The 121,896-nt window shown below is 51.5% G+C and overlaps 7 protein-coding genes, 1 non-coding gene and 1 pseudogene across 20 annotated transcripts; 4 read left to right on the plus strand and 5 right to left on the minus strand.

Moving 5' to 3' along the window:
* Positions 1–13,819: 13,819 nt before the first annotated feature.
* Positions 13,820–121,573, minus strand: LRFN1 (leucine rich repeat and fibronectin type III domain containing 1). Of its 4 annotated transcripts, none has more exons than XM_070771016.1 (5): positions 121,422–121,573; positions 121,184–121,285; positions 119,539–119,635; positions 19,281–20,451; positions 13,820–15,577 (listed from the first exon to the last, which is right to left on the minus strand). In XM_070771016.1, exons 1-5 carry the CDS (start codon positions 121,467–121,469, stop codon positions 14,671–14,673), a joined length of 2,325 nt encoding a protein of 774 aa, XP_070627117.1. In that variant the 5' UTR covers positions 121,470–121,573; the 3' UTR covers positions 13,820–14,670. The 4 variants fall into 4 exon arrangements, with proteins under 4 accessions (XP_070627117.1, XP_070627118.1, XP_070627119.1 ...); XM_070771017.1 differs by lacking the exons at positions 119,539–119,635; positions 121,184–121,285; positions 121,422–121,573 and adding exons at positions 21,137–21,191; positions 23,312–23,344; positions 25,793–25,903 and having other exon boundaries at positions 19,281–20,723; XM_070771018.1 differs by lacking the exons at positions 119,539–119,635; positions 121,184–121,285; positions 121,422–121,573 and adding exons at positions 21,137–21,191; positions 23,312–23,344; positions 23,772–24,740 and having other exon boundaries at positions 19,281–20,723.
* Positions 29,909–30,578, minus strand: LOC109571997 (large ribosomal subunit protein uL16-like; annotated as a pseudogene).
* On the minus strand, positions 34,798–39,794 carry GMFG (glia maturation factor gamma). 3 transcript variants are annotated; one of them, XM_070771006.1, is made up of 7 exons: positions 39,657–39,794; positions 39,190–39,286; positions 39,044–39,093; positions 38,560–38,609; positions 35,862–35,944; positions 35,186–35,259; positions 34,798–34,960 (listed from the first exon to the last, which is right to left on the minus strand). In XM_070771006.1, exons 1-7 carry the CDS (start codon positions 39,777–39,779, stop codon positions 34,889–34,891), a joined length of 549 nt encoding a protein of 182 aa, XP_070627107.1. In that variant the 5' UTR covers positions 39,780–39,794; the 3' UTR covers positions 34,798–34,888. The 3 variants fall into 3 exon arrangements, with proteins under 3 accessions (XP_070627107.1, XP_019835188.1, XP_070627108.1); XM_019979629.2 differs by having other exon boundaries at positions 39,646–39,743; XM_070771007.1 differs by lacking the exon at positions 39,657–39,794 and having other exon boundaries at positions 39,194–39,292.
* Positions 46,590–82,698, plus strand: SAMD4B (sterile alpha motif domain containing 4B). 2 transcript variants are annotated; one of them, XM_019979630.2, is made up of 14 exons: positions 46,640–46,734; positions 57,238–57,298; positions 59,893–60,294; positions 69,232–69,702; positions 74,123–74,362; positions 74,911–75,020; positions 75,177–75,263; positions 76,015–76,357; positions 77,080–77,165; positions 77,661–77,779; positions 78,405–78,603; positions 78,797–78,920; positions 80,248–80,331; positions 80,542–82,698. In XM_019979630.2, the coding sequence occupies exons 3-14, from the start codon at positions 60,099–60,101 to the stop codon at positions 80,568–80,570; spliced, it is 2,088 nt and encodes a 695-aa protein (XP_019835189.2). In that variant the 5' UTR covers positions 46,640–46,734; positions 57,238–57,298; positions 59,893–60,098; the 3' UTR covers positions 80,571–82,698. The 2 variants fall into 2 exon arrangements, with proteins under 2 accessions (XP_070627109.1, XP_019835189.2); XM_070771008.1 differs by lacking the exon at positions 57,238–57,298 and having other exon boundaries at positions 46,590–46,734.
* Positions 82,906–88,002, minus strand: PAF1 (PAF1 homolog, Paf1/RNA polymerase II complex component). The gene is made up of 14 exons (XM_070771009.1): positions 87,779–88,002; positions 87,238–87,267; positions 87,047–87,139; positions 86,614–86,735; positions 86,454–86,520; positions 86,268–86,369; positions 86,080–86,185; positions 85,916–85,984; positions 85,728–85,831; positions 85,523–85,639; positions 85,297–85,425; positions 83,738–83,843; positions 83,539–83,629; positions 82,906–83,457 (listed from the first exon to the last, which is right to left on the minus strand). The coding sequence occupies exons 1-14, from the start codon at positions 87,823–87,825 to the stop codon at positions 83,042–83,044; spliced, it is 1,599 nt and encodes a 532-aa protein (XP_070627110.1). The 5' UTR covers positions 87,826–88,002; the 3' UTR covers positions 82,906–83,041.
* Positions 88,327–91,912, plus strand: MED29 (mediator complex subunit 29). Of its 3 annotated transcripts, none has more exons than XM_019979406.2 (4): positions 88,327–88,606; positions 89,136–89,194; positions 89,753–89,837; positions 91,610–91,912. In XM_019979406.2, the coding sequence occupies exons 1-4, from the start codon at positions 88,391–88,393 to the stop codon at positions 91,850–91,852; spliced, it is 603 nt and encodes a 200-aa protein (XP_019834965.2). In that variant the 5' UTR covers positions 88,327–88,390; the 3' UTR covers positions 91,853–91,912. The 3 variants fall into 3 exon arrangements, with proteins under 3 accessions (XP_019834965.2, XP_070627114.1, XP_070627113.1); XM_070771013.1 differs by having other exon boundaries at positions 91,680–91,912; XM_070771012.1 differs by lacking the exon at positions 89,753–89,837.
* Positions 98,245–100,894, plus strand: ZFP36 (ZFP36 ring finger protein). Its single transcript, XM_070771011.1, has 2 exons — positions 98,245–98,400; positions 99,255–100,894. The coding sequence occupies exons 1-2, from the start codon at positions 98,377–98,379 to the stop codon at positions 100,206–100,208; spliced, it is 978 nt and encodes a 325-aa protein (XP_070627112.1). The 5' UTR covers positions 98,245–98,376; the 3' UTR covers positions 100,209–100,894.
* Positions 103,743–103,835, minus strand: TRNAI-UAU (transfer RNA isoleucine (anticodon UAU)). The gene is given in 2 exon segments: positions 103,743–103,778; positions 103,798–103,835. It is a non-coding gene; the product is annotated as a tRNA-Ile (tRNA).
* Positions 103,971–115,024, plus strand: PLEKHG2 (pleckstrin homology and RhoGEF domain containing G2). Of its 5 annotated transcripts, none has more exons than XM_019979970.2 (19): positions 103,971–105,038; positions 105,700–105,823; positions 106,598–106,869; positions 106,948–107,048; positions 108,093–108,159; positions 108,282–108,328; positions 108,566–108,716; positions 109,033–109,170; positions 109,350–109,550; positions 110,239–110,331; positions 110,435–110,521; positions 111,113–111,146; positions 111,238–111,339; positions 111,436–111,483; positions 111,562–111,600; positions 111,758–111,774; positions 111,942–112,118; positions 112,224–113,157; positions 113,241–115,024. In XM_019979970.2, exons 2-19 carry the CDS (start codon positions 105,721–105,723, stop codon positions 114,794–114,796), a joined length of 4,167 nt encoding a protein of 1,388 aa, XP_019835529.2. In that variant the 5' UTR covers positions 103,971–105,038; positions 105,700–105,720; the 3' UTR covers positions 114,797–115,024. The 5 variants fall into 5 exon arrangements, with proteins under 5 accessions (XP_019835529.2, XP_019835528.2, XP_019835530.2 ...); XM_019979969.2 differs by having other exon boundaries at positions 103,971–105,032; XM_019979971.2 differs by having other exon boundaries at positions 103,971–105,032; positions 106,601–106,869.
* Positions 121,574–121,896: the final 323 nt, after the last annotated feature.

Consider the following 121,896-nt stretch of genomic DNA (forward strand, 5'->3'; position numbering starts at 1 on the left):
CAACTCTCTGCGACCCCATGGACTGTAGTCCACCAGGATCCTCTGTCCATGGAATTTTCCAGGCAAGAATACTAGAGTGGGTTGCCATTTCCTTTTCCAGGGGATCTTCCTGGCCCAGGGATCAAACCTGTGTCTCCTGCATTGTCAGGCAGGCTCTTTACCACTGAGACCAGGGAAGCCAAGTATAGGGCTTGCATGTCTGCAAGGTACAACCCAACAAAGGTCAACTCAGATTGAAGGAAGAAAGACAGACCCACTTCCCGGTGGGGAAAGGGTCAAAAATCTTGAAGACATGTTTCAAAACTACTACAATCTGCTTTCTGGCCATCAAATATTTACATTCCTTCCACATGCAAAATTCACTCATCTCTTTCCTCAACCTCAAAAGTCTCATCTATTTTGCATCAAGCTCATAGTCAAAGACTAGGACCTCATCATCTAAGTCAGAGCCAGGTGCTGGAGTCCACCCTCTTACAGGGATACAGGGTCTCTCAAGCATCTCTGAAGAGAATGAAGCAGGTGCAACTGTTTGGGAGAACAAGATGAGTATTTAGAACTGCACTGCCCATTATGGTAGCCACCAGGCACGTGTAGGAATTAGATTTAAATTAAAGAAAAATGAAAGAAACTGAAATTTCAGTTCCTCTGTTGCACTAGCCAAATTGTAAGCACTCAACAGCCACATGTGGCCAGTAACTACCATATTGGACAATGCAAATACAGGACACTTCCATCATTGCAGAAAACTCTATTGAATGGTGCTAAATAGACAATATAAGCACAGATGTGCCCTGTAGTGACTCAGAAATTCTGCTCCTGAATAGGGATCGGGATTTAGTTTGGGGTCTCCCAAGGGCATGCCCTGAACCAAGGGTACAGGTAAATCTATCTGGGAGGTATCCCCAGGAAATTCAAGGGAGTGGGAAAATTGGGATTCAAGAGGAAAAAGCTATGAGTTCCCTAGTGGCCTAGTAGTTGATATTTGCTATTACTGCTGGGTTCAATCCATGGTCAAGGGGTGAAGGTCCCACAAGCTGTGTGGTGCAGCGAAAATATTTTTTTAATTTTTAAGAAAAGAAAGAAGAAAAAAAGGCAATAAATGGTACAGAGTGAGGCACTTTGGGTGACCCCTTAAATTTTGCATCCTGGCTATCTTGCTTCCTCACACTAGTCCCAACCCCAAAGGGTGACCACCGTGAACACCTAGAGGTCATTCCTACGAGGGACCCTCTAAGGAGCTTAGGAATCATGTAGAGCACACCTCAGAACTGACTCACCAAAGAAAAGGAAACAGAAATACTTCATCCGAGGCTCCTGATCCTCATTGGTTTAAGACTGACCCTGGGGAATTAATCTTAGCACTTCCTGTCCTGCATGCAGACAGGAGAAAGACCTCAGATGGAGAAGCAGAAAGATACAGGGCACATGAGGTGGGAGGTTGTCAATGCATGTGGCAACCCACTGGATGTACAAGTGAGGGAGAAAATGAGCTGAAGGGATACAGTGGGGACACCAGGTCAGGGCTACCGTTGTTCCTGTTCATTCTCTAAGTCATGTCCGACTCTTTGCAACCCCATGGACTGCAGCACACTAGGATTCCCTGTCCTTTACCATCTCCTGGAGCTTGTGCAAACTCATGTCTGTTGAGTCAGTGATGCCATCCAACCATCTCATCCTCTGTCATCCCCTTCTCCTCCTGCCCTCAATCTTTCCCAGCATCAGGGTCTTTTCCAATGAGTCAGCTCTTTGCATCGGGTGGCCAAAGTATTGGAGCTTCAGCATCAGCCCTTCCAATGAATATTCAGGGTTGATTTCCTTTAGGATTGACTGATTGGATCTCCTTGCAGTCCAAGGGACTCTCAAGAGTCTTCTCCAACACCACAGTTCAGAAGCATCAATTCTTCGGCACTCAGCTTTCTTTATAGTCCAACTCTCACATCCATACCTGACTACTGGAAAAACCATAGCTTTGACTAGACTGTCCTTTCTCAGCAAAGTGATGTCTCTGCTTTTAATATGCTGTCTAGATTTGTCATAGCTTTCCTTCCAAGGAGCAAGCATCTTTTCATTTCATGGCTGCAGTCACCATCCGCAGTGATTTTGGAGCCCAAGAAAATAAAATCTACCACTGTTTCCATTGTTTCCCCATCTATTTGCCATGAAGTGATGGGACTGGATGCCATGATCTTAGTTTTTTGAATGTTGAGTTTTAAGCCAGCTTTTTCACTCTCTTCTTTCCCCCTCATCAAGAGGCTCTTTAGTTCCTTTTCACTTTCTGCCATTAGAATAATATCATCTACATATTTGAGGTTGTTGATATTTCTTCTGGCAATCTTGATTCCAGTTTGTGATTCATCCAGCCAAGCATGTACTCAGTACATCCTAGAAAATCTCCAATAGAGAGGATGTGTGTGAGCCTCATGGTGCTGGATAGCTGAAGGCAACCTAAGCGTCCATCACTGGGGGGATAAATAAGCGACAGACTGCTTCGGGCACACCATGGAACACAATGCAGCAGTTAGAAGCAGAGAGCTTGAAGTACAACCCTATATGGAGAGATCTCAGAAACATACTGTTAAGCTAACAAACATAAAAAATAAAAGAGAGGGAAGAAACAGAAGATTTATAGCTCAATCCCATTTATGTAAATTGGAAACATATACACACACAAAATCACAAAGTATAAACTACATCCTTGCAGCTATATATCAAGGGCATTAAAATGGGTGTATGTGAAGAGGGGGGAGGGTAGGGATTGGGCATGAGGCTGGGGGTAAAACCTAAGAGGGTCTTTCATGGACCAATGGCAATTCTATATTAGGATCTGAAGAGTATGGTTAATATCTTTCTGCACCTAAAGGCCAAGAAAAAAAAAATAAGGGAATGAAAAATATGAAGTTCCTGTACATCAGAGCAATTCCCTCCTCGCTGCACAATGTTTATTACCGCAGGGGATGATGACAGCAAAGCAACCAGACTCTGCCTGCGTCCTGAAAGCCCTCCTCACTGCCTGCTTTCCAGGTAGCCCCAGCAAGTGCTCTTACCCCACAAACAAGGAGCCCCCTACCCTTTCATGCTACCCAGAGGGAGAGAAAGGAAAGTTAGGTGTAATGAGCCCCAGAGGTTTCCATCTTATACTTTGGCTGTACACAGAGTAGGGAGTAAGTGCATGGAACTCCATTCAAACCCCTCTGCCGTTAAACACCTGTGGAACCTAAGGTTAAATCATCTTACCCTCCTGTGCCCTCGTTTCCTCACTGGTAAAATGGGAGTGATCATACAAATAACTACCCATGGGAATGTTCAGAGCATAAAATGAATGGGTTTGTGGAAAACACTTAAACCAATGGAGGAAGCTTCCTCTCTGCCACTCCAGCAGCTTCACCCACACGCACCCCACCCCAGCCCCTGCCCTGTTGTGCCATCTTCCCACTTATCCTGCCTCAGCCTCCATCAGGGGCTTCCCAACATCCCAGGGATTCATAGGAACATCTCCGGAGCTCTCCTGGGATTTCAGATTCTCTTTCCTTCTGGGCATAGGACTGAGCTCACCTTGCCCCACCCACACCCATCAACTCACCTGGTTCAGCCAGCTGGCCCTACCCACTCATGCCTTTCAAGTCAAAGCCATTTGCCTTTTCGCTTCACAAACCTCAGCCAGGATGGCTCATTTAGCTTGGCTAAAAAGCTGAGCTATGCAGCTGGGGAAGCAGTGGAAATTTGGCCATGGCTGCAACATGGACGCTGGTTCTGGTGGTCATGGGGCTGGGCTTGGCCAGAGCACGTGCTGTCCCCACCACAACCAGAAAAGGCTGTAACACTGGCATGTTCAAATCTCTGCTGCCAGGTGAGCTGGAGGCCTTCAAGAAAGAAAAGGATCGGAATTCCTTAGTGATCCAGTGGCTTCCCAGGTGATGCTAGTGGAGACATGAGACGCAGTTTCGATCCCTGGGTCAGGAAGATCACCTGGAAAAGGGAATAGCAACCCACTGCAGTATTCTTGCCTGGGAAATCCCATGTACAAAGGAGCCTGGTGGGCTACAGTCCATGGGGTCGCAAAGAGTCAGACATGACTGAGCAACTAACACAACACAACCAGTGGTTAGGACTTTGTGTTCTTACTACCAAGGGCCCAGATTTGATCCTTGGTTGGGGAGCTAAGATCCCACAAGGCATGTGGCACAACCCAACACAGATTGTGGCACAAGCAAACACACACACACACACACACACACACACACACACAACCATTAAGTCCCTATTATCGTGGGCTAACCTCTACCCTTTCTGCAATAGCCAAGCTGCTGCCCTGCTACTGATGGCTTAACTTCTCTCCTCCTGCTACAGGCTGCGTCTAGCTTTTTGTCTACAACTAATCTCTAATCTCTTCAGTTCAGTTCAGTCACTCAGTCATGTCCAACTCTTTGTGACCCCATGGACTGTAGCACACCAGGCCTCCCTGTCCATCACCAACTCTTGGAGTTTACTCAAACTCATGTCCATTGAGTCAGAGATGCCATCCAACCATCTTATCCTCTGTCTCTAGCTATTCCAAAGAACACCAAGGAGAGATAAGAAAGCCTTCCTCAGTGATCAATGCAAAGAAATAGAGGAAAACAGTAGAATAGGAAAGACTAGAGATCTCTTCAAGAAAATTAGAGATACCAAGGGAACATTTCATGCAAAGATGGGCACAATAAAGGACAGAAATGGTATGGACTTAACAGAAGCAGAAGATATTAAGAAGAGGTGGCAAGAATACACAGGAAAACTGTACAAAAAAGATCTTCATGACCCAGATAACCACGATAGTGTGATCACTCACCTAGAGCGAGACATCCTGGAATGTGAAGTCAAGTGGGCCTTAGAAAGCATCACTACGAACAAAGCTAGTGGAGGTGATGGAATTCCAGCTGAGCTATTTCAAATCCTAAAAGATGATGCTGTGAAAGTGCTGCACTCAATATGCCAGCAAATTTGGAAAACTCAGCAGTGGCCACAGGACTGGAAAAGGTCAGTTTTCATTCCAATCCCAAAGAAAGGCAATGCCAAAGAATATTCAAACTACCACACAATTGCACTCATCTCACACACTAGCGAAATAATGCTCAAAATTCTGCGTGCCAGGCTTCAACAGTACGTGAACCATGAACTTCCAGATGTTCAAGCTGGATTTAGAAAAGGCAAAGGAACCAGAAATCAAATTGCCAACATCTACTGGATCATCGACAAAGCAAGAGAGTTCCAGAAAAACATCTACTTCTGCTTTATTGACTATACCAAAGCCTTTGACTGTGTAGATCACAACAAACTGTGGAAAATTCTTCAAGAGATGGGAATACCAGACCACCTGACCTGCCTCCTGAGAAATATGTATGTAGGTCAAGAAGCAACAGGTAGAACCAGAAATGGAACAACAGACTGGTTCCAAATTGGGAAAGGAATAAGTCAAGATGATATATTGTCACCCTGCTTATTTAACTTCTATGCAGAGTACATCATGTGAAATGCTGGACTGGATGAAGCACAAGCTGGAATCAAGATTGCTGGGAGAAATATCAATAACCTTAGATATGCAGATGACACCACCCTTATGGCAGAAAGTGAAGAGAACTAAAGAGCCTCTTGATGAAAGTGAAAGAGGAGAGTGAGAAAGTTGGCTTAAAACTCAACATTCAGAAAACTAAGATCATGGCATCCAGTCCCATCATTTCATGGCAAATAGATGGGGAAACAGTAGAAACAGTGACAGACTTTATTTTGGGGGCTCCAAAATCACTGCAGCCATGAAATTAAAAGATGCTTACTCCTTGGAAGAAAAGCTAAGAGCAACCTAGGCAGCATATTAAAAAGCAGAGACATTACTTTGCCAACGAAGGTCTATCTAGTCAAAGCTATGGTTTTTCCAGTAGTCATGTATGGATGTGAGAGTTGGACTATAAAGAAAGCTGAGCTCTGAAGAATTGATGCTTTTGAACTGTGGTGTTGGAGAAGACTCTTGAGAGTCCCTTGGACTGGAAGGAGAACCAACCAGTCCATACTAAAGGAAATCAGTCCTGAATACTCATTGGAAGGACTGATGCTGAAGGTGAAAGTCCAATACTTTGGCCACCTGATGGGAAGAACTGACTCACTGGTAAAGACCTTGATGCTGGGAAAGATGGAAGATGGGAGGAGAAGGGGATAACAGAGGATGAGATGGTTGGATGGCATCACCAGTTCAATGGTCATGAGTTTGAGCAAGCTCCAGGAGTTGGTGATGGACAGGGAAGCCTGGCATGCTGCAGTCCATGGGGTCGCAAAGAGTCAGACACGACTGAGCAACTAAACCAAACTGATTGAATCTCTTGACTCAGGCTTTCCTGGTGGTAAAGAACCCGCCTGCCAGTGCAGGAGACTTAAGAGACTCAGGTTCGATCCCTGGGTCAGGAAGATCCTCTGAAGAAGAGCATAGCAACCCACTTTAGTATTCTTGCCTGTAGAATCCCATGGACAGAGAAGCCTGGTGGGCTACAGTCCATGGGGTCACAGAGAGTCGGAAACGGCTGAAGCAACTTGGCATGGCACAACCCCTTTCCTCTCGCCTATGGGTTAAACTCAAGCCCTCCTGCTAGACCTTCATCCTTGCTGTTAGGCTCCAACCCTCCCGCTGTGATCCGACCTTGTCCTTGCTCTGTAGGAAGACTCACTCTTGCAGAAGGACTGGGACTGCATCTCCCACCTGTTCCCCAGGACCCGGGATCTGAAGCACCTCCAGGTGAATTGGGAGAGTCAGGCCCACCTGCCCTCACCTGGCCCCACCCTACCTTCTAGCTCTAGCTCTTCAGGTGGCCTCTCACCTCCTTTATCTCATCTGTACTTCCTCCCCTCCTCTGGTCTTTCCTCATCTGTCCTGCGCCCCTGTCCCTCTTCAAATGCTCCCCTGACCCTGTCCCTGTTCCTCCTAGGGGTCCACTTTCCTGTCTCCCTCACCTGTCCCTCTCACCTGCCCTCTTACCTATTTCCTTCTCATTTCTCCTTTCCTCTCCCAGCTCTGTGCCCAACCTGTGCCCCTTGCCCTGCACCCCCATCACCATCGACTCTCAACACTGACTCCCTCTTCCCCTCACCACTGACTCCCACCTCGGTCCCTCTCCATCCCCGCCTCTTCAGACCTCTGTGACCCCTCCCGTGGGTCACTTTTCATTTGTCCCTATTTCAGTTTTTCACCTGTCTCTTCCCCTGTCTCTTCCCCTGTCGTTCTGCCTCACCTGTATCCCCTTCAATAGTCTCCTTCCATGTGTCCCCTCTACTCGCTCCCGTGTAAGCTGTCCCATCACCTGTCCCCATCGTGTGTCTCATATCACCTGCCCTCCTCCCCTGGATTCCCTGTCTCCACTTCACTGAGCGTTCTTGCCTACCCTTCCTCACCATTCCACCTCAGCTGTTTTCTCTCACCTCTCAGGTGTGGGAGTGCCCCATACCTTAGGGGCAAGGCTGGTCCTGACCCTGAAGGGTCCTGGGGGCTGTGATTACCTCATCCCTGGACCACACCCTGGGGCAGCCCCTTCTGATGACACTCCAACCACTGCAAGCTCCAGGCCTGTGTGAGTGCTCGGGGCACCTGGCCTGGGTCTGTGGGTTCTGGGAAGATGGGACCTCATCCTTCTGTCCCAAGTCCTGTCTCACACACCACCCTTTTCTGTGCTCGGGTCTGGGCTCAGCCCACAGCAGGCTGCAGGCCCCAGGGCCTCTTCCAGCACTGGCTGCCACAGCTCCAGGAGGCCCCAGAGAAGAGTGACCCTGGAAAAGGATGAACGTGTGGGCCCTGGGTAAGGTGGAGGCTGATGCCTGGGTAATGGGAAACTGGGCATCAGCAGGAAACTTCTCATCTCTCCCACAGGAGTCTCAAGACAGCCTCAAGGCCTGCCCCATTCAACCTCTTCCACCTTCTCACTTGGGATGTGAATTGTGTCACCAGAAGAGACACGTGCATCTGAGAACCAGGACCTACTCTCAGCCCATCTGAGACCCCAGACCTTCTTTATGCATTAACCCCAGTCTTGCCTGAAGATATTTCTTCTCATCCCCTTTTTAAAAAATATGTATTTATTTGGCTGCACTGGTCTTAGCTTCAGCACATAGGATCTTCCATCTTCACTGCAGCATGCAGGGCCTTTAGTTATAGCATCCACACTCTCAGTTATGGCATTTGAACTCCTAGTTGTGGCATGTGGGATCTAGTTCCCTGACCAGGGATCGAACCTGGGCCCCCTGCATTGGGAGTGCAGAGGCTTAGCCACTAGAACACCAGGGAAGTCCCTCACCCCTTATTTATAGAGCTGCAGAAATAAACTGTAAGGAGTTGGAGCCTTCTGCAATAAGTGAATCCTTGAGTGTGTGTGTGTGTGTGTTACTGTGTGTGTGTTACTGTGGGTGTGTGACTGAGTATGGATGTCTGTGTGGTGCAAGCAGAATTCATTACAGGGTGCATATACTTGTGTGTGCCTGCCTTCTGTGACTGTGTGTATATGCGTCCAAGCGAGTATCTGCCCAAACCGGAGTCTGAAGATGCATAACAGCGTATTCATGCCCACATGTGTGTAAGTGCATGTGTATTTGTGCACATGTTTATAAGTCTTTCCCTGTCTGTGTGAAATGTGTATCTCTGTTTTGCATGTGTACCTAGGACAAATAGAAATCTATATCAGGATTCTTTATCCTATAATAGGTGTCAGAAACCCAACTCAAAAGGGTAGAACAGAAATGAATGTATTATCACACATAATAAAAACTGAGTTGGCAGGGCAGTTCTAGGACTCATTCATTCATTCACTTAATAATGTCACTGGGAAACCAGATTCTTTCTACCTCTGTTGACCGACTCTTACTCTGGCTACCTCATGATCTCAAAATGGCAGCCATGGCTCCAGCTTTCATACAAACAATATCCTCCAAGTTATAACAAACACCCTAAACATAATAGAGTGAAATAACAAATATCTTATTATGCTCACAGATCCTGTGGACTATGAAATCAGAGAAGGTCCAGTGTGGACCACCTGCCTCTGCAGTGGAAGGGCCATGAAATAAACTAATTTATGTAAATAATTGAAAACAATTGGCAGAGGTTAAGCCCCATACCTGCATTTATTGCTGTTATTTTTTTAATTTTAGGATTTTTTCTTCCCCAGCAGAAAGAAATTTCTTCCATTTGTTCCTTTCCTTCCTGCTTAGTTCATTCATATGAGGATGAAAGACTTGAAGCTGTGGTGGCCATTTTGTGACCATAAGGCAGCAAGCCTAGATTGTGAAACTGTTCTTCTAAGGAAGTTGGAACAAAGGAGTAGGAAAATGGGTCATGAGATAAGAAAACGTCTTGAGTCATGTTAATTAGGTTTTGTTTCTTGCAGCCTAATGTATCCTCAAAAGTCCATCTCTGTATGCCCAGCCAAAACCCAGAAAAAGTGACCAATTATTATTTGACAATAAAAATTTGAATGATGTAAGACAAGTCTGAGTTCAGACATGAGTGGTATAATTGAAATAAGATTGCAAACCTCTGCTTGGAGATGCCAAGGCTTAAAAAAGAATTTTTGAACTGGATATATTTTGGTTTTGCCTGCCCAGAATCCCTGTCTCCTGGTAAAGCTTCTCAATTTTCCTTTGGGGCATGAGCCCCCTTCCTCACTCCCTCATTGGTTGGACACATGACTCAGGTTTGCCCAATCACAGCACTCCATCTCCAGAGTACAATGACAAGTCTCCCCTTGTAACTCCCTTATGACAGCCTTTGCATAAGCTGTTCCATCTGCTTGGGACATGTCCCCCCTACTCTCCCATCACCATTATGTCTTCATCTAATTTCTACTCATTCCCTATGTCTCAGTAATATCACTTCCTCCTCCAAAAATTCTTCTGAGTAGTACCCTGGGGTTTCTATTGCTTTTATATACCCAACAAGTTTCACCATCCTACTTTTCTGGTGACTATTTTGTTTCAATCCATGAAATTGCCAGTATTCTGCCATTTCTAACCTACAGGACTGGCAGTTTCATATGGTTCAACCTAATATTTTTAGCTCTCCCCTCTTTTCCCAGACCCACACATCTGAACATGTGACTGCGATCTGGCCAATCAAATTCCATTCCCAATTGCATTCCCTTGGATGGCCCAATCAATGCAAGGTTGGCATGTGACCCTAGTCAAACCAACCAGAGCCCTTCCCTGGGATTCACTTTTATTTAGGACTGGAGGAGATTCTGCCATTTTACCTCTGGGCTATGGTGCTAGAAGGATTGAGTCTGTGTCTGTAAATAACCATTTTCCCCACTACATGCAGTGGAAGGGGACACATCTGAGCTGAGACAAGTAGAGAAGAGAAATGAATGGGAAGAGTGTCCTGATGGAGTTGAGTCTCAGTTCCAGTCTCTAAGGTCAAAGTCCTTATAGTTTTGCCCTTAATTGCCTTCTTCCTAGCTCTGCTGCTGCTGCTGCTGCTGCTAAGTCCCTTCAGTCGTGTCCAATTCTGTGCGACCCCATAGACGGCAGCCCACCAGGCTCCCCCGTCCCTGGGATTCTTCAGGCAAGAACACTGGAGTGGGTTGCCATTTCCTTCTCCAATGCATGAACATGAAAAGTGAAAGGGAAATCGCTCAGTCGTATCCGACCCTTAGCGACCCCATGGACTGCAGCCTACCAGGCTTCTCCATCTATGGGATTTTCCAGGCAAGAGTACTGGAGTGGGTGCCATTGCTTTCTCCACCCTCCTAGCTCTACGAGCCAACAAATGCACACTTTTTTTACACCTAATCAAGTTAAGCTGACTTCCTTTCACTTGTAGCCAAGACTCTGGCTAATACACTTCCCTGAACCTCTGGGCAGGGTCAGGCAACTCTTCTGTGCTCTGATAGGCTCTATGTTTCTCACATCACAGCCCTATTGCCATCTGTCTGTCTGAGCTTCAGGAGGGCAAGGACTGGAGCTGCCTGGGTCACTTTTGGATCTTCAGTGTTCAGCACAAGGCCAGGCACAGAGGAGATGCTCCAACACTCCCCTTGAATGATATCATGCACTATCTCACCTAATGTACCTATTCCTTGGGTTTAAAGCTCTTAGTTTGGGCAGGGGGGTGGGGGGGGGGTGTCACTGCCATTGATAAATACTTCTCTGTTAAATGAAAGGCCTGATATTACAGAGGAAGGTGGGGGGCTATCATTCAAAGGGCTGACCTAGGGACCATGTGGACCCCAAATATGTCAAAGGGTGCATGCCAAGTTCTGAGGTGGCAATTCCCAATTTTGCTGTGAAGACAGGCACACCTCAGTCAAAGCTGAGTTCTTCATAGAGGTCAAGCCAGATACTGCCCCAGCTGAAACCCACAGCTGAGAATAAAATCTTGATTCTTGACCACAGCCCACAAGGCTCAGCAGAAGCTGCTCCCTGCTTGCCTCTTCCACTTGCTCTCCTCTCACTCTCCCCCTTACTCCAGTCCAGACACACTGCCTCCAGCACACTAAGCACACTCCTGCCTCAGGGCCTTTGCACATGCTATTCTCTTTGCCAGGAATGCTCTTCCCTGGCTCTTTCCACAGTGGATTTTTCTCAGCTCCCATATCACCTTCCTTGACCTTCCAGTCTAAAGTAAGTCTCTCACCCAGATGTGAAGAATGGACATGCGGACACGGGGGCTTGATTGTGGGGAGGGTGAATTGGGAGACTGGGATTGACACATAAGCACAACCATGTATAAAAGAGATAGCTAGTGGGCTCTTGCCATATAGTGCAGGGAGCTCAGCTTAGTGCTCTGTGGTGACCTAGATGGGTGGGATGGGGTGGTGGGAGGTCCAAGAGGAAGAGGATGTATGTGTACCTGTAGTTCATTCCCTTTGAAATGAGACTAACAGCAGAGACTAACACAATATTGTAAAGCAACTATAATAAAATAAACCTCTCAGTCATTCCATCCCATCACCCTGGTTTTTTTATTTTTCTGCTGCACCTGCAGCCTACAGGTTAATATCTTTGACAAGGGATCAAACCCTGGCCCCCTGCATTGGGAGTGGGGAAGTCTTAACCACTGGTCCATCAGGGAAGTCCCCCATCAAAATAAGAATGTTTTCATTCTCCATGTGACACTTATTCACTACCAGACACTCATAATTTACTCACTTGATTACTGTCTCCTGCCTCTAGAATATAAGCTGCATGGGGCAGGGGTCTCTTGTTTCATCTGTTTTGTTCACTGCAGTATCCCCTGCACAGAGCCAGGCACATAGCACATGCTCAGTAAAGCTTTATCAGGTGGAGCAAAGACAGTACAGTCAGACAGTTAGGTGTGCAGGATAAGAAGGCAGTAAATTCTCCAATCATGGCTCTGCCGTTTACAGACTGCATCATCTTGGGCAAGCTGCTTACCTGTCTGAACTTGTTTCCTTGTCTAGAAAAGGGGGTGCAAAGGCCTCTCACCTTCTGAGATGGCCCACACTCTGTGGCGTGTGTTTCCCTCTAAATAAATCAACTTACCTAGTCTAAAATAAATAAGAGAGTGCACACACTGCACACATCTGTTTTGGAGTATAGATGTGATCACGCTTCCTCTCTGAGTAAGTCCATTTTGTGCTCTGTGCCAGGGGCTGAGCTGCATGCTCTATTCATGCTTCAGGGAGGGTTTGTGAGCACCACGGCTGGTGTGTGGGAAGCCCCCGGTACCCAGGAGTCGTGATGACTGAGATAGATAAGTGCAGCTGGGCCACCGGGTGATGCCGGCCTGTGATTCTCTGGTGCCTCTGTCCTTGCTGCCTCCCACCCTGTCTGCCCAGATCCATCCCCCTCCCTCCTGCTCCGTTTCTATTTCTGTCTTTCTCTCCTCCTCCCCAGGCCTCAGGAGGCTCCTGGCTGGCATGAAGCCTTCTTCCTTCTTCCCCAGGATCAGAAAAGTTTTCACTGCAGGACCCATCCACCACCCCCCTAAAAAAACTTCCCTCCTTCCCCAGCCACAGCCCCCACCCTTGTCTGAGAAACTGCGCCCCCACCCCAAGCCAGCCTCTGTGCCCTCAAGTAGACCCTTCTCTACCTCCTAAGATCCCTCAGGTTCCAAACAGTGTGACCCGTGAGCCCCTTCCCATGTCCCCTCTCCCACCAGGCTGGCTTTTGATACCCAGGCTCAACTAATTAAGGTCCTTGGGTGACCATTCCCCAGCCTCCAGACACAGACATCAGAGGTTACATTTTGTAGTAGAGTGGAACAGATACTGAGGTCAAACTGCCAACTGTCCTATTTCTTCACCAGGGGAGTATTGGGCAAGTGACTTCACTTCTCCCTGGTGTAGATTCCTATCTGTAAAATGGGGCCAAGTGTATCGACCTCCAACAGCTGTCGGACCTCAGAGAGATGAGCTGTGCTTAGCACAATGCCTATGTGGCAAATGAACACTCCCTAGTTGCTGGGCACTAAAGACTCAGAAGGCTGCCTGCCGTTTTAAATCCCAATTTTGTTACCTTCTGGTTATGCGACCTGGAGCAAGTCGCTTTACTTCTGGACCCCAGTTTTCTCATCTATAAAATGGGGTCATGGTACTGATGTCCTAGAGTTGTGACGATTAAACGATTTAAGTGCTTGGCAATAGTAAGCACTCATTAAACCTTAGCTATTGTTTTTGTTTTTATATATTATTCCCCACCTCGAAGTCTCTCAAAGGGTAGGAAACTGCAGATCTCCCTGGTCGCAGTCAGCCGGCCTACCTTTAGTCTCACTTAATAGTCCTAGAGCTGTAATCTAGGCCACGCCCCCCCAACCTCCCAAGACACAGAAACACACACGGAGGTCAGCAGAGCGGCCTCAGACACAGAAAAAAAGTTTAATTCTCCTGCGGCGGAGGGTCCCGGCTCCGGTAGCGAGGGGGATTTGGTTTTGGATTTTGTTCCTGTGGGGATTCACTTGGGAGTAACAGGAAGGAGTCGGGGAGAGTCTGGTCCTTCCGGTGGGACCTGCCCGGGAGAATTGTGTACTGGGGGAGATATCTGGTGAGACAAGGAGGCTGGACGCCATACGGGAGGGCAGAGGGAGAACAGACGACGGGGCAGAGAAAAGAGAGACGAACAGGGAAGGACGTAAGACAGAGATGACAGAGGGCGGGACAGAGACAAACGAGGGGAACAGAGAAAAGGGGACCCCAAGCCAGCCCCGACGATGGGACCAGGGAATTGAATGGGGTTGCGGGGTGGGGGGGGCTTTGGAGGCCGCCGCGGGACAGAATAGGATCTAGTCCAGCCAGATACATGAAATGGGCCCCTCGCCCCTGCCCCGGGTCCCGGGCGGGGGGAGGGGGCTCGTGTCTCAGTGCTGCAGTGTCGGGGGGGCCCTGCCCCTCCCCGCGCTTCGCTGTGTAAGGCACCGGCTCCAGCGAGGTCCGCGAGCGCGCGGGGGGAGGGGCAGGAGGGGGGCTTGGAGTCCACGGGGGAGGGGAGCCCGGCGGCCCGCCCTCAAACCCCCCTGAGCGCGGGGGCGTGGCCTCGAGCCACAGCCCAGGCAGCCCGCCCCCGTCCCCTCCAGGGAGAAGGGTGCTTCTCCCCTCCAGTCCGACGACGTGTTGGCTCGGCGCTTTCACCCCCGAATCCTGCCCTAAACGTCAGGGCGGCTGGGCGTTTGTCCGCGGCACCCAGGCGTCTCGGCGCCCGCCCGCCCGCCGCTCACACGGTACTTTCCAGCATCCACTCGGTGCTGGTAAAGGCCAGGCGCGCCCTGGCGGAGCCCAGCCCCAGGTCTCCGTCCTCCCCGGCCGCGCCCCCTCCGGCCCCGTCCAGGTGCGGCGTGGACCGGTGGCGCTTTGTCCGCCGGGCGCGGCGCGGGTAACTGTGGCTCTGGAAGAGCGCCCCGTAGTCCCCGTCGAACGAATAACGCTGCTGAGGCCTCGGCCGGGCCGGGGCTCCCCCAGGAACCAGAGCTAAAGTAGGGGGCGGTGAAGCCGACGGTCCCAGAGCCCCGGAACGGCTCCTCCGAGGGCCCACCGCGGCCCGGGACTCCTCCCCGGAGGTTTCCTCGGATGGCAGTAGGCACAGCGAGGTGGCCGAGCCGCCCAGGGAACGTCCAAGGACCGCCTCCGTTTCCGCGGAAGCCACGTCGGCCGCCGCAGCCTTCGTCTCGACAGCCGCCGCCGCAGCCGCGGGAGCCGCCACCTCTCGCAGCGCCTCGTAGCGGTCGGGCGCCGGCGGGGGTGGGGCCTGCGTTGCGCCTGCGCCGTTGGTTTGCGAGCACACGTGGCTGACCCGCGGAGGCGACCTGGAGGTGCCCTTGACTCGGCGGCCATCCCCATCGCCGTAGACCTTGTAGCGGATCATGAGCAGAACGATGAAAACGAGGACGGAGGCGACAATGACACCCCCGATGGCGATGATCATGGTGCCGCCCAAGAAATGGGCCCTCAGCGGGCGGCAGGGTGCGGGATCCCCAGCGGTGGTAAACTGCACACAGCCCACCACTCGGGTGGCCGGCAGCGCCGTGGCCCCATCGTCGTAGACGGCCAGCACGCACAGGTCGTAGGCGCGGCCTGCTGCCAGATCATTCACCAGGAAGGTCTGGCTGGTGGATGGGATCATCCTGCAGGAGGGGGCGGGATCAGCGCGGGGTTAGCTCCACTCTGAACCAGGCTGCTTCACTTGCATGTCCCCACCACCCGTGCAGACCTATCCATGCCTCCCTACCAGTGTCTCACCCTCTCTGGGACAACAGCAGCCACTCAAGCAACAAATTCCCACCCTCTCAGGACCTTGGGTATAGGCCACGCCCCTTATCTGCATGCCCCACCGTCAGACCCACTCCCCACCCGTGTTTCACGGCAAATTTCAGCCATTCGTCTCCCCTCATCTATACATCCTGGCCCCCAGGGAGGAATGCTACAGCTTTTATGCCCTGCTCTCAAGGGGCTTGCTCCCTAGCAGTGTCTCATTCCTACTGGGACAAATGCCACTCAAGCGCTCACATATTCCCACCCTTTAAGGGGATGGATGCTACAGGCCATGCCCCGTTACCTGCAAACCTCACTCTCGCTGGGGTGGACTAGCAGGTTACCTCATACTCCCAGGCTTACTCCTACTGGGACAATGGATGCTCTTCTAGTTCCTCTCTTCCACATGTTCCTACCCCTCGAAGGAAACCATGATACAGACCACACCCCCTCATCTGCATATCCTACCCTTGAGTATACCTACACCTCTCCTAGCAACATCTATCTTATCCCCTCCACTACATATTCCCGCCCACCAAGGGGCCAGGGCTAAAGGCCACTTCCCTTCTGATTGACAAGTGCCTTCCAAGCCACACCCCACAATGGCTCAGGGGAGATGGTTCACCTACCCGGCCTAGGACCATGTCCACTCTTTGCATGTCATGCACTGTACCCAGATATCAGAGGCAACCACTTTATGTGCACACCCTGCCCTATACTACCTGAAGTCACTACACCATGCCCCCAGGTAAGTTTCATCCATAATTGGGGTAAATGTAGCCAAGAAAACATGCCCCTTTCTTGCCATGGACCCCTGCTCTCAAACAAGTGGCAGTGTAGAGAAATGGTTAAGCTGACAAAGTCTGAGAGCCACGATCCCAAGAGTTTGAGTTTCTCTTCTGCTGCTTGCTAGCTCTGTGACCTCAGGCAAGTTTCTTAACCTCTCTGTGTCTCATTTCCCCCACTGAGGTTATTAAGAATTCCTACCCCATAGAGATGGTGTGAAGTGTGATGAGTTAACATCCCCAAAGCCTGGCACTTAATAATTTCATTAACAATTGGCATCCCACACGATGCTGGCTTTGCTGTGGCTCACACTCTCCTACCAGTTGCTTTCCTCCCCATCTATAAGAATCATTCCCCCTGGGTCTTGCCACTCTTCTGTTGGGCACATCCCTTCCATGTTCAATGTTGGCTAAGCTGGGACTGCCACACCCACACAGATTTGCATGCACTCAATCTCACAGGCTCTCCTCTCCCACAAAGCTCTTAGTGGGTCATCAGAGACATGAACCGCCTCTTCATCTGCGTGGGGGCCATGCTGCGGGAGCACCACCTCCTCTAAAGGCCATGCCCCCACCTCCTCAGGCCTCTTACCTCTCAGAAGCATCACCTTCCCTCCAGCCACACCACCTTCTGGTCCTGAAACCCACCTCAGTTCCTCCACCTCCAGAAGTTTCCGCCATCACCAAGAGCCATCCTCCCCCCAAAAGACTACACGTCAGGGGCCCACCACCTCTCCGACTCTCTCCTTGCCTGCCGTTTCCCAGACCACTGCCCCACCACCAACTCCATCCAACCTTGGGCCCCTGGCTGTAAGTCTTCCTCTTCCTCTCATCTTCCCTCTCAAAGAGTCTTGGGCTCCTTTTGCTCCTTCCCCTAAAATAACCAGTTGCTAGGGACTCCCCCCTTTTCAAGGACAGAGGCTGGCTCCTTAAGAAAGCTTGAGGCCATGTGTCTCTAATTGGCTGTAAGGCTCAAGCAAGCTGCAGAGCAGGCTTCTGGTTGGTTGTCACCTCCTCCCATGGCAGCAGTGAGGGAGTTAACCCCTGCAGTGCTGTAGCACTGGTGCTTGCAATGAGGGACAGAGGACTGGGACTATGTAGCCCTGAGGGGAAGGGAAGAGTCCTAGGGTCTGTTGCCCCATTGGAGACAGAGGGCCATCAACATCTGCAGAAATGCTGGGTCTGGGGGCCCATGAACCTCCCTCTATCCCACCATGTAGTGACCATGGGTTAGAGAGAGGAGGAAAAAAGAGAGATGGAGAATCACAGAAACCAGGAGCTGTTTACACAAATCTATTATCCCTCTCCCCTAATCTCTGCCTGGCAAACAGCAGTCACCTGATAAACAAGTGTTCGATGTAAAAAGGGCAGAATTGGGAGTTAGAACAGTAAGAGCTGGAATCTTGGTTCTATCTCTTTCTGTGTGACCTTGAACAAGTGACTTCTCCCCCTGAGCCTCAGTTTTCCTGTCTATAAAATGGGAGGGGGAATCATAGCTGTCTCACAGTGAAGTTGGGAAGGTCAAATGGAGTAGTATCCTTTGGCAGTACCTTATAAAAGTTTTTGTTTGGTCCATTTGTTTGCCCTAACGTTTTTAAGACTGGGCCAGTGTCTTATCCATCTCAGTAGGCCCAGGGCCCAGCATGGAACTGGCACACAGTAGGCATTTATTCAGTGTTTGGTGACCAAATTCAAAACGAAAAGAAAATGAGCATGACAAAGACAAGAGAAAGGGAAGGCATCACCTCATTCAACCAATGACAGAAAAGTGCCTACTGTGTGCCAGGACCATGGCCAAGAGAACACTGGGTGAGGTGAAGATGGAAGCCAAGAGGCAGGCTTCTTGGTGTGGGTCTAAGCACCCACAGGATCAGGAGCTGCCCACAGGTGGGGAAATGGTTCCACCCCCTCTGGAGCATCCAAGGTATGTCATACAAAGGATGAAACATTCAGCAAGCACTCTGCAATGTGCCTAAGGGAGGCAGAGCCAGGACAAAGCAGAGATGTGCATAGAGCCCACAGCCACCGAGCAAACGCCCACTGTGTGCCAGGCCGATTGCTGTGAGCCACACTACCGAGATGGAGAGACAAGGCAAAGCCAAGACTGAAATTCATCATATACTCTCTGCCTCCTTCCTCTGGGCTGTGAGCTCCCTAGGGCAGGGCTTGGCTCTTGGTCTCCTTGTATCTCTCCTGCCCAGCTGAGGGTCTGGCACATAGTAGGGGCTTAGTTCCTCATGAGAGCAGGAGGGAGACAAGGTACAGACAGACAGAAGTGAGAGCAAGAGAAAATCAGAGATGATGGGGGAAAAGTACCTCTTTAACGTTGGTCTACACCACAGGGATCTGTCCACGCCAGGGCAACTTACAGACTTTTCTGTTTCTATATTGTACCCAATGTATTGATACAGTAGCCTTGTATGTGATTTCTAAATATAAATGCAACTGTAACTATATATGTGTGAGTATATTTCCTGCTCTAAGAATGTCTAACTGACAAGGTAGATGATCAAACACCTTTGGTGAGCAGTGATGTAGACCCTGGGCCCCATGAGAGCAGGGACCATGCTGGGTGCATTCATGGTGATAAATGGCTCATGTGGGTGCTCCAGGAGGATTTGCAAGATGTGTGAAAAACAAAGAAAACAAAGAGAAAGAGAAGGAAATAGGGCAAATGGGAGCCAGAGACCACTCTACAAGCCCATCTAGAACCCCAGCTGAGCAAGAAGGCCTAGGGAGGCGGAGGGAGGGCCCCTGAGGCAGGAGGAGGTCCAGGGACTCTAACACCCACCTGTAGACAAGGGAGTCATCTGCGGAGCTGTTGTACTGCACCTGGTACATGCGGATGCCAGGCACGGGCCTCTGGGCCGGCCAGCGGATGAGCACAGAGCTGGAAGTGAGCTCTGCCGCCACAAGCCGGCGCTCAGCCACCGACTCATTGGCTCCAGGTCGGCCAGGCGTGGCGATGTCCGAGGAGCCAGGCTCCGTGAGAGGTGGCGGGGCAGCAGGTGGGGGCGCCATCAAAGGCAGAGGCACCACGCACACCTCCACGGGTGCGGTGGCTTCCCCGGCGGCGTTAGAGGCGATGCAAGTGAAGGTGCCGCTGTCCCGCAAGGTGGTGATGGTTACATCCAGGGTCCCATCCCCCCGGACCCGGGTCCGGCTCGAGTTCCCCAGCAGGCGCCCGTCGGGTGCCACCCAGTGCACCACGGGCTCAGGGTCCCCCACGGCGCGGCACCGCAGGCTGACCGCCTGGCCCTCCACCACCAGGGCCCGGCCGCCCGCCTGCCGCGTGATCAGCGGAGGCTCACACAGAAACTCCTCCTCGGGGATAGACCAGAAGTAGCGGTCGGTGAGGTGCTCCGGCGTGGCACACGTCTCCAGGTCGTCCTCCCTGGTCAGCCGCCGCAGCCACAGCAGCTCACAGTTGCAGTGCAGGGGGTTGCCGCCGAAGCTGACCGTGAGCGGCGTGGGCGGCTTGGGTCCCGGACCTTGGGACCTCAGGAAGAGCCCATCAGGGGGCAGTTTATGCAGGCGGTTGGAGGTCATGTCCAGGCGAACCAGTTTGTGAAGCTGCACAAAGGTCCCTTCGGCGATGTGATCGATGAGGTTGTGGTCCAGCGTGAGAGTGTTCAGGTTCACCATCTGGCCCACGGCCTCCCAGGGCAGGGCCTCCAGGTTGTTGTAGGACAGATCCAGGTCCTCCACGGTGGACAGGAAGGCGTCGAAAGCAGCCGACTCCACCCGACGGATCTGGTTGTTGCCCAGGATCAGGTGGCGGAGGTTGCCCAAACCCCGGAGCTGGTCGCCTCGGACCTCCGCCAGCCGGTTGCTATCGAGGTGCAGGGCGCGGAGGGCACGCAGGTCCGCAAAGGCGCCGGCCGCCACCTGGCCAATGGTGTTCCGGGAGAGGGTGAGGTGTACCAGGCTGGTCATGTTGGCGAAGTCTCGGCGGCGGATGGCCGCGATAAAGTTGTCGGTGAGCCGCAGCTCCACCACGCGCCGGTCGATAGCCGGCGGCACGAAGAGCAAGCCGGTCTTGGCGCACAGCATGGTCAGCGTGGGCGCCACGTTCTGGCAGATGCAGCGGCCAGGACAGGGCTGGCCCCGTGATGCCCCTGCCCAGAGGAGCAGCAGAAAGGGCAGGGCAGTAGGCGGCAGCGAGAGGAGCGCTGAGGAGAAGGGGCCCGGAGCCATGGTGCAGGGGGGAGGCAGGAGGAGCGGGAGGTGAGATCTGCAAGGAAGGAGAAGGGTCAGCCAGGCGTAGGGCTTGACCACCTGCCTGGCCACCCTGGGATGTCCCGCTCGGAGCCTGACCCACATCCGTCCCTTCCTGACAATGGGGTCCTCTTGGACAGTAACAGGACTGACCATCAACTGGCATGCACTCATGAACAGATCACATCACTTCCATGGTGCTTGGTAAATTACCACTGCCCCACCTCTGAGTGTCTAACCCCCACTTCTGCCCCTCTTCCAGGAGCTCCCAGACCTCTCATGACCTCTCAACCAGAGGGATGACATCTGGCCTGGCCTGCACCTTCTAGTACCCACTAAATATTTTGAAAAATCACTGCTGACTAGGGTTTAAAGTCATGAATTTCAAAGCCATACTCCCTGGGTTCAAATCCCAGCTCTGACACTTACTAGCTGTGTGATCTCGGACAAGTGTCTGAACCTCTCTGAATCTCGGTTTCTTCATCTGTAAAATGGAGACAAAAACAGGCCTTACCTCTGTGAGGATGAACTGGATTAATGAGCATGGTATACTCAGAACAGTGGCTGGCACATAAAATGTGTTCAATACATGTTAGTGTATAACTATGATTATCATCATCATTGAGTGTCTTGTAGGTGCCATGCATATAAATGTGGGCTATTATTAAGAGCAAGGGCTTTGAAATCAAATAGACTCGGGTTCAAGTCCTGGCTCCCCCGACTTACTAACTCTGTGACCCCAAACCAATGATTTTCCCGAACTAGGCCATAATTTCCTGATTTGTAAAGTGGTCTGATAATTGTACTATCGCCATTGGATTGTTGCAAGAGTTCATAGAGCTCATTCATAGGGGTCACGGAGCATAGGGCCAGGCACACAGTACATATTCAATAAGTATTAAGGGTAACACCCCCCCCCACACCTTTGGCAGTGGGGATGGGGGATTGTACTGAAGGTGGGAGGGGCTGAGAAAACAGCAGTCTCCCTGCTCAGTCTTGGGAAGTCCTTCTCTGAGCCCAGTTTCCTTCTGGCCTCTGCTGAGGGCCCAAGCAGGGGGCAGACTTTCATGCTCACATTAATAGGCACAACACAAGGTCCTATACATGCCTACACACACACACACACACACACACACACACATACAGTCAGGCTGTGCCTCTGCTCCAGGCAAAACCTTCCGGCTGGGATTCCCCCTGCGGCAGCTGCAGCCCACGACATGCCAGCTCCCATCACAACACGGGGTGGGTGGGGGGTGAAGAGGAAAGGATGGGAAGGGGGTGTCCCTGACACTGTTTTCACCCCACCCCATGCCCCAGTCCCTGCTGGCCCACCTCCCAGGAATCTGCAGTTTGGGGGCTGTGGCCTCATGTGGCCCTGATCCTTCAGCCCACGGGCAAAGGGGGACTGTGGACACAGAGACAGATTCGGAGAGCAACAGAGAAAGAGAGAGACAAAGAGACAACAAGAGAAAGAATCTGAAAGACAGGTGAAGAGACAGGGAGCAAGTCGGAGGCAAAGAGAGAAAAATTGAGTGGAGGAGACCCACACAGAAAAGAGAGACTGAGACACTGAGATGGAGAGAGGGAGAGACAAGAAGAGGAAACAAGAGTGTTACACAGACGAAGACCAGAAGAAAGAGACTGAAGAAGACAGTGACGGGGCTGCAAAAAGAAAAAGAGGCAAAGTCAGAGCATCGCTTCATCTCTGAGCGACGCCCCCCTCCCCCCGCCCCACTAATTGTTGTGCACTCCCTCTGGACACGGCTCTACCTCCAACAGAAAATCCTGGCCTGGGAGGTGGTGCTCCTGAAGTAGGAGACGCAGCTCTGCACCTGCATGGCTGTAAGCTCTCTGGGGCTCAGAACCACTATCTATGAAACCAGAAGGCCCACAGCCAGGGTGGGACTCAAGTTGAAACAATGTAATACTAATAATGAAAACAGCTAACATTTATAGAGAGGCAGCATGGCATTGAGGGACAGAATCTGGCCCACAACTGCCCAGGTTCACACCCAAATTCCTGCCATGTGACTTCCTTTCTTTGGGCCTCAGTGTGTTCATCTGTCAAATGGGGATGATAGCATAAGATTATTGTGAGGATTAAATGAGATAATCTGCCGCAACATGCTTAGAGTAGTTGCTGATGGAGTAAACACTATATAAATGTTAGCTGCTGTTAGCGTTAAGTGATCATTTGCTCTGGCTCTCTCTCAGCCACCAGTAGGTCTGATTATCAGGAGATGTCCCCACATACGTGCACATACACACACAAAATGGTAAACCATACCCACGCCACCATCCAAATGCAGGGTCATTTCATGTCAGGAAACTCTTGCCTCCTTTTCTGACCACTTTACTCAGCCTAAAAGGGGCTACCTCCAGGCCTGAGAGCCCACCTACCACACCATCGTTCTATGAAGCTCTTACCCAAACAAGACATTCCTGATCTTGTCACCAACCCCAGTCTGCAGGGCACCTGGCCCTCAGGACACTACCATACTTGCCACTAAAATTCATACAAGGCATCACTCCAAGCCTCTGGCTCTCTCAGAGTAAACCCAATCACTTCACATCTCTATCCCCAGCCGGAGGGACCCCACTCACCTCTCTTCAGGCAGTCAGGGCCTGGGCCAGTACCTGCAAAGGAACAAAAGCACACGGTTAGTATTCTTCTGGCTCCTCTCCCGAGACCCTCCTCAGAGACCACCTCAGCCCAGGAAGCCCCTGCCGTGATCACTCTCTCAGCCCTCCTGCTGTAGGTTCTACAGGGGCTCAGGTGGACCCAGGAAGTCACCTCTGGAAATCAAGGAGTCTGAGCCCCAGACTGTTCACCCTCCAAATCCCAAGAGTCTAGGACTTTAGTCCTTTGTCCTCTGGGGGCTCAAGAGACTGAGATCCCCACACTCCCCCTCCCTTAGACCCAACAGTCCAGGTCTCAGTTTCCTCCTTTCCCAAGATCCAGGAGTCTGGTCCCTCAGCTCTCTTGTCTCCTTCAAACCCAGGATGCTAGGCTCCCAGCCTCCTCCTTCCAGAATCCACATCCCAGTCCCCCAACTTCAAAGACCTGGACAGTAGCAGGAGCTGGGGGAGGATCAGAAGTTCCCATCTTCGCCATCAGACCATGGTCACCCCAGCACATGTGGACATGCCAAAACCCACATGGGCCCACAACCCATGACTCTGTATCTGAATTCCCATGGACAGAGTAGCATGATCTATGTGCCCCCGCCCTCTGGAGGCTCTTGGTCCAGGATGTGGACACGCTTGTGTCCATGGATCCCAGCATACCACAGGTCTTGCCACACGGGCCCCCATCTCACTGGGCTCATAAGTGGGGTCAACCTATGTCAAGGACACAGGCACATGTACACATATCATCCTGCATGTACGTATTTGAACATACACAACCCCACTCTTCAGATACCAACACAAATGCGCAAATGGACTCAGAGTACAGACACAGATCCTCGAGGTGGACGCACCTGCACACAACCACACGTACAACATTGCCTTTTCCCTTGCACACTCACACACAGAGGCACACACACAACTGTGAAACCCATGTGTCCCCTGGTGCATGCATCTATAACAAAGCTACCCTTGCACACTCACCAACACACATGTAACAGATGCTCACTCACACAAAGATACACAGGTGCACACTCTTAAATACCCAACACACTCATGCAACTTCATGTACCCCCAGTATGCACGGTCACAAAGCTGGTACATTCCCACGCCAACAGATGCACAAATGCACACACTAGCCTGTACACACCTCACACACATGCACAGAACCATAACGGGAACAGACACTGACAAGGCTGATACACACTCAAACAAGCACATAGGTACAAAAAGATCCACCTTTGCACAGACACTCAGAGATGTTCACTCATAACAGGCACATGCTCACATAACTGCCCTATGAGGGATTTACACACTTAACAAATACACACAAAATATTGAACCCCACTGGCAGAGTCAACAGATAGGCAGAGAATCGCACTCACACACAGTCTGGACACACATCCCTCCCACCCCTGAGGCACCCCCGCCCCACCTACTTCCTAGGCCAGGGAAATCCTAACACCCCTCCCTCCCAGCGCACCCCCTTCCCCAGCCAGGTCAGAGTTCAGAGGGTTGGGGGCCTGAGCTGAAGAGCACCTGGTCAGAGGCAATCCTCCCAGCAAAGGTCCCCCAGCCTGGCCATCTGGATGTGGGCACCTCCGGCCTCATCTGCAGAGATCTGGCCGGCAGGGGACTGGGGTGGGATGGGTGGGAGAGGGCCGGGTCTGCGTCCCTCCCTCGGGCCCATCTGTCCACCCCTCGGCCTCTCATCCCTCCATCTGTCCACCTACCGGCTGCCCATCCCCCCCACCCAGCCACCAGGAAGGGGAAGACATGGCCGTCTCCCCCAAGGACCGCCGAGGACCACCCCCCCACAGTTGACATGGACCGAGGGAGCGGCAAACTCCCCTCCCCCAAACCCACACAGAAGCCCCACAAGGCGCTGAGCCCCAGGCCCCCCCCTCCTCCCGCCGGGAACCTGACATGGACGCACAGATACACACCCTTGGAGACATACAACCCGCAGACACACACACATACACACACACAAATGGACACCCGAGCGGGCACACCCGGCTACACAGACCCTGGGATGGACATCCAATCCGGACACAAACACCCAACGCAGCTAACCGCGCGAACACACTCACGCGGGGCGGGGGGAGGGGGGAGAACCCACACCTGGGCACACAACCCACGCACACACACCTGCACACAGCCCCTCCGTTGGGCGCGCGACAGCCCCCCAGACACACAGCCGAAGGGGCAGCCACCCGGGGGGACACACACGCACGGCCGGACACAGCACCTCGGCTCGACACCCGGCACACACCCGGATGGCCACACAAGCAGGGCGCCGCACACGCCGGCGCCGGGCACACACAGGGCCGCGCGAGCGCACGCCGGGCCCGCCGCAGCGCCGCGGACACACACTCACACGCTCGCACGCTCACACCCGCGCTCACACCGGCGCCCCCGCCCGCCGCCTCCCCGGCCGCTGCGGGCCGCGCTCACCCAGCCCGGGGGGGCCCCGGGCCCGGCCCCGCCGCCGCCGCCTCGCGCCGCGCCATGGTGGGGGGAGGGCCGGGGGAGGGGGCGCGGTGCCGCGGGGCCGCCTCCCTCCCGCCTCCCGCCCTCCCTCCCGAGCCGCCGCGAGCTCCGCCCTCCGCGCCGCCCGCCGCCCGAGCCCCGCCGCCGCCGCCGCCGCAAGGGGGGAGGGGGCGCAGACCCGAGGGGCCGGGCGCGGCGGCCGCAAGCCCCCGCCCCCCGCCCCGGGGTCCGCCGCAGACCCCTCTCCACTGCGGAGCCGCCGGCCCGCCCCCAACCCCTCCCCAGCCCCACCTCCAGCCCTGCCGGCTTCCCCAGAGACCACCAGACCACGCCCCGACTGGCATGGGGACACTTGCAGCCCCAGTGAAGACCTCGGATCTTGTCCCGATACCCAGGGGGACTCCAGATCACGTCTTACCGCATTTGAGAACCAAGACCATGTTTCTCAGCCACCCAGGACCACAAACCACGTCCTGCTCTCCTTGGCGACCTCAGACTGGGCCCCACACCCATCAGGGACCCTAGACCAGACCTCCCAATCTAGCGGGGCCCAGGACCGTATCTCAGCATCCAAGAGGGTCCACAGCACCCCTACCAGGGACCCTAAAAAGGTGGACCCCCAGACCACACCTCATCCCTCAGGGACCCCAGATCACCCCAACATCCACAGTGGATCCAGACCATATGTCAACATCTGGGGAGACCCCAGATCATGCCTCATTCCCTTGGGGGAGCCAAACCATGTTCTATAGCCACTCAGGACCACAGACCATATCCCACTCCTTCCTGAGGACCCTCTATGCCCCTCTACCCTCTTGACCTCAAACAATTCTCTGCCCCCTAGTAGAGCCTCTAGACCATGTCTAACTTCTAGGGGTGCCAAATATAACTCTTTTCCTCATGGGAGACTCTAGACTTTTCCAATTACCCCCATTAGATCCCAGAACGTCCTCCCCTCCAAGGCAGTCCTTGATTTCCAGAATGCCCAATTTGCCCCAAATTCTTGATCATCTTCCCCACCCATGCTGCCCTCCTGAGGACCCTGCCTCACCCCTGTTCTTATTCTCTCTCTTGAACCCTCCAGGCCCTTCCTCCACCCTGTGACTTCCGAGGAACTGAGAATTCCTGTTCCTTTCTTGTTCAGATCCCTTTGCCCAACTCCTATGGAACAGCTAACCCCCCAGAAGGGGACTACAGGGGATGAGATGGTTGGATGGCATCACCGACTCAATGGACATGAGTTTCAGCAAGCTCCGGGAGTTGGTGATGGACAGGGAAGCCTGGCAAGCTGCAGTCCGTGGGGTTGCAGAGAGTCGGACATGACTGAGCGACTGAACTGAGCCCCTCTCCCACTGGGTATCTCAGACCACTCTCCATCTCTTTTTGAGATATTCTGGCCTCTAAACCCAGCAAGCTCTCCCCTCAAAATCAGTCTTATTTCATGAGACTTCCCTGGTGGTCCAGTGGCTAAAACTCTAGGCTTCCAATGTAGGGGGCCAAGTTCGACCCCGGGTCAGGGAACTAGATCCCACATGCTGTAACATATGCGTGTAAGGATCCCACACGCCACAACTAAGACCCAGTGCACCCGAATAAAAATAAAGGGGAAAATCTTAACTTAAAAAAAAAAAATCTGTCTTATTGCAATCCCTTAGGTCCCTGGTGGCCCAAATCCCTCCCATTTTGGATCCCATTTGGATTCCAAGGTCTTCCCCTAAACCCCTTCTCTAAATTCTTCCTACTCATATCATCACATGGAGCCTGCCCCACACCCCCCAGATCCAGCGCATCTCTGCAGAGCTTCCCTCTGGGGAACCTCACTTTAGTGAACCACTCACAACCCTTAGATCGCCCTGAGGACACTCAAAGCCCCACTCCCCACTCCCGAGTCTCTAGATTTCACCCTCCCCACCACCATCACTGGCTTCCCTTGTGGCTCAGTGGTAAAGAATCCACCTGCCAGTGCAGGAGACTTGAGTTCCATCCCTGATCCAGGAAGATCCCCTGGAAAAGGAAATGGCAATCCACTCCAGTATTGTTGCCTGGAAAATCCCATGAACAGGGGAGCCTGGCGGGCTACAGTCCATACAGTCCATAGCATCGCAAGAAGTCAGACTTAGTGACTAAACAACACCACCACCACCATCACCACCACCACCCAGCCACCATTCCCACCTCTCACCCTGATACTGGGTGCTCGCTGCCAGGACATGGAGGACTAGGGCTGGAAGGACAGATGTGGGAGAACAATAACAATAATAGCAAAATTGGACACATGTCCAACCCTACTGTGTACCAGGATTGGATCTAGGGGCTTCACATATATAACTCCACTCACTTCTGGTTTTTGTTAAGTTGCACACTTTATTTTTTAAATAATTAATTTTTGGTTGCATTGGCTCTCCTTTGTTGTGCATGGACTTTCTTTAGATGCAGCGAGCAGTAGCTACTCTCTAGGTGTGGTGCACAGGCTTCTCAATGATGTGGCTTCTCTTGTTGCAAAGCACAGACTCAAAACACGCTGAGGGCTTCCATAGTTGTGGTGCACAGTCTTAGTCACCCTGAGCCATGTGGGATCTTCCCCGACCAGGGATCAAACCCATGTCCGTCGCCCCACCCCTCACATTAGCAGGCAGACTCCCAACTCCATTCACTCTTCACAGAAGCCAAATGAGGAGGTCAAATGACTATGCCCATTTTACAAATGAGGAAAATTGAGCTACAGAGAGGTTAGGTCACTTGCCTAAGATCACACAGATAGAAAGTGGCAGAACAAGGTGGAGGCAAAGAGGAAAGAGGATAGGGCAGGTCTGGGATGGATGGGTGTGGAAAAGGGGGGTGGGGTGAGAAGATAATAAAAACAGAGACAGGGACGTACCTGGTGGTCCAGTGGTTAAGAATCTGCCTTGCAATGCAGGGCACACTGGTTCAATCCCTGGTCTGGGAAGATCCCACATGCCACAGTGCAACTAAGCCCAAGCACCACAACTACTGAACCAGCACTCTAGAGCCGAGAGCCACGAACCGAAACTACTGAACCCCTAGAGCCTGTGCTCCACAACGAGAAGCCACCACAATGACAAGCCCACTCTCAGGAACTGAAGAAAGCCCTTGCACAGCAACCAAGACCCAGCACAGCCGAAAAAGAAGATGCCACATGCCTTGAAGCAACTAAACCCCTGCGCCACAACTAGAAAACCCATGTGCTGCACAAAAGATCCCGCATGGTGCAACTAAGAACTGTTGTTGTTCAGTTGCTAAGTTGTGTCTGACTCTTTGCGACCCATGAACTGCAGCACGCCAGGCTTCCCTGTCCTTCATTATCTCCCTGAGTTTGCTCAAACTCATGTTCATTGAGTCAGTGATGCCATCCAATCATCTCATTCTCTGTCGCCCCCTTCTTGTCCTGCCCTCAATTTTCCCCAGCATCAGGGTCTTTTCCAATGAGTCAGCTCTTCGCATCAGGTGGCCAAAGTATTGGAGCTTTAGCTTCAGAATCAGTACTTCCAATGAATATTCAGGGTTGATTTCCTTTAGGATGGACTTGTTTGAGGAGTTGCTGTCCAAGGAACTCTCAAGAGTCTTCTCCAGCACCACCGTTCAAAAGTAGCAATTCTTTGGCACTCAGCCTTCATGGTCCAACTCCCACATCCGTATGTGACTACTGGAAAAACTGTAACTTTAACAATACAGACCTTTGTCGGCAAAATAATGTCTCTGCTTTTTAATAGGCTGTCTAGGTTTGCCATAGCTTTTCTTCCAAGGAGCAAATGAATATGATAATAATAATAGAGACAGAGATAGAGAAATAAAAAGCCTGAGCCCAGGCAGAGATAGCCTCACTCACAGAGCGTGTCTGGCCCTGTGATCTCTGGCTCCTGCCCACCTTTTGACCTCATCCTTGACCACTGTTGTCTTCCAGCCTCAGTAATGAATTTTCTCTTCCTCCAACACATCATGTCATTCTAACCCCTGGGCCTTTGCACTCTTTTCCCCTTCCATGGCTGATTTCTTCTTTTCATTCTTTTTTTTTTTTTTTTTACAGGAAATAGCATTTATTGGTGAGCATGATTAAGGAGGGGACAGTGCTGATCCTCACAAGTGTGGGGCCCGCCATTTGTCCAGGGGACTGCGATTTGTATCTGACCCTACAGCCGTCCGGGATGAGTTGCTTTTCTGCCGCCATGTTTTCAAATTCATCCACGTTGAACTTGGTAAATCCCCACTTCTTGGAGATGTGGATCTTCTGGCGGCCAGGGAACTTGAACTTGGCCCGGCGGAGGGCTTCAATCACATGCTCCTTGTTCTGCAGCTTGGTGCGGATGGACATTATGACCTGGCCAATGTGGACCCTGGCCACTGTGCCCTGGGGCTTTCCAAAGGCACCGTGCATACCTGTCTGGAGTCTATCAGCTCCAGCGCAAGACAACATCTTGTTGATGCGGATGACATGGAAGGGGTGGAGCCGTACTCGGATGTGAAAACCATTTTTGCCACTGCTTTTCACCATGTATTTGTTGGCACAAATACAGGCAGCCTCCAGGGCTTCAGAGGAGAGCTGTTCATACTCATCTGACACTATGTGGCCACAGAGTGGGAGCTCATCCACTTTGGCTTTCTTATGCCCCAAGTTGAAGATGCGGATCTTAGCATCAGGGACACCTCAGCAGAAACGGGACTTTGGGTACCGCTTGTTCTTACAATACCGGTAACACTGGGCTGGGTGGTGGCACATGGCAACACCAGGATCTTCAGTGGCATGCCGAAGGGAAAGAGAGCTTCATTCAATTCTTAATTTAAATGTAATCTCTTAAGAGAGCCCTTCCTTTACCATGACCAATTTATATCCTCACTGCCACCAGTTGTCCTGATGTCTTCAGATTACTTTGAAATACTTTCAAAGTAAAAATGGATTAATGAATGGGGGACTTCCCTAGTGGCTAAGACTCTGTGCTCCCAGTGCAGGGAGCCTGGGTTCAATCCCTGGTCAGGGAACTAGATCCCACATCCCGCTGCTAAGACCACGTGCAGCCAAAAAAATAAATAATTTTTAAATGAATTAATGGATGGATAGATGGATGGCTATGTGATAAAGCAAGTACAGTCAAAATGTTAATCTAGAATCTAGTTGGTAGGTATATGGGTGTTCACTATAAAACTATTTTAGCTTTGCTATATGTTTGAAACTTTTCACAATAAATGTTGGCAGGAAGAAACTGGAGGACTCTTCTAGAGACTAAAGAAGCAACAACAACAAAAAACCCAAACAGGTCCCACCCTGTTTGGGATTTCTATCATCCCATCAAACTCATTTTTTTTTTCCTTTATAGCCTTTATCACTCTTGGTAACATTCTTGCTTGCTTGTTTGTTTACCTCTTTATTCATTTGTTGCTTATTGTCTCTTAACTGAAATGTAAGCCACCTGACATGTGGCATGCACACCAGTTTTCTCCAGTCCCCCACATTTCCCCAACAGTCTTGGCACTAGTTGTTTAGTAGCTAAGTCTGCAGCCCACCAGGCTCCTGTGTCCATGGGATTCCTCAGGCAAGAACACTGGAGTGGGTTGCCATTTCCTTCTCCAGGGGATCTTCCTGACCCAGGGATTGAAGCCATGTCTCCCACATTGGCAGGCGGATTCTTGACCATGGAACCACCTGGGAAGCCCGATACGTGCTTAGTAAAAAATGTGTTCTTGAACTCCTCTTAGGAGAAGGCCTGGGAGATAGAGCTGCTGCAGACTCACTGTAGAGCCTACACTCAGGAATAAACATGATCTTCCAGCCTGGGGCCACTAGAAGAGGAAGGATATATACCCCAGAGGCAGGGGAATGCCCCATGAGATCACGGAATGTGAATTGGCCTGAAAAAGAAGGCGACAGATGAAAGCATATAGTGTGATTATTTCCCTCTGACCTTAATTTCTGATCCAGATCTCCTAATAGAGATCCAATCTAATGCTTCCACAATTTAGGCCCCACCTGGAAGCATAGGCTCCACCCCCTGTCTCTAAAGCCCCATCCCACAGCAAAATCCCTGCCCTATCTGACCTAAATAAGTAACACCCCTCAAGCCTAGGTCCCACTCTCACAGCCTGAGCCCCACCCCTTTACTTTAGACACCATCTTAAAATTTGTAATATTCATGTTTCTTCAGTCTGGGTCCTGCCACCACCCAAGCCCCATCCCTCTATCCTAGCCCCACACCTCCAGCTTAGACTCCACTCCAAAAGAGTCAAGATTTCAGCCTAGGCAAGGGCCCTTCAGGCCTAATTTGAGTACCTCATTCTCCACTCTGACCTAAAGTCCAGTCTTCACCTATTCAACATAAAACCTGCTCACTTTCAAGGTTATCAGGGAGAAGCACCCCAGGGAAAACCTAGGGAGCCTGGATCTGTGGGAACCTAGAAGGGAGGTTTACTTTTTTGGGCTCCAAAATCACTGCAGATGGTGACTGCAGCCATGAAATTAAAAGATGCTTGCTCCTTGGAAGAAAAGCTATGACCAACCTAGACAGCATATTAAAAAGCAGAGACATTACTTTGCCAACAAAGGTCCATCTAGTCAAAGCTATGGTTTTTCCAGTAGTCATGTATGCATGTGAGAGTTGGACTATAAAGAAAGCTGAGCACAGAAGAATTGATGCTTTTGAACTGTGGTGTTGGAGAAGACTCTTGAGAGTCCCTTGACTGCAAGGAGATCAAACCAGTCCATACTAAAGGAAATCAGTCCTGAATATTCACTGGAAGGACTGATGCTGAAGCTGAAACTCCAAAACTTTGGCCACCTGATGGGAAGAATTGACTCATTTGAAAAGACCCTGATGCTGGGAAAGATTGAAAACGGGAGGAGAAGGGGACAAGAGAGGATGAGATGGTTGGATGGCATCACCGACTCGATGGACATGAGTTTGAGCAAGCTCTGGGAGTTGGTGATGGACGGGGAAGCCTGGCGTGCTGCCGTCTGTGGGGTCGCAAAGAGTGGAACAGGGCTGAGCTACTGAACTGAACTGAATTGAGAAGGGAGGTTGGTGGAAAGAGAGGAAGAGGTTCCCAGTTTGTACCACCCCTCAAAGGTGTGGCCCCAAATGAAAAGCCACAGCCGCATTGTGCCCACTTTTCATTGTATAGTGGTATTCTGTTCTGACCTCTCTGATTGGTCCCTCCACAAGCCCTGTAGTCAAACCTCCTGTGCATTGGACTGCCCTTCAAAGTCACCCTCTCTGATTGATGCCTGCTTTCCAAACTCCCTGCTCCCGATTGGGCAAATTTTTGTACATGCCTGTCTCTGATTAGAGCATTTGTGAATGAACCTGGAGGCAGACAGATGTTCGACTATGGTGCGAGCAAGTAGTAGCAAGAAAAAGAAAAGATAGAGGAGGAAGAGGGGGTTCCCTGAATCTCTTTTCTATGAGAGGGAGTGGCCATGGACCACAGGATAGCCTTGGGTTAAAGTTCTAACCATACAGACCGCTAGTTGTGTGACTTTGGGCAACTTTTTGGTTTCTGTGCCTCACTTTCTTCATTTGTAAATCGGGGGTAATAATGATACCTTCTTCAAAAATAATTGTAAGAATTAAATTAGTTGTAAAATGCATATAGAAATACTAAGCACATAGGAAGCCCTCAGAGTATTAGCTCTTATTGCCCATTTCATTGTGTAAGTTCATGACCTTGGACAAGTCCTTTTGCCTCTTTGACCTTTGCAGACCAGGAGTTGCTTGACCTCTTAATTGAATGACCCCTCCTATTCCCTCACCTCTAGCCTTCAGGGACTGAGGCTGTGAACAGAGGGAGGAGGAGAGACAACCCGAGCAGAGAAATGGGGTGGGGGGACCAGCGTAGGTGAAAGAGAAGGGTTGAGCACCCAAGCCCACCCCCAGAAAATCGAGGGCCATCAGGATCTCTCTATGGCCCAGTGTAGAGTAATTCTAACCTGAATCCCTCAGGCAAGGGGCGTGTCCTGACTGGGGACAAGGGGGCAAGGGATGGGACAGTGTGGGGCAATTGAAGGCATGGTGTGTTCAGGCTGGGAAGCAGGAGGAAGGGTTGGAGCTGGGCTTGTGGGCCCTCACCCAGGAACGACAGGACTGGGGGAGGGGCAGCCGGGGCCCAAGGTCACTCTGTCATTGTTACCATGGCAACAGCCACCTCTCAACTGGGAACCTGGAAAGGGGTGGGGAGAGGGAGTTCCCAGATCCCTGAATCTAGGGGTAGAGAGAGGAACACTCAGAGACCTGGAGGAAAAGCAGAGCGAGACAGTGATTCAACTCTTTGAAGACCTACCCATCTCAGAATCCGCAAAGCCTAGTACACTGTGGGTGCTCAATAAATGTCCCTCAGAAACAGAAAGCCTGAGAGCATCAAGTGACCAAAGATGACGAAAGAAAGACGAATCGCCACAGGGGGAGGGCAGTGTCCCTGTCCTGCCTCCTCAACTTTTCGTGCTCCTCAGGAGTCCTCTGAGAGTTCTGATTCCTCTAAATCTTTCCCAGACCTGGCCCATAGGCCCACCCAACCCCACAAATCACTCACCCCCCAGAAACTCCCCAGCCCCTGAAGCTATTACATTTGACATTTATAACAACTTCAACAACTTTTCTGGCTTCGAAATCTTCCTGCCTGGGGGATCACTGAGAAAATTAGCATAGGTGCAGACTACTGCCTTCAAGGGTGGGAAGGTGGGAGGTGGGGAGACAGGCCCTCGCCTCCTTTACTCTCAGGGACAAGGCCCCTCCACAGATTCAGATATTCCCCCAATTCCTCTAGGAGGCCCAGGCCTCCCTCATTTCTCCTTAGGAAACCCTACAGGCCCCTCCCTTTCTTTCAGAGGAACAGGTATGGAATCCTCCTTGTCCTCCCAGAACTCAGCAGGCGTCCACTGGCTCTGCCTGCCCTCTACTGGTCCAAAACTGGTACTGCAGGACTGCCACCTGGTGCCCACAATGAGGAACAGAAAACTAAGCCAGAGCTGAGGGTCTCTGAGTTGTTGCATTTTAATTTCTTTAAGGTCTGGGACGTTCAGGCCCTAGGGGGTTTGAGTTCAGGTTCTCGGCCCAGAGGTCAACGAAAGAAAGACAACTTCTCTTTGAGCCAGGCCTCAGTGAGGTCATCAGTGGTGCGGATTTCAAACACCTGCGCAGAGAGAGGGTTCAGTTTTATAATCCACTCAGGAACTGAAACAGTGAGGGCTCCTGCCCATCCCTCCCTCAGACCCAGAAACCCAGCTCCCTCCTCCCTCAGACCAGGAGTCCTGACCCCCCGTGGGGGACCTCCAGGGGTGGAGTCCCCCACCCTCCATCAGCCCTCGGATCCCAGACTCTCCTCCCTCACACTCAGGAGCTTCGGGCGGCCCCAGACCTTTGTGAGCTCTGCCGTCTGCACCAGCCTGTTTTTGCTCCCTGCGTACATCATCTGTTGTTCAGGCTTGCAGCCTGTGTGAAAAACAGAAGAGGAAAGCGTAACTGGGGGATGCCAAGGTGTTCTCGAAGGCCCTGGTAGTGTCCTACCCTGGAAAAGGAAATGGTATCTCCCACTCCAGTATTCTTGCCTGGGAAATCCCATGGACAGAGGAGCCTGATGGGCTACAGTCCATGGGCCCGCAAAGAGTCAGACACCACTTGGTGACTGAACAATAACAGTGTCCTACAGGCCCTGGAGTTTTCTAAGAATCCCAGGAATTGTTCTAAGGAGGTCCCTGGAGGCTACAGTCAGAGTCTTCAGAGTTGTTTGGGGCTGGAAGTTATTCTAGGGTCCCTGGAGATGGTTTAGGGGTCAGACAGGGGTTGCCAGTAAAAGGAAGAGATGAATGTGCTTACACACCTCAAAACTAATGAAGATGGGGGTTTGGGGCCCTCACCTCCACCCCATTGCTTTCTCAGCATTCACCCATCACACATCCCACACTCACACAGGCATCTATACACACGCACACAGTCACACACACAAAATCACCAATCACATGCACGTACACACACTTACACTCAAACACACACGTGTACACATCCCCACACAGAATCTAAGACCCCCTTCTCACCCACAGGGCTGGAGAAGATGAAACACAAGGGGTAGGACACTCGGCCATCGGCGTGCACATACTTGTAGCTGTAAACCACGAACCTACAATAGTGAAAGGGAATTCAAACTCAGCCCTTGGCCTGGAGCTCAGGCCTGATGCTCATCCCCTGAGACCACAGCCTAGCAATCTTGCCTGAGTTTGAGGACCTAGGGTTAACAACTGAGACCGAGGGTACTGGCTTCAAACACAATAAATGATTTAAAAAATATTAATGGGGGAAAAATAATAATAATAATAGGGGAATTCCTTGGTGGTCCAGTGGTTGGAAATCAGCCTGCCAATGCAGGGGTCATGGATTCGATCACTGATCTGGAAAGACCAGGGCCGCATGCCACAGAGCAGCCAAGCCTTCGTGCGATGGCTATTGAGCCCATGCTGCAACCTGCTGAGGTGCATATGCCTAGAGTCTGTGCTCTGCAACAAGAGAAGCTACCATAATGAGAAGCCTGTGTACTGCAGCTAGAGAGCAGCCCTCACTCACTGCAGCTAGTGAAAGGCTGTGCATAGCAACGAAGAACCAGTGCAGCCATAAATAAGTTTTTAATTAAAAAAATAATACTAGTAAATGCTAAATAGAATTACCATCTGCTCCAGCAATTCCACTACTGGGTATTTATCAAAGAAAATGAAAACAATAATTCAAAAAGATATATGCACCCCCATATTTATTGCAGCATTATCTATAATAGCCAAGAAATGGAAAAAAACCTAAATGTCCATTGACAAATGAATGGATAAAGAAGATGTGGTACACACACACACACACACACATATGCACACAATGAAGTACTATTCAGCCATTAAAAAAGAATGAAATCTTGCCATTGCAACATGGATGGCTCTTGGAGGGCATTACGCTAAGTGAAATAAATCAGACAGAGAAAGACAAATGCCTTATGATCTCACTTATATGTGGAATTGAAAAAATAAAGAAACAAACTATCAAGTTCATAAAGAGAGAGAACAGATGAGTGGTTGACAAAGGTGGGAGTGGGTGAAATGGGTGAGGGGAGTCAAAAGGTACAAGCTTCCAGTTATTTATTTTAAATACGTCCTAGGGATGTGATATACGTTAATAACGCTGTGTCGTATATTTGAAAGTTGCTAAAGGAGTAGATATGAAAAGTCCTCATCGTAAGAAAAAAAATGTTCTAGAAACTATGTGTGGTGACAGATGCTAACCAGATTATCATGGTGAACATTCTGTCATACGGTATATACAAGTGTCAAATCATTATGCTTTACACCTGAAATTAATATATTATACGTCAAATAGAACTCAATAAAGAAAAAAATGCTTAAGAAAAAATGGTTTTGGAACTTCCCTGGAGGTGCAATAGTTAAGACTACAGAGGCAGGGGTTCGATCCCCAGTTAGGGAGCTTAGCTCCCACATGCTGAGTGACGTGGCCAAAAAAAAAAAAAGTAAGTGCTTATTTGATTATTCACAACAACACTATGATGTAGGTACTATTATTATCCCCATACTACATACGGGAAAATCAAAGCCCAGAGAGTGAAGCCATTTGCGCAAGGTTCTACGGGTAGATTTGAACCCAGGAACTTGGCTGGTAGAGTGTAAGTGCTCAACCGCTATGTTTTAGAGCCCAGCAGTCTAGAATCAGGGGCTGAGACCAGGGTCAGCTATATAATTTCCCAAACCCAGTGCAAAATGAAAATGCAGGGCCCCTTGTAAGAAACACAGGAGAAAGCCTGTTTTTCCTTTCTTCTGCAGTCTCTTTCCAGACTGCTCTTGGTCTTTTAAAATTTCCTGTTTCAAGTCATGTGCTGTCTTGGGCATGGGGACACTCACGGGGGGAGTGAAAATGCTCAAGGGCACACCCTGGAATTTATCTTTCAGGAGTGAGTTCCCCCCCCCCCCGATACTCCTGAGTCTGCAATTAGGCCTCCTGCCTGGGGCAGAGGGCATCAGCCATCATTGGGCAATGTGGGAGTGGGGAGCTGAGAACCCATCTAGGGCTGGACATGTGAGCTGAACGAGGCTCCAAGCCTCCAGCACAGGCTCCACTGTCCTGTCAGACTTCACACAAAACAGATTCAGAGATAAAACTATAAAGAATTTCAAGATAGCAGGGATCAAGCCCTGCCTTCAAGGCTCCCTTCTGGGTATGGGGCCCTGTGTGATTGCACTTGTCAGATGCCCAGGGTGCTGACTGAGATCTAGAGCCTGGGATTGAGGCTTAAAGTCCTAGGACACCCAAAACTCAGCCCAGTCGAGATGAAAAAATCTAAAGAGACCAGTTTTCATAGAAGTGTAAAAAAACTCCTCCACACACAAAAAGCACCAGGCTCCTCTGGCTTCACACAGGATTCTCCCCAATCATTAAAGGTCAAATAAATCCTTTCCTACTCAAAGTCTTCCCAAGCATTGAAAAATAAGGAAATTTTAACTTTTCTTTTTTTTTTTAATGAAGCAAGTGCAATGTTGAGACCAAACCCTGACAAAGTATGTACTAACATCACGTATGACTATTAGCGTAAAATTCTGCAATAAAATTTTGGTATACAAACCAAAAGTCCTGTGATAGGAACTCACAGACATAGTTTCAAAGTCCACAAATAAGACTGGACCCCAAGTAGCCCCCCAGTCTGTAACCCTCCTTGGCCTGATCTTCCCCTTCCTTGCCCCAGGATACCTGGGCTGTCTCTCAGGCAACTCCATTTTTAGTTCCTCTGGAGAAATATTCTGTGAGGGGTGAGGGGAGGAGAGAAAAATAAAAAGACTGCCATTAAACGAACATGTACTCTGTGCCAAGGCACTCATCCAAGAAACACCCATGGATTATTAGCCCATTGATCTCTCCCCAAACCCAAAGGGGTAGGTCCTGTTATTATCCCCATGTTACCGGTGAGCAAACCGAAGAGGTGCTAAGACACTTGCTTTTTTCTAAACAAACTACAAGGATTAAATCACTGAATTCACAGACAAATCTCGGAGGTAAGGACTGTTATCACCATTTCACAGATGAGGAAACAAGAGACCTATACAGGCAGAGTCTCTTGCCCAGGGTCACAACTAAGCTGGAACTTGACTTCCGGGTTTTTCTGGCTCCCAACACCAGGCTCTCAGCATCAGTCACAGTCTTTTGGGTCTCCCAGTCCCATCCCCCAGCCCCTCACCTGAAATTCTTCCTCCAGCACCACCATCTGCCGGTCTTTGTCCACTTTCACTGAGGAGGGAGGGCATACGTGGGTCAGACGCCCCTGCCATCTGTCCCTATGCTCCCCCACACCCCCATTCGTTCAGGAGGGAAGATGACACTCACTTACTATGGCTGCATTGTCCGTCTCTTTTCGGAAGCGGAATTTCCTCAGCTTTTCCTTTAGCTCTGGGTCTACCTCACACACCACCAGGGAGTCGGACTGCCAGAGGAGCCCAGTTAAGAGCTGAGTCCCCTGGCCTCAGCCCTGCCCCTTTCCCCAAACCTCAGTTTCCCCATCTACTAGTAACGAGGAGGGGCCCATAGCCCATAGATTGCCTTTGTGAACATTGGAGAAAGGTACCCTTTCCTCTGGGCTGGACTGGAGCCCTCTTGGCAGGTGCCCTTGGGCAACGCCCAGGGAGGTTTGGGGATCTGTTCGCCTGGGGCTAAACCCGGAACCACCATCTCTCTTTCCCCAGCCTTGACCTCCCATCCACAGCCTGACCTTCACCCCGGCATCCTCCCAGCCCCAGTCCCACTCCAGCCCCTAGCCCTTCCCATACGACCCTGGCCCCCGACCATGACTTTACTGTCCAGGGGCCTCTTCTTTCCTTGGTTCCGCTGTCTTCTAGGGGTGGGGACCACAGCTCGAGGGGGCGGGGTGTGGGGTAGGGGAAAAGTTTCATCAACCACCACATCCTGTTTATGCCCATTCTGAGACAACTGTCACATATGGCTCCTCCCCCTCCTTCCTTCCCCTCATCTGTTGGGACCTCCCAGGCTTTGCAGTCACCCAGACTGGGATTCAGGTGCTGCCTGACTGTGTGGCTCTAGCTAAGTAACTTCAACCCTCTGATTCAGAATTGTTATGAGGATAAAATAACTTCACATATCTCCCAGCATGGTGGACAACACTCAAAACACCATAGGTAGTGATGAGCTTTTTTTTTTTTTTAATTTTAATTGGAGTATAGTTGATTTACAATGTTGTGTTACTTTCAGGTGTACAGCAAAGTAAATCAATCAACGATACATATTTGCACTCTTTTTTAGATTATTTTCCCAAGTAGGTCATTACAGAATATTAGGTGGAGTTCACTGTGCTATATAGTAGGTTATTATTAGTTATCTAATTTATATACAGTAGTTGCTGCTGCTGCTGCTAAGTCGATTCAGTTGTGTCCGACTCTGTGCGACCCCATAGAGGGCAGCCCACCAGGCTCCCCCGTCCCTGGGATTCTCCAGGCAAGAACACTGGAGTGGGTTGCCATTTCCTTCTCCAGTGCATGAGAGTGAAAAGTGAAAGTGAAGTCGCTCAGTTGTGTCTGACTCTTCGAGACCCCATGGACTGCAGCCCACCAGGCTCCTCCACCCATGGGATTTTCCAAGCAAGAGTACTGGAGTGGGTTGATTCAGTAGTACATACATGTCAATCCTGATCTCCCAATTTGTCACTCTCCCTCTTTCCTCCCTGGTAGCCATAAGTTTTTTACATTTGTGACTTTTTCTGTTTTGTAAATAAGTTTATTTGTAACATTTTTTTATATTTCACATATAGCAATATCATGTAATATTTCTTTCTTTGTCTGACTTCCTTTACTCAGTATAACAATCTCAGGGACGGTCCATCTGTGTCGTTGCAAATGGCACTTTTCATTCTTCTTTATGGCTGCATAATATTCCACTGTGTATATTGATATGTACCACATCTCTTTTGGAGTGTACCACAGGTCCTTTATCCACCCCTCTGTTGATGCACATTTAGGTTGCTTCCATGTTTTGGCTATTGTAAACAATGCTGCGTGTACCTTTTCAAATTATTGTTTTCTCCAGCTATATGCCTAAGAGTGGAATTGCTAGATCATGTGGTTGTTCTATATTTAGTTTTTTAAGGAACCTCCGTACTGTTTTCCATAGAGATTGTACCAATTTACATCCCATCAGCAGTGCAGAAGGGTTCCCCTTTCTCCACACCCTCTCTAGCATTTTTTTTTTTGGTAGACTTTTTTGATGATGGAATGATAAGCTCTTTAACTGTTCCTCCAGGAAGCCTTCCTGCATTCCACTACCCACTAATCTGGAATATTTTAATTCCAGAGCTAAAAGAGGGAACTTAGAAATGTTTGCTGATCAAACTGCCACTTATTAGGTTGATGGGGAAATGGAGGAGAAAGAGGAGACTCACCAGCACTCAGGTAATGGTATATTTTTTTTCTGCAGTTATTCAACCTCAGGGGCCTTATAATGGGCACTACAACACTGGTGTTTAATCCTATCAGACCAGTACCTCCTTTATGATGAAGAGCATTTTGTATTGTCCTTCCCAATTCCCATCCTGGAATGAAATTCCTAGATAAGGCAACCTATTTATACACATAAATTCTCCCTAAAATCAATATAATGTCCTAACTATCATATATAGTAGAAATAAAAGGGAAGTGATTTATGAGAACCCCCTCTGTATTTCTGTGAAAAAATACACACAAATAATAGAGTATGTTCACAATGTCTGGCCCACTGTGCTGAGTTCCCTCCCATAGCAGTAGGCAGATCCCACCCTCTCTAACCTCCTCAAGGGCATCCCTGCAGCTACCCTCCTTCTCCCTGTATCACCAATATCCTTATCGCTACTGGATCTTTCCCCTTGGCCTACACACCATGGTGTGTCTTAAAAACTAAAAACCCTGGAACTTTTCTGGTGGTCCAGTGGTTGAGAATCCACTGCAAAATCCCTGCTTCCATTGTAGGGGACACAGGTTTGATCCCTGGTCAGGGAACTAGAATCCTGCATTCCATATGTTTCAGCCAAAAATAAATAAATAAAATTTAAAACTAACCTATAAACTTTCTCTCTCCTGCCTATTCACTTCCTTCCCTTTTCAGCAAGACTTTTTGAAAGAATTGTCCACACTCGCTGCCTCCAATATCTCCTTCTAATTTGCTCTCCAACTCTCTCCCAGCAGACTCACTCCTGTCTCTCTCCAATGACAAGGACCACCAACGACCACCGTCAGAGGGCCACCAAGGAGCTTTGTGGCGCTGGACCCAGTAGTCAATTCTTAATCTTCATCTGCCATGCCCTGTCAGCTGCATCTGATATCATCCATCACTCCTGTGCCCAAAACACTTTCTTCACTTGGCTTCCGGAACACCACCCCAGCTTGGATTTCCTCTGGCTTTTCTGGCTGCTCCTTCTCAGTTCCTTTCTTAAAATTTTATAGAAGCATAGTTGACTTACAATGTGTTCATTTCTACTGTAGAGTAAGGTGATTCAGCTAAACATCTATATACAATGTTTTTCATTTTTTTGGCTGCACCATGAGGCTTGTGGGATAAAAGTGCCCAGACTAGGAATTGAACCTGTGGCCTTGGCAGTGAAAGTGTGAAGTCCTAACCACTGAACCACCAAGGAAGTCCCTCATATTCTTTTCCATTACGGTTTATGACAGGATTTGAATGCAGGTCCCTGTGCTATACAGAGGACCTTGTTTTTTATCCATTTTCCATGTAACAGTTTGCATCGGCTAATCCCAAACTCCCCATCCATCCCTTTCCCACCCCCTCCTCCTTGGCAACCACAAATCTATTCTCTATGTCTGGGAATCTATTTGTTTCACAGATAAGTTCATTTGTATTGTGTTTTAGATTCTACACATAAGTGATACAGTATTTGTCTTTCTGACTTATTTCACTTAGTATGACCATCTCTAGGTGCACCCACGTTGCTGCAAATGGCGTTATTCTATTATTTTTCATAGCTGAGTAGTACTCCATTGTATATATGTACCACATCTTTATTCACTCCTCTGTTGATGGACATTTAGGTTGCTTCCCTGTCTTAGCTATTGTAAATAGTGCTGCAAGGAACATTGGAATGTATCTTCTTGAATTATAGTTTTCTCTGAATATATGCCCAGGAGTGGGGTTGCAGGATCACAGATCAGCTTCCTTTTAAGAGTCATGAGTCCCTGGGCTCAGCCCTCAGTCTGCTTCTCTTTTCTATCCTCCTTCCCCTCTTCCTGAGAGCATCAGCCTCTTAGTATTCAAAGGGGGATACCCTAATTATTTCCCCAGCCTGGGCCTCTCTAGGCTCTTATGTCCAACTGCCAGCATGACTCCATCTGGATGTCTTGGAGTCGTCCTTGACCCATCTCTTTCCTCTGACAATGTACCTTAAAACCTGCCACCTCTGAACTTCCAAACATAACCAGAACTGGCTCACTCCTCCCCTTCCACAGCCTATATTCTGCCCCTGCCACCTTCAACTTCTGCCTGAACTCTCATAGTAGCTTCCTCACTGTTCTTCTGCTCCCACCCCTCTCCCCACACTCTATTCTTCATAGGACTGTCAAGAGAGATCCTGCTGCTGCTGCTGCTGCTAAGTCGCTTCAGTCGTGTCCAACTCTGTGCGACCCCATAGACAGCAGCCCACCAGGCACCCCCATCCCTGGGATTCTCCAGGCAAGAACACTGGAGTGGGTTGCCATTTCCTTCTCCAATGCATGAAAGTGAAAAGTGAAATTGAAGTTGCTCAGTCGTGTCAGAGAGATCCTAATAAAACCCAAACCAAGCCAGGAACTCCCTGGTGGTCCAGGGGTTAAGATAGGCTACAGTCCATGGGGTCTGCAAAGAGTTGGACTGAGCGACTTCACTTTCACTTTCACTTTCCAGGGGTTAAGACTCCAGGCTTCAACTGCAGGGGGTATGGGTTCAATCCCTGGTCAGCGTGAACTTCACACATTGTGCAGTGAAGCCAAAAAAAAAAACAAAAACAAAAACAAAAACCCAAACCAACTGACATACCTGTTCACTCAATACTCTCATGTCTCCCATATTATCTGGGTAAAAGCAAAAGTCCTTATAGCAGCTTTAAAAGCTCTTAATTATCTGCCACCATCCCTCCTCTGTTACCTCCTGGATCTTGTCTTTCAGTACTCTCCTCTTTGCTCACTCCTCTCTAGCCACACTAGCCTCTTTCTGGTTCTGTGAGTGATCCTGACATCAGGCCTTTTCACGTGCTGGCTCCTTTTTCTTGAACCCTCCTTCCTTCATGGTTCACCCCTTCACCCCTTCAGATTTCTGTTCAAATGTCACCTGATCAAAGAAGCCTTTCCCTTATCTAAAACAGTGCTGATCCCACCTCTCCAGCTGTTAGCTTGCTTTAATTTTCTCCATAGAACTTATCACCAAGTTACATTGAAATATACCAAATAAACATTGAAAGTATCATTTGTTTCTGCCCCTCAACTAGAATGTAAGCTTCATGCCTGCCTCATTTGTTGTTGAATTTTTAGTATCTTAAGCAGTGCTTGGCACATATTAGATACTCAAGAAATATTATTGAATAAATAAATGAATCAGTGTCCTTGGAGCCCAACCATTCTATATGGCGTTGAAAGTTGTTGCTTAAACGGAGGTGGCAATACTTGCGGTTAGTGATGTACCCCTGCCATCTTTTAAAATGGCCTATCCTCACAGTGCCAGAGATGCCCCGTTTTCCTGGTTTACCTCCTCGCTGTCTCTGGCTGCTGTTTCTCAATCTTTGTTAAAAGTGTCGATTTCTTTGCTCAAACCTTATGTGTCTCCTCTTCTCAAGGTTCTATCTGGTGTTTGTTTCCATTCACCCTTCATACCCCAGGCTAGGTCACTAACTCCCACAGCTTTACTTACTATCTTTGATCATCCTCAAATATAGGCTTCTGGCCCCAATAACTCTCTTAAGCCCCAGACCCAGGGGTTGTGGCGCCTCCTAAATCCTGATGCTGGGTAGCCAACACTAGACTCAGCGACTTCCTAACCTGCTTCACCTCTGGGTCTCCTCCTCAAGGAAGCCCCCAACCCCTCCCCCTCAACCTTTTAGCCAGAGGACCTTGTCTTGAATTTCTCCCTCCCTCACCATCTGTGGCCTTGGAGTCCCAGAGTAGGTTCTCCGAAGGTCCTGGGTGCCAGGGACCTACTCCTCCTCCTCTTCCCTCTTCCCCTGATGCAAACGCCCCTCTCCCACCCCAGCTGGCTCCCCGAACACCCAGCTCTAGTTCTATTCCCTCCTATCCATCCTCCATACAGAAACCAGGGACAGCTTTCCAACCTCCCTCTCCCCCCAACCCCCTGACTCTCCTTGGGGCGAAGACCTTCCATGGCTCCTCAGCGCCCTTGGGACAAGTCCAAACTCTTTCAAGTGGCCAAATTTCTGGCCATGGCTTATTTCCCACCAGTCCCTGCCTTAAACTCTACATTCCTCTCCGACTCCCTTTCTTTGGGTTCCTCTAACCCCAGTACTTTGGCCACCTCATGCGAAGAGTTGACTCATTGGAAAAGACTCTGATGCTGGGAGGGATTGGGGGCAGGAGGAAAAGGGGACGACAGAGGATGAGATGGCTGGATGGCATCACCGACTCAATGGACGTGAGTTTGAGTGAACTCCGGGAGTTGGTGATGGACAGGGAGGCCTGGCGTGCTGCGATTTATGTGGTCGCAAAGAGTCCGACACGACTGAGCGACTGAACTGAACTGAACAACCACGCCTCTGTCACCTGGGAGCCTTCAGTGAGTGCCCCCGCTATGCTTAGTTCACGCTGCTCCAGGGCAGTGTGTGAAATGAATAGGTTACTACTGGCAGAGCAATGACTCCCATTTATTGACCGCCTGCTTTGTGCCCAGCGCTTTGTATGCATCGTTTCTTTCAGTCCTATTCCCAATTGAGAGAAGCAATAGACTCAGACGGGGAAGGCAATGGCATCCCACTCCAGTACTCTTTGCCTGGAAAATCCCATGGATGGAGGAGCCTGGTAGGTTGCAGCCCATGGGGTCGCTAAGAGTCGGACACGACTGAGCGACTTCACTTTCACTTTCATGCATTGGAGAAGGAAATGGCAACCCACTCCAGTGTTGCCTGGAGAATCCCAGGGACGGGGGAGCCTGGTGGGCTGCCGTCTATGGGGTCGCAGAGAGTCGGACACGACTGAAGCGACTTAGCAGCAGCAGCAATAGACTAAGAGAGGGTTGCGATGGAGAATCTGAGACTCCAGCTGCCCTAGGGTCTACCCGCAACCTGGATAATAAGGGCGTGGCGGGGCCCAGGCCCAGAGCCCGGCTTGCGGGCCAGGCGGACCACCGGGCCTTGAACGCCAGAATCAGGAATTGTGACTTAGTTGCAAAGCTGCGGTAGACACGCGCGAGACTGCCCCCTGCGGGCCGGGAGGCCCAATCCCGGGCGCCGCCGGGCGCGTTGCCCATGGCAACGCCGCGCGCGCCCCGCCTCTTCCCCCACCCCACCCCGCAGGGCCGACTGCCCGTCAGCTGAGCAGCCGACCAATCCGACGGGGCTAGGGGTGGGCCTCGTGGGCCTTGTTCAACCCCCGCGGCCCCCCTCTCCGCCGGGACCCAGCCTTTCTCCGCGCACACCTCCCGCCCTTCGGGCTGCCCTCGCCGCCCGTTGGCGAGCGCGCGGTTCGTCACCGCGGCGTCAACTAATGCTGGCGCGCGGCGGTCCCGTCGGGGAGGGGCCAGGGGCGGTGACGCACGGCGCGGTGACGCAGCGCGACGGCGGCGGTGGCGGCGGCGGTGGTCGGTGCGGGAGGAGGGAGGGGAGCTCGCGGGCCGGAGAGGGGGCGACGGTGGTGGCGGTGGCCTGAGGAGGCCCGGGCGGCGGCGGCGGCAGCCGAGGCGGTGAGTGGCGAGCAGAGCCAGGCGGACGCGGGGCGGCGGCGGGTCGGGGCTCTCGGGGCTCACCTCAGGGCGCCCCAGGCCGCGCGGGCGGCCCCGCCCCCTCAGGGACCCCGGGCGGCGGCGGGCGCGGAGCGCGGGCCTCAGGGGTCCCGACCCTCGAGAGGATCTCTCACACCCGTACCCGGAATCGCCCTCCCAGGCCGCTTCTCGAGCTTCTCCCCGAATTCCTCGCCCCTCGGGGTGGCCCGGGAGCCCGGCCAGCGGCCCATCTCGTGACCCCCTCCCCAAGTCTACCTCAGACAGCTCCCTAGAGGGCACGCCCACAGACCCCCCCCAACCCCGAGTCCACTCGAAGCCCTCAGTCCCCTCCCGCCGTGCGCAAGGCTTGTCGAGAGACCACCCCTGATATTTCCACGTCTGCTCCAGACCCTGTCCTACGCCTCAAAAATCTTCCTCAGAGAACCCTGCTCTGGCCCCAGATCCCCCATCCTCCTCCTCAGTCTAGAAATATTCCCCCGGGGCCACTCCTCGTATTCCAACAATATGTGTCAGATATCTTCTCCAGGAGCTTCCCTCATAAGCCCTAAAAATCTTCAGATCACAGACTCCCCGAAATCCCCTCCAGACCCCGTGCATTCCAGAAATCTCCCCCGGCGACCTACTTCGCACATCCCAACAATATCGCCCAGACTTCCTTCTCACACATCCCAAGAATTTTCCCTCCCATCTACTCCCATTCCAGCAATCGCCTTGGAGATTTTCCATTCATGGCCCCCAAATCTCAGAGCCCCTTCCCCTGGACTGCTCCAGAATGCTCCTGATGTACCCTGGAAAATCTTCCAAAGAGACCCTCTGAAATGGCCTCGGATCCTCAAAACTCCTCTGGAGCCCCACCCCTCCCCCCAATTCATCTCACATATACACTCCTTCTCCATATACACATCCCAGAAGTCATCTCTTTGGGCCCTTCCACAGGTCCCAAAAGTCCCAAAGATCTCTTCATGTTCCTCAAATTTCCCCACCCTGAAATGCTCTATAGAGCACCCTCACATACCCCAAAAATCTTCCCCTGAGACCCTCCTCATTTATGCCAAAAATCTCCAGAGATTCCCTGAATCTACAGAAAACTCTTTGTCCACATTCCACGAGCCTCTTCCAAAACCGTTTTTATATATCCCAAATCTTTTCCAGTAACCCACACAAAATGTTTCAAAAATTGCTTCCTAGGATTCCAAAAGGTTTCCCATAGTTTCTCTCTGATATTTTCATCAACCCCCCTTAGAATCCTCCTTTCAAGGTCCCTCCTTATAGACCTGCTTTCTGATGAACTTTCCTCCTCACAACTCTTATAAACCCTAAGACCCTTTCTTAACCCCTCTGAGATGCAGTTTTTCAAGACCTCCTCATACCTTCTCAGAGACCCCAGCAACCCCCTCGAGCCCTCTGAGAGATGACCTTGAAATCTCTCCTAGAGACCCTTCCAGTAACCCTTGAATCACTACTTACAGACCTCCTGCCTTACTGAGAGTGGAGAAGGAAATGGCAACCCACTCCAGTATTATTGTCTGGAGAATTCCATGGACAGAGGAGCCTGGGGCACTACAGTCGATGGAGTCACAAAGAGTCGGACACAACTAACTGACTAACACCACCACTACTACTACTTACTTACTAAAAGACTTTACTAGATAATTCCCTCCCTGAACTCACCCTCATAGCTTCCCTCACATCCTCTAGAACCCTCTGTGGAAGACACCCAACACCATGCAGTCTTCCCTCAAAATAACTCTGAGCTCATTTTCTTAGAAAGTCCCAGAATTCTTTCTGAAAAACCCTTTACTATGACATTCCCACATTTTCTCTCAGAAGAACCACCTTCCCCATATACCTTATTGAAGGCTTTACTCAGAGATTTCTCATCTGAGCTCTTTGAGAATTTTTCCTAAAAAGACACCTGTCATCCTGCTCCAGTAAATCTAAGATCTCTCACAGAAGACCACACATCCACAGACTCCTTTTAGAGAATTTTCTCCAAAATTGCTGTGCATCAACAACCCCACCACTATGTGAGACTTCCTCAGAACGCACTCTCAGATTCTCCCTCTGACATCTCCAAGAAACCTTATTCAAGGCCTTATTACGTATCCCTTTTAGAACCTCCACTTATACCCTTTCATCTCCTCCATTCTCTCTCCTGTGAAATCAACTTAGAGATCCTTCTCAGATCTGAGCTTCTTTCCCCCATTATCCCACCATAGGCCCCCAGCACCCTACAAACTTCCCCTATCAGGAGCCTCTGTGTCCCTTCTTATTAAAAGATCCTCAAGAGATACCCTTACCCCTTGAAGTTCCAGCCCTCAGAGCTCTTTCTCTCAGGACATTTTTCTTTGGTTCTATCTTCATAGGCCCCTCCTCCCTTCAGAGATAGACAGACCCTTCCTTAGACTTTTCTTGAGGACTCCTTCAATTTTCCTCTCAGAAGTTTTCTCCTTCCTTTTCCACATTGAGTGCTTCCTCACAAAAGAATCCCTCCCCCTATAGTAGTTGTTCTCAAAGTGTTGTTCCTGGACCAGCACACAAGCATCACCTGATAACTTGTTAGAAATGCAAATTCTTGGGTCCCAACCCGGACCTACTGAATCAGAAAACCTGGCAGTAGCTATCTGTTTTTAGGAACCTTCCTGGTGATTCTGATGCATGCTCAAATTTGAGAACCACTGCCCTCTAAGAGGATTTCCCTTTCTCCACATAAAAGCACCTTGAAAGATGCCTCAAGGTATGCCCTTGTGCCCTTCTGCTCACCCCCACTTTCCTGGGAGCCCCCTTTGTGAAGTCCCCACTTTCCAGAAGATTCCTTACCTTCCTTGAAAGGTTTCTGGCTTGTTCACAAGGTTACCCCACCCTCTGAGAATTACTTCAGATTCTGCCTTTGAATGGTTCCCTTTCAGATATTCCTCAGCATTTTCTCCTTCTGGCTTCCCCTCTACTGCTCCATACCATCCCATATCCTTCAGTGTTTCTGCTTCAAGTTGCTCCTTCCTTGAACACACATGTCCATCTCTTCTCACCTATTCCTCATCTGTCCTTCTCCACATAAACACTCTTCCCTTAAGACACTTTCCAATCTTCATTCTCTTACTACCCAGAGCCTTCCATTGTACTTCATAGAGCGCCACTTATCTTCTCCCTTGTAGTTTTTCATGTACTTGTCCACTCATGCTGACCAGACTGGGAGTTTGGAAAGTACTGGGATATAACTTGTTCTTCTCTGAATTCCACAAAGTGGGCTCTTGCCTCTGTAAGTTGTAGGGAATCATTGGCTAACCAGCAGCTAAGTTTGAGAAGAATAAACAGATCACAAGGATAACACTGAAGTCTGCCTTCAGGGAGCTCACAGACCAGTAGAGAGGTTGGTCAGGTACATGGGACAGAATGTGAGGTAAAAACTATATACTGTGGGAATTTGGCAGTGAGAAAAGGAACCCTCTATCTGGAAAGACTTCATAGAAGAGGTGGTAAGACTGGGTGCTGTTCCACAAGAGTTGGGACAAGGATGATTGGCCTTCCAGGCAGAGGAAGCAGGTTATGCAGTTGGTCAAAAGCAAAAAAGACTCTTCACCTCTAACCCATGGCATTTCTTCTCTTCACCTGAAGGACACAGATGAAAGAAAACAGATCTCCTCCATCTGCACTGTATTTGCCAGGTGCACTTTAGTGACCCAAAGAGTAATAATGATCATTGTTTATTGAGTAATTATTATCTACCAGTCACTGTTTAAGTGCTTCATGTGTATTGTCTCATCTCATATTCACAGGAACACTGTGAGGTAGGTAAACTATGATTATCCTCATTTTACAAAGGATGAAATTGAGGACAAGTGGCTCAAATAGGTTTCTGGCTTTGTCCATCCCAGGATGATAGTGTCTGAAGTCAGAGTTGGATTTTCTCTTCAAGTAGACAGGATTTGCATCCCACTCATTGCTTACCCGTTTTGTGACCTAAAACAAATTACTGAATTTCTCTAGTCCTTCGTTTCCAGAGTTAAAAAATGAAGGTAGTAACGATACCTTACTTCATAGAATTGTTATAAGGCTTAAATAGTTAATATGTATATAGTACTTAGAACAAGGGCTTCCCTGGTGGCTCAGATGGTAAAGAATCTGTCCACAATGCAGGAGACCAGGGTTGATCCCTGGGTTGGGAAGATCCCCTGGAGGAGGAAATGGCAGCCCACTCCAGTATTCTTACCTGGAGAATTTCATGGACAGAGGAGCATGGCAGCCTACAGTCCATGGTACCACAAAGAGTCGGACACAACTGAGTGACTGACACACAAAACACACACTTAGAACAATGCCCTGTATATGAAAGTGCTCAGTTTCAGCAAAAAAAAAAAGCTCTCAGCAGCCAAGACTCTAAAGATGTAAGTGGCATTACCTTAGCTCAAGTTGGCTTAAAAAAAAGAATTAATTGCCTCATGTTACTGAAAAGTCCAGAACTAGGATGGTTCCTAGATAGACCTAGCTGCATCCAGAAGTTCAAGCAGTCTCCCTAGTAATCGCCCCATTTCTCCACTGACTTAATTTCATCCTCAGCTGATTTCTGCTTTGTGACAACAAAATGGCCCTTAGCAACCCCAGACTTGAACTCTGCGTCCTTAGCAGTCTCAGTGGAAAGAGAACTCTTGACTGAGAGCCCCAGTTTGAAAACAGTTTCTTCTCTGAGCTAAGTGTGAGACCGTGACCGAAGATCCTCAGACATGTTTAGGTGAGCAGTGCTCTTAGAGATTCTCTTGCTTGCTGAACCAGATAGAACTGTGATTCCATCCTTTGACCTTTGAGTGTTGATGGTAGTCCCCTCCTCACTGTTGCCCAGCCCCAGTCATTCTGTTCTGTATGATTGTTTGGATCCAGAGATTGTTTTTGGCTAGTCTGACCCCACCAGACTTGACTTTGGGATCTCGCTGGTAGAAACAGAGCTTCCCTGGTAACTCAGCTGAAAAAGAGTCCACCTGCAATGCGGGAGGACACGACTGAAGCAACTTAGCAGCAGCAGCAGCAGTAATGCAAGAGACCTGGGTTTGATCCCTGGGTTGGGAAGATCCCCTGGAGAAAGGAATGGCCTCCCACTCCAGTATTCTGGCCTGGAGAATTCCATGGACTGTATAGTCCATGGGGTCACAAAGAGTCAGACATGACTGAGTGATTTTCACTTGGGAAAAACAGGAATGAGATGACTGACTTGGTTTGGTTGTAGTCTTGAGGTAGTAAAATCCGGGAGTACTGCTTTTCAGTTCCCTACCTCAACTTTGGGTTTCCAGTACTCAGAGCTTTAGAGAGGGTTAAATAGGTTACTGTGAGTAAGTTTTGTTTTGTTTGTTTTAGGGTAAATTTGTTGAATAGAGTCTGCTTGAGGGCAACAGAACAACATTATTATATAGAGTATGCATATCTCAAATGTCCCCAACAATCGAACAGTTTATGAAGGCACTTTTTAGGTACTGGAGATACAGCAGTGAATGAAATAGTCAAGGTCTTAGAGCTCTTGGATCTTATATTCTGATGGAGGGAAGATACATGAATAAGTCTGACAGTGATATGTGCTATGAAGGAATTAAAACAAATTGAACGGGGTAGGGGATTGTCCACTGTACACAGGGTGGTCAGAATTGGCCTTTTTGAAGAAGTGACAGTTGAGCCTGATAACCTGAAAGATAAGAAGGCACCAGTTGCGGGAGGATCTGAGATTTCGGCATTCTAATTTAACCATTGTTACATGTGAAGAAAAGACTGCTGCAAGGTGGAGAAATTTTTCACAGATATTTATTAACAGTCTGTTATGTTTCAGGCACTGTGGTAGAAATTGAATATATAACAGTGAATAATATAGCCACAGTCCTTTTTCCCTCACGGATCTTCCAGTCTAGGTGTTTCCAGAAGAGCTATAGCCTTAGAAGAAACACTTTTGGACAATTATATCAGACCAAAGATTCCTACTGGGGAGATGAGGAAGATTGGGGCACACATGAACCCAGATCTGATTGATGGAAAGGAACCAGCCATATGATGACCTGGGGAAGGACATTTCAGGTAGAGGAATCAGCCAGCACAAAACCCCTGAGATGTGTAAGATCAGTGTGGCTGAAGCATAAGTGAGGCAGAAGGGGCAGGAGCTTGGAGTGGTTCACAGAGGCCAGATTATCTGGGGTCTTGTGGGCCATGGTAAGGAATTTACATTTTCACTTACAAGCATTTGGAAGCTCTTACAGGATTTCTAAAGCAAGACAGTAACATGATCTATTTGTTTTTAAAGAAAATTTGGTTTCTGCAAGGAAAATGGGCAAGAATGGAAACAGGAGGCAATACATTCATCCAGATGAGAAAGGATGATGACTTGAATATGGTGGTAGTAGTAAAAATGGAGATACAGATACATGTTTGGTGTTGAGCAAACGGGAGTTGATGGTGGGATTAGAGAGAGGAATCCAGGATGATGATACTAGCTAACATCTCTGTGAGGGTATTTATGCCCCACAACTCTGTGAGAGTAGGTGCTATTATTAAACCCATGTTACAGATGAGAAAACAAGCACAACAAGGTAAAATCACTTACTCCAAATTATGCAAGTTTCCCATAGCTCCCCAGGCTGTGTTATCTTCCAGGAGGCCCTTCCTAGCTTTTCCCCTCCTCTCCTTCCCTTCTCCAGGACCATTCATACAAAAGGCACAGTCTTGGTTGAGGCAATAATATATATATTTTGTATACATATTTTAGGAGTTTCTGAAAATAATGGTTAGTTTTCACAAGACAGAAGCTGGGCTACCTTGGCTTCTCACATTCTCCTATTCTCAAGTTGAGATAGTGAATTAACCATAGGTAACTAGCCTATTATCTTATTCATGAAATGAGCAAGTTCCTCCAGGGCCTACATGGATGTTCTACGAGGGCTAGGGATAGGTGGGAAGGTTAATAGGACGCCCTCATTTGTCCAGAGATGTTGGCATTAAAGGGTATACACTTTGGTTGAACTTTAGGCAGTAGAAGGGAACATACAGGAGGCTGTAGCATTAAACACAGGAACAAGCAAGAGCTCTAAAACCAGAGTGTTTGGCCTTAAAAATCTCAGCTTAGCTGTGTAATCTTGGATAGGTGACTTAACCTTCTCTGTGTGCCCGTGTCTTCATCTGTAAAACAAGGATATGTATATGTGTGTTTATAGTTTTTGAGATCATACAAGCTCATCGGTGGAAAGCTATTAGCATAAGGCCTGGCAGATAATACAATACGTGATATGTGAGGACATGTGAAACATCATTCTAGGTATCTTATGTACATTGTTTCATTTCATTCTTAAGCTTCACTGAGGAAGAAACTGAGTTGCTTGTGGAAGATCAGCATGGCAAGTTAGTGTCAGTAGGAGAGCTCTGGTTCAGCCCTGTCTGACTGACTCTGCAGCGCTACTTCTGAGAGAGGATAGCTGACCTCCAGAGGCGCTTCCTGTATGTGGGCTGCTTTTCACTGTTCGGAGAAAGAGCCAATGACTGGTTTTTCCTGGAACATCTTAGCCAGTTTTTGACTCCATTTCCCACCTTCCAGGGTTGGAAGATGCTTCTCAAGAAGGTTCCTTGGTCTCTTAAAGACCAAATATGGTAGCCATATTGTTGGATTATTTGAAGGACTTAACCAGAGGGATTCCCTCTAGTGTCTTTTCTCAAAGACAGGGAGTCATTTTTGGTCACCTAAGGATAAAGAGACCAGAGCAGTGGTGAATTCTCTTGTATGGGAACAGTCAAGGCTTAAAGTTGAAGTGTTAAGTGGTAAAAATCCAAATCAGACTGGCCTCGGCCCAAAAGGAATTTGTTGGTTCATGTAACTGAAAAGTCTGGGATGGGGAGGTGGGGTGAAAGGCTTCAAGCCAGCTAGAGACAGGTCTTCTAACGATATGAACAAGTCTCTCTTTTCCCTCAACTTTTGACTTTGCTTTCATCTCTATTGGCTTCATTCTGAGATGGGTGCTCACTGTGAGGTAGCAGCAGTAGCAACCAGGAATATCAGAAAATAGTGTATAATCTGAGCACCCCTAACCAAGAACTTATTTTCCCTAGTATTTACAGCAAAGTCCAGGGAGGGCTTTCCGTGGCCAAGTTTTACTTTATGTCTACTCTTGGATCCAAGAAGGGCAGTTAATTCTTCAAAGGGAATTTAGGGGCCTGGTACCAGAAGATGGGTGTGGATGTTTGGCAGGCAAATCCACTGAATCCATCATAGTAATTTGCTACCACAGTAAGATGCCTTCAAATAGTCTGTGCTGATGCTTTTTTCCTGGCTAATCTCACCAAGCCAAGTCATCCTTTCTCACTGTTGCCAAGCGCCCAGGAGAGAAGCTGGAGGCCTTTTGGCCCTTTGGTGGAAGAAAGCCATCCAGTCCTCGTCTCCAGTCACCATCCAGACCAAACACCCAGCATTCTTCTTCTGTCTAAAACATAGGAACACTTCCTTTAGGGGTTATTTTTAATTATGCATTTATTTTTATTGAAGTATAGTTGATTTGCAGTGTTGTGTTAATTTCTCATGTACAGCAAAGTGAATCAGCTATGTATGTGTAGTCTTTTTCATATTCTTTTCCATTATTGTTTATTACAAGATATCGAATATAGTTCCCTGTGCTATACAGTAGGACCTTATTGTTTTATCTGTTTTATATACAGTAGATTGTATCTGCTAATTCCAAACTCCTTATTTGTCCTTCCCCTAATAGTGACCGTTTGTTTCCTAAAGCCCCAGGGTTTCATGCAGAGTCTCCAAGCCTGCCTTGGACACTAGGTCCTCTCTCCTCATCACATTTCCTGAGCAGTGGAGTGGCTTGAAGATGTAGAACCTTCTCTAGGCCCTTGATAAGTGTTAGTTGCTCAGTGGTGTCCAACTCTTTGCAACCCCATGGATTGTAGCCTACCAGGCTCCTCTGTCCATGAGATTTCCCAAGCAAGAATACTAGACTGGGTTACCATTTCCTTCTCCAGGGATCTTCCAGACCCAGAGATCAAACCCCGGTCTCCCACACCGCAGGCAGATTCTTTGCTGTCTGAGCCACCAGAGAGGCCCTTGAGAGGGATATATATCAGACTTTTGATCTTTTTGCAGTTTGTGTCTATCTGGCCTAAGCCACAGGCTTTGTTTCTTCTATATAGGGTTCATTGTTGCTGTTTTAATATGAATTAGTTTCTAACATTTAAAAATAGGGGAATTTTAATTTAAAAAGCTAGATTTCTGGCTCCTCTTTTTAAAAAAAGAAAATCTAACAATACTGGACCCAAATTCCTACATGGCAGCAGTTGATTAGAGCTCAATAGTAAATTCTCCCTTTAGACAGTGTTTGTGCTTTTCAGCTCACCATAGCCCTCACCGGCCTGCTGCATTCAAAATCTGGCCTTGTAAGCATCATGTTTGAGATCCTACTGTGTCCCAAGGCTTTGCTTCTAGCATTTGGCTTGGGGAAGAAGCTGGATTAATGTTCAGTCAGTAGTTTTATTTCAGGGGCACAGTGCTGTTGCTTAGGGAAAGTAGCCACCCAGTAAAAGTGTTTATAGGCAAGAGTGCACAGCTTAGGTCTGTTTGTGGATTTGGTCATCTTTTTGCCGTAAACACTGTTGGCATAGCAAACATCCCATCACAAATGTTCCCTCTGAAATAGTAACATGTCCTTCTATCTTATGCGTTGCCACCCAGTGAAGGAATCCCTCCCACTCCCAAGGGATGTTCATCCAGCCTCTGCTTGACCACTTCCAGCGGCCAGGGAGCTTATTACCTCCTCACATGGCAGCCAGTTCCATTCTTGGACAGATACATTATTTTAAAATTCTTCCTTATGTTGAGGCAGCTGCTGTCTCCTTAGGACTGAAAGCCACAAAATACTGGAGCCGGGAAGGGAAACTGACTTTTTCAGGCACATGAAGTACCACTCATCTGTCCGGTATCCAGGGCAAACATTGATAATCAATCACAGCACTCTCTCACTGAGCCAGAAAGTAGAATGCTGCCTTAGATTTCTTTAAAATTAAATTTATCTTTAAAAATTACAAAAGTAATTTGTGTTCATGTGGAACTAGTAAAATAGCACAAAGTTATATGAAAAGAGTATAACTAATTCCTCCTTCTCCCCAAGGTAACCAATGTGAATGGCACAGGGTGTATCATTCTACACATTTCTCTATATACATAGGTGCATAGGCATTCATATATGTAAGGGGTTTATATACGGCTTTTTTTTTTTTTTTTCACTTTACAAAAATGACTGAACACAGTACTGTGTACTTACGGACTAACCGTAACACTCTACGTTGTAAAGATCAAACACTACACATAGCTAGAAGCACATAGTTTGTATTCGGCTGTCAGAACCAAGCACATTTTTAATTACTACATAATATCACCTTGTATGAGGTATTCTCCAATTCATTAATCATTCCCCACTGATGGATATTCCTATTGCTTCATTTCTTTAGGATCCTTCTCACCACAGTGTTCCAGGCAGCCACTACCAATTGATTGGAGTTAGCCTGTAAGGTAAAACCCACTTGTCATGTCTGACCAGTCTAGCTCCTTATCTCACACATCCTAGACAAGAGAAACAGACTAGCTTAAAGTGACACAGTGGCTGGGGCAAGACTAGAACTGAATTTTCTTGACTTTCAACATTTCTCATGTCTCAGGTTGCCTCTCACTTAGAGCCATCTATCCTGATTCTCCTCTGGAGTAAATAAACAACTCTAATTCTTCTGTGTGCTACCCCTTCAGGTATTTCAAGTCAGTTATGCCATTCCTCCTGAGTCTTCTCTTCGGGGGAAATTTCCCCAGTGCCTTCAAATTTTTCTCTTAGGGCAAGGTTTCCAAATCACTTTACCATTCTTTTGATCATTCCTTCTGTCATCTTTGCCCCAAGGGCTGTAGAAGTCCCAAGTGTGGCTTCCATGCTCACCTTCATTCATCCATTCATTCAATAAATACGTATTGAACACCCTCTAAGTGTTAGTCACTGTTCTGGGCCCTGGGCAACTGTGTAGCTTGCAATTGTTGGGAAGAGAGAAACAACAAACAAATAAGATACTGAGGGTGCCATACTATATAGAATAAATTCAGTAGAGTGACAGAAATTTCTTAGGTTTGGATGATCAGGGAAGATCTCTGAGGAAGTGACACTGAGCTGAGACCTGAGTGACAAATAAAAGCAAGCCATAGATAGGTTGGGGGAAGCTGTGCTTAAGTCCAAGTGAACAAGAACTCGGTACACAGTGAGGTTAGAACAGCCACCAGAGTCTTACAGGGAGCCCTCTAGGCATTTTATTTAAATGCAGTAAAAAGTCATTGGAGGACTTTAAGCCAGGGAGGCAATATTTGATTTGTCATTGGGTTATTTGTTTTTTGTTTTTATGTATTTATTTTTCTTTTTGGCTGTGCTGGATCTACATTGCTGCTCAGGCTTTTGTCTAGTTGCAGGGAGCAAGGACTACTCTCTAGTTGCGATGCTTGGGCTTCTCATTGCAATGGCTTCTCGTTGCAGAGCACAGGCTTTAGGGCCCGCGGGCTTCAGTAGTTTTGGCACGTAGGCTCAGTAGTTGCAGCTCATGGGCTCTAGAGCACAGACTCAGTAGTTATGGCACCCAGGCTTTGTTGCTCTGTGGTGTATGGGATTTTCCTGGACCAGGGATCAAACCCATGTCACCTGCATTGACAGGCAGATTCTTTACCACTGAGCCACTGGGGAAGCTCCTGATAGGTCGTTTAGAAAGATTTCTGGGAGGGTTGTTTAATTGGGAATAAGGTTTCATTTCCCCCCACATTTTCTCTTGTTTCTTGTATCCAAAGGGATCGACAGCCAGGCCAGTTTGCTCTGTTCAGGTGGCCCATGAGGGTCTGTGTGGTGAGGCTCCGCCATTGTCAGGTGTGCCTCACAGCTCCTCAGCAGGAGCTTGGACATCCAGGGAGATGGCAGTAGCTCCCTGAGACCTAGCCCAGCAGGTTCAATGAGTCTTTGTATGAAGTTCTCAGTCCTCTTGGCAGCCAGAGGGAGATGAAGCCAAATGTGGTTTGGGGATGGAGCCAAGGGCACTGGTTTCAGGAGAGACAGGGGAAATGTGAGTGGAGACCTGGATCAGGAGCCACTTAAAGAAAGGCTTCAGAGTAGTGTCCAGAAACCAGTCAACTGAAGAATAAATCTGTTGTCTGCCCAGTTGACACAGCTTCTGTGTGGTTCCTGCCTAAGGAATTTGGATACTTTCTTGCTTTGGAGTTTTTAACATTTGATGTATCCCCTTCTCAGGTTAGTATCCTCTTGGCTTTTAGGAAAATGGATGACAAGCTGGCATCTCTGAGAGCCAAGGGGGCATCCCAATCCAGAGGACTTGAGTCAGGAGCATCCTTAAGGGAATGAGGAAGAAGGCTGGGAGAGATTCACCTCAGAGCAAGGGTAGATGGGATCTTAGAGATCAGAGTGGGAGAGCTGGGTTGGAGGGGATGAGATCCTTCCCGCCCCACCAGCATGTTAGAGATCTTTGAAAAGACCTCCTACCATTAGGCACCCAGTTGCTGATCATATAGCTATCCATGTACCTGAGATCTCCACTGGGGTCACCACTCACCCATATCCCAGCTTTGTGGGTCTTAGTTTGAAATAATACACAGACTCCTTAGGTTCCTTTTAGCAGGCAAGCAGTGACTCTGCCCAGCCCCCTAGAGGAGGTGACCAGAGATTAGCAAGGTCAGGACATGTGCTCAGCATCACATGTCTGCTTAGTCATGTCACCTGGGGCCAGGTCTCCATTAATTCACATCTTTTGCCGTAGTGTGCATTGTCTCCTGTTTGCATCTAGAAAATCTTACCAACTTACTCTGCTTTAAATCCACTTCCTTTGGCCCTGTGACAGCCAGATGTGAGGGGCAGCATCTTCTCCTTTGTCTGAGTCTCTGAGTCCCAATCAAGCCTTTTCTCTGGCTCTGAAGATTGGAGGGAAAGTTGGCTTAGTATCTGGTGTTGGCTTTGTCTTTCTCCCAGGAGCTCAGCAGAGTTGAGCTAAAGGGGAAGACATGAGGCCTCCTTAACCCCTGAACTCACCAGACCAGTTCTACCCTTTTCTTTCTGACCCCCTTGCTTCCTTTTCCAGGAGCCTGGAGAGGCGTGGCTGGACCAAGACCTCCCCCGATGTGAGCAGGTGTCCTCTTCCCCTCATCACCCATTGCCACTACGCCAGGGAACGTCCTCAAGCCCTGGCCCTCAGGGGAGAGGAAACAGGAGCCCAGAGCCGAGACCATGTGACGGCGCTGGCCCTCGCCACCGCCGTCCCCCCACCCTGGCCCCAGGCCTGGCACCATGATGTTCCGAGACCAGGTGGGCATCCTCGCTGGCTGGTTCAAGGGCTGGAATGAGTGTGAACAGACAGTGGCCCTGCTATCACTTCTGAAGCGAGTCACGCGCACCCAGGCTCGCTTCCTGCAGCTCTGCCTGGAGCACTCACTGGCAGACTGCAATGACATTCACCTGCTGGAGTCGGAGGCCAACAGTGCTGGTGAGTCTCCACCCCCAGAGATGGGAGCAAAGTGGGAGGGAGACCTGGGATGGGAACAGATGTCAGGTGACTGAGGAGGCCTACCCAGCAATGGTGCTAAGAAATGTGGGTTCTAGGCTTGTTGGTAGGTGAAGAGTCCCTGACCTCTGAAGTCATCATCATGTCTCTTCTGGGGCTTTCTGCCAGAAATCCTCAGACGTGGAATGGGACACTCCTGGGGGGGTGGGGGTGCAGTGGAGACTAGAAACTACCCACAGCAGAGGAAGGATCACTTAGGGCAGCTGACAAGAACAGACTGAAGCCATTACCGATGAAAGGGGGATGGAAGGTGAGCATTCATTCATTTCTCAAGCTCCAGGACATCAGAGCTAGGAGGGAATTTTAGAACTCTTCCAAAAGTTACAAGTCGTATTATTCTTTACCCCCTCAAAGGTAGGTTGCACCTAAGGCATAAACAGTTTCAAGAGAGTTTTGAATTTACATGTAGTCCATGTCAGTTTCCTGAACACTCAGTAAAGAAGTACTCTTTGTCTCATGAGGGTGACACTGGTGTGGGTGAGCAAGACTTCTCTAGAACCTCTCCCTCAGACCCCAAGTGTAGATAGAAGTCAGTCCAGAGAACCATCTCACAGGGCACTGCTGAAGCCATTCAGGCCTTCTGGGGCTTCCCAAGGCTGGATGGAGAAGTGTTGACCTTGGTGACAGGTGGGAGAGATGGAAGCCAAAGTGAAGTGAAAGTCCCTCAATCATGTCCGACTCTTTGCGACCCCATGGACTATACAGTCCATAGAATTCTCCAGGCCAGAATACTGGAGTGGGTTGCCTTTCCCTTCTCCAGGGTATCTTCCCAACCCAGGGATTGAACCCAGGTCTCCCTCATTGCAGGCGGATTCTTTACCAGCTGAGCCACAAGGGAAGGCCATGGAAACCAAAGAGAGGGAGTATATGCACCTGAAAGCTAGCTGGATGGGGCTGGTACCCAGGGACCCATGTAGAGTGTGCCCTAATGTTTCCACCTTCTTCCTCATGATAGCAGTTCACACTGAGTCCCTACAACAAGCCAAGTACTAACTTTACTTATATAGTAACTTTGAAAAGTGTTCTTCGTGACTCTAAAATCAGACTATCTAGGTTTAAATCCCAGTTCTGTCACTTGCTATATAATCAAGTAACTTCACCTTTCTAAGCCCTGGTTTCCTCAGCTTTAAAATCAAGATAACTGTGCTTACCTTATAGGTTAGTTGTGGGCCCTGAGAACAATGTCTGGCATGCAGTAAACACTCAATAATGTTAATTGTTGTTTTTATTGTCAGTAATTTGTTTTGCCCATATAACAACCCCTTGAGATAGGTAATGTTGCTCTCCCCTTTTTATAGGTGAGAAAAATCATCATGGGATGCTAGGATTGGGATTTGGGGACCCCCAGACCTGCTTCCACCTCTTCTGAGGCCTGCCCATCTTAGCAGTCACCTTTACTTTGAGTTTTTTTTTGTACAAATCACAGAAGTGCCATGGTTTTAGGGGAAGTCAGTTCCTCAGGCCAGGAGTCACCAGCTTATGTTCCTGTCTCAGACAGTGAGCAGCAGGAACCCAGCTTGGCTGCAGCCGGCTCAGACCTCAGCTGTTTCACAGTTCTCCCATCCTCCCCACCAGGGAGGGTTCTTCTCTGCTCTAGCACCAGGGCAGGGGATCTGTGGTTGTGGTATGGCTGTACCCCCAGCATAGGAGCTCCTTTGAGGCAGACCAATGTCTTAAGTGGCTTGGTCATGCATCCCCACCATACCGTTCTGAGCAGAGAGTTGGATGAGCACTGGGTGCCAATCCTGGCCATCTATCAAAATCACTGGTTGCTTACTGCTGTTTATTTACTAGAGCATTTTTAGTTTTTGCTTTTGTTTTCAAAATTTGCAGTAAAATCAAACCATGTGAAAGATGAAAAGTGAGGTCTCCCAGACTTCCACATTCCCAATTTGTGTATGTTTTATAAGAGAGTCTGTGCACATTAAAGCACATTCTCCACTTGAGTACATTCATGTTCTCCCTCCAACTTTTTCATTATTTTGATGGTTTTAGCACAAAGAACAGAGCATCACACATATTAATTTATTTTTTTTTCCACTGAAAAATGGAACCTTAAGATCATTCCTTATTCACCATGTACACATATACCTCATTGTTGTTAATGGCGGCTTAATAGTAAGAATAGTAAAGTAACAGAGAGCCTGACCTGTGTATCAAGCAGTGCTTTACTTATATTATTCATAATCCTCACAACAGCTCTGTAAGGAAGATCTTATAACTCCCCCATTTACAAATGAGACAGGTCTGCGACTTGCCCTGGATTGTACAACTGGTCAGAGGTGGAGGTGGAATTTGACTCTAAAGGTCTTGCTCTTCAAAGGAGTGCTGTATTGAGTACGCTTTAAACATCTCTAGGATAAATTCCTAGAATTCTGTGGGACTGCTAGTTTGAAGTTATATACATTTAAAATATCTGTTGTTACCACATTGCCCTTGAAAGACATGACATACCTTATACCAAGAACCTGAGACCCATCTCAGACAGTTGGCCTTAAGATGTTGTGGTTAATGCCTGTCCTTGAGAACTGCCTTGCAATGACTTGACTGGTGAATGAAGATATGAATCAAGGTCTTTATCCCCAGCCCCATGTCAGGTGGTAAGAATAAAACAAGTTGGTACCTAGGTGGATGGAGAGTTAGGGAAAACTTAGAGTGAGGGAAGAGAGGACAGGCCATGGTGTGTTCCAGAGTCAGCAGGAAGCCTGCCAGGATTAGAGCAAAAACATGACTGGAGAGAGAGGTGATCACAGAGATCAGTCCTTTGGACCTTGAATGCCTCTTCCTAATAGGCATGGGGGCTCCAAGCCTGTGTTTCCTGTCTCACTCCCAACCTCACTGGTGAAGGAAGGAGCTGCGCACTGGACTTGGAGACCTGCCTTGTAGGAGGAGCTCTGCATTCTCTTGTCCATTATGGCTTTCCCATCCTGTTGTGTTTCCCAAATTTGCATCATCATAAGAACCACCTGATGGGGGAGAATGTGACCTAAAATCAGATTCCTGGGCCCCTGTCCCAGACCCACTGAATCAGAATCCTTAGAGGATAGGCCTGTTAATGGGCACCCTGGTTCTTCTGCTGACTAGGCAGTTTGAGAGATGATTCTGTACTGATGATTCATTTGTCATGGGACATGAGAACAGGAATTAGGACACCCAAGAGTTCTAGATCAAGCTCTGCCACTAACACCTCTTGTGACCTGGGCCAGCCCCATCCCTCTTGGGCCTGAGGATTCTCATCTAGACAAGGAAGGGATTGTTCCATATACTCTCCAAGTACAGCAGTGGTTCCTAGTATTTTATGGAATGGGCACCTCAGAGAACCTGTCCCTCCTTCCCACCAAGATGCACACTTACCCTGCAAACCAAATCTTTGAGTTCAGTTGGTCTACCTTTTCTTGGATAAGGATTACCTATTATAGGGTCTGATGCTCTTTTTCAGTCCCTTTGGGCCAGGAGAGCAGAACAGTGAGGCAGATTCTCTGCCTTTTTCTGGGGGTTTGTACTTCATTTCTCACCTACCCAACCCTGCTACTTCTTTCAGTTCTCCCAGGGAGATCCTGGGTTCAAGTTTGGGTCTGGGTCAGAGCTGCTTACCCTCCCATAGCCTCCTCAGAATGGGCCAGAGAGTACAGAGAGCTGAATTTTGGTAAGTGGGTCCCCATGGTGGCTTCATGTCAGAATCACTTTATGAAAAGAACCTGAGGCCTAGGTCCTATCTCCAGAGATTTTGGTGTTTTTTAAGCTTGCTGTTTGGTGCTTGTGTGCATTCAGTGGAGAACTGCTGGTTTTGCTGACACTGACTCTGGGTGGGCCCATTAAGGTGCTGAGGGTACTGTCACATGACCTACTGGAAGTGGAGAGTTGGGAGGCATGGAAGAGGCACTGGTCTGGGCTGTCCCTTCCTCTCAAGCAGCCAGAAGGGTAGAAGGAAGCCCCTCAGCCCACGCGGCCACTATTGGTTTCATGGGAGCAGAGTCTGAGATAAAACCGGGAAACAGAAAAGCAACACCCCAAGGGTCTCTGGAACCAGGGAAGGAGAAGCCCCAGGTTTCCCCTTGTCATTATCCTGTTCCTTGTCTCAGTGCTGTCTGCCCTGCCTACTTGCAGCTACAACAGTAATCCTATCACCCGCCTCCCCCCTTCCCATGATGACTTGGAGCCCAAGGGTGGGGCCCGGGAAGCTGAAGTCTCCTCTCCCTGGTCCTCTGGCCTCCTGGGCCACATTTCCTGCGTTTCTTCTCTCCTCCTGTTCTCTGAGTCAGAGTCCCTGTATCCATCAGGTTTAAGCCCTTCCCTCCTTGGCTCATTGAATCTGGGTGGGGAAACTGAGGTCAAGAGGGGGCTGTGGCTGAGTGAGTCACCCAAGCTCAACTCTGATGCCTCCACCCTCCCCTTATAAGCTCTACTAACACAGTTCATCAAACAAAAATGTGAGCCCCTTTGCCCTCCCCTACATTTGTGTGAGATGGGGTGAAGCATTGAAGGGCATGTTGGAGCCAAAACCCAGCCACAGGCTGCCACGATTGTTGCAACAGCCCAGCATGTAAAAATGAGTTTCTTCTTATGGCAGTCTCCCAGATACATTTGGCTCCTGTGATTTGCAGCACCTAGGGTCATGACCTACTTAGCTCTGGTCACCTGGCCAAGGAGAGCACTTTTACACAGTCTCCCTTATCCTCTCTGGAGTCCAGGTTTGCAGCTTGGTGAGCTGCAGTCATTGACGTCATGGCATTCCCCAGTCCCCTCCCCCATCCGCCCACCTCCAGAATTTCATCACTGCTTATTGTGCCTCTAGCTCAGAGGAACCAGAAACGTGTCTGTTTTTGGTAAATAACTGCATGAAATTCCCCACCCTTGTCGGGAATCTTAAGGGGGAGACCCAGATGTGCTCTCCTATGTGAATTGCTTCCTCCAGCCCCAAAATAGCTTGAGCTCTAGATCTTCAACCAGCAGCCAACAACAATAATAGTTGAAGTGCATGGAGCAGTTAACACAGATCAGATGCTTTGCACGATTATCTCATTGAATCTTTAAAACAACCCTGTGTTTTAAGGGCTTTAAATACCCTCATTATACAGAAGAGGAAACCAAGGCTCAGAGAGGTTACAGGACTGGCCCACAGTTATATTGACTTGTGTCTTAGAGGCAAAGCTAGATTTTGAATCCAGGCAATTTTGCCTCTTGAACTTATACTCTTTACACCATATAATCTGCTAGGACATGAGACAGAGTGACCTGAGGACAGAGTGATCCTAGACAGGGTATATTATACACACACAGACAATACTGCCTTCCAGGGAACCATCTGGGTTCAGCTGTATAGGTATTCATTGGGGCTCTGCTGTGCCTCTCAGCTCTGGGCCAGACTCTTCTGATCTGGGCAGCAACCTAGAAGTTTCATCCCCACCCATCATCTGCAGCCCCCGCTGGGCTCACCCCAAGGGCCCTGAGGCTGCCCAGATTCCTTGGACCAGCTCCAGTGTTCACTGACGCTTTCCAGTCTTGAGAGGCCCACCCTTTTCAGCACATTGCCGCACAGATACATGAACACACATTTCCCTAGGGTCAGCCTCCATTCATCTAAAACCACTTTCCCCTTTGACTGCAGTAGAACAAGGTCCTTCATTGAGCCCAACCCTTGGGGCTCTTCTCTCATGTCCCCTGGCAGTACCAGAGGAGAAACTGTGTCCCTTAGCCCTGGAGTCCTGGCAGTACTCTGGGGTGGGGGAGGGACTGGACAAGGCTTTTCTCTGTCCCAGATGCCTCCACCTACCCTGTAAGGCCTAAACAACAGCAACTGAGAGCATCAGGGTAGGGCTAAAGGGGTAGGCCAACTGTGCTGGAGGAGAAGGGAGAAATTCACCTATCACTGAGTCACATGTACTGAGTGTTTACTATGGGCACACTCTGTCAGGTGCTTTATGTGGATTGTCTTCCCTAAATTCTCTTAGCAGCCCTGTGACCCCTCTTTTACAGAGGAGGAAGCACGTTGTCCCAGCACCTGTACCACAGCTGGGGTGCAAGCCCTTGACTTTCTGTCCCTCATCTTCAATCACTGTATTTCTTCTTCCTTCTTATCAGGAACTGAAAACTTAGGGACTTAGTCAAGGAGATAGAGTGCCAGGGAGTTCCTTTCCCTGTGATCCAATGCCATATGGAGGTGGGAGAACTCAAACAGTGAAGGCTCCCTGAAGTCAGGAAGACTTGTCCCACCTTGAAAAGATCTTTTGATATGGAGATGACCTAAGAGAATGCTTCATGGTCATGGGGAGCTAGTTCAGGAGATTAAAGATGGAGGGGATGAGGTTTCTTGGCCTTGTGTGCCAGGTCCTGAAAGGGATCTGGAAAGCCACGAACAAGGGGAAGAAGAAGAAAGTGGCATTGGAGAGATATAGTAGAGGGTTGTGGGATTATGCATTAGTACTGTTATTGTGTAGTTAGTTCTGTTTTGGCCAGTACTGTGGATAAGCATGAACTGATGACTCTGAATAAATGGATGAACCCTTGAGCACTTTAACAGCTTAGGGTAGAGAGGCCAGGCAAGAAAAGGTGCACTGATATGGCCAAGAGTTTGGACTTGTATGTGTTTTGTTTTCTTAGAGCTACAAATATGAATTCCCAAGCCACAGATTTCCAGACACATCATTAAGAAAAAGAAATGTGTATAAAAAAAGGTATTTCTCAGGTTTTTATGCCATGTTCCCAATGGCTAGGTGTCCAGCCTGTAGTGTGGGCAGAGGTGACCAGGAGTGCTCAGAGTATTAAGCCTTAAGGATACTGAGTTGAGACACCATTGGAGGCAGAAGGATCCAGATCAGGGCTCACTTGAAATCCAGATGCCTGAAATTCTGAGGCTCTCCTGTATATGCCCATTTCTAGCCTCTCTGTTTCCTGATCTGGGAGTTAGCTTATGCTTTGAGAATCTCTGTGGGTATTCAAAAAGAAGCCCGTGTAAGGTATAACCACCATGGTGTTAGGAATGACAGTTGATGTTTACTGAGGACTTACTTCACGTCCTGCTTTGTGCTGTGGTCTAGATTCATAGCAACCATGCCAGGTAGGAATGATCCTAAGTCTCTCTTTAAGATAGAGAAAGTAGAGCTCTCTGCAGTGATCACGTTTCTATCGTAAGTAGGAGAGGAGGGACATGGGCCACATCACTACCTGTTCTTTTTCATCACCCACCCCTCTGGGGTCCTAGCTCCATTCAGTTCCTTTGTGCCTTTCTGAGACCTTACCATTAGCCCAGTAACTCACCTCTCAGAACTCCCTTGTTTATTGTTGGAAGATTGTCACTGTGGATGCAGGTATGAGCTCAGTTGCCCAAGAGTGAGAACACAGTTGATCCTGATCATTGTCTTTTTTTCTCAAGTGTTGGTATTCTTTGTCCTTTTCCCTTTCCCCGTCAGCATTACCTGCCATCCTCCACTCCATTGAACTAGTCATGGAAGTGGTAACAAGGTTTTCAAGGAGGGATAGTCAGTCCTGTAACAGTTCCTTCCCAAGGCCACCTTTGTGGGGCTAGCTTGGGGCCTTATTCTCTGGGAGCTCACTTCTGAGTAGAACAAGGAAGCCTCACTCATCTTCACAGGACGGATGGGCCCTCAGACTATGGGTTGGGATAGAAAGGAGACATCACCAGATCCCCAAGGTGTGGAGTAGCCAGGAAAGACGTCCTGAAGAAGGACAGGTTTAGGCAATCCATAAAAGACTTATAATTTGGATAGGAGGAAGGAAGACTGTTACAGACTAAAACCTTGATTGTCAGCCTGAGTGTGGAAGTTTGGATGAATATGGCATTTAGAGAGCCCCAGGGAAGATGGGGTATCCTAAACTAAGTCTTTATCTGGAAGAATGCCCTAGAAATGAAGGTGATGTTGGGTTAGGAGCTCTTGAACTTGAGTCTGTTGGTGCTGGTTGCCATTATAAGCTTCAGGTCAGGAACATGATATCCTGGTGTGCTTTAGGAAGATAAATCCATCTGGTATATGGAATGAACTGGAAAGGTAGAATCTAGAGGCTGATTGCAGTTTTAAAAGCAGCCATCAGCATTTATTAGATATGTTCTATATGCCAGGCCACATTCCATTTTTTATTAACTCATTGAATCTCAGAGTAACATTGTGAATTGGGTACTAAATTTTTCAGGTGAGGAAATCAGTGCTCTGTGAAGTTTAAGTGACTTTTCTAAGGTCAAGCTAGTAAGTTGGGAGAGTCCAGACCGTCTGATTCTAAAGCCCAAGCTTTTTTTTTTTTTTGGCTGCACTACACACCATGTGCTTGCCTGGAAAATACCAGGGACCAGGGAGCCTGGTGGGCTGCTGTCTATGGGGTCACACAGAGTCAGACACGACTGAAGTGACTTAGCAGCAGCAGCACACAGCATGTGAGATTTTAGTTCCCCAACCAGGGGCTGAACCCTGCCCTCTGCACTGGACTGCCAGGGAAGTCCTGAGCCCAAGCTTTTAACCAATATATTCTGTTGTCCTCCAAGTCAGGATGAAGGCTGTTTTGATAGGGGAAAGAGAGTAGAGACCATGAAGGTAAGGAGTAGGGATAAAGCAAGAAGAGCCGGCCTGGGGACAGCAGGAGGGACTCAGGTTCCAGAGTGGCACGTTTGGCTGATAGGAGCCATAGCAGGTTTCTGAGAGTAGGAGTGATGAAACCGGAAAAAAAAATTACCATGGAAGCAGGCAGAGTATGTTAGATATCACCTATATGAGGGACAAGATTGGAGTCATGAAAGGAGAAGGGAAGTGAAATTGGAGCTGAGGGAATGGCCTGTAGACACCTTTCCTGGTTTTATGGGGGGGTCCCCCACCCTGGTTCCCCTGACATTCCCTCTTGTCCCCTCTGCAGCCATCGTCAGCCAGTGGCAGCAGGAGTCCAAAGAGAAGGTGGTATCCCTCCTGCTGTCCCACCTACCCCTGCTTCAGCCAGGCAACACGGAGGCCAAGTCGGAGTACATGAGGCTGCTGCAGAAAGTGCTGGCCTACTCGATCGAGAGCAATGCCTTCATCGAGGAGAGCCGCCAGCTGCTTTCCTATGCCCTCATCCACCCAGCCACCACACTGGAGGACCGCAATGCACTGGCCCTCTGGCTCAGCCACTTGGAAGACCGGCTAGCTAGCGGCTTTCGCACCCGACCTGAGCCCACCTACCACTCTCGCCAGGGCTCAGATGAGTGGGGTGGCCCTGCAGAGCTGGGCCCTGGGGATGCAGGGCCAGCCTGGCAGGACAAGCCACCCCGGGAAAATGGACATGTGCCCTTCCACCCACCCAGCTCAGTGCCGCCAGCTATCAACAGTATTGGGAGCAACGCAAATGCAGGTGAGGAGGTGGGAGTTCCTGGGAGGCCATGCCTACTTGAAAAGGGTCAGACTGGGCTCTCTCTTCCCTCACTCTGTCCCTGGGCAAGTCACATAACCAATCTCTCTGGGCCTCAGCTTTATGAGGCAGTGTAGAGGCTGTGAACTGGCATTCCCAGAGCCATTTCTGACATGCCAACATGCTTTATTGAGCCCAAACTCAATAAAACTTTGGTTTTATTTTGTTACATTTTAAAATAAATCAGCAATGTAAGGAATTTTCCCCTAAAAATCCAGATTTCAGCTTTTCTTAAAAAATCAAACGATCTGGCAAATCAAGGCCTGTGGTCTGCTGGCAGTCATAAGATGAAGTTAAATATTGGTTACCACCTTTAGACCCTACACGTGTCCCAATAGGCCCCTGCTGCAACCATCCGACTTTGGGCACGTGTGATAACTGCCTGACCTCTGAAAGCATTGAGTTAGTAACCATAATTTGAAGTTCTTTCTAGCTCAGACATTCTGGATTTTTGTATCTGGCTCCAGCTTACCAGACTCATTTCTGAGGAGTTTATGTTTGTAAGCCTGTTCATATACGATGTAACTCATACTGCAAGGCTTTAGTAATAGTAGGCAACATTGTTTAGCATTGACTGTGCTAGGTCCTCTATTTTTAAAAGCATTTTGCAGGCATGGTCTCCTTTAATCTTCATCACAACAGTATCATTAGCCCCATTCTGCAGATGAAGGCACTGAGACGCAAAGAGATGAAGTCTTGTATTCAAGGCCACAAAGCAAGTAGTGAAACTGGCCAAGGTTTAGACCAGGCAGCCTGATAACAGTGCTTGCCTCTGACACTATGCTATCCTCCAACTAAGTGGTCTCAAAATGACTCTCCTAGTTAGTACCTCCAGAGGCTGGGGTGAGCAGGAGGGGCTGGTATTCTAGTCAGGTTTTTGTTTTTTGTTTTTTTAATTTTTATTAGAGTATAGTTGCTTTCCGGTTTTTAAAATGTTAGTTGAAATGAACAGGATAAAAGAGATTGACATTTCCAAGGATTGATGAGGTGATGGTCACGTGACCTGACTCAAGGCAAGCAGTTGCCAAGATTTAACCTCAAGATGCCGGCTGCCTTTTGCAAGCCCTGGTTAAAGCAGGCCAGCTGAGGGTGACAATGAAAATGTTACCTGTGCCAGGGGCAGGGTGAACCTTGGGTCTTTGGTACCGAGTTGTATGGCACCTGGTACACATCAGTTACCCCTGAGCCTCTTTCTTCCCCAGTTGAATATGGATATCCTGGTCACCTGCTTCCCTCCCAAGAGTTGGCAAGAATCAGGGAAGATAGAGGGATAGAGGGGCATTTCCAGGAGCTCTAGCAACAACCCAAGGTGTCTTGGACTTTTTTTTCCAGTCTCAGAGAATGACAATTTCTGTGTCCAAGTTGGGAGGGTATATTAATAATGATAATTCTAGCTAAAATATATTCAACATTTAGTCTTTGCCAGGAGCTGTTCTGAGAACTTTATACTAAAAAATTCATTGGCTGAGTCACAGAAAAGTCACTTGCCCAAGGTGGTGTAGCCAGAGTTTAAATCCAAGCAGTCTGGCTCCACAGCTCATATTCTTTATTACTGTGCTACACTGCCCCCACCTAAAAGTGACCCTCCCGAAGATGCTCATCAAGAGGAGGGGTCATCCATGCAGGGTGCCTGTACTTGCAGCAACTTTAAAAGACCAGGCTGGAACAATGTTGGATATGGGATTTGAACCAGAAGAGAAATTGGACATTCCAAGTAGAGGGCATAGCATGGATTGAAGGTACAGGGATGTCAAATTGGAGGGAATGGTATGTAGACGGGTCTGGCAAGGATGGAGAGGTGCAGGGATTTAAATGAGTAATAGCCGTAGCAAATACTCATGTTTACCATGGGCCTGCCCCTGAACCAAAAACTTCACATGCAAGTGGAAACAGAGGAGGAAATGAAGTGACTCGTGAAGTTAATAGGTGGCTGAGCCAGAATTTGAACTCAGGTCTGTCTTGACTCTCAGATCTTAGTATGTTAGGGTCACATTTGGGGGCAAGGGCAGAGGGGCTTGAAGGATAAGATGAAGCTTTTCAATTTAAGGCAATTGCAGGAAACAGGAAGTCATTAAAATATTTTTGAGTGGGGAGCAAGGATTGGCCTGTAAGGGCAGGCAGGGTGGGTTTGGGGTTCTGCCAAGGACAGACCAGGGTTTCTTGGAGAGTGCGAGGCCCTGGATATCTGGCCAGCATTCCTGTTTTTATAGTTCTCATGCTGTGGCCAGCCTCCACCCTAGTGCGGGGCCAAGCAGGGCTTCTCAGGAACTGCACAATCGTTCCAATCAGGATAATTTCCTGTCCTCTCAGCCTCGCCTGCCCCCTTCTTGGCTGAGAGGAGAGAAATGAGGAAGCCAGGGGCACTAGGACAAGCCAAAAAAAAAAAAAAAAAAGGCCTGTGTTAAGGGTTCCCCAGCCCCCCGTGCCCAGAGGGTGACATCTGTTACAAGTCCAGAGGCTTTGCAGGAGCCCCATGCGGAGGATCCCAGAGGTCATAGATAGTGGGTGGAGGGTAGCCTTCATGGATGGGGTCAGTACACTGCCCTCTCCCTCAGGTGACTTCCTGGCTAGGAGCATAGATAACTGTCACAAATGAGGGAAGGTGCTTTGGGGGCCCGTACAGGCTGGGTGTCCTGAATCTGGGTGTCAGTGAGGCACTCACAGGAAACCCAGCCATTCCATCAGAAATGAGGCTAGGGTTCTTCTGTCTCTGCCTCCTAACTCTTTGTGGGAACTGGCGTGAAGGACTTCTGTTCTCTAGGCCTTGATGGTCTCACCTACGCAGCATGAGGCTTTTTGGCTTTGTTTTCTTTTCCTTTTTGACTTGGGGTACTTCTAGATTTCCTGCGTCAAGCTCAGAGGCCCCCTTAGCACTCTTAGGATGATGGGTGCCCTCCTTTTGGAGTCAGTGAATTTTCAGGCATTCCTGTGTCTTGGCCTGTCTTGGGGATGCAGAAATGGTTGGGCAGGCTTGCCACCATCCTACACAAGCCCAGATTCCAGTGGGAGGCAGCCTAGGGAAGGAACAGGAGGGCTGGACTTGAGATAGCAGCACAGGGGCCCAGGGCACACAGAGGAGACAGTCGCAGAAGAGGGGGACACTTGAGCTAGGAATGAAGGCCAAAGTGGCTGGCAGTTAAGGGTGGGTGACTGGTGAGCTAGGGGAATGGAGTAGCATGCGTAAAGGTCTGGAAGCTCGTGGGAACCTGCCTTGTCCTTAGAATGGTTAAAAATCAAATTGGATCCCTTTTCTTATCCCAGGAATGGGATGGATGGAGGATATGAAACATCTGGTGAATGAGGGCCTGGATTCACCTTTGTTTGGGCTCAGAACAAGAAAACATCTTTTGGGAGGCATTGAAGCCCAATAATAGATGTTGAGGAAGCAGTTTATGTACCTCATTCACTTACTTTACACATAATTGTGTAGAACCTCCTCTAGTAGAAAACCCCCCTGTAATTACTGAGTTTAATTAATAATGTTTAAGACAGGATGGGGCCCTGTTCTCACAGGTCTTGAAGTAGGGGGGTACAGTTATAAACAAGTGAACAGATAATTAGATAAGGTCATTTCAAGTTGTGATCGGTGCTGTAAGAAAGACAGGACATAGTAATATGATTGGAGGTTGGTGAGGAGGAGCTACTTCTGACTGAGGGTTCAGGGAAAGCCTCCAAAGGAGTGATGCTTTTTTGAGAGGAGACCTGGAGGAGCCAGCTGCCAAGATCAGGAGAACAAGGAGGAGGAGCAAGCTCAGAAGTCCTGAGGCTGGAACAAGCTCCACTGTTCCAGGAACAAATTGGGGGCAGAGGTGTGGCAAAGGCTAGAAAAGCTTGAACCAGAGGGATGAGCTATGAGAGATGAGACCTCAGAGATGAGCAGGGCCAAGGTCCTGTAAGGCCTTATAGGTATTGGGAGGAGGGTTTGAATTTTATTCTTCTTGTAAAGGGAAGCTACAGGTAGGATTTAATCAGGGACTAAGTGGGTCAGATTTGCATTTAAAGGAAGATCAGTGTGGCTGTTGTGAGTTGAATAGACCATAGCGGGTGAAGATGAAGGCAAGAAATTTTGTGAGGAGGCTGCGATGGCAATTCCAGCTAAGGACTCCAGTGACTTAGCCCAGGGTGCTAGCAGAGGAAGTGGAGCAGTTCAGAGAAGTGGCTGACAGCTTGCTAATGGGTTGGGTAGGTAGGGGAATGCGGGAACTTACAGTAGCTGGTAGGTAGTTCCCCTCAGACCCCAGGGTCCTTTCCCTTTGTTGGGTTCCGAGGCTGAGCTGCCATCCATGGCACTGACCAGGGGAACATGGTCTCCTGTGGTCAGATTCCCAGTCCTGACCTCTTGTCTCTCTCCCACTCCGGCCAGGTCTCCCCTGCCAAATCCACCCCAGCCCGCTGAAGCGCTCCATGTCGCTCATCCCCACAAGTCCCCAGGCCCCTGGTGAGTGGCCGAGTCCAGAGGAGCTTGGGGCCCGGGCTGTTTTCACCACGCCCGACCACGCACCCCTCTCACCGCAGAGCAGCGTGGCCTCCTCTGGCAGTGAGCAGACGGAGGAGCAGGGCTCCAGCCGGAACACTTTCCAGGAGGACGGCAGTGGCATGAAAGGTACAGGTGGGGAGACTAGCACTAGGACCTCCTCAAGAGGCTTGTGCAGAGCTTAAAAGGACAGAAGAGAGCTTGGAGCTGCCACCCCTCCCCACCCAATTCTTTCTCTTCCCCCCAACCCCGCCCCCTGAGAAGGGGATACAGGTCTGAGGAATGTGGACAGTCCCTGCTCTAAGGGCTCAAGACTGAGCAGAGAGACCCCCACAAGTCCCAGTCTGATTAGGGAAAAGCCCCTGCACTCAGGCAGCCCAGTCTAAGAAAGCTAGGACCTAGAGGTAACTGATGGAACAGAGGTTCCAAAAATACTTTTAAGGACATCAGAGGTTATCCTAGGACACGTCCAACCCAGCAACTCAGAAGGATAGGGTGTCCTGAGCAGGGAAGGCCACCTGGAAGGGTCTGGCTGGGCATATGGATCCTGGGCTTCTCCCTGCCTCCTTCCAGTGTCCTACAGCTTTTAAGGCTGCCTATGATTGATGCCTGGTCCCTCCCCACAACTGTCACCAGGGCCAGATTCCTCACCTTATGCCCTCCCTTCTTTTCCACAGACGTGCCCTCGTGGCTCAAGAGCCTCCGCTTGCACAAGTATGCAGCCCTCTTCTCACAGATGAGCTATGAGGAGATGATGACGCTGACTGAACAGCACTTGGAGTCGCAGGTGAAGCTGAGGAGACCCTCAGGGCAAGGTTGAGGGCAGTACCATTTTGACGTGACCCTTGCAGTCCAAGCCTCTTCTCCTGGGGCCTTGTTGGGGCACCTTGAGTACCTTAACCTCCCATTTCCAGCTTCCTGTCCCCTTGTGCCCCTTCCACAGAATGTCACCAAAGGTGCCCGCCACAAGATAGCCCTGAGCATCCAGAAGCTGCGCGAGAGGCAGAGCGTCCTCAAATCCCTGGAGAAGGTGAGGACCTGGTATCCCCATCTCCAAGGTCAGGTGACTGCCCAGTGGTGCTAATGCTGAGGGCTCTGGGTCCACCTTGCTGCCGATGTCGCCCCCCACCTCGGGATCTCCCCAGCCCTAGGGACCCAGGCTCTGGGAACCAAGTGCAAGTCAGATCACAGGGCTCACTTGCTTGTGAGTGAGCTGAGAGGCTGAGAGGCTCTCCTCCCTGTCTGTCCTGGTCTGTGTCTCTGGAATCATATCTGTTGACTCAACCCCTTCTCTTCCATTTCACTTTTCCATTTCTAACAACTCTTTCTGATAGAGCAGTGTCTCCCTGTGCACACGATCTCTTTCCAGTTGGTTATTTCTTATCTGCGCCCTATCCTTACATATCTGCCTTGATTTGCATCCCTTTTCCTCTTTCCCTGCCACTTGCCTTCTGGTTTTTGCTCCCTTCAGTGTCTTAGTCCAAATCTGTGGGTTTGAATCTGGTTCCATCCTCAGTGGGACCCTGAGACCCCAGCATTAGCCCACCTTCTCCAGATCTCCATGGCACTCCACCTTGAAGTGGGGAAGAGGGAATATGTATGTACAAATGTGTGTGTATGTGTGTGTGCACACTCCGGCAGCTCCTTTACCTGCCTTCTCTGTGTGGTGGAACCCAGGGTCCCGCCAGCTGTTTGCAGGGGCTGTTTGACCCTATATGCGTAGTCATTCTGCAGAGCTGTAGGGATTGGCATGTGACCCAGGCTGTGTCTTCCCCACTCAGGATGTGCTGGAAGGCGGAAATCTGCGAAACGCTCTGCAGGAGCTGCAGCAGATCATCATCACCCCCATCAAGGCCTACAGTGTCCTCCAGGCCACCGTGGCCGCCACCGCTGCCACCACCTCTACTGCCAAGGATGGGGGCCGGGGGGAGCCACCGCTGCCAGGTGCTGAGCCTCCCCTGGCTCTCCCTGGCACAGACAAGGGCAGTGAGACCAATGACCCTCCAGCTGCAGAGAGCTACCCCCCTCCACCAGCTCCAGCTCCCACTGATGGCAGTGAGCCAGCCCCTGCTCCTGTCGCTGATGGAGACATCCCCAGCCAGTTTACACGGGTGATGGGCAAAGGTGAGACCACCCAGGGCCCAGCAGGAAGTTCTGGGCCAGGGTACCAAGTGAACCCAGGCATCAGGGGTCAAATCCAGTTTAAATTATGGGAGCAGAATTTTTCAAAGCACCCTGGGGACTAGAGCACTAAAGAAAGGGACTAAGACTAAGGATGACAAGGCCCCTTCCCTCTGGCATGTCCAGGCTGATGATGAGAGACAGCCCTTACCCTCAAAGCATCTCCAACCTGAGCAGAAGACGGGACATTATGTCAGTGGAAACTGCATACAGCCAAGAGTAAACAGATAAGGCGAATCCATTGGTTCTTTCAGAGGCGACTGAAGTCCACAGGATGGATATCCTGATGCTCTTAATGAGCTCACCTTTTCCTAAGGCAGCACAGCATAGGCAAGTTTACACCTGGGTCTGAATCCTTTAGCTGTGTGACCTGAGGCAAATAACTCAACGTCTCTGAACCTCAGACTCGTCAGGCTAAAAATCCCTCCATTGATGACACTATCCCAAGACTTGAGAAAAAGTCATTGACTTCATATCTGCCATATGCCAGGCAGTACGGTGGGCCCTGTATATATCCTCATAATAAGCCAGGTGCAATGCTTAGCAGATAGCTAGTACTCATCCGGCATGAGTTTCCTGACCCACCTTCTCATGGGCCAGGGGAGCTGGAACATGGCAGAGGGCATTCTGGGGGCTGACCTCCCGCCTTTTTCCATGTCCCCAAGTGTGCACCCAGCTGCTGGTGTCCCGACCAGACGAGGAGAACATCACCAGTTACCTCCAGCTCATCGAAAAGTGCCTGTCTCATGAGGTGAGGCCTTCCCTAGGGCTCTCAGGAATGGAAAGGCTGCCCCCATCCTCTCAGACCAGCACTCCTTATGTGTCCAACAAGGCCCCGCCTAACTGACTCCTGCCCATCTCTCCAGCCCTCATCCTTCCAGTGTTGGGTTCCGTGGATGCCCTGAGCTCCCATTCTCAGAGCCTTAGTACATAATTCTTCTCTGGAGAGTAAGTCCCCCTCCTGCCTGCTGATCCCTCAGCTCTCAGTAAAACAGGATGCCTTCACCAGCCCCTCATAACATCAGGTTTCTTGTGCCTCTTGTGTTGCTTCCTCACAGCATTTATCACAGTTACAATTTCTTATGTATCGTCTCCCCAGCTAAATTGTAAGCTGTGTGAGCACAGATCACTTCTGTGTCCCATTGTTGCCCAGCACAGGACAGGCAGTTGATAAATACTTGAGCGAATGGATAGAAGGCAGATCTGAAAGAAGCACACACACCTCTTTCACCCCCCCTAATTCTAGGCTTTCACGGAGACACAGAAGAAACGACTGCTGTCCTGGAAACAGCAAGTGCTGAAGCTCCTCCGGACTTTCCCGCGCAAAGCTGCACTAGAGATGCAGAACTACAGGCAGCAGAAGGGGTAGGTGGGCAGCCAGGGCACAGGGACCTTTCTTTCGTAAGCCCTTGTTGTTTGACAGATAGTGCTTAGAGGGGTGATTGCGTCCTGGGCTGGGAGTCCAATTGTCCTCATTCAGTAACTGAGTGGCCTTATATAAGTCACCCAGTGAGGACTTTCCCATTAGAAAATCAGGTGGTGCCTGATTTTCCATTAGAATAGAGTAATATTCCATACTAATATTAGTATATTCCATATACTAATATACTAATATTCCATTAGTATAGCAGAATCAGTACCCATCTCCATAGCTGGCCCCTTGCTTGTCCCTTGTTCTCCTCACCTGTGTGCAGAGGGCTCTGAAGTCGCTTCTCACCCCAAACAAACAATAGAAATATCACACTTGAGAATTGAAGTTAGAACTGCTTTGAGTGGACTTGAGGAAACCTTTGGACTCTCTCATCTCCATCTTAGGAATCCCTTTTGGGCAGAAGGAGACAGAATGACAGTGCAAGGACTTGGACAGGGAATCCCTGCTCATGCAGGTCTATGTTCTGTCCTACCACAGGGGTGGTGGGGAGTAAGAAAAAGAGTTAAACAGATGGGCCCATACACCTAAACTGACACCCTGCCTTCTGCTCTCTCACAGCTGGGCGTTTGGCTCGAACTCACTCCCCATAGCTGGTTCTGTGGGGATGGGGGTGGCCCGGCGGACCCAGCGGCAGTTCCCAATGCCTCCCCGGGCCCTTCCGCCTGGCAGGATGGGCCTTCTGAGCCCTTCGGGCATTGGGGGCATCTCCCCTCGACATGCCCTCACCAGCCCCAGCCTTGGGGGCCAGGGCCGACAGGTGAGCCAGCTGGAAGCAAAGAGCCTGGCACTTCTGGGTTGGGGTGGTGGTGCCTGTGATGTGTGTGTCCATATGTTTGTGTCCAGGTGGGCCCAGCTTAGTGGGGAGGTGACTCCTGCCAACTCTGCCACTCCTGGGTCTGGGCCTTTGCCCTACCCACCCACTGCTTTCTCTCTTCCCATGCCCCATGCAGAACCTGTGGTTCGCCAACCCTGGAGGCAGCAACAGTATGCCCAGCCAGAGCCGCAGCTCTGTGCAGCGCACCCACTCGCTCCCAGTCCACTCGTCACCCCAGGCCATTCTCATGTTCCCTCCAGGTAAGGTGCCCACCCTTAGGACTTTGCCTCAACACTACCCTTAGCTGGCCTTTCTTTTCTCTTCTGGGTCTTATACACACTATCCCTTGCATATATTTGTTCTCTGTCTCTCCCCCTCTCCCCATCTTCTCTCACTCCTTATCCCCACCCACCCCCCATCTTTCTCTCTCTCCCTCCCTGTGTCATAATCTTAGTGCTCATACTGGTGTCTGTCTGCGTCTTTTTCGAGGATTGTTAAATACTCAGTTTGAAAGGAGTGGAGGGGAGGAGACAGAGCGGCCAGGTTTCTGTAGAAGGGAGTCCTGCCTATCAGTCCACTAGTGTCCTTTCAGAGGCCAGGTGACCAAGCAGGGACCTGTAGACTTCGGCTCTTTGAACAGGTTCTACCCTAAGGGCTGTCTTCCCTCTGCTTACAGATCAGCCTAGAGATGGGAGATCAGAAGGAGGGCAAAGCAGGCAAAAGGGAGGTTAGAGATACGCTAGCCTATGGGGTCGCACAGAGTCGGACACAACTGAAGTGACTTAGCAGTGGCAGCAGCCCTGCCTTGCTCAGCAAGTCAAGGGTCACTACCCTGTGCCAGCCCCTGTGCTGCTAGGCACTGAGGCTGTAGAAGCAGAGAAGGCTGGTCTGGAAAGGGCTGCCTCTAGAGAGAGCTTAGATTGCTTGTGACCCCAAACTCTTTATGTCACAAAGGATTCTTTTATGAGATTATGTGACAGGCAGGAGACCCCATTTGTCCTGTTCATCCTAGCACAGGGCTTGGCACATGGTAGGCATCTGTAAACACTATTAAATGACTGAATGGCTGAACTGCAGGAGTGAAAAATGAGACCAGTTCTTTTCACCAGTATGCTATGTGTCAGACAGCTTTCCTGCACTGTTCAGTCAAATCCCCAGCTGCACATGTGAAGGCACTGATATTCCCATCTTATTAGTCATGAATCTGAGTCTCAGAGGGGTCAACTTTTTTTTTTTTATTATTATTATTAAGGAGAGACAATTAGATGATTCAACATGGCTTGTGGATTTATAGGTGACATCATGAGAGGTGAGGCTGGAAGGTGAAAGAGCAGGGTCTTGTGAACCCGGGTAAAAAGCTCAGAGTTCCTCTAGAAGCAGTGAGGAGCCCAGAAAAGCTTTTAAGCAGTGAGTGGTGTTAGGTCTGCCCAGTACCAAGTGTCTTACAGGCTTTGTGTCTCTGTTTCTTGCCTCTCCTTTCCTTCTCATCCCCGTCAGCCTCTCCTTCACGCCAGCCTCTGTCTTCGTGACTCTACCCTTCACCCCAGTCCAGTCCTTACTGCTTCTGTTCTCCTCTCTCCCACCCAGACTGCCCGGTCCCTGGGCCTGACCTGGAGATCAATCCCACTCTGGAGTCTCTGTGTCTGAGCATGACAGAACACGCCTTGGGTGGTGAGCATTTCCTCTTTCCCTGACCCAGCTCCCACCTACCCAGCAGCGTCTCCACCTCTGAACTGAGCAACTCAGAGTCATCCTGAGGGGTCCCTAGGGGAGGCCGGACTCCAGGGAGGGCCTGACTGGGATGACAGGCTACCTGAGCACCTTTTCTTGGGCCTCCCGCCAGCTCCTGATCTTCCTCCCTTCCTCCCTTTCTTACCACAGATGGGACAGACAAAACCTCCACCATCTGACGGGACCCACAGCCCAGCGCACCCATAGGCTCCCCGGGCGGCGGGCGGGGGCCAACCCCCAACGGGCTTCTCCGCGACAGCGAGAGGGTGGGCTGGCTCAGCTATACATTCTAATATTTTTCTACTCTCTCACCCTTTTAACTTTTGTTTAACATTGGCACACGCCTTGCTCACTCCCAGGCCCGTCGAGGGATCTCTGCTGAGGCCCAGGGAGGTAGGGGGCAGCCAGGATAAAGGGGGCAGGGACTGGCCAGCCTGTCTGCCCCCTCCTTCCCTCCTTCACCCCCTACCTGGCCCTGTTCCACCCCTGCCTCCTCTAGACTGCTGGCCACCTGCCCCTCCCAAGGAAAAAAGTCTCCCCCAGACTCACTGACCCACTCTCTTGTGGGGCCTGCTCAGAAGCATCTGACATTTGGGGAGAGATGAGTGGGGTAGATAATCTGCTCTCCTGAATGTTGAGAGGAGCTGAGGAGATAAAGGCGGGTGAGGAGAGGAGCGTGTCTGTCTGCCTGTCTCTCTCTCCCTCTCTCCCTCACCTCCTTACACCTTCTTCTTCCCCATTCCCATCATTCCCCAAGGACAGGAGCTACCCTCCTCTCACTCACTTCCTTTTGCCCTGTTTATCAGAGATTCTCTGCAATTAATTTCTTAGGTCTATTTAAGATACATATTTATATAGTTCTTAACGGTTTTTCTCTCTGATCATTCCCTCTCATTTTTAGAATCCTCAGGCCTCTCTCTGAGCCAAGAAAGTGGCAGGGGGAGCCTGAATTTTACAAGGGGAGAGGGCAGAGCCCCCTCCTCCACACCCCCTAGCCCTTCCCCACCCCACCCCTAGCCCTGGCTCCGCAGATGCAGAGGTCGAAGGCTGGGAGCCAGGGCAGCCAGTGAGGTCAGGAAGTCTGTTGCCTTAACGTCTCCCACCCCCACCAACACAAATTCTTCTCCACTCCCAAGTCTAGCTGCTGAAAGACTTGGGGGTAAAGAATAAGGGAAAGGGGATGGTTTTTGGTTTCCTTCCCCACCCCTATCCCCTTTTCTTTTACCCTTCCCCCACCCCACCCCCTCATTGTCATGACCTCACTTAAGTGGAACACTATATATCATAACCCAGAGGTTCGTCCCAGCCCCAGAATCATACCAATCTCTGTTCCTACTGAGGGGGTGTGCTGGGGCCCAGTTGGAGGGAGGGGATTTGGGGGTTCAGGCTATGGGGAAGCCAGGGTCCCCTCTTCCAACCCCATCCCCTCAACCCGCCCCCCCCCTCACTGGGACATTCTCAAGCTTTTCACACCGAAAAGGAAAAAATGTTATTTTTAGATACATTTTATGAATAACTTTTGTTATGAATATGGCTGGTAACCATTGTGTATGTTATTAAAGATACAAAATGTTGGGAAAAAACAAAAAACCAAAAAAAAAAATTTTAAACCACCACCCTCCCTGCACTCACCCATTCCCCAGACCTTCTTGCCTCTGCCCTCCTGGTCTGGACCTCCCTCAACTCTGACCCAGGGTGGGGGAGGAAGCCAGGGGGTGGGGTGGCCCTGGGGACCTGCTCTGGGTCCCTCCCTCCTCTCCCAGTGCCGGGCTGGGTGGGGTGTCAGGTTTATTTATGTACCTCTTGCACACTCATCAACCTATGCAAGTCCCCCATCCCGGCCCCTCCATGTTTCTGTGCCTTTGCTCATTCCCCTCCAACTCCCAGGGCTTCTCCAATCCTCCTCCTAGCCCGGGGAAGTGGGATGGACAGGGGCCACCTCGTTTTTTGGAATCAGCAGGGTGTCCCTCTTAAGAGACCCTCACCTCCTCCCAGCCAGTCCTGTCTTGTTCACTACCCATCAGGGTGAGCTGGGTCTGCCTGGCACTGGGAGGTGGTGAGGGACACCCCCCACATAATGGGAGGCAAGAGCTGCCCCCTTCCCCCCACCTGTCAGCAGAGTGTGCAGGACGCAGGCGGCCCCACTCTGATGGGCAGGATCCTGACCCACTCCTGCCCCTCCCCAGCCCCCGCCCCTCCACCATGATTTCACCCTCCCTTCTATTCCCAGCCCCACTGGCAGAATCAGCTTTGAGTAACTGTACAGTTTTTCTCGCTGTTGGAGAAGACTTATTTGATGGAGTTTCACTTGTTTAATGGTCTGGGCTTATTTTGGAAAAAAAAAAAAGAACAAACAAACGAAAAGGATTCTGATCTTTGTTATGCTACATTTCCTGAAAAACCTAATGACCCTGCCTTTGTGGCCTTTGCTTTTGTGCCTTAAGCACCTGGGGTGGTTCAGGGGGGTTCTGCATGGGGCAGGCAGAATGAGACCATGGTGCCTGGGAGGGGAAGTAAAGAGAAGCTGGCTTTATTAACAGCAAAGGTTTGGAGGAGAGGAAAACAAAGCAATAGGCTCACAAAGAGACCACTCGAAAAGTGCCTTCCTGCACAAAATAACTATCTGCGCCAGGGCTGAAGGCTCTGGGACTCAGTCACTGTCACTGTCAGCTTCACTGGAATCAGAAGCTGCAGCTTCACTGCCATCCTCCTGAGCAGAATGCTCGCTGCCACTGGGGAAGGGACTGGCGCTCCGGCTCCGGCTGTGGCTCCGGCTCCGCTGGCCACCCCCATCACTGCCACTGTCTGAGTCATTATCACTGCCACGAGCCCGTCCTCTGTCCTCATCATCAGAGTCAGCGTCATCCTCCGAATCAGCATCACTGCCGAAGATCTCCTCTTTGTCTCTGGCGGCCCGGGCCTCATCCTCACTGCTTTCATCCTCGCCGCTGCCACTCTTGTCACTCGCCTCATCCCTGTCACCCTCCTCCCGTTCACTCTCACTGCCAGAGTGCTCATCCTCGCTGCCTTCCTTCTCACTGCTGCTGCCCTTCTCTCGTTCCTCATCTGCAAGAGAGCAAGAAGTGAGACCCAAGTTCCCCACCCACCCACCCACCCAGAGTCAGAGTTCAGTCTGTCCAGCTTTACCTGAGGCCCCAGCTTCTTTCTCTTCTGTCTCCATTTCCTCCTCTTCTTCCTCCTCGGGTTCATGGTTCTCCAGCTGAGCCTTCCGTGCCTCCTGGAAGCAGGACAATTGAGGGGAAGGAGAAGGTTCAATCTGGTTCCTGTGCCACTCCACCAACTACCACCCTCCCCATGGGAGACCGGGGTCAGTGGTGCTTGTTACCTGGGCTTCTAATTCCTTCTCATTCATGTCCCGGTGTTTGACCACAAGCAGGGCATTGGTACCCGACTGAACCCCGGCCTTGGCTCGGCGCTTACTCAGGCGAACCCTGCAGTGGTAGAATTGGGGAGAAGTACATGAGATTCAGTTAAAGACCCCTGTGGGGAATCTGGTCTAACTTGGTTCTTACTCATCTTTACTCATTTATGCCTAGCCCAGAAAAGACCAGAATAAATACAGACTGAATAAGGGAAACTAAATTTGGGGTAGGGGACAGGCAAGAAAAAAAGGAGCCCCTGGTGGCTCAGATGGTAAAGGGTCTGCCTGCAGTGCAGGAGACCCGGGGTTCGATCCCTGTGTCGGGAAGATCCCCTCGAGAAGGAAATGGCAACCCACTCCAGTATTCTGGCCTGGAGAATCCCATGGATGCAGGAGCCTAGCAGGCTACAGTCCATGGGGTAGTAAAGAGTCAGACATGACTGAGCAACTTCACTTTCACAGGCAAGAAAATAGCTCCAAAGGTTATCAGTTTGAGGGCCCTGGAATTATATATATGTATACCCTTTACATAAACACATAAATGTATAAAGAAGTAGATTTTAATGTGAATTAGATACGAACCCTTAAAAAGAGAATCTGGATTTCAGAAAGTAAGATTCTGACTCCACTGGGCCTCTGACTCCCACCCCACCTCCACCCCCAACATAGCAGTGGGTTGGACCCTTTGCTGTGCTGGGTCACAGTGCCTCTTGAAGGTTGCCAAGGGCTCCAGGTCACCTAGACCCCTACAGCCTACTGTACATTTTACATTTTTTGCCTGGCTTAATGGGACCAGAATTTGTGATCTCTGCTTTAAACAGAAACTCAAGGTCACACTTTCCCAACCTTTACATCAAGGGTCCCAGCACAGCAGTAAACTTGTAACCATCAGGGAAGTTTGCTGCTGCTGCTAAGTCGCTTCAGTCGTGTCCGACTCTGTGCGACCCCATAGATGGCAGCCCACAAGGCTCCCCTGTCCCTGGGATTCTCAAGGCAAGAACACTGGAGTGGGTTGCCATTTCCTTCTCCAGTGCGTGAAAGTGAACAGTGAAAGTGAAGTCGCTCAGCCGTGTCCAACTCTTAGCGACCCCATGGACTGTAGCCCAACAGGCTCCTCCATCCATGGGATTTTCCAGGCAAGAGTACCGGAGTGGGGTGCCACTTCCTTCTCCGTCAGGGAAGTTTAGGGATCATGTTTTTTGAACTTGGGTATCTAGCATCTCATTTATTTAAAACATTAATTTTAATTTTACATATTACTCCATATTCTGGCTATGTTTACAACTTAGCAGTCCTACCCTGCATGAAAGCTCCAAATATCTCCAGTGTTAGGTAAAGATTTTTCTTCTGGGTTCTTGTGTTAGAACCAGCTCCAGCTTTATAGGCTTCCACTCTTAAAAATGCACGTGGCAAATCCCTAGATACAAATGACCTCCAAGGTAGCTCTTCTTGTACACCCCAAGATCCTGACTCTGAAGTACAAGCCCAAGCTAATCTGAGTGAGGTAGGATTGTGCTGAGTACCTGGTCTCCAATTCATTGTAGTAAACACCATCACCCTCTCGGAAGATAAAGAAGTAGTTTTCCTCATAGCCCTTGCTAGCCTTGTTCTTCACATTCCAGTTGTACTCTCGAGCAATCTTGTAGTCATACCTGAGGATGAAGGGGACAGGGTCAGCCCCATTTCTTCCCTATGAAGGAGAAAAGGACACACTTCTCAATACCTAAAACCTAACCCCAACCCACGTACACATCATCTGGTGCATAATCCATCTCCTCTTCCTGGTCCCGTTTTCGTTTCTTCAGTGTTTCCTCCACAGGCAGAAAGTAAGCCACAAACTGGTTCCCTTCCTCATCCATCATGCCCCTGTTTGAGGGGGAAAGAGGAGCAGTAAAGACTGAGTGAGGACAAAAACAATAAAAAGCAGGCCAAGGTGGACAGCAGGGCCACTCACCTGATCATGGCCTGAGACATCATCTCCAATGCAGCTGCACCACTTGTGTCCTTGGGGGCGGGGTCTGAGTCAAAGATTACCTGAGCGCAAGGGTTGATCCACATCTGGGGGATGGAGGGCACTGGGGTTAGACTAGGACAGGCAGAGATGGCAGGCTGTCCCTCTCTGCCCCCTGCCCTGGATCTGACCTTAAAATCTGGAAAGACAGGCATGACCTCCACTGGTGTCACTCGGGGCTTGCTATAATGCTGGGAGATCTGGCAGAGGCAAAAAAAACAGGGTAAGAAAAAGTACAAAGTGCTCTGGAGTCGCACCTTTATCCCCCCTTCCCCTATCCCAGTCCTTCAATTACAGATTTCTGGGCATCCTCAAAAGTCTTCTCAATAGCTGTGATCTGGCTATCCCTGTCTTTGTATATTTCCTCCTCAGTGAATTGCTGCTTCACAGAAACCCCAATCCTGGGGAGAAAGAGAAAAACATTTAGAGGTAACTGGACATACCTGAAATCTCCATCTTCCCTCCCTACCCACCATAACTTACTTGACCTCAGGCTTCTCATTGGAAATGCCATAACGGTTGAATTCCGTGGAGATGTACTCTGTCTTCCGCATCCATGGCACCACCTTTGCGTGCTGCTGGGATCTGGAGTGGGAGAATCAGGCACCTCAGGACCCCACTGCCTTCCCATCAGCACCAGTCCTAAGTCCCCACTCAGCACCCCCTCACCTCTTGGAACTGGTGGGGGCCTGAATCTCCTCTTCCAGAAGCTTCTCATCAGCTGGGTCTAGGAGTACTAGAAGAAAGCAAGGTGAGAGGAGGACTCTGAGGGAGGTCCAGAGCTGGCCCTCACTAGCCTAGAGCAGGCCCTCCCTGTCTCCCAACACACCATTGGGGTCGATGCGGTAGGTATCAGGGTTGATGAGGTCAATGGTAACTCCCAGGTCTGGCTCAGTCAAGAGATCATGTTTGTGCTGTTTTTCCAGGGAAGTTGCTTTGTACTGAACAAACCTGGGTAGGGAAAACATGCCCATTATGGTTTCCTGATTCCAGCCTTAACCCTCACAGCCCAGCTTCCTAGAGGCTAAGGTACTCCAGGGAGGAATTCAGAATGAAATAACCTCCACATTGGAATCAGAAGGCTAGCAGCTCTTAAGTGTAAAGAGACTTGGATACTGCTTGCTTCTTAACAGATACCTATTGTGCACCTACTATTACAGGTTAACTACCATTCTCTGCCCTGAACCGTCAGAAAAAGCAGCCCTTACCCTCAAGGAACTCATATTCTAAGGTGTTTCCCAAAGCCCCACTCTTAGTCTCACCTGTTCTGGTCGAAGGGATAGGTGATGAACTTCGGGTCGAAGGGGATGTCAGGGAGGCTGTTGCAGTACTTGACTCGGCAGACCACTCCAGACCTGGGAACACAGTGGCTCAAAACCTGGCTCCTGCTGCCCTACCTCTGCGCCCAGCCCCACTTGGCCCACCCGTCCTGGGGAAACACGATGGAGCTCACCTCTCAGGCAAAGTCCGGTGAGAATTGGGCCTGGTGGGTAAAAGAGAGACAATGACAAAAGATGGAAAGAAAAGGATTGACAGGAGAGCGTAGGGGGCTTTTCCAAGCTAAAGGGTGACAAATGATAATTCCTCTTAGTAGAGGTACCTCAAGTGCTATAACGGAGGGAGTCAAGTATGCCTCTTAGAGACAGTGTCCCTAAATGTTAAATCTCTTTGAAGGACACGTCTTCAAATACTTTAATAATAGAGTCACATAATTGTTTTTTGGGGAAAGGGGTCTCCAAACGCTTCACTGGAAGAATAAAAACTCAATCCTCAACAGCTTAATTCCAGAACATGGCAGGGAAGGTGTGGGGGGGAGCTGGGGAACACCACGTCCGGGACCCGCCCCCCTAAACGGGTGTGCGCTCCGTGACGACACGGGCAGACCTGGGGGGCTGGCAAGGTTGAAGACTGACAAAACCACCTGACCCTCTCATCTCGCTGACGCCCACCCAGACCTAGAGAAAAGCGGTACAGTCAGGTAGCGGAGTGCCTACCTGTGGCCATCCTCGCGCTGGGCCTGGGTCTGGATAGTGGGCGCCATGGCGATGAGGCGAGGGCAATCCTGACAAGAGCCTCACAGAGCCACGGCAAACGGCGTGCCGACTTCGGCGGGCGCCCAATCCCAGGCAGGGCTCGGGCTGGCACCGCTCTGCTCACAGATAGGGCCGGAGTGAGGTGGGCTGGCGAGAAGAGTTCCCGGAACACTGGAGTACTACGTAGTACTCAGGTAAACGCGCAAACAACGCCAAGGACTGCCCCGCAGGTCCGTCTCCACCAACTGCCGCCAAGACTCTGAGGACCGCAGGTCGCCTCAGCCCGCTAGGTCTTCTGGGAAATAGAGTCTGATTGGATCCACACCCGGATTGGCCAGCGACTGTGCAAAGGCTGGGGCGAGGCGGAAAGAGCCTCTTGTGATTGGTTTATCGATGTCTCATTGTACCCGTCGGATTTGAGAGTCACGAGTTGGAGGGTGGGCTCTTTCCTCTCATTGATTGTATTGTTTGGGAGGCGGAGCTAATCAGCAAACAGGGCTCAGAGACGAAGACGCTAAAAAGAAACCGGGAAGACGCACTTGTGACGCACTTCCTGTGCGCGAGGCGAAGAAGATGGCTGCATCCCAACAGCAGGCTTCAGCGACTACTTCTACCGCCAGTGTGTCGGGTCCAGGTTCAGCTGGTGGGTCGGGCCCCCAGCAGCAGCCACAACCACCAGCACAACTTGTGGGACCTTCCCAGAGCGGGCTTTTGCAGCAACAGCAACAGGACTTCGATCCTGTGCAGCGCTATAAGATGCTCATCCCGCAGCTGAAGGAGAGTCTACAGGTGATGGGTTGGGAGATTTGGCTCTCTGCCATCCGGGGGGTGGGCGGAGGGATTGTTTAGTCCGGGAGAGAGCAAAAGAAGCGTTAAGAAGGAAAGAGGAATGAGACTGTCTTCGTGATGCCAAAGCGAAGTTCTGTGGATTGACAGTGTAAGGTGGGATCAGAGAGAATCTTGAGTTTGAGACTGACCGGAATTCGAGTTGGAGGGAATTTAAAGAAAAAACCTAGCTCTAGACGTTAAAGCCTGAGGAAAGGACTGGCCTTGACTGACTATGACTGGTGGGTGAGGGAGGACCCTAAGGTATGTCTGGGAAATTACTGGCAAGAGAAAGGGGGCCTCTGGAAAAATATAGCAATTGCTGTAAAGGAATGGAAGTTGGAATTACTCTGCAGTGATAGGAGGAGAAGTAACAACTGAAGAGGAGGCCTGAGATTGGCTGTATCTTAAGGAAGAGTGAAGATCTACCAAAAGTGTCCTCTTGTGTTTCTTCATCTCCCACACCTTTTTTTCCCCCCTTTTTCCTCTTTAGACCTTGATGAAGGTTGCAGCCCAGAACCTGATTCAGAACACTAACATTGACAATGGGCAGTGAGTACTCCCCTTTCTCCAGGATGTCAGTATCTCCATCCTAGTCTCAAAAACATCCCCCTTGTACCCCACCCATCCCTCTTTTCTCTTTATTTTGAAGCCTACTCCCTACCCCCTGGCCTTGCCCTTTTTGCCCCTTCTACTATTAACTGTCCCCTAGGTCTTGCTTCGGAGAAGGCAGTGGCACCCCACTCCAGTGCTTTTGCCTGGAAAATCCCGTGGACGGAGGAGCCTGGTAGGCTGTAGTCCATGGAGTCACTAAGAGTCGGACACGACCGAGCAACTTCCCTTTCACTTTTCACTTTCATGCATTGGAGAAGGAAATGGCAACCCACCTCTAGTGTTCTTGCCTGGAGAATCCCAGGGACGGGGGAGCCTGGTGGGCTGCCATCTATGGGGTTGCACAGAGTCAGACACGACTGAAGCGACTTAGCAGCAGCAAGTCTTGCTTTGGGTCTCCTGGGCCTATACATGGTTTTCTGTTGGATACTTGGTTGGGTAGTCACTTAGTCCCAGAGACTGGAAATCCATCTCCCACCTTCTTCTCCTGGACTGTAGAAAGAGCAGCGATGGACCCATTCAGCGCTTTGACAAGTGTCTGGAAGAGTTCTATGCACTTTGTGACCAGCTAGAGCTCTGCCTGGTAAGGGGCCTCCTAGCCACCAGGTGACCACAACTACCTCAGTTCCTGGGCTTCAGGAACCTTCATTCAGTCAGTTGACAAATGCTCACTGAGCACCTCCTGTGGCCCAGACCTGTGTGGATACTGCACCTGATACTGGGGACAGAAAGTTGCCCAGTCCTTGCCTTCACGGAGCTTCCAGTTCAGTGGGTGACAAATATATCCTCCAGCAGTGATAGCTCAGAGTCAGGGCTCTGACAGGAGAAGCTCAAGACATGGAAGACCATGAAGGGGGAAGCTTGGGCAGAAGGCTCAGGGCTGGGTTGTGGGGGTGAGGGGCAGGCAGAGGGGGCAAGGTTAAAATAAGAGGGCTATAGACGTCCAGAGATGGCACCTGACCTCACCTAGGGTGGGTCTAGGGAGGAAGTGGCTCAGGATAGACTACTAGTAGAGAGCACATCTGAGCCAAGGCTGGAACAAAAAGGGAAGAAGGGTGGGAGTTGAGAGGAGGGCAGATGGCTCAGAGCACAGCCTTTGAAGTCAGAGGGACCACCAATCTCTACCTCTGAACCTTGGATTCCTCCTTTGGAAAATGGATTTTGGAGAAGGACTCGGCAAGATCTTGCATGTAAAACATTTAACATGGTACGAGACAAGTGGCAAATGTTTTATCTTATAGCGTCATCATCATTTTGAACTGGATTTTGAAGGAAAACGCAGTTTGAGGAGCTTCGTAGTGGTAGAAAGATGTTCCAACCAAGAGGAACAGCTTCTGCTTTAAGTTCCCTTTAAAAATGTCATGAAATTCAGTCTGGCTAAGGTATGGTAGGCACTGGGGCTTGTTGGATTTTGAATATAGCCCCGAGGTTGCTAGGGAGCCATGGAGGGTTTCAAGCAAGGAAAAACATCGACCCATTTGTTTTTTTAGGGGTATGCTTCTGGTCACCAAATGAGGGATCGGTTCGGGGGGCTTAGAGTGGAGGCTGGGGGCCCATGGCAGGATTCAAGAGCCACCAGGTTTCACCAGGGTGGAGTCCTGAGGAAGTGGGGAAGGGCAGGTGGAAGAGATACTCAGAAGGCTTTGTGCCTGGGCAGTGGGACTGATGGGCTGTGGGAGGAGTCTCCAAGATGAGGCCCAGGGGTCTGGTTTGGATGGTAGAACCGTCCCTGAGACAGGGACCCAGGAAGGGGAGTGGTTTGGGGGGTAGAGTATAGGAGCTCTGGAATTTTAGGGGAGGTGGGCACATCAGTGCAGAGTTCAGAGCAGAGTGGTATGTATGTGGGTGAGACACCTCCTAGAGGGCATGAGAATGAGAGGAGGAGACAGGATTCAGGAATTGCCGCACTTAAGGCTTAGGTAGTTTAAGAAACATCTAGAAGAACTAGCCAGAGAAGTAGAAGGAAAACTAGGAGGGGCAGGTGCCACCAGAGAAGCCAGTGTCAATGCCAAGCCTAGGGTTAGGAGAGTCACAATAATAGTAGTTGACATCCATCAACTAGCACTTAAATAACTTGCCAGGACCTGTGCTTGTGTCTCACACACTGCGCTCACCATTCTCATTTTATGAGGTAGCAGAAGTACTTATCAAACCCATTTTTCCAGCGGAGTTAACAGGCCCAGAGAGGAGAAGCCACATGCCTGAGGTCACCCAGCAAGTGAGTGGCAGGGCCAAGTTCTGACCCCAAGACCCCAGGATTCCAGATGCTGAAAAGCCTACGCCAGGCTGGCGCTAGGGGTGGGATTGGCAATACCTGGAGTGAGGCTAATGCTGCACTTTGCTTGCTGTCCACAGCGCCTGGCACATGAGTGTCTGTCACAGAGCTGTGACAGTGCCAAGCACTCTCCAACATTGGTGCCCACAGCCACCAAACCTGATGCCGTCCAGCCTGACAGCCTGCCCTACCCACAGTACCTGGCAGTCATCAAAGCCCAGATTGCCTGTGCCAAGGACATTCACACTGCCCTGCTGGACTGCGCCAACAAGGTCACAGGCAAGACGCCTGCACCACCTACAGGCCCTGGAGGCACCCTGTGAGCTAGCAGGGCTGGGAGTGGGGGAAGGGACAGGGAGGGAATGAAGAGTGGCTTCAAAGCATCTTTGTCTCTGGCTTTTCTTCCTGCCTGAACACTGCGGCCGGCGCCAGCAGGGGGCAGCAGAGGCCAGCAAGGCGCGCGCAGGGCGGGGCCTTGCCTCTGCCGGTTGTCTTCTCATCCTTGGCTGAGGGTGGACTTTGGATTGTGCTCCTTGGTGATCTCTTCCAGGGCGTCTCCCGCTACCTAGCCTAGTTGTGGAGCCCTGACTGGGCCCCTCTCCCTCAGTCCATTCTGATTCTGTCCCAGTTCGGGGGGGGTGGTCTCTGTGTCTGCTCCTTTTCCTAGCTGTTTCTCTTGGTGTCTTCTGTCATTTGATCTTTTGTTCCCATCTCCCTGTCTCTGACCATCTCTTGCCCAGTGCCCCTTTGCTAATTGGGACTGTCCCCAGCTCCTAACTGGGATTCTCTGTCTATGCACAGTTCCCAAAAGGAAGCCAGAACACCAAGGTCACCTGGGGCTAGAAGGAGCTTCGTTTCCAGGGGCCATAGCCACACCCAGCAATCCCCAGCACCTCTCATGTCAGCTCAACCCCCCAGTCTGCTTGACCCAAAAAAGGGAAGTGAAAGGTCTGGGCCCTGACAGCATGCCCAGTCCCAGTCGGGGAGCAACCCAGCGCGGCACCCCCCCCATACCCAGGGCCTGCGTCAGCAGCACTCAAACAAGGGGTGTTATGCAATCCGCGGTGAAGCCAGCCCAGCTGAATGCCTGGGTCCCTGTATTTTTAGCCCCAAAGGAGAAGTGAAAAGGCCCCAGCAGGGATGAATCATCAGTCCTGGGGAAGAACCCAGGCACCTTGGCCTCAGCTCCGGGAAGCAGACCTTGAGGAGGAGGCTTCAGGAAGAGTGTACCCCACTGGGCTCCCCACTTCCCTGAGAGGCAGCTTCAGGGAGCTCAGCCATGGCCGTCAGGCCTGGGCAAGTGTAGGGCGGAGCTACCAGCTCAGGCCCAGCTGGTGGGGTGTGAAAGGTCCAAGTGACTCAGCCTGGTTGGGGGACGGATGGCCCCACCCAGAACCTTCTGTACCCTGGTTCCCATGGCACCGCCTAGAGGTCTGCTGTCCTGGACCCCACAGTGCAGAACACCCAGGACCACGGAGCCTTGCAAATCACCCAGAGCCCAAGTCCCCACGCTGGAGTTCTGGGAAATGGCCAGCTCTTGTGTGTGTGTGTACATCCCAGCAGTTCCTTCCCTTTCTCCCTGACCTTCCTGGAAGTGCCAGGCACAGAGGGCAAGCTCCAGGCAGGGCAGCAGACCTCTCGGGCACAAGCTGAAGCTGCTGTCCACAGGGAGAATTTCTTCTGAGAGGAAGCCACAGCTCTGCCCATTTATCTGACTAGATCAGTCCCCCACCCATGTGACTCCCCACATCTTCTAGGATAATCTGCTTAAAGTCAACTGATTATAGACTTGAATCACATCCACAAAATTCCTTCACAGCCTCATCTAGATTAAATAACTGGGAGCTGTAGCCTGGCCAAGTTGACAAATAAAACTGACCATCATAACCTTGTCAGTTTGGCACCCCTACACATCTCCTTAACCACACTTAATCTCCAAATCAACACAAAAACAAAGTCCCAGTTCCACCCAACATGATAACAATTATCTGCCTACAACACTCTTTCCCCGTGAGAGCCTGTTGGCTTCCAGCCTGGGGGCACACAGCACACAGTGGTAGAGATGTGTCAGTCCACAGGCCCACACACTCAGTGAGGCACCGCTGGCCCTGTGAGGTGGCATCAACACAGCATCACGCACACATGGGGGCAGGACATCCCAGCAGCCCTGACCCCGGACCCAGCAGTGCCGAAAACCACATGCCAGCAGACAGACGGGAGACACCTGGTGGGCAGCGGGGTGATAGATGCACAGTTGAGCAGCACACAGGGTGGGAACTGTGCACCAGGAAGCTGAGTTCATGCAACACGCATTCGCTATGCATCTGTTTGGGGCCAGGCCCTGTATAGTGTGAACCAAAGAGCCCTGCCTTGCTGGAGCTGATACTTCAGTGACAGTTAAGTGTGATAAAGTAAAACACAGTGTGTCAGGCACTGAGAAGTTCCAAGAAAGAAAATAAACCAGAGAGGTGAGACCAGAAGTAGAATGGGGGAGGGGGGGGAGGGGGAGTATTTAGGAATAGATCTAAAGGTGTAAGGTTTGCACATGGAGAATTATGTTACTTTATTGGAAAACATGAAAGTTTGAGAGTTTAGGTTGGGGGGGTAAATGGATTGTACATGTATTTTGTTGATTCAGTTGCTCAGTTGTGTCCAACTCTTTGTGACCCCATGGATGTATTTATTATTTGTTAAATGGATAACAAGGTTATTTTTAAACCTTTTCTAATCCTTGACCCAGGTCATGAAGGCCTCCCTGAGAAGGCAGTACTGGAGTGAACTTAAAGGAAAGGGAGTAAGTCCTGGACATTCCAGAGGGAACAAGTGCAGAGGCCCTGCCTGAGGCAGAGCTGTGCTGGTGCATTGATGGAATAACGTGGATGCCAGGACCACAGTGAAGAGCCAGGGTAGAAGAGGACCTTAGTGAAGGTTCTTACTGGATTAGCAGGCCCAGAGGAAGATTGTACAGCCTGGTGCACAACCACCCACTCCAGGGAAGGGTGTACATGAGATGCACAGCTGCACAGGGCAAACCAGACCAGGGAGAAACAGGCACACACAACCCCTCTTCTCTAGTAGAGAACAGCGTGACCCGCCATCCTGCAATCATGGTGTCTCAGTCCCAGGGACAGTCCCACAAACAGACTCAAGGAACAATCCAACCATGCGAATACACAAACAACCGTCTAACTACTACTTAAGCCGCTATCTCCTACCCCATCTCAGACTTTGCCCATCACCAGCTGACTCAGCCCTGCCCTCAGCTAAACGTTATCAAAAGCAGTGAGGCTGGCTTTAGATAAGGCCTCTCAGGTTCAAGTGTGCCTGCCTTTTTGCCCCTGCTCTGCCCACGGAGGCCACCGAGAGGAGCAGGAGTGCGCCAGCCACCCTCCCATCATGCGCTGCAGACGTCAAGGACCAAAGTTCACCAGTTTCACTGCCTTGTGATCTGGCCACAAAGGAACTGCTTCCAGACACTAGCCTCCTGGGTGTTTTCAGCTACACCCCAAGGACACAAACACAGGAACAGTATTCACACATCTGATAACCACGCAGTTCCAGAGGTCTTGAACACAGCCAAGCCACCTAGAGCCACACAGGCTCTCACACACAGCCTCAGCTCCCAAGCTGTGTGCTCACGGATCCTCATCACCCCCAAGGACACACAGTCACCCTCAGCGGCCTCCCTCAAGGAGTTCCCAGCTCTTAGTCACTCCAGATCCCATGGTGGTTCCGAGCTCCACACATGTGCAGGTAGGTATGGAAGTCACAAGTTCTCACGGGATGCCACTTCAAAGGCAGTTATGTTTGAGTACACACTCCCTCACCCAGCGATGGTGAGAGTAAGCACAGAGCGGTGTCAGAGGGTTGTAAGGACACGGCCTTAACATAGGACAGTGGGCTCATTTGTGTCCCACACCTACTTGCCCCACCACACACCCAGTCGCTCCAGGGCAGCCCCCCTTCGCACATGCGGCGCTCACGCGGTCCACACGCACCGCACGGCACACCAGCCGCTGGGCCCGCGCAGCTGCGCACACGGCTCCCGCCAGTCAATCACGCCAGGAGCACACGGGACCAGGTCACACGTGCAGCGCGTACACAGTCCCCAGCTCGCCCGCGCACTCGCGCCGGCTCTCACACCCCCGCGTTTCCCGTCCCCGCTTGTTTTTCTGGAAACTCTGCTCTCCATTCCCCTCCCCCTAGGCCGGAAGCGCTCGCTGTATTTTTAGCCTCTCTGGTTTCCGCCCCTTTCCCCCCCCCCGGCCAGCCCGCCCGGGACCTGCCCCCCTGCACCCCGCGGGGGACCCCGGCCATCCCCTTCCCCACCGTCATTCCAGAGGGGATTCCCGGCTTTCGCCGAGGCCACGGATTTTCCCGCTGGCTACGTGGGGAGCTGGGCGGAGTCCTGCCCTGAACTTCCTCCTGAGCTGGGACTCCTGAGGCCTGGACGGGGTGGAGGGGGGGATGGGAGCCTGGCTCCTCAATCGGAGAGAGGGGTTGGGGGCGGGGCGGGGCGGGGGGGCTCGGACTCCTGCGTTTGAGAGACAGGGTGGCTGGGAACCAGGACTCCTGAGTCTGGTGAAGCCACGGCCTGGGAGCCGGGTCTCCTGGGTCTGAGCGAGGAGGCGGCTTGGAAACCCGAACCCCTTGATCTAAGCAAGGAGGGGCAGAGGTCGGGGCTCTTAGTACCCCCGCCCCTGTTAGTGTTTAGACGGGTGCTCAGTCCTTCGGCGCGCAAAGCCCCTTCCAGTCTCTTTTGAGAATCTCCCAATCCGAAGCGCCCTGGCCCTCGAGCCGATGACTCAGCATATGGAAGAGGGGAGGGGGTCAGCCTGAGTCAGGGATGGGAACTGCTCCCCGTCTCCAGGGAATCGAAACTGGTATTCCCTCCTCCAGGATAGCGGCCAGAGCCGAGCCGGCCCCTAGGAACCCCAGAATGCCTCCCATCTCTCGTTCTCCCGCCCCTTAGTCCGACTACGAGCACAGGGATTTGGAGCCCAACTGGGCGGCGGGTGCCGGGCATCTCCCTTTTCCCTCCTTTTCCCGTAGTCCTCAAGCCTCTGTTTACAGGCGACCAAAACCCTGGTTACAGAGAGGAACCCGGGCGTCCGGGTCGAGCCTCCTCGTCACGGCTTCCAGGAAGCCCCCCTCCCCCGCCCCTTGTGAGTGAGTCACTGGCGAGAGGGAGGCTGCAACCGTGCCAGAGCCGCCCGCAGCCGCCCAGCTCACGGGACCGGCCGGGAAGGCCCCTCAGCCCGAGAAAGCGCCGCACCAGGGATTCCCCCGTGCTCTGTCGGACGGGCAGATCAGCGAGCCTAGCAGAATCTCCTCACCTCAATACAAGCCCGCAGTCCGCGGTCACAACCTGCAAGAATGAACTTTCCACCATAATAACTGCACTCCGTGGCAATGATTTATTTCTACCACCGTTTTTTCAGTCAGGGCAGCCAGCTCTGGAGACCCCCTTTAAAAATTAGCGTTTTCACCGTATCTTAAGAGAGCATCACTCAGGGCAACTCCTTGACAATAAAAGACTTGTCAATGAGGGGAGTCATTTCTGCAAACGCAGAGTTCTTTCAAGGCACATCCCTTTATGAGAGACCCATCCGATCATCAGTTGGGGATGATCCGTTCCTTCCATTTGAGACAGCTTTCCAGCAAAGAAACCCTCCACCATAATAAAAGATTTCCCCTTTTCCAATCTTGAGTTTTCGAGTGCAAACTTTTTAAAATATGATTTAAGGTCCTGGTATTAGGCTAATGCCATTCACTAACAGGAGAACAACTTGGCCTCTTCTGGCCTGGGTTTCCCTGTGTGTAAAATGGGCATAATACCTCCTTGAGTTAATGTATGTATGTAAGACACTTTCTGCAATTGTGCCTAGCCCAGAGGAAGCCACCAGAAGCGCCAGTATTTGTGTGAGGGTGAGAGGACGCAGCGGTCCTGTATTTGGGAAATGAGGCCCCTTTCCAACCTCACCAGGTGTGTGGGACCCCACCTCACCCCCAATCCTCGTGAGTGGGGGCGAAGAGGGCGGTCCAGGTCTCAGGATTTGGGCAGTTCGGGAGCAAGACCGTCCAGGATTGGGGGGGGGGGGGGGGGGTCTTCTCTCACTGTTTTGCTCCTGCGGATTTCTGTCTGTGGATGTTTGTTTCTTCCAGTTTTCGCCCCTTCTCTCTGTTTCTGTGACTCTCCCTCCCTCCCGCTTCTCGCTCTGAATTTGTCTCTTTGGGGACTGTCTACGTCTCGTCTTTTCAAGTTCTGTCTTCCCACCTCCCCTCCTCTTCTCACCCTGTCTCTCCTCCTCTGTGCATGTCTCCCTGTGTGCGTAGCTCCCCCCGTGTGTGTGTGTCCCCATGTTTTTCTCTTTGCGTCCCTCCATTTCTCTCTTGCTCTCGGTTCGCCTCTCCCCTCCCCTGTCGGTCAGTGTCGCGCGCGCACGCCCTCTCCGCCTCTGCCCTTGTCAATTCCCCCGGGAGCCCTGCCCCCACCTCCGTCCCAGTTCCCTTCTCCGCGCCTCAGTCTCCAGCCTTGAAAACTGGGCCGACACCCCCACCCCCAACCCCACGCACTCCCCGCGAGGTCGCGACCGCCCGCGGGCCCCGCTCAGGCGAATTCGGGCCGGGGTCCAGGCGGAAGGGCTCCGAACCCGGGCCGGCCCTGCTGCGCTAGGGGCGCGCGTCCGGGAAGCGCCCCTCCTGGCCCCGCCCTCCCGGGCCAACTCCCCTTGGCCCCGCCCCCTCCCTGGTCAAATAAAAGTGGCGGCTCTTCCACTCCGCCGCAGCGTGACTTCAGCGCTCCCACTTTCTACCGGCTCCACATTCTTCGGCCATCTGCGCCGCCATGGATCTCGCCGCCATCTACAAGGTGAGCCCCCCAACTGATCGGCACCCCGACGTCCGCAACACCTGACTCCCTTCTCAAACCAGGGCTTTCTAAGGCCGCAAACAAATTCCCGCCCCGGACCCGCCCCCCCCCCCTCCCCACCCCCGCCACCGGTTTCCCTTCTCAAAGTGGAACTCTGTAGCGCTTCACACCGGCCCGGGGTTCCTGCCTCCCGTATCAGATCAGTGTGATCCTCTGGGGATGAAAATGGAGCCTGTGGCTTTCTGGTCTCGGCCCCAACACGAGTGGGGTGGCCCTCGGAGATGGAAAGCTGGAGAACTTTTCTCAGACCCGGGCTGTCTGGAGGCGGAAATGGCCCCCACACCTGGCTTACCCGAGTAGTTGCTGAGGGCGCGGTTTTGCGCGGAGGCGTTTCTTGGGCTGGAGTCTCCGGGTGAGCGGGATCCGACTTCTGTCTCTTCGCTCCCTGCCCCAGAGGATCTTGGAACTCTAAACCCGAAGAGATCCGGACTCCTGGCTTAATTTTGCCCGCTGTTCCACTTGTGAAATTGGAGAAACCGATGAGCGGGGTCAGATCCCGAGAGGCCCAGAGGCTTAAAAAATTGGAGGACAGCGGTCTGTCCTGACTTTAGGGCCCCTCTGATCCAGCCGGGAGAGCCGAGATTCCTGAGTCCCTTGGGATAAACTTAAGTCGCGAATAAACCTCCAAATCGGGATCCTTGAGATCCGGAACCCGAGTTGTTTTTTTTCCTTAGGGCGGGTGGGGCTGAGGCCGGGAGCCCACAAACCGGACTGGCAAGCCCTTAGTTGCCCTGCAGCTGGGGCGGGGCGTCACCCTGTATTTTCGGTGTCTTAACCGATCGTTGTTTCCACAGAGCCTCCTGTCGCTGAGCCCTGAACTGCCATCCGACCTCGGAGAGACTGAGTCCAGCACCAGCTGGGCTTCCTCGGGACCCTGGAGCCTCAGCTCATCCGACTCCAGCCTGCCTGAGGTCGCTGCCCGCCTGCCTGGCCGCTCCACCAGCCTGGTGGAGGGTCGCAGCTGCGGCTGGGTGCCCCCACCCCCAGGCTTTGCGCCCCTGGCTCCTCGACCCAGCTCGGAGCTGTCGCCCTCATCCACCTCGCCTACCGCCACTCCCACCACCTCATCCCGCTACAAGACTGAGCTATGTCGGACCTTCTCAGAAAGCGGGCGCTGCCGCTATGGGGCCAAGTGCCAGTTTGCCCATGGCCTGGGTGAGCTGCGCCAGGCCAGTCGCCACCCCAAGTATAAGACGGAGCTCTGCCACAAGTTCTACCTCCAGGGTCGCTGCCCCTACGGCTCGCGCTGCCACTTCATCCACAACCCCAGCGAGGACCTGGCTGCCCCCGGCCATCCCCATGTGCTGCGCCAGAGCATCAGCTTCTCAGGGCTGCCCTCCGGCCGCCGAACCTCGCCACCACCAGCAAGCCTAGCAGGCCCTTCCGTGTCCTCATGGTCCTTCTCGCCCTCCAGCTCCCCACCACCGCCACCCGGGGACCTTCTACTTTCACCCTCTGCTTTCTCTGCTGCCCCAGGGACACCTGTGTCCCGAAGGGACCCCACCCCAGCCTGTTGCCCTTCCTGCCGAAGGGCCACCCCCAACAGCGTCTGGGGGCCTGTGGGTGGCCTAGCTCGGAGCCCTTCTGCACACTCCCTGGGATCTGATCCCGACGAATATGCCAGCAGCGGCAGCAGCCTGGGGGGATCCGACTCACCTGTCTTTGAGGCTGGGGTTTTTGGGCCACCTCAGCCACCTGCCGCCCCCCGGCGACTTCCCATCTTCAATCGTATCTCCGTTTCGGAGTGACAAATGCCTGCCTAGTACAGATCAGCTGGATCTTAAGGGGGGCCATTTCTCGTGCGTGGGTTCCACAAGGGGTCCCGGGGCTGTAGGGAACTGAGGGACTCGTAATCATGTATTTCTCCCCACCTTCCAAAGTGCATTAACTCACTCCCCTGACCCCCGCGCTGGGGCAGGTCCTCAGCGTGCAGGCTGTTCGGGAAGGAGTGTTTTATGGGGTCTTTAAAAAAAATGTAGCAAGTTTGAGGGAGGTAGTAAGCCTCTTCTCAAACTTCACCCCTGCCCAATGCTGTGAATATTAAGCCCCCAATGCCCCCTTCCAGTTCTTCCTAGATCCTGAGGCTCCAGTGTCTGGTGACTGGAGCCTCACCTGAAAGGGAATCCTGGTGCTCAAACTTCCCTCCAAAAGCAAGTAGCCAAAGCCATTGCCAACGCCCGGCTCTCCCACCCCCGCCTTTGGGCCCCTTATTTATGACGACTTTATTTATTCTAATAGATTTTATAGTATTTATATATATTGGGTCGTCTGCTTCCCTTGTATTTTTCTTCCTCTTTTTGTAATATTGGAAACGACGGAATAATTATTGTTATAAGTATACACTATAATATATTAAGTAATATATATTGTTAAAAATTTATTTTTGTGGTTTTTTGGAATTTTTAAATAAAAGAAATCTGTGTGTAAATTGGAATCCCGGCTGTTGTGCGGTCTTGAGGCAGTGAGATTGGAGGGGTGGACGGTGTGGACTTTTTTAGAAACGGTGTGGAATCAGCCTCGGGTAGCTCCTCCAAATCTACCCAAAGACAAGGCGCTTGCGGCACTTACCTGGCAGGAAGTGACGTCACCGGGCCCAGCAGTTCACCTGAGAGGGCGGGGCCAGGTGAGATCACCCGAGAGGAGCCGGGAGAGCCAGTTCCCGGGGCGTGGGGTGCGCTGCAACTCCTGTCCTGCCGGACTCCTCGACCCAGCTCTCGGCAGGGCGCGGGCGGGGACGAGATGTTTCCGTCCCCACGGGGCCGAGGGGGGAGGGCGGGGCGGAGTGGGGAGGACGGAATGTGCTGGGGCTTGAGCCCAGGGAGGGCGAAGGCAGGCGGCCGGCGCGGCGGGTGGGGGAGGGGTCGCCCCGGAAGCCGGGGCGTCCTGGGGTCCCACCGCCGGGCCTTCCAGGACCGGAAAGTGTTGGGATACGCAGGTTTTCGGAATCTTGGGGGAGGCATCTTGAAAGCCTCAGGATTCTAGAATCTCAACACTGTGGAATCTCAGACTTGGTCTTCGGGAGACCTAACACTAGAACGTTTAAGAATCGCAGAACTGTAGATTCTGGGTTTCCGGGCCCCTTGAATCTCGAATACCAAAATCTTGGCCTGTCGGGATTCGAGAGGCTCGGGATTGCGGAATCTCGGCTTCTGAGCGGTGGAAACTCGCGGTCTCTCGCCCCAGGCGGGGTGGGAGTCGGCAATCGCGAGGCCAGGGAGGGTGGGTTTCGGTCGGGGCGGGGCTCCCGGGAGGGCCGCGTCCTCGGACCATACAAGGCAAGAGGCGGCGGGAACCACCCTGGGGCGGAGGAGCCCGGCGCACCGAGCCCGGAAGCTGCCTAGCGTCAGCGCCTGCGCCCCGCCCCTTTCCGCCGCGGCCTCCTCCCGCTTCGACCCCTGTTTCCCTCCTTGCCCCTGCTTTTCCTCTACCCCATCTTCCCTCTCCTCTCCCCAACTCACCCCTCCTCCTCCCTTTCAGTTCCTCGTCGCCAGACCCTCCTGCGCCACCCTTCCCCTCCCCTACTTCCCCACCCTCTCCAGTTCTTCCCCTCCCCCCAGCACTTCTCGCCCTTTCCTCTTTTTACTTTCCTTTCCTTCTTTCCCCCCATCCTCCGTCCTCTGTCCCCTGTTCTCTTCACTTCCAGTTCCCTCCCCTTTCTCGCTCCCTTTCCTTTCCACTCTGCTCTCCCTGCCCACACTCTTCTTCCCCTTGGTTCCATCTTCTCCTCGCCCCATTTCTGCCCGACCCCATTCCCTCCTAGAGTGCTCATCTCTTCCCCTCCCATCCTCATGCCTCCTTGACCTCTCACTCCTTGGCCCTCTCCCTTAGCCCACTGGTGGGCCCTAACCTTTGATCTCCTCTCCCACGAAGCCCTCCCGTCCCCGGGCTCCGTTTTGGGAAAGGGCTGGGGAAAGAGAGAGACAGAAACCCAGAAATGTTGGAGAGGAACCGCAAGCTACGCAGATACATGCAGACACTAAAAGAACAAGAAGTAACACAAAGGGTTCTTCCCTTTGCAAAAAAACAGATACTCTGCCCCTTGGAAACAAATAAACCCTTATTTGAGAAAACAGCACCTGCCACCAGCTACCAGTGCAGAGAGCCGGTCCTCTTGACCTTTTCCCCCTCAAACCCACAATCCAAACCAACAGCAACGCTGTCTGATTCACTTTCTAAAGAGATGTTACAGCCCACCCTCCTGACTCCTCTCTGGCCCCACCTGCCCTTACCTTCAGTCTCTTCCCCATTCCCCCACTAAACAACCAAAGGGAAACTATCATGACACCTCAGTCAGAACACATTAATGCCAAAGTCCTAAGTCCTCAACGCCTACACAGCCTGGCTCTCATCTTCGGTCACTCTTGCTCTAGTCATTATGGCTTTTGTCGGTGCACCTCAGCCACAGGGCCTTTGCACTGGCTGTTTCTGTTGTACTCCCCGAAGTATCCCAACAGCTTGCTCCCCTTCTTCAGGTCTCTGCTCAAATGTTTTCTCAGAGATGGTCCCTGACTACTATTATTGCAACCCCCTTCCTACCTTGCTCTACTTTCCCCATGATGTTTATTATCACCACCTAACATATAAAATTACTTAAATCTTATAGCAATCAGCCGCCCCCCCAACCCTTCACATTTGAGTGTCAAATCCTCAGAAGCAGGGACTTTGTCTTGATCACTGCTGTATCACTCACATCTAAACCCTAAACAGGAACCAGTCACATAGTGATCACAAGCTTCAGAACTTGTTGAAAAAAATAATCGATTCAGAAACGAGGAGAGAGAACTCCAACACACACACACACACACACACGCGCGCGCGATAGTAACTATGAGGTAATTGATGTTAAACATTGTAATTATTTCACAATTTACATGTATCTAAAATTATTTTGTTCACCTTGAACTAACAGCGATTATATATATCGCAATAAAACTGGAAGAAGAAAATCCAAGATAGAAAAATATGGACAAAGAGACAGTGTCATTTACATAGTTTGCTGAGGACCTGACACTGCCTGACACATCTACAAAATTCTTAAACTGAGATTTAGACCGACTCAAATTTCCAGACATCTAAGAGGCAACACCACCCCCTGGTGACGAAGAGGAAAACTGTACCTCCCCACAATAGAAAACACTCCCTAACCGATCGTAGCCAGAGTCCCAGGATTCTTTCCAGCCTAAAAATTCCGACGATCGAAATGTTTATTCTTTTAAGTGACGTATATGTTTCGGTTGATTAATAAGAACAAATTTATAAACCGGTAAGAGAAAATTAAAAACTGCTCCAGGTGAGGATCGAACTCACAACCTCGGCATCGCTCCGCTCGCACTGCCCTATAAGTACCGCGCGCTAACCGATTGCGCCACTGGAGCTTCGGCCGCACCCCTGTGCCGTGAAGTCCTTCAGTCATTCATGGCCACGTGACCTTGGAGGCTAGCTCCGCCTCTACTTTGCATATACAAATAGGAATCTTTGGATTGGCCGATAGGAGAAAGTGTGTTACCAGTTCCGGCTTCTCACGCCTGGAGGGCTCTTGCTGTAAAAGGGAAAAGTCTGCGAAGCTTTTGCTATGTGGGGGTGTAGCCTGTCCGGGACCGCCTTCTCATCAATATTCAGAATCCAGAGAGGAGAGGTCTTAACCCTTTGCGGGCTGGCCGGCCGGAAGGCGGCCCCTCCCCCCTGCGGGCGGGAACAGGATATGAGCCCGGGCGGGGGGGGGGAGGGGAAGCCCCAGGCGACCGCCCCCCACCCCACCGTTGGGACCGGACTCTCCAGCCACAGATGTGGCGCCGCCGCCGCCGCCAGATCCTGGTGCCATCCATCCCGAAGCCTGAGGGGTCCACAGTTGCAGACTCCAGCCGTCCGAAATTCTGCACCGCGTCCTGAGAGACCCCGAAGCCCAGGCCCCAGCGTCCAGGCAGGCTAGAGGACCCCAGATATCCAGGTGCCCAGCGCCCCCTCCTGGAGGAGGAGCCAGGAGTCCGGGACATCAGCCCCGCGCGACCCTGGAGGCCGAGCTTCCTGCAACCGGTTTCGAAGAACTTAGGATCTCAGACCGGAGAGTCCCTCCAGAGTTTTTCCCAGAAAGCTGAGCCCAAGACTCCCGGGACTGGAGGAACTTGGGATACGGACTCCTAGAGCCCCATCCAGCCCGTTGGGGGCTGAAGCGCCCACTAAAAGAGGACCCTGGAATTTGGGACTCTTCTGCGCTCCCGTCTGGAAGTAGTTTAACCCCTGCTCTTAGAGTTAGGGAACTCAGGAATCCAGCCCTCCCCCCACCCCACGACCCCGTCTAGAAGACTCAGGAATTTGGGTTCCCAGTACCCCCATCTGAGACTCGAGCGTCGAGGCTCCCAGCATCTTCCGTTTAGAGGACGAAAGAAATCTGGACCACTGCGCCCGGTTTTCCGAGAGACCCCGGATTCTGGTTCCTGGAGCCGGAGAGCCCGAAGTTCACACCCCTGACTTGCAGAGACCCGAGAGTGCCGGCTCTGCGCCTCCCCGGGGACCGTGCTAGGGTCAAATAGGAACCGGTCTGCCTCGGTTCGGGGCTGGAGACTCCCGGGGAGGTGAGGGTAGGCGAGGGGCCCCGAAGGGCTGGGGGAGGGGGCGGCGCCGCAGCCGCTGAACAATGAGGGGGCGTGCCGGCGGGGGGCGAGCTGAGGCGCCGGCGGGGAGTTGGGGGCTAGAAGGCTGTGGGGAGGCGCTGCGGTGGTGGGGACAGTGAGCGGATCTCGGAGGGACTTGACTGAAAGGGGTCGAGGACTCAGGGCCAGCGCCCCGACTCGCAGCCCTCCGTGGGGGAGGAAGCCGTCTGCAGGACCCTGGCATCCGGTCCCCCAGCCTCCTCCGCCCTCCCCTGGGACCCCGCGGCCTCCCGCCCACGGCTTTTTCCCAGCCCTGCCCCTCGCCCTCGGCTCCAACCGGAGCCCAAACGTTCCCAGGATCCCTGAGCCTCCGGCCCCAGACACACCAGACTCACAGCTTGGGCGATTCTTGTTCGCTTTACTCTTCTTTGTTTCACCCTTTCCGTTTTTTTCTGTGTTATCTCTCCTTACTCCCCTCTTTCGATCACTTTGCGACTGTCTCCCGCATTAGTTACTCCCAGGGCCCCCTCCCTGGATTCAGACCATCCTCCTAATTCTCAGCCCCCAGTCTGTGAGTCGGGGGTGGGGGCGGTGTGGAGGCAGGAAAGTCTATGGGGTCCTGGTATCCCAGAAGGGGGTCTTTCTGCAGAAGCCGCTGAGCCACTCAGCCATGCCCGAGGGAGCCCGTGGACTGGGCCTGTCCAAACCCAGCCCTAGCCTCGGCCACAGAGGTGAAGTGTGTGACTGTGCGGCTGTGTGTGACACTCGGACAGGTGAGCGGGCGAGGGAGGGGTGGAGACTGCTGGGCATTCATTCTTTCATTCAAGACCCTGCAGCCTCCCAGGCTGACCCAGTGCAGGCAACACAGGCTGACCAAGACAACCCCGGCCCTCCTGCCCAGAGCTCCAGGTCCGGTAGGGAGAGGGACTCATCCTGAGGCCCTGAGGGAAGCCCAGCACACAGTGGTCAGGGCTGGCTGGGATGGGGAAAGCTCAGAGGGCCATGGGGACCCTGTCTGGGAGATCAAGGGAGGCTTCCTGAAGGAGGGGGATATCTAAACTGAGAATTGAAAGATGAGGCGGGGTGAACTGAGAGAGGCCAGGAAGAGTATTCTGCGCAGAGGCACAGAGGTGAGAAGAGACTGCTTATTTGAGTAACCCAGAGAAGCTGAGTGTGCCTGGAGCCCGAAGGGTAAGAAGTGGTGTGTCTTGGGAAAAGAACACACTGGAAAGGTCTCTGATGGCCACCTTGCAGAGGGCCCTTTGGATCTCAGGAGTTTGGACTTTACCCTGAGGGCAGGAATGGGATTATCCTTGTGAGAGTAAAAGAGTCAGGCTAAATAATAAAGTTCTCCCAGGATGACACATGGAGGTGGATTCAAGGAATGGGGGCCAGCAGTTCAGAGAGGACCCTGCCTGGAGAGGACAGGGCTGATTAGAGGAGAGGGGAGCACTGGGAGAGATGTTGATCAGGGGTGGGTGAGTGTGGGGGCTGAGCACACTTACTCAGTTGGGGAGCCCCTCTGATGCCATGTTCCACAACCCCAGCAGCCCCTGCCACCCCCGCCATGACCTCCCCCCGAGGTTCTGGGAGCTCCACATCCTTGAGCACTGTGGGCTCTGAGGGAGACCCGGCTCCGGGCCCCACCCCAGCCTGCTCAGCCTCGAGGCCAGAGCCCCTTCCAGGGCCCCCCATCCGCCTGCATCTGTCGCCCGTGGGGACCCCGGGTTCTGCGAAACCCTCGAGGCTGGAGCGTGTGGCCCGTGAGATCGTGGAGACAGAGCGGGCCTACGTCCGGGACCTCCGAAGCATCGTGGAGGTGAGGCGGGTGGGCACCCCAGTGCCGTGGGAACCTGGGCCAGCCCTTCCACCCTCATAACCCCAGTCATCCCCACAGGACTATCTGGGCCCTCTGCTGGATGGTGGGGTCCTGGGGCTGAGTGCGGAGCAGGTGGGCACGCTGTTTGCCAACATTGAGGACATCTACGAGTTCAGCAGGTCAGGGACGGGTTGGGTGGGCGGGGGGGGGGGGGTGGGCTAGGGAGCTCAGGGAGACAGGCTGTGTTCTAACCCAAACCTTTGCGCCCAACAGTGCCCTGTCCAGACTGGAACACAGGGTCTTATGATATTGGGTAGGGATCACCATGGGGAATGAGGACCCAGATGAGGTCCAAATATCAGGATGGATCCAGGCAATGAGATGGGGCTAGCGCCATGTCAGGTCATGGATCGCAGTGAATCAGACTCCTCTGGGGCTTGAGGATCATGACAGTGTGAGCATTTGTGTGACTTGTCCTGGGAAACCCCACAGTCCAGACAAACCGGGATGGTTGGCCCCCCCAGTGAGGAGGGTGCTAGAGTTCAAGGAGAGCGTGACACCTACGTGTCTTGATGACACTTTTGTTGTTGTTCAGTCGCTCCATCGTGTCCGACTATTTGCAGCCCCACGAACTGCAGCACACCAGGCTTTCCTGTGCTTCACCGTCTCCCGGAGCTTGCTCAAACTCATATCCACCGAGTCGGTGATGCCATCCAGCCGTCTCATCCTCTGATGACGCTTAATTACACTTTTTTTTTTGGCCTCACCGCTTGGATTTCGGGATCTTAGTTCTCCAACCAGGGACTAAACCTGGACCCAGCAGTGAAGGCACCTAGTTCTAACCACTGGACCCCCAGGGAATTCCCTAATTACACATAAAGTTCTTGGGGAGGTTTGTGAGTCACAACAAGTTGTCAGGGTCACAACAGGATCTTAAGATTATCACAGCTCTAAGGGTCCTGACACCCCTCTCCCGGGCTGTGCCCCATGAAGTCCCCAAGGCTCATGCTGCCTGTGACAAGATCTCAGGCTGAGGAACGTGATGCTGCCCAAGGACAGCGTCTGAGCAGAGTGCGACCTCCCACGTCGTGATCAGAGGACCCTTCCTGTGGACGTGACATCCCATCCTAGCAGCTCACCAAGGCCCAGCCTCCTGGTGTCCTCACAGGGTGGCGGTGTGGGGGCAGGGTGGTCCTTCACCCTTTCTCTCTGCCCCTCCCCAGGGAGCTCCTGGAAGACCTGGAGGGCAGCAGCAGCGCCGGGGGCATCGCCGAGTGCTTCGTGCAGAGGGTGAGGCGAGGGCCTGGGTAAGGGGGTTGGGGTGGGAGGGGAGCAGGCCTGGGCTAGGCTTGGAGGGAGGGGTCCTGAGGAGTCAGGCACTGACGTCTCCCTGACCCCCTTGTTGCCCACAGAGTGAGGATTTTGACATCTACACGTTGTACTGCATGAACTACCCGAGGTGAGGGCTGAGAAGCACCTGCTGGGCCCAGGCTGGGCCCCACAAGTTGATGTGCGCTTGCTGAGCTCCCCCTATCCCAACCCAGTCAGGTCCCAACCCGGCCAGACCACGACCATGTCCGCCTTCTCCCTAACCCCAACCAGCCCCTGAGAGTTCCCAAACCCTGGTCACTCCCTGACCCCTCCCAGCCTGGCCCGCTGTAGCTGCCCATCCCCCTGACCTGTGCTGTGTCCCCAGCTCCCTGGCCCTACTCCGGGAGCTGTCACTGTCCCCGCCAGCAGCCATGTGGCTGCAAGAGCGCCAGGCCCAGCTCCATCACTCGCTGCCCCTGCAGAGCTTCCTGCTGAAGCCTGTCCAGCGCATCCTCAAGTACCATCTGCTGCTGCAGGTCAGCTGTGGGCCCCCGGGGGGCTGCCTGGGGAGGGACGAGGTCCTGTCCATTGGCCACCTGGTGGTGCATCTGGAGTGCGGACCCTGGAAAAGCTGGGCCAGCCAGGACCGGGGAGGCCTCTGGTCCCTAGAAACTGGGCCAGCGCTGGGGCAGTGTCTTGTTAGCAGTAGGGGCTGGCTCCAGCTGACTTCAGTTCCTGTCTTTGCTTGCTTGTCTCTCTCCGTCTCTGGCTCTCCATCTCTGCCCCTGCCTTTCTCTCTCTCTCTCACCCTTCCTCTGTTCGTCTTCCTCTCCCTGGGCACCTGCCTTCCAGGAGCTGGGCAAGCACTGGGCGGAGGGCCCGGATGCCGGGGGCCGCGAGATGGTGGAGGAGGCTATTGTGTCCATGACAGCGGTCGCCTGGTATATCAATGACATGAAACGCAAACAGGAGCATGCTGCGCGCCTCCAGGTGACCCTGGGGGAGGGCTGGGACCCACCATGGGTGGGGGGCAGTATGGACATGAGGGCCTCCGGTCGGGGGTTGGTCAGAGCCTTGGAGGGTGGACTGGGACAGCACGGTCTGCTTGCTAACCACCCTGTCTTGATTTGCGTGCATCGCCCGCCGGTGTGTTCCTGGGGTCCCGGCAGGAGGTGCAGCGGCGGCTGGGCGGCTGGACCGGTCCGGACCTCAGCGCTTTTGGGGAGCTAGTGCTGGAGGGCGCATTCCGAGGTGGTGGAGGGAGCGGCCCCCGACTTCGAGGGGGTGAACGGCTGCTCTTTCTGTTCTCACGGATGCTGCTCGTGGCCAAGCGCCGGGGACCGGAATACACCTACAAGGGCCACATCTTTGTGAGTTCAGGGATGGGGGCAGGGCCAGAATATTACCTGCCAGATGTATCCTATACAGAGCTGTAGAGCCAAAGACGTGGCTAGGGGCAGGGTATACATGGGTGGGCAACTTGCTTAAAAGGACCACGTTTCCTTGAGTCGAGGAGCGGGGTAGGGGGTCAGAGGTATGCAGAGGTGATGTGGACCTAGAAGGGGAGGACCTGGATTTGCCCCCCAGGCAAGCATCTACACTACTCTGCAGTCGCGTCTTCTTGATCCAGATGAGAGTGGGAGGACTGGTGAGGGAGAGCTGAGCCCAGCCTGGTGGGGAGGGTTGATGGGGGGAGGGGACATCTTTTATTTACTTATGGACGCGCTGGGTCTTGATTACTGTGAGAGCTTTTGTCTAGTCGCGGCGTGGTGGCTTTTCTTGTTGTGGAGCACAGGCTCTGGGGTACAGGGGCTTCAGTAGTTGCGGCTTGCAGGCTCTAGAGCCCAGGCTTAATAGTTGTGGTGCAGGGGCTATTCCGTGGCATGTGGGATCTTCCCTGATTAGGGATCAAACCCAGGTCTCCTGCACTGGCCTGAAGATTCTTTACACTGAGCCACCAGGGAAGCTGGAAAGGGGACACCTTTTAGGAGGAGGGGGCTCAGATACACTTGAGGGGTACATGGATGAGTCTGAGGCCTCTCTCTGCCCCTCACCCAGTGCTGCAACCTGAGTGTCAGCGAGAACCCTCGAGACCCTCTAGGGTTCAAGGTGTCCGATCTGACCATTCCCAAGCACAGGCACCTGCTCCAGGTGAGCACAGGGTGGGTCTGGGGAGGCAGGGATTTCCTGCCCCCAAGTCCCTAGACCTCACAACTGGCTCCCAATTCCACCCCCACCCCACCCCCACCCTCAGGCCAGGAACCAAGAAGAGAAGAGGCTGTGGATTCACTGTCTCCAGCGCCTCTTCTTTGAGAACCACCCCGCCTCCATCCCTGCCAAGGTACAGCTCCTGCCACCACTGGGGGGTCTTCAGGGTGCTGGGGACCCATGCATGCACGCTCAGTCATGTCCAAGTCTTTGTGACTGCCCTGAACTATAGCCCACCAGGCTCCTCTGTCCATGGGATTTCCCAATCAGGAATACTGGAGTGGGCTGCCATCTCTAAGGGATCTTCCCGACCCAGAGGTTGAACCTGCGTCTCTTTGCATCTCCTGCATGGGCAGGAAGATTCTTTTACCACTGCGCCACTTGGGAAGGCCCCCCAACTCAATAGCATTGAAAGACCCTGAGTGCCAGGGACGAGGGTGGGGGCGCTGTCTTAGAGTATGATAGTTTCATTCAAAGTTGGGTTATCTGGGTTTCAATCCCAGCTCCACAATATCCCTGCTGTGTGATTCTGGACAAGTAACTTAACCTCTCTGGCTTCAGCTTCCTCACGTGGAGGAATAATAGTGCCAGCTTCACAGGGCTGTGGGGAGGATTCGTCAGTATCAGTCATGTAAGGCGCCTGACCGGTAGCAGCACCGTTTAATCAGGCCAAGCCTGGTTCTCAGGGCCCAGCCCCCTCAACCCGTGTGCTTATTTTTTTCAGGCAAAACAAGTCCTCCTTGAAAACAGCCTGCACTGTGAGTCGGGACCTTGGGTTGGGAGGATGTGACGGTAGAGGAATCGCTTCAAAGAAAAAGTAGATTATTAACCCCAAATCTCTTCCTGTAGGTGCTCCTAAAAGCAAGCCTATCCCAGAGCCCCTTACACCCCCAGTTGGGTCTCCCCGACCTCGAGATGCTAGAAGTTTCACTCCTGGACGAAGGAACACAGGTAAAAGAGATGGAACCCTGAGGTTCCCCCTCATCCCTCCCCCAGGAACCTGGAGTGGGGGGTCCTAACAGGGTTCCGATCTACCTCTCCCCACAGCTCCATCACCAGGACCCACCGCTACCCGTCGCGGCCGCAGACAGTCTGGTGAGTACCCTCCCCTAAAAGTGAACTTGGCGTCAGGTTGGGGAGCGGGCCCCTGATATCACTGTGTCTTCCCCTTAGAGCCTCTGAAGGACCTTTACGTCATGTTTCCACACAACGGTGAGTGACTGCCCAGCCCAGCCTGGTGCGCCCCTGTCTGTTCCCTGGGACTCCCGGGCGTCGTGAAGGAGGGGTGATGGGGCCACTCATCAATAATGAGGAATAACACTTGTTCCTACATCTCACTCTTTTCTCTTCCTCATCTCTTCCTCCCCAGCTAAGCCTAGACTCAAGGTGAGAGACATTCCGGGACCTGGACTCCTGGGTCTACTGAGGGAGGGAACTTGAGTTCCCAAGTCCCGGGTCTGAAGAAGAAGGTGATGGGGCCTGGATTCCCTGTCCTCTGAGGGAGGGGATTGGGGCCCCCAGACTCCCGCCCTCCTTCCTTGCCTTCCTCACAGCACACTGGCAGTGCGGGGGAGCTCTACCCGCCCCTGGAGCCTCAGCCACCAGGTCCCACTTCTGGACCCCCTGAGGACCTGGAGGACACAGGACCCCCCACGCTGGACCCTTCTGGGCCCTCAATCACTGAAGAAATCCTGGAGCTCCTGAACCAAAGAGGCCTCCGGGATCCAGGGGTGAGCCAGGCGTCCCCTCCCAGTGTCCTTGGGGCTCCGGGCCTGGGTGGGCACAGCCTGGGATTCAGGGGGCCAACCCACCCTGACACCTTTTGGCTTCCTCAGGGCCCACTACAGCCACCCCCCCATGATGTTCCCAAGTTCCCCGGAGACTCCCAAGTGCCAGGCGACAGTGACACCCTCACATTCCAAGGCCTGCCCAGCCGAGACTCTTCAGAAGAGGAGGAGGAAGAAGAACTGGACATGGATGAACGGGAGCCTTCCCCACTCCACGTCCTGGAGGGGCTCGAAGGTTCCAGTGCAGCTGAAATTGCTGACATTCCCAGCCTTTCCAAAAGCCCCGACAGACCCAGCCTCCCTGAAATGCCCAGCCTTTCTGAAATTCCCCAGATGCCCTGCCTCCCCAGCCTCTCTGACATTTCCAGTGTTTTTGAAATGCCCTGCCTTCCAGCCATTCCTAGCGTCCCCGACATTCCTAGTCTTCCCAGCGCTGCCCCCCAGCTCCCCTGTGACTCCTGGCTCCAGGGACCCCCACAGGAGCTGGATGAGACTCTAGCCACCCGGAGAGAACTTTTCCCTGGAAGCACTTCTGGAAAACTGGGCGAGCCCTCCTCAGAAGACAGGGCAGGGCGAGAGGAGGATGAAGGAGGATCATTTCCAGAATTCCAGCCCCCAGATGTCACCCAGGATCAGGGATTCTCACATGAGCTGGAGTTCCGCTCTTGCTCTGAAATCCGGAGCGCCTGGCAGGCCCTGGAGCAGGGGCAGCTGGCCCGGCCGGGTTTTCCTGAGCCACTGCTGATCCTGGAAGACTCGGACCTGAGTGGGGGCGGTGGCAGTGGAGGAGGGAAGGCGGGAGTCCCGACTTCGGAGAGGTCAGCATCCCGAGTGCGAGAGTTGGCCCGGCTTTACAGTGAACGGATCCAGCACATGCAGCGGGCGGAGACCCGGGCATCGGCCAACGCACCCCGCCGCAGGCCTCGGGCTCTGGCCCAGCCGCAGCTGTTACCTGGCCTGTCCCAGGAGCAGGCCGAGCCAGGTGAGGTCCAGGTATGTGGGTCAGCAGGGGTGGCCCCACCTGGGGGATCTGTCCTAACTCGACCCATCTGTCTTTGCATGCAGGACCCCTGCCTGCCTTTGGACACGTGCTGGTGTGTGAGCTGGCCTTTCCTCTAACCTGTGCCCAGGAATCTGTCCCCCTTAGCCCTGCTGCCCGGGTTCAAGCTGCCACACCTTTGACTAAGCAGGGAGGCTGCCAGGACAGCCAGGGTCTACATGTTTCAAGTTTGCCTGAGCAAGACCATCTGAGCCTCCAGGTTCCAGCTGCTACCCCGCTGCCTGAGCAAGGAAGCCTCTGGAATACCCAGATTCCAGCCACCACACCTTTGCTGGAGCAGGAAGACCCCCCAGACAGCCAGGCTGCAGCTGTTACAATTTCACCAGATCAAGGCCACTTGGAAATCCAAGCTCCAGCTGCCACTCCTTTGCAGGAGCATAGAGACCACGTGGATACTCAGGTTCCTTCTAGCACCTCAACTCTTGAGCAAGGAGGCCACGTGGACGTCCAGCTTCCCACCAACCCAGCTTCAGCCAAGCGGGGAAGTTCCTCTGATGTCATGGTTTCAGCCACCAGTCCTGCGCCCAAGCAAGAAGGCTGCTGGGACAGCCAGAGCCCAACCAACACCCCTGTAACTAAGCCGGGAGGCTCCAGGGATGTTCAGTCCCCAGCCACTGCCTGTGGGCCAGCCGTTGATCCTTTGCTTATACACAGAAGCAGCCTGGATCCTCAGATGCCAGCTGATACCCCACTGCCCTTGCAGCGTGACCTCCCAGACATTCAGGTTCCGGGTACCTCACCTTTGCCTGTACACGGAGGCCACTTGGACCGTCAGATCCCAGCCAATGCCCCGCTGTCCTTGCCCCAGGACCCCCCAGATTTTCAGGTTCCAGCTGCCAAACCTTTGCCCCAGACCGCAGGCCTCACGGACGCGGACACCCAGGTCCAAGCTCTCCCGCCTTTGCCCCAGCAGGGAGGCCTCCGAGACACCCAGGGTCGTGCCGCTGCCCCTTGGCTTCAGGAACAAAGCCTCACAGACCTCCAGGTTCAGAAGCTGACACCTTTGTTGGAACAGAAGGGCCTCACGAATGACCAGGTTCCAGAGCAAGGAGGCCCTACGGACACTCAGGACCCGTTACCTACCCCAGTCCACACCACCGTGCTTTTGGCCAAACAAGGAGGCCCCTCAGTCTCTCACGCTGCCAGATCAGAGTCTTCAGACTTGACTCCACCCCACAGTCCCCCACCCCCGACACGGAAGCTCCTGGGCCCCAATGCGGCTGCCCTTTCAAGATACCTGGCAGCTTCATACATCAGCCAGAGCCTGGCTCGGCGACAGGGGCCTGGAGGAGAGGGTCCCCGAGCCTCCTGGGGCCCTTGGTCCTCCTCTGCCCCCACATCACGGGCACCTTCACCGCCACCCCAGCCCCAACCCCCACCACCCCCAGCCCGGAGGCTCAGCTATGCCACCACGGTCAACATCCATGTCGGAGGTGGTGGGCGGCTACGGCCAGCCAAGGCCCAGGTCAGGTTGAACCATCCTGCTCTCTTGGCAACCCCCCAAGAATCTGTGAGTCTCCGCAGAGCCCAGGGGGGCCCCGATGCCCCTTTCCACATGTGAGTCAGGATGTCAGTATGAGTCAGGACATTGGGCTCCTTGAAAAGCAAAGACTTCAACCAGATGCCAGAGACCCTCAGAATTCACCCGGAAGTCCAGACACTGAACACAAGTCTAAAAATTGCCGCAGCTTTCTGACACCTGGAATCTTTGGCGAATGGTTCTTGTTACTTACCTGGATTAACCCAGCAGGGATGGGGAAGGGGGTGTCATTAATATTTTGTTAACTCATATGGAATTGTGTATCTTTTCCCCTTCTGGAGGCAGTGGGGATGACAGAAGGCAGCAATGAATAGGAAGGCCTGATACTGCACAAATCAGTTGTTCTGAAAATTTGGGGAATCTCTGACTCCTCTGAGAATCACTGAAAACTGGATCCATTACAGTTGGGTGTATGAGTTCAGAAGGTTTATAAACTGCTTGATGCCTACCCAGGAAAGCCAAGCTAAGAAGTGCCCCCCATCCCACCCCCAAAAAAGGTTTTCCCAAGCAAATCCCTTGAAATCCCTTCCTTTAGCAGTTTATTCAATTTATGTGTCCCACCGTCATCCAGTCATCTCATCTTCATAGCCAGTTCTACCCACCCAGCTGTCTCCATCATCTCCCTCTCTGTCCATCTGTCTTCAAATCCATATCCTACCCATAGACTTGCCTTATTCAGCTATCTCCACCCTTTTCATCCATCATCCTACCCCAGTCCCCCATCTAGCACCCATTCCTCCATAAATCTACCATCCATTACCCCACCTGTCTGCCTTCTCCAGCCAACTCTATTCATCCATTCGTCCCTCCATATTCCCATTGCTGTCCATTCATTCATACATTTCATCGTTCAGTCATCTCCTAATCCATCAAGCCAACCAGCCATTTAACCATCTCTACCACCAGCCAGCCAGCCGTTTTAATCTCTTTCAACCCATCCTTCCTTACCTGGATTCTTCTGGGTCTTGGTACTACAAAACTTCAGAGACAGTTCCATGCTAACACCAGAATGGATTGGGTTTGGGATTCTGGGAAAAGTGTCCCACATCTGCCTGATTTCTCTTGGCAACCACTCTCCACCCTCCTAAGTATTCCATTTCGATACCCATCCATCCAGTTCTTGTATTGATCCTTTTACCTGGCCTCTCTCTAGTTGGGGGACCTCTACAGTGCCTCAGTGAACCCCCACCTCCAAAAGTCATTCAGGTCTTAAGAGACAAAGGCTTTTATTCTAAGATCGTTCTGTCCCCCTCACAGCAGTGGAAGGCCCAGTAAGCAGCACAATTTGTTTCTTTGGTAATATTAGCTTCTTTCATTGAGCACTTAACGTCTTGTGTTCTAGATCTTACTGTCTTCCCTGGAATTCTCTGAGACACCACAGCATCATGGCTGAGCTGAAGCCCCAGCTTTTCTAGTACTTCATGTGGAACCCCCCCCTCCCCCGCAGCCTGGTTGCCTCATCTGTATGATGAAGACAACAGTATCCGCCTTTATAGGATCATCCACAAAGATTCAGTGAGCATATCCTTACTTCCCAAACGTGCTTAAGCCTGATTCTTTACCAACTGAGCTATGAAGGAAGCCCCCTGACTTAACTAAGGCCGTGATCACATCAGATGCCCCAGGATCCAGTCCCAACCCATGAAATCAGAACCCCCAAGGCAGGAGCCCAAGAATCTGGTTTTAACAATCAGTTAACAGCAAAAAGTGCTGTTACTGAGTTCTAAACTACATACCACAGGCATTAGTCACTATTGCAGCTCATTCCCTTTGAGTCCTCAATATCCCTAACAGGCAAGTGAGGATCTGTAATCCCCACTTTAGAGATGAGGAAACTCAGGCAGAGAGGATACTTGCCCAGTCACGTGAGTGGGAAGGCGCAGAGATGGGATTCAGCCACACAGCCAAGCCTGAGTCAGCACTCGAGTGTCTTTGTCAGGCGCTATTCTTGCCACTGGGAATACAACAGGGAACATCTCCTTGCCCACAAGAGGCTTGAAGCCTGGTACTCCAAAGGCCCTAGGTAATTACTGATCATTAGCTAGATAAAGTAAACAAGGCCTGGCTCGGTAAATGTTAGCTGCTGGCTTCCACTCAGTTATTTATTGAGTGGGTACCATGCCATACACCAGGGCATGGGCTGAGTCGGGCTCCTTGGCCTGGACCTGCTCCACTGCAGCCTCCCAAAGGTCAGGACTGAGGCTGGCCCTCCCCGCTTCCGCCCCCAGCTGCACATTCCCAGCTTAAGGAAAGTTCCCAGCCTGGCCCAGGCTCCCAGCGGCGCCGGAATTCTCGGTATTTGAGGAGGCGGCAGCAGGGAGGGTGAAGGGGGCCGTCTACGCCAAGGCCTGGAGCGAGGAAGGAGGCGAGCCCCCTTGGCCACTTCCAGATGTGTCCCAGCTGTGCCTCTGGGAGGGAGCCAGGAGCCTCAAATTAAGAGGGTCTCTGGGCCCTGTGGGAAAACCCTGGGCACTCGGCCTGCCTTGCCCCCTCCTGGTCCCTGCCCCCAAATCCCATCCCTCCTGCCTGCCCAACTCCTACCTCTGCCTCACGGCCCCAGCTCCAACGCCTCCTCATGAATACTTTTCTTGCCGGTCTACTACAGCCTGCCTTTTGTAAGCTGTAATTAAGACAGGCTTGAAGAGGGAAAGTAAGGTCGGCTGTCTGTGGCATGCCTTGGGACAGTGCTGCCCTCCTGGGGATGTTTAGGTTAATGCCAGTCAAACCCAGTTAGGCAGTTATTAGTAACTCCAGCTTCAATGCAAAACTTGGTGAGGTGGTTATTTTGCCACTACACTTTCTCAGCAGCTAAGGTGAAGATACCTGCCTGCCACCCACCTCAGAGACGGTGTGAAGACAATCCAACACCACGTAGCCTGGCACCTAGTGGAGCTCCACCAACCCCACCTCCGTGTGTAGTATCTATTTTCTATACCCGAGTACCATCCCACAGGACTGTCCTGTCAGTAAACAACATTCTCATCAGTGCAGCCCAGCTTCACAGCCACACGTGGCTACTGTTTCATCAGTAGGGCAAACACACAGAAAGGGCAGCAAGTCAGTAAATCCCAAGTTCCTTCCCCGGTTTTTCCTTTTGACAGTGCTGGGTCTTCGTTGCTGCACAGGCTTTCTCCAGTTGCAGAGCAGGGGCTCTCTAGTTGTGGTGCAGGGCTCAGTAGTTGCGGCGCACAGGCTCCAGAGCACAGGCTCCAGAGTCGTAGCACACAACTTAGCTGCTCCACCCCATGTGAGATCTTGAGGGCAATAAAACCCGTGTCTCCTGCATTGGCAGGTGGATTCTTTACCAGAGCCACCAGGGAAGCCCTCCCAAGTTCCTTTTATAAAGAAAATTTGTGAAACTACTCCTTGATCAAGTGTGTAATGTTCTTAAGTTTGCTCGGCAGGAAGTAGTGAGGAAGCCCACTTGGGGGCAGATCGCTGGCTGCAAAGGCTGTTATAGGACAGATGCCCTTCCCACCCCAATGATGCTCACTAGCTTCCTTTAAATATGGGGAAAGAAACTGAGAGCAACTTAATTCACAAACACTTTACTTCCCTATACATATACCAGCACCATCCCACAGAACTTTCTTCCATGACAGAAGTGCTCTAATATCTCTCTAGCCCAGGGGCAGCAATGAGTTCACCTACATCAGCTCTTATCACATGGCAGACACAAGAGATGAACATGTCCTCAGACCTATGTATTCCCGGGCCCATAAGGTCATACTGAGCATAACTGGGACTTGCTTTAAGGAGGCCATAGGGAGTGGGGGTTACAGTCGACATCCTGAAGGATGAAACCAGTCAGGGGAAATCACGCACCCACCCACAACGGGGATTACAGACCCCTGCCCAACCTCAATACTACCTACACTACAGGCTGGCATTAAAAAATTTCCTTTCCCAACACATACATGGATGGCCCTTAGCTGCTGACTTAAGACCTCTCCTCACTTGTATTAAAGATTACTGATCTTACACATTTCCCCTGCTCTTCTCTGACATGCCATTAAAACAGCAAAAGGACTGAAAGAGATAAAACCCACAAGCACACTCACTCACACAACCAATGACCAGGCACCAAGCCCACCTGAGCTGTGTTCACACACTGGACTCCAGTACTGGAGTTCAGAGAAACTTAAGACCAGGTCTGGTCCCACCCATCTCTCCTACGTACGTCCTAATCAGAGTGGTAGCTTCTAGAAAGGCTTCTGGAGGTGTTTCTTGCATTCCTTTTAGAGAAAGACCCACCACGGAAGACCACAGCATCATTCCTGAAACCTTAAATCCCACAACATTTATTATAAAGGTGCTGTAAAGGGAAACGCTGGGCTTCATGACGGGCTTATCGGTAGGATTTCTGGTAGCGGGCACGGGCACCAGGACCTCCAAACTTCTTGGATTCGCAGCGACGGGGATCGGCTACCAGCAGGGTCCGGTCATACTGGATGAGGATGTCTTTGATCTCCTTCTTGGAAGCCTCATCCACATCTGGGGGTGAAAGGACGGGACAAAATTTAGACACCAGCAAACGTCTTCCCACTCTGTGGCTACAAGTGAGCCCCTGACATGCCCCCACCCACCTGCTGGGAAGGACCCACCCTCACTCACATTTCTGGTAATAGGCCACCAAGGCTTTGGAGATGGACTGGCGGATGGCTGTGAGGAAGACACAGACAAAAGGTACATCAGCTTTATGAACACCCAGGGATGGGACCCTGCCCTCAGACCCACCTATGTGCCCAGTGTCTGGGACTCACCGTAAATCTGGGCGACGTGACCACCACCCTTCACTCGGACGCGGATGTCCACACCAGCAAATCGCTCCTTGCCCAGGAGCAGAACAGGTTCCAGTAGCTAGGGTAACAGGAGACATTACAGGATTTTAGATCACAACCTGCCACTGAGCCACCTCACGGAACATTCCTCCACAGCTCTCTACAAGTAGCTCTTGCCACTGCTGGCCTCAGTATTAGTGGAAGAGTGTTGGGCTGTTACTCAAAGCCCCCTATACACAGCCAGCAGAGCAGGGAGATTTCTAAGACAGAAGAGTTTGTTGAAGTCAAATTGAATCCTGCCTGAGCAGTTCCTCCTCCTGTGTTTCTCTCTGGACATCAGATCACCTGTTTTTTAAACCTGATTCTTAGAATGTGGACACCTTAGCCCAACAGTAAGGAAAATCTTTGCAGCCGCTAAGCCTGCCCCAGATGGTGAAAAAACCACTCCTGGGCTATGTCAGGTGCTCTCCCCACCTGAGCTCTCTGCCCTCCCTTTGCACCGCACAGATTTCCAGAAAAATTACGATGCTATAACCCTACTTTGATTTACCTACTTTAGGCCTCAGCTCACAAGGTCCCCCCCACCCCTGATCTGACCCTTCCACCCGAGTTTGAGTCAGAAACCCTCTCTGGGAACCTCTACCCCAGTTCTGACTGTTTGGGAGCAGTGTTTGGTATTGGGTCCAGTCTGTGTCCTCCACTGGATTCGAAGCTCTAGGAGGGCAGGCCCTGGAACCATCCAGGTCACTGCTTTGTTGCCAGCACTCAATACAGGATGCACACACAAAGCCTTTGAGTAAACTGTCAGTGACAATAAGCCACAATACTCATTTACCTGCTCTTCGAAGTTCTAACTAACCCTGCAATGTAAACAGTTCTTCACCTTCTCACACACACCAACAACCTCACACAGAGAATTCAATTTACCCTCACGACAGCCCTTCAAGGATCAACCTATTTCCATTTTACAGAGAAGGGAAGTTACTGCCCCAAATAACACAGCTAGAAGAGGCAGAAATCAAACTCCGACATATTTCCGGTCTGAGCCAAAGAAACTGAGGTCAATAAAACTTTATTCAGGAAAAAAAAAGAAACTGAGGCTTAAACAGGGAGGGGAGAGGAACTCCTTTCACAGCCAAGCACTACAAACCCAACTTCTGTTCTTGTAATGCTTATTGAGTACCTACAATATTCAAGACCTTATTTTGGTCACAATGTTTTGAGGGACAATACATTGATTCCTGTCCTCAGAGTGCGCAGACTACTGTAAAACGTCCCCCATTAACTTACTGCAAGTCATCAGGCCCCATAAATTTTGGGAGCTCCCATGCCACCTCGTCCCAAATGAGTGACTTTCCAAACAACCCAGTTAAGCACCTGCTTAATCTTCAACATCCACGTTTCCACTCTCAATTCAAACTTTCATAATATCGCCTGAACCCCCAACACCCAGCTCCATCGTCAAATATCCCATTTTTCTATTCCCTACTCAGCCTCTATACGTCCCATTGTTGATACCAGACCTTTCCGTTTCCAAGATCGACGAACTCCAGGAACCCATTTATTTCAACATATCCGTCTACAGAGCCCTCCACTCAACCCAAACGCCCGTCTTCAATCCCAGCACCTTGTATTGCAGCGTGCGCGGTTCGATCATCTCCAGGGGTCGTCCGTTCACCTTGATGAGGCCGTTACCTCGTTTGCAGTGCGCCACGGCTGTGGCCGTCTTCTGTGGAAAGCGAGGGGGAGACAGCGGAGCCACGTGAGCTCTGGGCCTCGGCTTCCAAGTAGACCCAGATTCCTGCCCACAGACTTCTCTCCGACACGGGCCTCCCCTCGTCCCTACCATCGGGCGCCCGTCTCACCTTACGTCCGAAGACTTGCACCGACTGCAGAGGGCCCTTGGACGGCATGGCTGAAGGCGCAGAGACGAGATCCTCACTGCGCGGCGCCCCAACCGGAAAAGGAAAACGCGGAGCCAACCTGGCCGCTTTTCAGGGTCTGCGCAGGCGCGCTGTGCTCAGCGTTGCGACGGCAGAGAGCTTTACGGCTTGTGGGCGGGACTTTGGATTGGCGGCAGGAAGGTGGGCCGGGGGAGCGGAGAGGACGGGACCTGGGAGTGGAAGGGACTGACTTCCCTGAACGGTGTCGGGGGCCGGCCCGAGAGGACGAGTTGTTCAGTCACTCAGTCGTGTCCGACTCTTTGGGACTCCGTGGACTGCAGCCCCCCAGGCTTCCATGTCTTTCACTATCTCCCGGAGTTTGCTTAAACTCATGTTCATTGAGGCAGTGATCCCATCCAACCATCTCATCCTCTGTCGCACCCTTCTCCTGCCTTCA

Source organism: Bos indicus, chromosome 18 (genome assembly GCF_029378745.1).
Source record: "Bos indicus isolate NIAB-ARS_2022 breed Sahiwal x Tharparkar chromosome 18, NIAB-ARS_B.indTharparkar_mat_pri_1.0, whole genome shotgun sequence".
NCBI lineage: Eukaryota > Metazoa > Chordata > Mammalia > Artiodactyla > Bovidae > Bos > Bos indicus.

Coding starts and splice junctions, on each gene's coding strand:
- GMFG (XM_070771006.1), bottom strand. CDS start 39,779: ATGGGCATAAACAGGATGTGGTGGTTGATGAAACTTTTCCCCTACCCC. Junction 38,610..39,043: donor TGCTGGAGGAAGAATTTCAG/GTGAGGGGCTGG, acceptor CACCCCTCACAG/AATATTTCTCCAGAGGAACT. Junction 35,260..35,861: donor CATCTTCTCCAGCCCTGTGG/GTGAGAAGGGGG, acceptor TTTTTCACACAG/GCTGCAAGCCTGAACAACAG.
- SAMD4B (XM_070771008.1), top strand. CDS start 60,099: ATGATGTTCCGAGACCAGGTGGGCATCCTCGCTGGCTGGTTCAAGGGC. Junction 74,363..74,910: donor GGACGGCAGTGGCATGAAAG/GTACAGGTGGGG, acceptor TCTTTTCCACAG/ACGTGCCCTCGTGGCTCAAG. Junction 80,332..80,541: donor GACAGAACACGCCTTGGGTG/GTGAGCATTTCC, acceptor TTCTTACCACAG/ATGGGACAGACAAAACCTCC.
- PAF1 (XM_070771009.1), bottom strand. CDS start 87,825: ATGGCGCCCACTATCCAGACCCAGGCCCAGCGCGAGGATGGCCACAG. Junction 87,140..87,237: donor CACCGGACTTTGCCTGAGAG/GTGAGCTCCATC, acceptor CTGTGTTCCCAG/GTCTGGAGTGGTCTGCCGAG. Junction 86,736..87,046: donor TATCCCTTCGACCAGAACAG/GTGAGACTAAGA, acceptor TTCCCTACCCAG/GTTTGTTCAGTACAAAGCAA.
- MED29 (XM_019979406.2), top strand. CDS start 88,391: ATGGCTGCATCCCAACAGCAGGCTTCAGCGACTACTTCTACCGCCAGT. Junction 89,195..89,752: donor ACTAACATTGACAATGGGCA/GTGAGTACTCCC, acceptor CCTGGACTGTAG/AAAGAGCAGCGATGGACCCA. Junction 89,838..91,609: donor ACCAGCTAGAGCTCTGCCTG/GTAAGGGGCCTC, acceptor TGCTGTCCACAG/CGCCTGGCACATGAGTGTCT.
- ZFP36 (XM_070771011.1), top strand. CDS start 98,377: ATGGATCTCGCCGCCATCTACAAG. Junction 98,401..99,254: donor ATCTCGCCGCCATCTACAAG/GTGAGCCCCCCA, acceptor TTGTTTCCACAG/AGCCTCCTGTCGCTGAGCCC.
- PLEKHG2 (XM_019979970.2), top strand. CDS start 105,721: ATGCCCGAGGGAGCCCGTGGACTGGGCCTGTCCAAACCCAGCCCTAGC. Junction 107,049..108,092: donor GACATCTACGAGTTCAGCAG/GTCAGGGACGGG, acceptor GCCCCTCCCCAG/GGAGCTCCTGGAAGACCTGG. Junction 111,340..111,435: donor TCCTGGACGAAGGAACACAG/GTAAAAGAGATG, acceptor CTCTCCCCACAG/CTCCATCACCAGGACCCACC.
- LRFN1 (XM_070771016.1), bottom strand. CDS start 121,469: ATGCCGTCCAAGGGCCCTCTGCAGTCGGTGCAAGTCTTCGGACGTAAG. Junction 119,636..121,183: donor CGCGCACGCTGCAATACAAG/GTGCTGGGATTG, acceptor CTGTTACCCTAG/CTACTGGAACCTGTTCTGCT. Junction 20,452..119,538: donor TCACGTCGCCCAGATTTACG/GTGAGTCCCAGA, acceptor ACTTTATCGCGG/CCATCCGCCGCCGAGACTTC.